The sequence below is a fragment of the Corvus kubaryi genome, unplaced genomic scaffold (assembly GCF_017639235.1).
Source record: "Corvus kubaryi isolate FWS band 111438036 unplaced genomic scaffold, C.kubaryi_AGA036_p1.0 split3-73, whole genome shotgun sequence".
Classification (NCBI taxonomy): domain Eukaryota; kingdom Metazoa; phylum Chordata; class Aves; order Passeriformes; family Corvidae; genus Corvus; species Corvus kubaryi.
Genome location: NW_024582091.1, coordinates 4932940 through 5050982, shown reverse-complemented (window position 1 = coordinate 5050982; position 118043 = coordinate 4932940). Strand labels below are relative to the sequence as shown.

The 118043-nt window shown below is 37.4% G+C and overlaps 2 protein-coding genes across 7 annotated transcripts; one reads left to right on the top strand and one right to left on the bottom strand.

Annotated features, from left to right (window-relative positions):
* Nucleotides 1-6844: 6844 nt before the first annotated feature.
* On the top strand, nt 6845-85417 carry HMGCLL1 (3-hydroxymethyl-3-methylglutaryl-CoA lyase like 1). Of its 2 annotated transcripts, XM_042016766.1 has the most exons (9): nt 6851-7026; nt 28714-28791; nt 29822-29929; nt 33297-33392; nt 35123-35271; nt 50101-50164; nt 54548-54736; nt 79583-79708; nt 83849-85417. In XM_042016766.1, exons 1-9 carry the CDS (start codon nt 6922-6924, stop codon nt 83960-83962), a joined length of 1029 nt encoding a protein of 342 aa, XP_041872700.1. In that variant the 5' UTR covers nt 6851-6921; the 3' UTR covers nt 83963-85417. The 2 variants fall into 2 exon arrangements, with proteins under 2 accessions (XP_041872701.1, XP_041872700.1); XM_042016767.1 differs by lacking the exons at nt 79583-79708; nt 83849-85417 and adding an exon at nt 59634-65174 and having other exon boundaries at nt 6845-7026.
* Nucleotides 85418-90049: 4632 nt separating this feature from the next.
* On the bottom strand, nt 90050-118037 carry GFRAL (GDNF family receptor alpha like). 5 transcript variants are annotated; one of them, XM_042017000.1, is made up of 11 exons: nt 117989-118031; nt 116247-116365; nt 114680-114814; nt 107838-107996; nt 105905-106342; nt 105156-105212; nt 104208-104535; nt 101975-102234; nt 98780-98878; nt 93261-93342; nt 90050-92247 (listed from the first exon to the last, which is right to left on the bottom strand). In XM_042017000.1, the coding sequence occupies exons 2-11, from the start codon at nt 116254-116256 to the stop codon at nt 92160-92162; spliced, it is 1656 nt and encodes a 551-aa protein (XP_041872934.1). In that variant the 5' UTR covers nt 116257-116365; nt 117989-118031; the 3' UTR covers nt 90050-92159. The 5 variants fall into 5 exon arrangements, with proteins under 5 accessions (XP_041872934.1, XP_041872932.1, XP_041872935.1 ...); XM_042016998.1 differs by lacking the exon at nt 116247-116365 and having other exon boundaries at nt 117989-118037; XM_042017001.1 differs by lacking the exon at nt 116247-116365 and having other exon boundaries at nt 90050-91942; nt 117989-118037.
* Between the last annotated feature and the right edge of the window lie 6 nt (nt 118038-118043).

Sequence of the window (118043 nt, the reverse complement as noted above, 5' to 3'; positions counted from 1 at the left end):
TTAATAGGGAAGGCCAAGCCATGCGTGCAAGCAAGGCAAAATAAGGAATCAACTCAGCACTTCCCATTGGTAGGCAGGTGTTCTGCCATTTGCAGCAAAGCAAGGCTCCATCACATACAACTGTATGTGACAAATGTCAAAACCCTGAATGTCACCCTGTTTCCTCCTTCCTCAGCTTTTATTAGTACGTTGATCATTTCAGGGTCAGCTGTCCCAGCTGTGTCCCGACTTCTTGCCCTCCATGAGTCTACCACTGGGAGGACATAGTGAGAAACAGAGAAGGCTTTGAAAATGATCAGCAATAAAATAATAAAACATGGGTGTCTTATCACTGTTTACATCACAAATCCAAAACACAGCACCACACAAGCTGTGATGAAAACAATTAACTCCATCCCAGCCAAAACTAGCACTCTGTCATACTAGGACCACAATAACACTTTGAAAAGCCATTATTTGCAATCAGAAAGATGACAAAACCGTGAATTTTCCTAAGAAAATTCTAATTCTTGCCATGTAATTGTGATGCTTAGGGACATGTTTTAGTGATGGACATGGCAGTGCTGGGATGATGGCTGAACTCAATGATTCTAGAAGTCTTTCCAAACCTAAGCAATTCTATGATTCCATGATAATTCTATGAGCTGACACACTTTAAAACTCCCAGATGCAGTATGTGGAACAAATCCCTTCTCATCCTGGTATACAAACATCTGCTTTGGAGGTGAATTGTGTTTTAAATTGGGGAAAGAAATAATTAAGGCTAGCATGGAATGGTTGATACTGCAAGTTGGTATTCTTGTTATGAAAAAGAACACTGTTCTCTTCCAGAGAATATTACCTAAGCAACACTGTGAGTCCTAGACATAACAAAAGTAAGACATATTCTGCTTCACAATATGACATTAGCATTTTAATTTCAAGGTATTGTAGGTTTTTTTCTGCCCAGATGAAGTTTACAGATAAATTTTGTTAGAAATCCTGTGCTTTTTGTTGCAATTGCAACATGAAGTAGTGCACATCAATTTTTATGTGACTATATCTTGTATTAATGATGAAGATAGCAAAAAAAGATGTAAAAGACCTGACTTTTTTCAAGTTATTTTACTTTATAGTGCTGTTGCTACCATTATGCTGAAAAGGGAATCTCTGAATGTCAATACCATTCCAGTAGTTCCTCTGTCAGTCTTTCTTCTAGCATTACAGTATTCATTTGCCTGGTTCAGCCTCTACTATTGAAGCCAAAAAACACAGTTCTTTGTCCTAACTTATGCATACACTAGAGAGGATTTTAGATCATAGGACTCAGCTGAAAAATGCAATCTGACTCTGACGTTAAATACAAACAGAAATGGAGAAAAAATTGATGCACACATCTACTTGATGATCTCAGATTACTTTGCATTATGGCACATGTGATACTTGTTTTTATCCTACATTACACACTATTTCAATTTATTTTTCATTATTTAGTGGTATTTTGCCCAAAAGTTTTTGTTGTGTGGATAATTGAAAAACTGATTTCAGTTACTCTGGATAAACATTTTAATTGCACATTGTTTAGGCAAAATGATATGAAGTAAATTGAAAAACATGAAACTGCCCTATTAAACATGAGCAAACTACCTTGGCAAGCACATCCCTTATGTGCAAACAAAACCCTTGTTTTGTCTCTTCTGTAACAACTCTGCCGTTTTTACTGTTTGGTTGCCAAATTAAGCAAGTTTATACTGCACCAGAAAACTCTCCATTGTTTGGGGATTTTTTTTTGTCCTAAGTTGAGTAATGCTGGTGACAGAAGAAATACAAAAATTCTAGTGTCAGACTCGTCACTACACTAGAACTTAAACTGTTACTATTGCTCTGGAACAATTTAATGACAGAGGCATAGCAATCGGAGACATACTGCAAGTAATTTTAGAAGTACAGTTATATGACAAATGACTCAAAAAAACCCCTCAAACACTTATTCTGGTATGCCCACAAAATATGTTTTGCACATTAACTTAGCAATTAGAAGAATAAAATAAAAAAAGAACATAAAATAAAAAAAGAACACTTTTGGATTTGTATCATCTACATATATTTGTGCTTTATTGGATAATGCCTAATTCATTTTCACTTGGTGGACAAGTTTGAAATAGAGAAATTGCGTATGGCTTGTAGAAGATGGTTCATTTGATACTAAAATATATATTTCAAATAAACCAGAAGAATTTCTCCCTAAGAGAACAGAAAAGGTTCAGGTCTTTAACTCTTTTTTCCTGTTAGGACAGCACTATTCCCAGAATGCAGTACAGGTACAATTTTCAGGTGGTTATTTTTTCCTGTTTTGACTAAACTCTGATAAATGCTCTCTACTTGAGAAGCAATGGATATAGCATAAAAGCTGTCCCAGCATTTCTTTATCCAATAAACACTTCCTAAGAGTAATTTGTAGTTTCTCTTTATCCTACATGATGTAATAGGGTCACTTTTTTGAAAAACAAGAAAACTGGCTTCACCGACAATCAGTACTATTTTGTTGTCTGTTAATAACATAAAGAGAGGAAGGAAATCAGAGGTTACTGCATATTGCACCTTATAATCCCTATAAGAAATCACATCAGTATTTATTGGCTGAGAAGACTGGGTGGAGATGGAGATGAAGATACTAAGTGCATTGATATGAAGAAAAGAGATGGAAACAAAGTCTGTGTAACAGCAGGCTCTGAAAAGGAAATATTTTCTTAAATATTATAATAGCACCTTGAAAATCCATTCAGGAATTGGCTCATAGTTTCTACTGATACTGATGAGTGGTAGGTCAGGTCACTGAGACAAAGAAATTACAGTCGAAATGATGGAGTCAGACAAGGGACACATTTGGTTCAACAGCATTTCTGTCAGTTATGGAAATATCTCAAATGGAAAATGTTATCTATAAATAAGCACTTTCTGCTACAATTCTCTGCTGTCCTTGATACGCCTCATAACAATTTTATGTAGCTATGTAGTGCTGGTACTTTGGAGACCACCCAAAGACCCAAAGGGCTGCCGAGTACCATTCTTACCAGTGTAAAAGTCAGCACCCTTTATAAAAGTAAAATAGCACTGCTTATGACATGCCACTTTTTAATGACTGTGTATGGGTGTATAACTATGAAACCAGGTCTAAACTCACAGAATTTCCTTCTTTTCCTATTTGATGCTGCATAGTAGCATGAGAATAAAATTAAAATGTTTCCCTTTTTGTGTTTGCTTGTTTTACATTGTGATCTAGTTGTCAGAAACCCTGCCAATCTGACCAAATTAGTGGAAGAATAGAAAATAACAGGCTTCAACATCTGGCAAGACGTTAACCTGGACTTTCTTCTTGATTGTGTCTGTTTCAAATGCCAGGTGTCTATCACCTGGGATATAGTTTTACTTTGGCAAAGTAAATCTATTACTAACTCTCTGAAGAATGCTGTCTCTGAAAGATGCTGCAGCTAATGGAATACTGATTTACTGCCACAGCTGTAAAGGATATTTTTAAACATTGTGTTACACTTCCCATCAATTTAGATCAACCAGACCTACCATATGTGAGAAGTTATCTACATTTTTGTCCAATAAAACTGAAATGATGAAAGCTTTGCTTTCCCTGAGGTATGATCCAGTACTGGTAGCCCCATTGTTTTTTTTTTTTTTTAGCCCTCATCTTTGTCAGGGCTGGAGCATATTATTCCTGCAATGCTTGCCAGAATTCTATGGCTTATTTGTTGTTTGAGACTCACCATATGTGTCTTTGATCCCTGCCTAGTAGGCACTTTGGCTGCTTGCCAGTTTGGCACTTATGATTATCGTCAGTATGAATAGCTCCCTTGCTTCTGATTCTGTCCTTCTTGCTGTCATCAAATCACTCTTTAAACAACTTTCTTATTTTCTTTTAGATGCTTATAAATGATCAACCTATTTTTACCATGCCTTTCTTGGCCAAGGTTTTGTGTCACACTGCAGGAAATCCAAGAGCTTTATGTTTCCACTCCTAATGATCTGACTGCCAACTACCTGTGTAACTGCATGGGAACAATAAGGAGTACAGAAACATCTCGTGTGATAGTGTTTGAAGTTACTCTGCATGTTACACAAATATGCCTGTTCTCCCCATCTGGTTGGCTTGATGGCATGACTTCTATGAGAGATTATTTATTTTAGTGAAAAGCATTCCTTTTAATAAATGTTTTAAAATCTTTGACCAGAATACAGCGTGAGCCAATGACAATGATAAATTCAGAGGAGTATCAGAATGATAAACAGTTTTAAGAGACAGATGGAAAGCCAAAAGCCAGACATGCGCAATTTCTACTCACTATCCTGATATAGCACTAAACACATCTGAGCCCTTCCATGTGTTCTAGTAAACTGAAGTTGTTCCAAAATGCTGTTGATGAGCAAAAGATATGCAGAATCAAAATAAGGCACAGCACAGGGCACATGAAAGTCCAGGCCATGAGAGGCCCACATGCTGTTACAGAAAGATCTGCCAGAAGTGTCCATTATTCTTTACATGATTCTGCAAACCCTTCAATTAGTTAATATACTGGTACTATCACATGACAAGGGTATCTGCCTTCATGTTAACTTATAAAGCGGGGTGGAGTAAGTTTTGTAGCCTCTGCAAGCAAAGAAGAGAATCAAGATGATTTTATGTGCCTAAAACACAATTCTCTTGGAGCTTCTTTCACTCTGTGCTGTCCCATGAGTCTCATGTTTAGCAATAAAAATTCATTTTAGCTCTAAAAGTTCTAACACACAGGGCCTTTTTCAACAGAAGAATTACCACACCCTTCTCCCAAGAAACATGCAAGTTTCAGATGAATGTGTTTTATTTATACATCTCTTGTTTTTGAAACAACTCCTTGCATTTAGAAGGACCAGTTGAAAAATCCAGTGCTAAATTGGCAAGGGTGAAAAACCAAATTCTGATTGCAGGGAGAATGAGAGGTGGAACAGAAAAGAAACAAGAGAAACTGTTTCATGAGAACTGAATTTGGGATTATGTTAGAATGTATCTGTTATATTCTCCTTCTCTGGCCAATGACCCCAGGATTTCAGATAAAGATGTTCCTTTTTGGCATATTTGGTGGCACTCTGAGCCTTGAAGCAGGTTTGTGACAGTAAACATTCACACTGGATGTAGGCTGGAAGTGCCCAGAGGTTTTAAACCGTACAAAAACAAAACAGTACAGACATAGAAACAATACCATTAGAAGAGATTTAATGCGGAGAAAACAGCAGTTTGATGTAAAAGCTACCTGCAGAGCATTACAATGCAGCTAATTTCAGAGGTATTTGTAAGAAAGATGATTAAAGGCCATATGAAATTTGACTTTGGAACTGGAGTAACTCGAGAACAGGCGAGGTAGGTAGGAGAACTACACTTTGTTCACAGTCATACTCTAACTTTCTTGTGATTGCAGTTTTTATACTTTTTCCAGCTTGCTATGAAATGTACAGAAAAGTGAAAATGAAATTATTCATCTTAATAAAGTGTCTTTCCCTTTACATATACCACGACTGATAAACTTTCTCTCACTGGGAGACAAAAAAGAAAGGCATGATTTTTTTGCCAGCTTCTCTATATTTTATCCCTAACTTTACAGGTAACAAGACCAAAGCAAGTACCCAGAGTCAGCATTTAATGGAAACTTAGTGGAATTTTGAACTGTGAAAATAAAAGAACATTGAATTCACAAATATTTTACTGGGAAAAGGCAGAAAAGATACTAACTGTATCAGATAGTAGTCAATAAAAAAACCTCCTGGCACTTTTCAGTGGCCAGATTTGCAATTGCAGAGGTGACCACCAGCAGTATTTTTAAATTTTTACATTGTATTTTAAATATCTTATATCTAAAAAACCATAATTATCCTCGAAAAACAAAAGCTTCCCAGCCAATCAATCAGCATCCAGTTTTGGTTTACAATGGCTATGAAAATATAATTTTTAGTTGCCCAGAACAGCAAGCATGAAATGCAAAACTGTGAAAGATGGGGCTTTGAGAGCATCATGTCTATCTGTGAACGACTGAAACAGAGATTTGGTGGTAAGCCTGATAATCTTTTGCAGAAAATGATAGAGGGAAAGGTTAATATATTTAACAAAATATCCCTGATATCCCAGAAAACGAATGATCTAGAAATAATTTTTGCTTGCGAGGAGTTTGGAAAGTTGGCTGGCACGATAAATGTAAAGGAGCTGACAAAATATAACTTGCTGCTGCGGAGAGAGGTCTTAAAACCTGAACAGTATGCCATTTGCTATGCTCTAAGTTTCTGCTACCCAAATAGAAAGCAGAAATGCCAGCGCGTGCACGAAGCCCCGTGTCAGCTGGACGACAGAGCGAGCACGACCTGGTGTATCCTGCATCGTTTGCAAAGTCCCGGGATGCCGAACAGGACACGTAGGCTTGGTCTGGAAGCTGCCCTGTCCCTTCCCCTTGCTCCTCTCTTTCCCCCCTGCTGCCTAAAGCCCTGCCAGGTCAGGCTGAGCCCCGTGTCCCGCGGGCGTGCCAGGGAGGATGTGGGGCAGGACGGCTAGCTGTCCCCATGCTCTTCCCTCCCCGCCTCTCCTCAGCGGTTTCTCCCGCACGCACACCCAGCGATTGCAGGCAGCCGCGGCACCGGCCGAGCCAGCAGCGAGCTCGGGCACCCACTGCCGCGGCTCCTCAGCCGGGAAGGCGAGAGGGGCAGAAGGACAGGGGCGCACAGGGCGAGAGGGGCGGAAGGCGAGGAGGGGCAGGAGGCGATCCCCGGGGCCCGGCGGGCGTGAGGCGGCGGCCGCCGCAGCCGCGCGGGAGGGGACGCGGCGGCGCTCGCGGTCCGCCAATCGCGGGGCTGCTCGCCTGCGGGTCGGGAGGCTGCGCCCACCCTGCGGCGGCGGCTGCCGGGCGAGCCATGGGCACGGTGCCGTCCGCGCTGAAGCACTGCCTCAGCTACCAGCACCTCCTCAAGGAGCAGCTGTGGATCGCGGAGCCGCCCGCGGCCGCGCACCCCGCGCAGGTACCGCCGGGCGCGAGTCAAGGGATGGGACGGGGCCGGCCCTATGGGGCGCGGCCGCCACCAGGGGGAGGACGGGGCGCTCAGGGCGCCGCCGCCCCCTCGCCGCCCCCTCGCCGCCCCCTCGCCGCCCCCTCGCCCCTCAGGCTCATCCTGCGCTGCTGCTGTCTGCCCCTGTCCGTGCCCATGCCGCTCGGAGCAGGGGGGCAGGGGGCCCTGCCCACGGCCCCGCGCCGCTGGGCTGTGCCTGGTCAGTGTTTCAGCACTCGGGCGGTGTTACACCGTGTTCCAGGCAGTGCTAACACAGGTGGGCGGCGCTGGGACAGCGGTGAGGCAGTGGGAAACCCACCCAGCAGTGGTCCTCGCCGCGCGTGATCGTTCCCTGTGTGAAAATCATAAAATGGCAGGGTGACACGCATTTGCGCGAGGTCACGGCACTGCCCTTGCTCCATGCAGCTTGTATTGCTCACACGAGTTGCGGCGGGCGCGTTTGCTGTGGAGGGAAGAGTCACTGGAGCCATAGGGGTGCGGAGGCAGAGCCGGGGGGTTGTCACGGAGGGATGAGTGAAGGTGTCTGTCTGCTGTGAGCAGGTGTGGGCAGTGGCTGCAGGGAGTGTAGGTTGGATGAGGAGGCGCCTGGGCACGTGGGCAAAGAAACACCGTAGGCCTTGACTTTCCTAATCATGGCTTTGTAGGGGAAGAAGTGAAGGAAAGTTACCTGCATTTCCTGTCTGAACAGTCATTCATTCCAACTCTAACTCCAGTAATCAATAGGTGCTTCAACCCTTTAAAAACATGAACCAAGCCTAGAACAAAATTGTTTAAAATATATTTAAATATATTTTTATTTTTATTTTTTTTAAAGAGCACATCTTGTTGCATTTTTCTTCTGTTTGCAGATATACCGTGGAATCATCTTCCATTTTTTTCCACTACTTGGAAGTGAAATTTAATTATTAGGTAGCAATGTGACTTCAGATGTGGAGAGATGATGAAAAATGCTCTGAGTGATATGAAAACTGGCAGCATTTTAATTTTGCTTCAGATAGTCTGAGCCTCATATCTCAAAAGATGCGTATATGGAATACACAAAGTAACACTGTTGTGAGCATAGGGTTTTGTATAGGTAAGTCCCATACAGCTTCCAGCTATCATATTTCCCTGGGAATAGTGTCTATCCAGCATTAAATTTTGGGGAAAAAAATAAACCTTTTTTTCTTTTTTCTTCTTTTTAAATAAAAGTGGAAAAATATTTTGTTGTGGTAAAGAAATAAAAGAGAATTAAAGGACTTTTATGTATCAGGCCTGAAGCAAAGCACCATAATTCTGTTCATGTGCCCTCGCTATGTTTTGGTGCATCATTTCCTTTTTAAGGATCTGAACATTTTTTAAAAGTTTCCTTCAAAATACCATGATATGCCACTTGATTGTGTCTGTCTCTGTCCCCCTATCGGACAAAGCATTTGAAAGGGCTTTTGCAACAGAGTGGGTTTGCAGTCAAAACCAGTCATTAATATCTTCTCAGAAAATAGTAGATTAAAAAGGTTTTCTTATTTTAATGGATAATTTTACTTAATTTTTGCAGTGCTCTTCTTTCATTTTCATCACTAGTTTTTTTCCTCCAAGGATACAGAAATATGTCTTCATCAGTAAACAGCAAATCTGAGAATCAACAGCAAACATCCTCCCTGTGCACATTGATGTGGCTGTGAGCTACACAGTGCACTAATTAAATCCAGAGCTGGTCACTGTTCATGTTTTAACATTTGCTTCTGCTGTGATTTTACATGAATCTGTTTAAATTTCCATTTTTCTCATGTGGATTCTTAAACAACCCACAAAGGTCTTCGTTATGTAGGAGTGCATTCCATACCAATCCTGTTCAAGAAAAAAAGTGTTTCTTGTTATGTGATCTAGAAACTATACTAGCTCAAATAATGGTTGTAAAAAGGTTTGTTGGTCTTTTTTTTATGACCAGTGTATGCAAGATAGTTATGGCAGCACCACTACAATGACATTTATGTGGGTACACTAAGAAATAAAATAGGAAAGGGGGTTTAGGTGCAAGAGCAGTCTCCCAGAAATAATGTTTTCATGGCTGATGAAAATAAAGTTTATTTACTTGCCAAAATATTTTCAGGAGTTCCTCGGGATTTTTCTTTAAACGCCAAGTAAAATGTAAATGTTGCTGCCAGGGCTGTTGTAGAAATAGAATCATTCTATTTTGTCTAAGAACCCCAAATATATAAAAATTTGGTTATATACTGTGCTGACTAATTTGTAAAAGTCCAGGTTTAACCACTTGAAGCTCTACTGCAGGTGAAATAGTAGGTTCTAAAGTGAGTAGTGGGATGTCTTTGTTTTCCCTTATTTTTTCTGTTTCATTTAGCCAACCATTTTTCTGGTATTTTTAGAACCACATTTGACTTTAAAAGATAGAGTTCCTTGAGTAGATAAGTTATTGAAAAGGAGAGATGAAAAGTAAAAGATAATTTGGTTAGGTGGCTAAATAGACAGTAAACAGAATTTTCTACTACCTAGTAGAAAGTTACTAATAACTTCTAGTAGAAGTTACTAATAACTATTTCAGTCTTACTAAGACTAGTCTGCATTGCATCAAAAAATTACTGAACACCTGACTAGTCACTGAGGCACGTCATTCCTGTTGCAGTGTGTTCATCTTTCTCCATATTCTTAATTGCTTAACTGTTTGCTTCAGAATGCTTCTGTAATGCTTCATACAAGGAATACAGTTCAGCTTCATTTTCTTAGCATTGCCCCAATGTATATAGTTTTTATTAGTAGTTCTGATTAACTTAGTATTAAAGGTCTGATTTACTAAATAAGAGCTGTAGTCACATGAGAATTTGTTAAAGACATGGATTTATATCAGAACTGTAAAATGTGCTAGCATCTACTAAGAAAGGAGGTGGCCATAGATACTGCAGTGTTAGGGAGATTTCTGCAGCGATCGGTGTTGTTAGTGATGGTGACTCACTGGATTTGACTGGAGTTTGTAATGTACTTTGTGGTCTGTTTTGTGAAATGATCAGGCTGAGCGGCAGGGAAGGTGTTTGCTGCTGGTGTCCTCTGGTGTAGCAGGGACCTTCTTGCTGGAGAAGAGATGGTCTGAGAGTAACTGACACTGGTCTTATCCTGCAGACTTAATCTTATATTTTCATGTAGGCTAGAATGGAATTTTGATGCACTAGGAATATGCTGAGGACACAGCAGGGAAGAGCTGGATGGCTAAAGAAGTGTAAAAGACTGGGATGAAATTCAAGGATACAGAATGATTAGGTGCTTTGAGACCAATAACCCAAAGTAGAAACTTTGACTTTATTATTAGAATAGATTGAAGAAGAACTTTGTAATATTCACAAATCATAGGATGACTATGAGCTGCCAATATAGCTGTTAAAAAAAATCAAGTTAGGTCCTCAGATATAGTAGATCAACAATTTCCAGTCAAACAGGGAAATGTTGATGCCATTGCAAAAAACTGCATTTGTTCAGTTTTGGTTAGTCATGTTCAAGAAATTGAATTCCAGCTGGGAGAGGTTAGGTCTTGCACCACTGGAATGGTTGGGAAAAGGAAGGTGAAATGTAAATGGCTTGGGTTTGTCTGATACCTAGCGTTAAGACCTGGAGGATGTGCAGGCAGGGTGGGAAGAAGAGGAATTAGCTGCTTAAAATAAAGGAAGATGTTGCTACCCACAAACACACACTTATAGTCAGTCTATATAATAAATATAAAGTAGAAATTTAAAAGCAAATTATCCATTGGTGGCATTCTTTAGGAGCTTTTTAATCACAGTAATGAGGGTAAAAACCCTTTATGATTTAGGTTTACTAAAAGGATTATATGACGTTGTTTCTGTAGTAGTGAAAATTCTTAGGAGCTTTTAAAGATTATATAAAGAATAGAGGACTAGATATTTAAATGTTCTAAAATAGAGAAAATTCCATGTCCAGTTTTTTAATTACATTTCATGGCTTACAATACTTTGTTAAGGTCAGAGTGTCAACTGTAGCATGATTCGTCTGCCACTTTAAAATGGGGAATCCTACTCTGCAAGAGGGTAGTGGCTAAACATAGCTAAATAACAATCCTCTTTTTCTTAAACCCTTGAGTTTATGTACTACTATCTAGGTGTACTAAGGGGTATAGTAAAATAAGAGTATATTAGGAGTCATATGGTTTGGTGAGGGCTGCCTACACCTGCAACAAATAAAGCAAAAATAAGATAAAAATAAGACTAGTCTCTTATTCTGCTGGATGTAGCTGTGACTCTAGGAAGTGTAATCTGTCTAAATAATGCTAATGTGTGCTATATTATGTTGTAGGATTTCTGTCACAGACTTAGGCTGTCACACGGAATGCAATATCCAGAATCATTAACAGTTGTTCAGGATACTACCATTGGAAAATTTTATTACTGGAGAGGAACACAAATGCTAGGTGCTAAATAGTAAAATAATGAGCAAAAACTTGGATCCTCTTATTTAGACGGCTAACTTCTGTTTCAGAGCTTTGATTGCAATGATTTATATGCTACGTGCCTAAATACCCAGACTGAAAACGCACGGACTAAGATTCCCTCATCTCCTCACTGCATGATACTCTTGGATCAAGAGATGCGCACACGTGTCTTACTTTTGCAGTTTTAATTTGCTAGTTTAGATTTTGTAACAGATTGTCATGTTTTAAACATATGCTAGAAACCTCTCAAATTTATTTTTAAAGTAACTCAAGAATAACAACAAAACCCACAGTCCATGTGACAATTATATATGTCTTACTTATGTTTGATTCTTGATTCAAATTACAGCATAAAAATGAGACATATGGTATTATGCAACCTGGGAAGAGACAGCAGATCTCTTTTATTTGAGTCTTTCAGCTACACCTCAGAGCAACTGATTTGAGACATACTGTATTTCATGTTCTTTTTATCTCCATGTAATTATATAGTCCTGGAATAAATTAAGATTTGCAGGCTCTCCTCAAATAACTATTTAGGCTATTTTCATTTTTTAATTTAATATACCTAGTTAAGAAGTACTATAAAAAATTGCTGTCATCAATATTGCAAATTTATTAGTTTACTATGACAATTACAATATGAAAGAAATATATCATTGTTTACATTCTTTTTTTTTTTTTTAAATCTGATTTAAATTGCATATAAGTAAAGGAAAAAGAAGGTAGTTATCCTGGATTTTATGTTGCAGAGTTTTTGTTTTTTAACTCTTTCAAAGGATGGCATTATTTAGAGAGAATTAATGAAACCATTATAGAGAAAGTATATTAATTTCATTGGGCAAAGATCTTTTTTTCCTTCTTTCTTTTGCCCACCATTCTTACCTCATTCTGTGTTTTCATCCTGATCTTCCAAGGTTTTCAGATGTGTTGTCTTTCATATAACCCAAGACCAAATAATTGATCACTAAGAGACTGTGAAATTCCTGTTTTCCAGCCCTTCTGTATTCTTCTACATGCAGAGGCCTTGTCAATCCAGAATTCAGTAGATGGATAATTTTCTCAGTGAACACATTACAAGAATGTCCCAAGAATGGGACTTTTTTTTTTTTGCTTTGTTGCAGATTTCAAGGAACATTTATTTTCTTAATGTTCTTAAGATGTAAAGCATACAAAGTTATTATAAAAATAACATAAATAGAATAAAGTAGGAGAGATTATAATTTAATGCTAAATTATAGCAATCTATTAAGTTTGTATCAGCATGCTGTGTTTTTTCTTGTTGAATTTGGAAATGATGAATGACATATGATACATGCTGACCCTGAAGGTAGTAAATAAAACACACTCCCACTGAATTTAACTGGAGTAGGGAGAGTGCAATGCTGAGCTTTTTCTAAAATGTTCTTTGAAGTCAAGAGGAGTTTCCCCTTTAGAAGACCCAGTCACTAGACTCATGCCAACTTTTTCAGTCAGGTATTTTATATGCTGCAGAGTAAGATCTCAAGAACCTTGAAGAGTGAAAGTCCAAAAAGGCTGAGTGCTTGGTTTTTTAGGGGTGCCAAACAGGATGTTCGAAGTTAAGAGGCTGATAATAAAGTAGGTTTGACCTAAGTGGAGTCACTGACTTTCAGTTTTTGTATACCATTGGCCTGTAAATACTGGATGGATAGCAGGAGCTTTTTAGTTGATAGAGATTTATGCTATACTGGGATTATTAAGGGAGTTTAAGATTTTATAAAAAAGATGGAAATATTGTAAAGGATTTGCTTTGCAAATTTGGGAATTAAAAAAATGCACAAGAAGTTTTTCCTCAGACCCCATATCTGCTTTTTGGTGAGATCCCATTTTTAACTTTTCCCACCTCCATCTCCTTCAAAACCTAAATATGGGCACAGTGATGTTCATTTCCTCCCATGCCAGCTCAAGGAGGAGAACTGATTTAAGACACCCCATGTGTCAAATCATCGTTTTAAAATTCATGCATCTTGAGATCATTCTTTTCTCATTGCTTTGGCTGGGAGTGAAGATAAGTGAATTGCCAAAGATCAATCAGATCCAAATTTAATTCCTACTGAAATAAATGAGTATATCTTTTAATAAGGATCTTATTTACAATTTGTGGATCTTCTGTCTTTTAGTTTTGGTAAGGAAATCTCACCTTAGAAGATTACTGTACCAGCTGGTCAGACATAGAAGTTTCCATAAAGCAAAATACTTGCTGTTCCTAATTAATCAAATTTTCTGCTTTTGAACTGTCTGATGTGATGACTAATAAATAATAGTAACTGTTGTCTCTATAGTGGCTTGTATCTCACTTTAGGGGTTTTTTTTCACTTAGAAGGAATGCTGAGTACCTAGAATGGTTAAATGTGGAATTCTGGGTACCTCAGATGAAGTTACACTTATTTCTCTATATTTTAATGTTAGGACTATTTTTTGGTGCTTCTGAGGAAAAAGGTAGCTTCAACTCTTGCAGCACTTGGGTTGAAAGATTCATGTATTTATGGAAGTGTGTGTTTGAATTTCAGTTTGTGTGTGAATATCATGCAGTAGGAAACTGGTGCAGTGTAGGTACAGTTCAGAGGTAAAACTGAGTTCACTCTTAATTCTTTCACTACATAAATATTTCAGGTGTTTAAACAAGGTGATGATTCTCTGAAATTTTAAGAATTGAAGACTATTGAGAATCTTTAATGTGTCAAGTATGAAAGAAGTTATGTTTAAAGAAACTGTGGAGGGCTTCAGAAAAGTAGTTATTTAGTACTTCGGGCTGTGTTGAGTTCTCTTTTTTTGTTTAGCTCTCTCATTCACTTAACAAAGGTATAATATTTTCTGTAGCATTCTTCTTAGCCCCCAAATGTGTATTTAAAAAGATAGATGAAGTATGAAAGAGAAATGTGTATTAAAGATGGGTGTGTGGTATTGTGAAGTTCTGGGGAAAGTGTGCCACCTTAAAAGTTTGCCAGTGCGCGTGATAGTGCAGATGTGGACCTTGACATACAGTGTCATGAGGTACTATGCACTCAGTAAGGATCATCAATTAATTGAACCTCAGAAAATGCTAGAACAGAAAAATAATAATTTTAAGAATGAGAATAAAAATCAGGCAGAAATTTGTAGGAAAAGGTTCTCTCTGTCTATCTAATATATCCTTCTTCTGTCACTTAGGAAAACTCATCAGGATATTGAAATTCTGAGAGTAGTTGCTTTATTGGTTGATCTGAAATTTTTGAGATAAGAGCATAACCTAAAAAATCAGACTTTCATGCTGTGCTAAATACCCATAAAACAAATTCAGCATTTTTGGTCTTCAGCAAAAGGGAAATATTTTATTACTGCTGTGTTAATGTACACTTATATAGCCCTTTTGGGGTAGAAATGTCAAAACGGTGCACACACTTTAAAATTAAGCAGTTCAGTAGAGATGAGGGATTTTTTCTATTTTGTAATATGGTGATAGGGACGTAACATACAATGAAGAAGAAAAATTTTATTACATAAGACATTATTAATCAGATACATATTTTATTATCTGGTCTTTTAATCAGTCACTTCAGAGGAACCAGAAAACTGTTAAATGCATGGTTTACATTTCAGAAAAATAATTCCAGGGACAGTTTTAAGGGTTGCTTTTCAAACTTAAGTTATTGCAGTTAGAAGTAATCAGCTCATAGCTTTTCTTTTCTTTTACTGGGTTAGGTATCATATCAATGGTGAAGAATTTGATTAACATTTGGGACAAAGTTCTAATCTTGCAAAAGATGGAAAAGATGCTGCAGCTAATAAGAAGGAAATTATACTTACTGTCGGAATGTTGTTGTAGCCAGTATTATTTTTAGATAATTCCCTTGTTAAATGGAGATTTATTTTAGAGTTTGGTGTAAATGAATGAAAGTTACTCCAGTTGTGGCATTACATTTGAATTTATTTGGATTAAATATTCTTACGAGAGTCATTCTCACAGCTCTTGTGACAAAAACACAGATTTATTACATGCAAAAACTGCTAAAAGGTGAGCTGGTGAAAAAACTGTGCTGGGTAGACATTTCTTCTTTGTCTGAGTGGGGTTTTTTTGTCCACAGATGTTAGCTGTTTTGTATGGGAATAAAGGTGTTAGTTTATGAGTTTCTTGGAAAAAGAAGTTTAAAGGCTTTGAATGGATGAGATGTGTGGACTGAAGCGCCAGAGGACATTGCTGGAATGTTAGGTGAAACCCATAGGGAAATAATTCAACAGCAGCATCTGGAAAGGAACTGTATGTGGCTTTAGGGCTTACTTTTAATGCAAGTAGTTAAGATGAGATTAAATATGGGTGTTAGTATGTGAGAAATGGGGGAACAAGGTAAGTGATGAAGGTGTATCATGTGGAACACTGGGATTAGGGAAAAGATTTAACAGAATCCGCAGCTGATCACAGCTGAATTTTTAAAACCCTGGAAACATAATTTGAATTGAACTTTGTGCTGGCTTCATATAAACCAAAGCAGCGTACATGACTATTTTATTGGGCAAAGAGAAGACAGAGTATAGGCCAGTTCATTGGCCTTGCCATGTCACTTTTGCCTGAATGGGATGAATGAAGATGATGGAAAGGTAAGCTACTAAGCCAGCTGGCTGTTGGTAATGCTGACAGGAGTCAGCTGGTGATTGAGAATTTTCTGGTCTCCCTGCCATTTTTGGATATTTATGACTTGATTCAATTTCCTAAGTGCTCTTGTATGGTGCCATGTGAGATGCCCTAAGGTAGCTGAGATAGCTTATAGGGTTGGCAGGTATCAAATAGGATTTGCAGGAGTCTCGTGCTCTCTTGGCACAATGGCTAGAGGTCAAGTTAGATGCATCCCAAATGCACAAGGTGCCTGTAATTAGCCATCTGACTTGTGCCCCTACTGTTTGCTAAGTTGTTTGATATGCTTTTGGCCATTGCTGAGAGTGCTGAGAAGTGGCTTCATTCAGTTGGCCATGCTTCAGTGATGATGCCATTTAAGATGCCCTATAATATCCTCCTTTATCTCCAGCTTCCAAAAAGCTGCAGATCCTGTGTCCTGAATGCTGTGTTTAGGGAACCTTAAGACATTTTATGTGAATATATACATTGACTGTACAGGGATGCCTAGGACACATGTAGACATAACTGTGTAGATACTTAAGTTCAGGTGTTTTAAAGTCCAGTTGAGTCCTATCATTAAGAACATTTCAGGACCTTTTGAGCTTAATGAGTGGTATGGCTACATTGCCATTCAGTTTATAAATAGTACTGTCTATTGTCAGTGTTTGGAAAAATCCTTCAGTTAAGATTATGTGTTGTGGTAAAATGAAAGTACAGCTAATAGTAGTACTACTATATATTTTTTCCTTTTTTTTTTCCTTAGTTAACACTGGTCTTATTATGAATTTTACAACAACATGTGTTTCTTTCTCATCAGTTGAGCACTTTATTATCCAGAATATGGAGGCTTAAAAAAAAAAATCTTCCGAAATGTGCAAAGTCTAGAAGTGAAAGCAATAAAAAATTAAGAAATATCATGATTCATTTTGTCATGACAACCCTTAATCTTTGCAAACAGTCTGACGTGTTATGTTCCCTGTTTGGTTTTGTCTTTGTCATAGTTCCTCCAGTACCAGTATATTTTCTTGTACTTGTTCCACTTCATTGTTTTCAGGTTTGCATGATTAGAATGCGCTAAAATTACTATTACGTTACTATTAACTGTAATAAATTGGAAATTTAACCAGTACAGAAGATGCCATGATATATCATTATTATATGAGTATTTTTTAGTAAGGTCATAGAAAGTAATAATTTATTTTAAGTGTTTATTGAAAAACTATCAACTTATATTTACGTATTTTTAAAATTTCATATGAGGAAAATTTTTTATGCCTTTAATTATTTTCAGCAAAATAGGAAGTAAATTATATTCTTTAAATATGCTCACATTTGACTAATTTCATTGTGAAAATGGAAGATTTTTATAACATCAAGAATGGCATAGTGTTCAAGTTATAATTTCCTTACCATTATTGGGAAATTATTATGGTAACACTTTACAGATGTTATTTTTCTAAAGAGCTTTACAAACTTTAAATTCTCATGAAGGATGAGTTGCCAACAGTGATGAAATAGATAGCCATTAAAATACTGTCATTTTAATTAGTGTCTTTTGGAAAGAGAACTATGGAAAACATAGTGGGGGGCCACCTGTACTTGAATTCATGATTTACTTGATCTTTTAGGCCCAACCTTTGGACACAGAAGTGATTTTGGTTGCAGTAGTAATTGAGAATGGTTGATTTACTTTCAGCTTTTTATTTTAATTCTTAAAGTTCTATGCATAACTCACTTTTATGGAAAATGAATTATTTAGAGAGACTTATCTGATAGGATGGATGGGCTGAATTGTCAGTATGTTCATTCCCATCCCCCCCCTCCCCGATATCCCAAAGTATTTGCAAATTGCTTGCACATGTTGGATTTGTAATGATGATCATGCCTCTGCTTTTTCAATGTGTGTGGAAAAACACCACTCTTTCTCCTTTCTAGAATTCTGTCTTTAGTCTTGCAGGTAAAACACCGTACGCACCATAATACTATTACCATAAATAATAGTAAAGGAAAGTGTGGGAGGTTTTGGCTCCAGTGTCATCAGTATGCTGTTGATCTCCGTTCTCTGTATCCTTTTCATCCAGCCCAGATGGCAGAGTATAATTGCTTTTCCAGGCTTTGACCAAGATAGGGATATGGATGAAAGTGAGTTGGCTGTAAATCAGCTTGGTTAATGGAGAAATGCTGATTGTTAGCCAAGGGAAGCATTTAGGGAAATAGAGAAAGGTAATGTATACGCCATGTTCTGAAAATACATTTTTAATTTTTGCTAAAGTGACTGGCTGTGTTGGCCTCCTGTTAATAGCAGAGATCTCTAGTACCATTTGTTATTGATTTCATTGTAACACAAGTCTAACTGTGGTTGCCTACGCCTCTACTACCACCTGACTCTGCTAATAGATTCCTTGATCATTATTTTTCAAGTTATCAAAAATTGTCTGTGACTACAGCACATTTATGTGCTTTTTTAGGTTGTTAGCTCTAATTTGGGTATTCAGATCTCTGTGATTCCACGTACTCTACATTTGTTGACAACAGCAACAAATAGTTTTTAGAAGGTGTCAAGTCATCATATTTAGATAATTTAGATAATTTAGAAAGTTCAGTCTCATCCAGGAGACTGTTATTTGACAAATGTGTCCTATTATTTTTGTTCTGTCAGGTTATGAATGATTTTATGTAAAATACAGATATGAATATTACAGAAGGTATTTCTTTGTTTTCAAAGGTAGTGAACAATCTTTGTGCTTGATTTTATCTTTCTGAGTGTTTGTCCTGTAATGCTACTTCTTTTTTTTTGAGAGCATCCAACATCATGACAGAGAATTAGACATGGTTTCCAGTTACTCCTAGAACTACCTGCTGCTTGTATTAGACACTCAGTCTCCAGTTCCTGAAGTTTCCTTCTTTGAAGAGCTGTCAGAAGAGCAGTTGTGTTAGCCTGCCATATGCCTGTGGAATTTTCTGACCTACTGGAGCTTGCATTTGGTAAATTTTAAGCCATGACCACCAGAGATGTTTGTGTGATTCTGTATGTTTGTGTGACTCTATACTGACTGTAATAAGTTGTTGTCCTTGGCCACATAGTTAGAACGTAGCATGGACTGTCATGATTTTGATGATCACAATTTAAAATGTGTAACATATATAATTCAAGTGTTCACAGTTCTTACCTTTGCTTACTAAAGGGGAAAGCTTCTGGGGGTCTGTAACTATCTTCACATCAAAATCTCTTTTATGTATATTTTCCAGTATTGAAGTTAAGAAAATAACAAAAAAAGTCTAAATTATTAATAAATCTTAAATGTTGATAATTACATGCTTATGTTTCCCCATATTTATTTATATTATTTGAAATATTACTAGAAATTGTATTTTATGAATGTTTATATTAATAGATTTTGCTCATGACTATGATGTCAAGTGGGAAATACTGCTTTATTGATTTTTTATCCAACATAGCCTTTACTGTGTCCCTGAAATAAATCCACCAGTTAAGTTGTTTGCTATCATTTCACCATATCTATGCTTTGCACAGTTTTGGGGTTGGAAAGCTATATAGGAGAAGTTACAAAGTGAGGATTTAGTCAGGACCAAAGCTAAAGAATATGGGCTAACAATTCATGGTTTTATATCCTGCTACTCAGAAAAGCACTTGCCCAGCATAGTAGTTCAGTGTAGCTTGTCAGCTTTGGAAGAAACACTGTTAGATTTTGTGTTCTCCTCAAATAATGGAGAGATCAAGAAGAAAATCTAGTTTATGAAGAAACTGAAAAGATCATAAAGAAATACAGAATAATATTGTTGCAAGATCAGTATGGTAACCCATGTAATTTGTGTGACTAAGAGTAGTAGTTTCAGAATGCATTCCAAAGCCAGGACATGGTAAAAATACCAGTCAAGAATCTTTGAGCCTGTTTACTACTTCTGAACTCAGCACTTCCTCCTGAAAGGGGAAAATGAACCTAAGAAGGAACATGAGTTTAGTCTTCAGTGTGATATGAAAAGTACAACAGAAAACAACTTTCATCCTCTCATGCATTTAAAAATGTATTATTATTATATTTTATTCTTATGCTCTTAAAGTAAAAGTAGACACCTCCAAACAGTATTCAAATACATGACTACCCTGTCAATTAAACAAAACAGACAGTGCCAGGGTTTCAGTTTATGTGTGTTCATAGTTCAAGCTGAGTTCACTTCAATTGGTTATATGAGGCAAATTGTGTATTGGAGGCAGCTGCAGGTTCTGGTTTCCCATCCATTAAGGACATCCACTGTAAGCAAAAGAGTAAACTACAAATCATAGAAAATAATCAGCAGGTGTTTCACCCAAAGTATGTGAGAGCTGATCTCTTCTGATCTAATATAAAGAAAATAGTCTGGGAAGTGAGGAATTCCTCCTGTTCCCCCTCTTAGACTCATGTGGACAGAGACTATATTCATTTATTAACTCTGTAGCTCTTTAGAAAATGTGCTATTTTGTGTTTGTCTGAAAGAAATGTTCTTTCTTATAGAAAGGAGTTCCTTATTTGTTTTGCTACATCTCATTGCATTTTGCTAAGACCAGGGAAGTACGGTGCTGTGAAACTGGTTTGCAGACTTAGTACCTCTGTGGCAATTGTCTGCGCAATAGGTGATTTAGCACAATTGCATATTATGCTTCAGTGTTCTCTTTTATGATCATGATTCTGTTTGTGTATCAGACAGAGCTCTTTTACTATTAATTGGATTTTGGTGTATTTTTTCATGTCAAACCCTTGTTTGTTGCTTGAATAAGACATTATTCTTTGGGATTACTGTCATAGCATCTAATGGCTGTAGCCTCCAGTGGTTAAGGAGATAAATCAGAGAGAGTTAATACACAAACCACTAACTTTCAGATGTATTTTATGAGTGCTGCTACTCTAATCTGAAAAGTGTGATAATTCTGGCCTCCATCAACAAAGCTTATCCTCAGGGTGCTAGGCATTAACAACTACTACACTTTCATTTTAGGTGCAACTGGTAGAAGGGGGCAGAGAAAGGGAGAAATAGGCTGCATTCTAATCCCAACATTTTTTACTTAGGGTAAAGAAATACTCAAGGAGTATTTATCTAAACTGTGTGTTAAGGGGCATGGTTCAGATATTACAATGAATCCTAGAAAAAGGAATTTCTCTGTTGGACAGGGAGCAGTGAGGGCCAGCAGCTCCCTAAGGGAGGGACCTGAGGGTAGTTACAGGCAGGTCTCCAGGCAGTCCCACCATAGCTAAGTGGGGTGAGAAGGGTAGGCCTAGAGAGGGTTCAAGCACAAGTCCAGGTCATTGGGTGAGTTTGTGGTGTTAAGGAAGGTCCAAGGTTACAGCTGGGAGTGCAGATCAGTGAGTCATGGGCAGGATTCGGTCCAGCGGTGGTTAACAGAGTTGGCCGTGCAGCCCTGTGCCTGTCAGGCATGTCCATAGTGATGAGAGAGATCCAAGGTCAAACTGTAAAGTCAGTCCATGGGTCTAGGTCTGGATCGATGTGAATGCTCTGTTTACAGAGGAGTCATGGGAAAACAAGGAGGTAAGAATTAAGTTGGTCTGATTTGCTTCTAAGATGTAGTTTGAGCAGAAGAATAGAGGTCATGCCAGTTGCTCCAAAGAGATGCTCTGAAATGACTTAGTATCCTCTTCATTGGACTGGTGCTACCTGAGTATTCATGTGCTATATGATGCATTTCATATACCTGAAAAATTGTTGATACATAAGATATCAGTTGCTGAGAGTATATTTTGGATTGAAATTGTCTGCAACAAACAGTGAAGTTACTTACTTTCTTTTATATATTTATCTGTATTCCAGTTTTTCAGTGAGAAAGCATTTAATGGCAAAGGTGAAATCAGCAGCAGGATGGATTGGGAATCATGTCAGCAAGGAAGGCTGAAAACTTGATTTAGAATGATGGAAAGAATAAGTTGCCTACTGAGTTCTTGGAGGAACTCAAAAGAAGTTCCTCTGATTTCTCTTGGTAACTCATTAGGTGACACATAGTTCATCTGAGGAAAATGTTTGCTTGGGATTACAACATCTGAATGAAAACATAAGTAGGTATCTACAGCATCTGATGTTCCTGTGATAGCCACTGCAGACATAGGACAGGACTCAACTGTCTAAACATAGGTGCCTAATGCCATTTGAAACACAAAGGATATATGAGACATCCTTCTGGGGCAGTGATATTCTACACATTGTAAAACGCACAAGAGACCTATGCCCTTCTAGAGTGGCATTCAGTTCCTAACAGTTAAACAAACCTGGCAACCAAGATCATCAGCCACTAGGTGTGAACCTTAGGATGACCTGACTTATTCTTTATCTCCATCAGCCATATTGGAGCTTCTTCAGCTGAAATGGCAGTTTAGACATCTGTTATGCCTTCATACACATGCATGGGGGGAACCATTTAAAAGCTCAGTTTGTTGCCTAACAGATGTGTCTAATGCCATTTGAGATGCCCTCCAGTGTAAAGACATCTTGATAGATTTGAAGTGAGACCTGCAGTAAAAGGACAAAGTGGGAGCCCTGCCCTTTCTGAGCAGCACTTGGAGGCCAGAAGTCATCCAGAATGACTCCAGGTGCATCTATTAAGGCGTCATCAATGAGCTGAGGTTTCTTAATCTTGAGCTGAATACCAGTCTTAAACCTTGTCTTCTGTAGCTTTGGAAGACCTATTCTAAAGGATTTTCAAAAGGAATAGAGATATATAGATGGTATTTTGCTTTTTAAGATTTGTAACTATGTCCATGAGTAGTGTAGTTGTGTGTGACTTGAATGTTCTAGTTTTGTATAAGAATAGTATTTTTAACACAGCAACATTTTTTTTAATCTCTGGGGCATTCTTTATTAGTATCATTTGTTGCCAGTTGATTTGCCAGTTCATCAGAATGCCAGTTCATCAAATATCATTTGATTTGCCAGTTCATCAGAACACTTGACGGAGTTATTTTTTTTCCAAATCTTAATTTCTGTTTTCTAAATAAAAGTAATTTTTCTTTCTTTATTAGTTAATATTATTTGTACTTTATGACCTCTGTCTTTACCGTTAAAGTCCTCTTTGTAAACAGGATTAGGTCAAACAACTGGCCACTCCAGCAGCATAAGCATTCATAGTTCAGTTTAAAATCATATTTCTTATCTTTTCATATGAATGAGTTTTATTATAAACAGCCCTGCAACAATAAGAAGTAGTATACTAGCAGATTATACTGGAATTTAATAGTTAATGTAAATGACAGTAGAAATGTTAAGCCTATTACTTTACCATAGAAATCCCTAGAGTGAATTCTCATTCAGTTCAGACAATCTCTTGATATATGTAAATCACTACTCTTTCATGAGCTCAAACAAGCCTTCTGGGCTCAACAATTACTTGGTTTATTCCAAGTAAGTTAACTCCACACTTAACTAATTTTATTCTGTAATGATTTACTTGCATTTTATATTTTGCCCTCCCGTGGACAATCTCCAGTGGATTGAATTATTTTTTGAAGTAGGAAATCACAATATTTCTACTCATTAAGTGCCAGGCTACTGTTTTATCTATGACAGCCTAGTTTATAGCCCAGGATCAGTTTTGCTATTTCATTTTCTTACTTAGTCAGTCAGCATCAGAAACAATATGGAGAGTCCTAAGTGTTATCTTATGTATTGCTTTTATTGAAATGCATCTGCTGTGTCAATGGAATTCTGTACTCTGTTGTAATTGCTTTGTTTGTGGTATATCTGTGTTAACATTCAGGTCATGCATATGAAGTGATATAGTAAGAAAACTTCATTTGATGGAAGATTCTCAGGGGTTGAGAGTTTTTGCTAGTCGTGGTCTGTTCATGGTTATTCTCCCAGTGGTCATGTCAGCAGCATACAGCAGATGTTCTAGAATGAATCCTCAGTTTATCTTTACTGAGGGATATTCTTCAGGTGCATCCCACTGGTTTTTGAATCTTCTCAATTTTTTTTTTTTTACTAGGCTGGGTATTAATATGTTTCATATCTGCCTTCCAGTAGTGTGAACAATGTGAACAAAGATTTTAATTTCTTCCTGTTTATTTTCTCTATGTCTTGTAAAGTTTAGAGTCATCTGTGTGTTCAGAAGATTGACCACTGTTTCCTTTGTTCTCCTTCCAGCAATCATATTATTTATCTTAGAGCCTTCTCCTGGTTTTTGGGCATTTTTCCATGTCACTGCAGATATACATTATGGAATTACGATGCCACCTCCCTGCTGATTCTTGTTGAAAACTGCTTTTCTGAGTAATTCTTTGTATGAGACCGACCTGCCTTTGTTCAGTTGTCCTCTGTGCCAGAACACCACCTTGTGGAAAAGGAAAACAGAGCTTTAGCTTGCTCGGTTAGAAGGATTAAAAAGGCCTGAAGCTCCAGATCCTTCTCCCTTACTTCTGTGTTCTTTCAGTTACATTTGAGAAGCTCTGGGTAATATTTGCCATTGCTGTTTCTGCCCATGTGAATGACCTTCATGGAATAAAAATCAGAATGCTGAAAGAACCTCAGCACCTTTAGTAGCAGTAGTGAAGCAAAGACAGAGCTTTAAAAAGTGTTTATTTAATTTGTTTACATTTATTGTTACATTAAGGAGATTATACTGCTTTAATTAGGAGTTACTAGGGTTTTCTGTAATGAAACTAAATTTGCAGCTATTTATAGTTGAGAGAAAATGTTTCCATACAGAAATTTGGCATTCAATGTCTCAAGCTAAATGGTTTGGTTTTCCTTTTTCTATTTCTTTTAAAAATACTCTTTGGCTGCATTCTGTTTTGAGGGAGGCAATTTTTTTTGTGGTTTTATATGCTTTTTGTGCTTCCTTGGCAAGGCTTGATACATGGAAAAACAAATTTTCCAGGCTCTTAGTCTTTTATGTCAGCTATTTCCTTTTTGATGTTTAATACATGATGCTCTGGTGGTCATTACTTTTTAACAGAGACCCTGTATTATTCAAGAAGCAGTCACCCCTAAATATTTGCCATATCTACTTTTCATATATTGTTTCATAAAAATGGTTCATATAGTTGAATTTAGGAAATATTTTTTCTGGGAAAAAAATTGTATATCTGACATGTTTAGTGGTACTAAAATTGGTACTTGTGTATTTCTACAAAGTTCACAATTTCTCATTAATTTAAAATATAAAAACTGTTTTAAATTTTTCTGTTTATTTCTATTTTCTGATTAGTATCTGTAGGCCATTTGATGCCATACTTGAAGGTGTTGAAATTCTCTAAGCTGGTCTTGTTTGTTCAAAAAATCATTCCTTTTACCCAGGGGTGTGGTGTACATTTGAAATGCTCCAGTTGTTAGAGTTTGGGGAAATCAGTCCTTCAATTCATGAAGCCCAAGTCCTGGTTAAGGTCTGATGCCATCCAAATAGTAAACAGAGAAGTATTTAAACTCTGCCTAAGTTCTTACAGACTTCAGTGTGTTCTGTGCATTTGAAGCTTGACTAGGGAGTGAGTGCAGATGGCATTGAGCCTGGCACAGAATATGACTTGTGGCTCAGGCAACTTCTTCAGATGTAATTTAAGTAATATCCAGATATTCTGCAAGTGTGGCACTGTGATCAGAAAACTTCCTAGAAAGTGGAGTCTGCTTTTTCTTCCCAACAGCATTGTCAAGTACGTATTTCTTTCTCTCTTAGAAGAATGTCCCAACAGCTGGTTACCAAGTATTCATTCATAGGACAGGTGAGATTCCTTTACTCCTTGGATTCAGCTTGGGCCACAGAATAGAGGAATTAGCTAGAGTCACTTTAGCAGAAGATGATACATATACTCTTATAGTCTTCAATTTGTTTCTGAGTTCTATCCAGAAGCTATGGACTGTAAAATGTATAAATAGTATACAGGGGCCTGAACCTAAGTATTCTGCCTGTCTTTGACTTGCTTGTTATCTGAGCTTCAGCAATGCAGCACAAGAGAAATTACTAGTTATGCTGGGGAGAAGGATGATCAGAACATAATTTGTGAGATGAATAAGAAACTGGCTGAGGAGGAAATAAGAGATAATCTGGAAAGCAGATTTATTAGACTGGAAAGACATTGCTGGTGGAGTTCCTCCATGTTTTTTCAAAACATCTTTCTTCTATAGCACTAATCCAATTTTTTTTAGATAATATATGTTTGTACTATAATAAGGTAATGATGTTAGTCCAAAAGTTTTCACAAGAAAGTATCAAGGTAGTAATATCTGCTGATAATAGAAAGAGAGGAGTCATTTTCAATACAACACTGGATGCCACACAGGAGAAACTGAGTGACATTGAAGATAGGAGAGATCAATGTACCATAAATAAAATTAGATTAAATACAATGCAAAGACTCTTCTGGACTCAGAGCCAAGAAGTTTACTCTAAGCTGTTAGTTCATCAGCTTGAAAGGTGTAAGGATTTGTCTGTCTGTAGTACTGCCTTGAGTTTCCAGTATGTGGGAGTCATTCCCTGTGTGGTTCTCAGTGTTGTTCTCACTCCAAGAACGGTGAACTCAATGTGGGGCTGAATAGTGAACAGGAAGGCTATAGAGAAAATCAGGGGCTGAAAGGCCTGGACTATGGTTCAAAGAGATTGTATATCTGTAATATCACAGACAAAAAATAAAAACCAATACTTGAATGCCTTTCTGCAATATCCCCTCCAAACTTTTGACCCCTATGAACTCCAAGAGCTGCAGATATCACCTGATGTGACTGCATCTGTTCTGAAAAGACAGGTACTGCTCTTGATTTCCACAAAAGTTTTGCCACAGTAGGCACTAAATAGAATTTACAAGATTTGGCCTAGAAATTGAACATTTTTGCTCTCAAAGTTTTATTGAAATTTTTCATGCTCTAAATTAAGCTTTGGGTTACATAATCTATTTTAGCTCCCTTTTTATTTTCCAGTCACAGCTTCAGTCACAGCACAGCTGTGGCATTTGTCTTCCAACAAGAAGGATCTGATAATCATGAAATAACCCACATTTATGCCTGTAGTACTGAAGCAGTGCCGTATTTGTGAAAATAAATTAAGAGGAACAATATGCAGCAGATGTGAAGGTTTTACCTTCACATTTAAGTAGGTTTATACAGTCAGCGAGTGTGGGCTTAGCAGGGCCTGACAGAATTTCAACTTACCAGATGTTCCATGTGATCAAATAGATGCTATACAGCTGTTTCCCATTCTTTTCACCAGGCTCAGATAAATACAGTAAATGATCTGAAATATATTTATTGTATTTTGGCAACTCCTGCAGAGAATTGCCCACAGGCCCCAAGAATGCAGGGAGAAATGAAGGGTACTCATAGGCATGCTCATTTTCCATTCCTGAGGAGAAATTAGTAGCCATTTGGTTGAAACAACCCTGATGATACCAGTCAGGGAGGAATAAAATGTGAGTTTGGTTGTTGATGTTGTGAGATGAGTGGCTGTATTTACAGAGTGTCTCCGGTCTGGGGGAGCTGTTACTCCCGTGAGCGGGAGCTGTCCCCCTGTGCTGACAGTGTCGCCCATCCAGTGGTGTTAACTCCTGGGAGAAGTGGGGGTTCAGTGGAGCAGCTGTCCTGCAGGTACCTTGTGCTAATAATCCCAGCTCACGCTTTCAACACGGCAAAGGAGAACTGGTTTGGTTTCTGTCCTCAGTGCAATACAGAAAACAGGGTATTTCCAGAGCTCCTGGCAGGGCTGCCTGTGTCCCTCGTGCCCTCCTGGGCATGGACAGAGTGCCCTAAATTAGCCACGGGGTGTGTTTTTAAGGGCACACAGCCTTTGGGGTTCAATCCAGCCAACTGCTCTGAACTGTTTCAAGACTTAAAAGGCCCAGTTTACATTACCTGCCACACCTGTCAACTTGATTCAATAACAGAGCAGCTAAATAATAAAAAAGGAAGTTTCATTTCCCTTCACCTGCTTTTCTGTTCTCATTTCTCCTTCCTCCCCATTCCGTTCCCCATGCTCTCCTTAGCCCTTTGACCTTACTGCTGCCTTCCTTTCCTCCCGTCCCCATCAGCCTCCTGCCTTTCCATAGCTGCTTGTACACCTGAAAAATTCTTCTTATCTACTAGAAGCTTTCCTTATTCTCCTTTAAATCCTTTTTTAAAACCTTCATCTTCAGCCAGAGAAATAACTTGCATTTTTCATTAATAATCTCTTTAACATTTCTTGACTGCTATGTTATTTTCAGATTTATAGCCAAATCTTGCAAATGTTTACAGAGAAGTACCTGCTAAGTTAAATTGAGAACATTCAGTTATAAGTTTGGAGGACTGGATCGTTCATTGGAAAGATTTTTGAAATGGAAATATTTCTCACTGTTAAACTCAATGTTCATTTACGGTTCTATATACATTTTTAAGAAACCTTTGTGACCTCAAAGGAGCAGGGGAACATTCACTAACTTCTGTTTTTAACTTTTATTCCTTAGGTCAAGGTGTGGAACATGTTCTCACAGATTTTTAAGTGCCCTGAGCAAACTTAAAGTTGACAATATGACTTTATACCCAGAATCATATGAAAGGACAAGTACAAGCTGTACCTTTTGATCTTGGTTACCTTAATTGTTTTGTTTTTCAAACAATTTGATTTTTATTTCAGGAACCTCAAGCATTTGGACTGCCTGAGTACATAAAGATTGTAGAAGTTGGGCCAAGGGATGGATTACAAAATGAAAAGGTAACTTTTCTCTTTTTCGTGTGTGCTTTGACATGGACGTTAGTGTTATTTTCATTGTGTAGAACATGTACATCCTGCTAATTAGGTTTCTTCCATTTTTTACTATTAAATATATCTATTTCTTTTCGTATTGATAACTTTTCTTTATATTAGAATATATTAGAATAAAAGTGTATTCCTATTTACACTTATATACACATTATACACATATAATTTCTTTCTATACTTGGCTACCTAGCCTTTCTGTTACTTAACATTTCTTTTTGCTGGAATTTGTCTTGTCAGTCAATAACATTCTGTCATTACATAATTGGTAAACACTATGAAATGCTGGCTATCTTTGTAACTTGTGTTTCTGCTTCAAGTGCTAATATAGAAGGAATAGTAAAATAGGTTTTATCATGCTTCCTGCTAAAGAGACACGGGAGAAAAGTGTTACTCTTTTGATAGCATTATTTGCCTGAAGGGTGGTAGGGAAGCATGGAAGAAGACTGAAAGAGATTATAGGGTACATGTATTGAGACAGTCATCTATTTCCACAAACTGGAGGATAAGCTCACATAGTCATTGGTACTGATACCAGAAATGTTAGTAGTATTAGCAGAATAGAGTTACTCTGCCTCAGCTGTGGAGCTTTTTTCTCCCATTTTTCTCTGGTCGCACTATTAGTATTTCCTTTGTCACTTCTTGCTAGTTTGGTGTTTAGTTAATAACAAATCATGAGGCCAGATCTATAACAATTATTATATAGATATATATATATATATATATATAACTATATAATCAGTTATATAGAAGTGCTTACTTTTGAGATGGACAGAAAATGGAGTAAGATCATGTATACTGCCTAGTACCTTCCTTATACCTTCCTTATACTTCCTACTGTCAGGAAACAGTAGAGTTACGGTAAAATGTGCAAGTGTAGTTCATTATTGAAAAAAAAGGTATTGATTATGTACAGTTAACATTTCACTTACAAAAGTTTCTTATGTATTAAATACTTTGCTAAAGTATGTCTCCATGTCTATAGGTGATAGTCCCAACAGATATAAAAATTGAGTTAATCAACCAGCTTTCCAAAACAGGCCTGCCTGCAATAGAAGTGACCAGTTTCGTTTCATCCAAATGGGTGCCTCAGGTATGTAAAATTATCTCCATTCAGAACTATTTCAATTTAAATGCCATTCCATTTATTTATGTAACATTCAGTTGTAACTAAAGATTTGGGATGGTGACACATCATTAATATAATTTAATGTTGTTCTCACTTCTTTTCTACCCTTCTAAAACTAGTAGTCATTGATGTAAAAAAGAAAAGTAGTATACGTTATTTTCTTTTTCGCTAAGTGAAATGTAATTTTCCACATTTGGAAATGTGTTTGGAAGATCTAAATTTGGGACTTCTGTATATGTAGTAGCAGTTAGGCACATTACTTATTTTGGAGTTCTAGCACTCTATCAGCAACTACGCTTAAATTTTGATGAATCATAATAATTTGCTCATTATTTTTCCAGAATTAATTTTTACATTTGGTAGAATTCAGCAGAAAACCTAACCTTTCTGGAATTGGCAGCAAAACTGCCTTGGCATTAGAGTGCCACGTTTTCAGTTGAGATTTAACACTGCAAATGCAGACTTAGTCCTGAAGTTTACTATTTAGCTCCTGTATGTGCAAATTAATTATTTCCTGCAAATAAGAAAATAAGTCAATACTTGTCTATGTAATTTAAACTATTTTTCAAGAAATTGCACTCTTGTTTGTACAGAAGAATTTGAATACTTTATATTTGATAAGGAGCATACAAGTTATTTACAAATTAAAGCAAGAAGTTACTTAATTAGAGAAAATACTTCAGTTTTAACAATGTCTATTACATGTTTTACATCTGACAAAATGTAGATAAAGTTTGTCCATTTTAAACGGAGAACACATCCCGGGCCTGGACTGTATTCTAGGCTTTTCTCTGAGAAAAATATAGTACGGCCATGCTTATTCATGAGTTAGCAAAGCAAACTGTCCAGCACTCTGAGGGACTCCTTTGCTTTATCTCAGTGTTCTCAGGGTCACCAGGGAAGAGTCTAGAAGAAGGATAATAGGAAAGGGGAAGAGAAGAGTGACAATGCAGAATTTCTTTGGTGTCAATGGAGGGGCACTGATATCTTGTCTGTTAAAAGGGAATAGGTTAAGTTTTTCCAAGTGCCATCACACTTCGTCAGTTACTGCAACAGAGGATAATGCAGTTTCTTAAATGTTAGAAGGAAAAGCCTAAAGCAAAGGTGTATTTCTTCCTTTCTTGTTTATTTCCTTTTCCTGTGAGCCATTAGTACCAAATTTAGCACAGATTTGTCAGTTTAGAAAAAAATGACCAATCCCTTTTTATCTTAAATTCATGTCTGAATAGTTTGTTTTAATGGCTTGTATTTAAAATGTTTTTTATTTAAAAGATAAGATTGTGTTGCTTTGACAGAGTGCAGTCTTCACTTTGTCTTTTCTTTGCTCTTTCTTTCTTTTTTTTCATAGGTCATGGGAATAGAATTTACAGTTATGTTTAGATTACTCATTCACTTATTTCTGTTTTTAGTATTTTAAATTTTTTATGGTTTCCCATCCACTGTTGTTTTTGGCAAAGATTTTTTTACTGAAAAATCTAAAAGAAAAAGTTCCACAGTGACAAGGTGCCATATAAAACAGGATCCCACACCTATAACATAAATAGCCAAAAATTATAAATACCTACTATTAGGAAGCTTATTTTTAAAGAAATTGGGAAAAGAAATATTTTATTACAATTTAAAATCTTATAATGTGCAATATGTGCAAAGATGGGATTTTACTTACAGGAAAAATAACAATGGGACAGATTTAATACATATAATATTATTTGGATCTGGCAGGTTTATACTGTTTGAAAAAGTGTCATTTTGGTTTTCCAGTATATTTTAAGCCAGCTACAATTGTGGAGTGTGAATTTAGTTCCAGCATTTGCCATTTAATTTATCATTTGGTTTCAGACATTCTTCTTTGCCCTGAGAAATGTAGCTATTACTTATATTAAATTAAGGAATGAAAAATTGTTCTTAAAAACCTAAGGTGTTAACAAAGGTTTTTTTGTGAGGTTGTCTGACCAATTTAGTTCATATAGGAGCAAATACAAGAAGTTGTTTTGTGCTATCACTTATTTCCTGATAAGAAATGAATTGTGTCTGGTGATAAAACACCTTTTGTACCATATAGCCATATATGGTAGATGCTGGGCTTAAATTTGAAGAGGAATACATGGATTTTTCTGATATTTTTAATCTATTCATTTTCATAGAAGGAAGCAGTGACAGGAAGATTCCAGGTTACCAGTAGTATTCTTAGTTAATAATGTGGTATAATTTAATACCATGTATTTAGAATTGTGGTACTGCATAGCTATCAATAAGGTATCTGCTGAAAGTAACGAGTAGTGAAAGCTCTATAGTTCATATATCTTCTCATATGGTGCTTCTCAAAATACTTTTCCGCAGTGTGGAAAGAAACAGAAATCCAATTTAATAGTGTTTGCTTGAGAGATTTGCTTTTATGAGAGCTCATTTTAAAAGCATTTACAATGCACTATTCTTTTTTTAAAACTCAGAATCTTTAAGACTTGAAATAAGGGGATATGTTTTATTCACTGTATTGTTTTCAGGCATTCACACCATTGAAAAATATTTGTTTTCAACCCACTTCTTTTAAGAAAATATGGTTGTCTAAATATTCTGCATTTTATTAAATGAGTAAGTCTTTCATTCATCTTCTTGATTAGTACAGGGAGTATATTTAATCTTGAATGTGTGAGAAAAACGTAAGACTATCTTAAAAAGGCAGATTTTCTTTTGTGAGGGGGGACTAAGGAAAAAAAGTGCTCTGATCTTTGCTATAGTAAAGAAGTATTTTCTTCTTTAGAAAGAAACTTCTAAATATATTAAAAATTACACTATGCAGACAACTGGATTTTGCTGTATTTTTAAGAAAAGATGTATTTAGTCTTTTCAAATGTTCTGATTACAGTGTTGAGTAATACAAGTTCAGTTATGCTTAACATTGTGAAGTTGCATTCATCAGCATGCTGAAGTTGTCAAGATTTGTATGTTTTTTTACTCTGTTAGTTCCATCTATTGAGTCCAGTGAAGCAAAGTTAAAGTTGCTGTAACAATTCATGTGAACAGCATGATCATGTCTGTCAATTTGTAATGCAAATTATATTTTTACAGATACACACAAAGGAACACTGTAGAAGTCATAACCCCAGTTCTATATTCATGTAGATCTCAAAAGATTACAATGCAAATAGTCAAAAGTAAAGAAATTAAAAAAGAGTATTTGTACAAAATCAGTTTAACCCCCTTGCTGTTAGACTTTTTGTATGAAATGTAAAAGTAATGAAGGCAAAACTGCAGGCTAAGCCAATTTCTGTTTACATGTAAAAAATCAAAAAATAACTTCTGATCAATACAAATAATTTATATATTTTAGATGGCAGATCACAAAGAAGTAATGAGGGGCATTGAGCGGCATCCTGGAGTCCAGTATCCCGTTCTCACACCTAATCTTCAAGGTTTTCATTCTGCTGTAAGTGCCTTCATAGGTGTTGTCCACATTTACCTCTTTTATGTTTCAGACACTTTCAGTTCAGTACCAGAAGCTAGCTATTTAATGTTAGAAATAGACTATAGTTTTTTTCACTGAAAATGCTCAGTTTTCATTATGAAAAATGGGGAAAATCACAGAGTGATGTTAAACTCTGTGTATTCATATTTTAGTGGAGGCATTGACCAGGAACTTTGTAAGTTCCTTTAAATGATGTTTGTATATAAAGGGCAAGACAGTTCTTCCTCTTTGTCTTGTTGGCCCTAGAAAAGTTTCTGAAGAGTGTCTTGGTGGAAAGTACTGAAGAAGGATGAGGAACGACTCATTTAAATGAAAAATGTTTATAGCAATTCTGGATCTCATTTTGGTTGGGTTTGAAAGTTTAAATTGTTTCAGTTCTTTCAAAATATTCAAAATTATAGACTCAAAGTGTTTAAAAGTGTGAAAATTGAGCAGTTCAGTCTTCTCAAAATATACACATGTCCAGTCAAATCTTTACACTTTTTTTGTTTTTTGAAAATTTTTGATGCTTCTGGTTTTGTCTTGATGTAGGACAAACTGTATTTGGAAAGCACACCACTTGGTGGATATTTGTGGTCTAGTCTATCATTCAGTTCCTATACCGAAATATCTGTTAAAACAGAATCCTGTGCATAGTTGACTTAACTATCAACACTCATATTATAGTGCCACAACTTCGTCTCAATGGTAGCTTGTATGAGTTGAATTAATTGTGCTTTAATGCTATACTGTATTTAGTGATATAATGAAGGGAAAACAATGAAAAAAATAGTTGTACATGACTCCTGTATTCTTCCTTGCCGATATTTTTTCCCTCTGTTTGAAAGACTATTTGTCCCTGTAAGGGTTGTTGAATTTTAGACATTATCCTGCAGAGGCAGAGAGTAAAGGCAAAAGCTCCATACTTTTTCATTGAACAAGAGTATTATTCTGACTGGAGAGTGAGAATTAGTTAATTATTCTCCTAAGCTTAAATGTTTTCCTCTCCTATCAGTTGGCTTTCAGCCTTCTAGTTTGCCTCGTTAGTTGATTTACTGAGGTTCTGTGGTACTGAAAACAAGCTCTGGATAATTGCCCCTTCAGTGAAGTCACCACATTTACACATTTTCTAGACTTGTGTTTGCTCTGAGACTTCTCTCAGCAGACTCTCATGTACACATTTTCCATATTATCCATATCTACTGTGACACCAAGACCAATGGAGCCCTTGATCCTAGAGTTGGCTCTAACAAGGAAATCCCTGTTGGTTATTGTTGCTGCTCTAGACATATGCACACAGAGAGCTTTCCCAAGCATGAGAATGACTTCCTGGTATGCAAGAGGAACAGACATTGTGAGAGTTGTTATATGATCTTTTCCTTTTCTAAGAAGATGAATATAAATATCAATCATTTTTGTCTGTATAGTTGGTCCATGTGATTTCCTACATCTTATTACCTTTATCATTCATCATTTTAAAAACATGTTTCACTAATTGCAAAGAAAAGGAAGAAAATATGCAATGATCTCAAAATTTGATTCAATCTGTCTATATGTGATAGCTTAGAAAAAATGGAATTAAAGTTAGATTTTAGATATGGATGGTATACTTAATGTACTTTAAAATTTTAGAATGTTGTACAGAATTAAATGCTTAATCTAATACTTTAATATAGTGTGATGATTTTGTTTTCTTGAAATGTATTTTTTAGATCGCAGCAGGAGCTACAGAAGTCTCAGTATTTGGTGCAGCATCTGAATCTTTTAGCAAAATGAATATTAACTGTTCAATTGAAGAAAGCATAGAAAAGTTTGAAGCAGTCACTAAATCTGCAAGGAATATGAATATTCCAGTGCGTGGGTAAATATACAGATTCTGAAGTAATACAGAGTTATTTGAGTCATTGTTACAGGGGTTGTTTGGTACCAGTAGGAAAGTTTATTACCAAATTTTCACATTGTAGATGAATTGTAATAATAGTCTTTACTGAGATTTTTTATTTTTAAGATTGAATAAGTTTAGTTATTACTGCAATTTTAACTACTGATGGTGACTCTTTTGCTGTGGAAATTGAAATAAGAAAGCTGTGTTTATGAGATAACTATTTTATTATACAAATTTATATTTACTACCGCAGATGACAGAAAAAAATTTCTTTTGTGCTGTTCAAAATTCGTAACACTTGCTGGAACTTTAAAAATTGCCCTACAAATTTTTATTTTATTGTAGAATTCATAATATATCACTTCATACATTTGTAGCATCAAGGTATGAAAGTGAGATAACAAATTTACTCCTAAGAAAAATCTTATTCTGTATATAAGTTATCTTGAAAACCTAGGCACTGAAAATTTTGAGTCTCCAGTGCATGAAACTCTAGAATTGTCCAGCATTTATTTTTTAGTTTAAAATTATCCTGAATGGTACTCCCTCTTGAACAGTACATGTTTTCATTTCCATTTTCTTTTGCATTACAGGTAAGAACTACTTACCTAAGATTATTTGTGAAGGTCCTTGTGAATGCAGAAGGGCTCACATAGATTCAAGGAGAAACTCAACAGTGAGATTCCTTGAGGATTATTAGTAATGTAAACTACATCATGCTTAGAAAATACCTGGACTTGAAAATAGGTGGAGGTAGATACCTCAGAGACTAAGTACTTGAAAACCTGTCTGGGAATAAATACTGGGTTCTCTCTTTGCTCCAGAAATAGTGATGAGGTAATGCTACTGCACACTTCTTTTCACAACAGTGTGTGGTTGGTTGGGCGTTTGCCTTGAGAATGGGAAATCTGACTTCTAGTTATACTTCTGCTGCAGAGGATCACAGAACAGCAGTATGGTTTAGGTTGAGAGAGAGCTCTGGAGATTGTCTTGTCCAGCCCAAGGACAAAAAAACTCAACCTGAGTGCTCACAGCCCTGAAAGGCAGTTGTATCCTGGGCTGCATCAAAAGCAGCGTGGCCAGCAGGGCGAGGGAGGGGATTCTGCCCCTGTACTCTGCTCTAATGAGATGTCACGCGGAGTGCTGCATAGAGTTCTGGTTCCCCGCCATAAGAAGGACATGGAACTGTTGGAGCAAGTCCCGCGGAGGGACTGGAGCATGTCACTTACAAGGTCAGGCTGAGGAAGTTGGTGCTGTTCAGCCTGGAGAAGAGGAGGTTTTGTGGAGGCCTCAAAGCAACCTTCCAATATCTGAAGGAGGCTACAGGGAAGCCGGAGAGGGACTCTTTGTCAGGAGCTGTAATGATAGGACAAGGGGGAAAAGCTTCAAGAGTAGGTTTAGAGTAGATATTATGAGGAAATTCTTTACTGTGAGGGTGGTGAGGCACTGGAACAGGTTGCCCAGAGAAGGTGTGGATACTCCATCCCTGGAGGTGTTGTTCAAAGCCAAGTTGGATGGAGCTCTGAGCAACCTGGTCTATTGGAAGGAGGTGTCCCTACCCATGTCAGGAGCGTTGGAACTAGATGATCTCTAAGGTTCCTTTCAATCCAAACCATACTGTGCTTCTATGATTTCCCCCCACACACAGAGCCAACCAAGGATAGCTCATAAATGCTTGGGTTCCTTTTCCTTAGCCTGGGTATGTTTCAGGAGGAAAATCACCGAATAGGGAAGTAAGGATGTTCATTGTATTAAGAAATAGTAACTTGTACCAGAGTTTAAATACCATTTCCAGCTGCTAATCTGCCAGGTAGAGTCAGGATTTGCCTCCCTGAGCAACTTCTCGTATAAGAGGTCTGTTATTTAAAAGCTCTCTGCTACCACTTTTTGTCACATTTTTTCTAAAACTAAGTTCTGACCTGAGAACATAACCAGAAATTTGAGTTCTCCAGGAGGATTAAGCACAGGGATGCCTGAATTTCAGGTCCCAGGCAGGTGTGGTTAAGGGAATAGGCAGTCAATTCAGAAAAACCAGCATGTGTATAGCAACAAACCTTATGCACTTGTGAAGGTTTTTACACTAAACTTCTGTTTTCTGTTTTTTTTCAGATGTCTAGGCATGTCAGGAGATACTTTCTGTTTCATTTCCCTGTATTTAACTAATAATATTCAACCAAATGGTACAACCATCCGGGAAATCCTCAAGGCCTATGTATTGTAGAAGTTTTTTGATTATTTTTTATTATTATTATTTTTATTATTATTTTTGATTTTATTTTTATTATTAATTATGGAGGATGTCAGAAAAGGGGCTTTGCAACTTATCCGTAAGATGTAAATTGTAGGTGATGAAGAAACCCCTGTAGTGTACTGTGGATTGATTTTCACCTTAAAATATTAACTTGCCTTCTTTGCACTAATTTTCATATGTTTAAAAAAGTGGCAACCTGGTGCTTTTTTCCTCCCACAGATTATGTCTATTGCATTTGTAAGATACCAGAAGCAATTATTCTGGCACTGATACACTGATGTGATGGAATTAACTGTTCTCATGGCAGAGTTCTACAACATTCCCAAACATTTATTGTCTACTGTCTGACAAACCATGTGGCTTTTATTTTTCTTCACACAGAAAAAAAAAAAGGAGAAAGAAGTCGGAGGCAGAAAATGGTAGAACAGAAGAATAGCACAGCAAAAAAAAAATTAAAGTAATAATTTAAAGAACAAATCAAAGCAAAGAGTTAAAAGGGAGGAATATCAAGAACCAGATAGTGAACCACACAGAACAGTACAGAGATGAAGGGAAAGGAGATAATTGATCTCAGGGAAAATACAGTCAGATTATATTTTGAAAATTCTTACTTTGTGTATCCAGTACAGATATCTTTAATTTCACTGCAATATGCAAACATAAGATAAACTTCATACAGTACATGCAGGAAAATTTTATTGAGTCTGTCATGGCAGGTGCAGTATATTACAGAACACTTCAAGAGAGGACTGCTTAATATCAGATATGCTGCAAAGTGAGCAGATTCAAAGTTGTGAATGAGAATTATGTAAGTGCACTTCAGCTATAGCTTTCTTCCTTAGGCTTACAGGTCTAGGAAAAGTTGTTAATCATTCAGAATTAAATAGCCATTAACAGAATAATTCAATTTGTGGGGTTGTAACCAAGTAAAAGATCCAAATAGAGAGGATATGTATATTGAAGAGAAGCTACATTTCTTGTGAATGTCACATGTATCTTCATCACATTATATTAGTTTGAGAATTAATTTATCCAGTAAAAAATAGAGATTGAGCCACAGGAGATAAGATGATGGTTTAATGTTAGACTTTAACAAATCGAAAAGTTTAAGGGAGAACTGCTGGTATTTTTCCAGGGGGATCTAATACAGCTCAATAATAAAGTCGCCAATCTGCTAAAAGCCTGCTGATAATCTAAACTGCAGAATGTGGAGCCTTATTTCATAAAAATAACCCTAACTTAGGTAATAATTCTGAGTATTCACTGAACATGGGTTTTCAGTATATGAAAATGTTGAAAAGAAGGTTTTGAGCACTCTAGTAAGTTAGAAGATAAAAGAGAATTGGTTAACACCATACATTTGGATTTTGAGTGCACTTTTAAAAAAATCCATCCCAGGAAGATTTTGAGGAGTAAAAATAGTAATTAATGAGAAATAAAATAATACTATGGATCAGACTCTAGGCGAATATGCTTTAAAGAGAATAATTACCAAGTATTGTGATATTTTGACTCGTGTCCCTCCCTGTTCATACTCATTCAGATGCAGTCCTCATGGGTTGCAGAGTTAAAAGACTATGGGAAGCATTGAGACAGAATGATTTCTCAGAAATAATAATCAAAAGGGTTTGCTTAATGCCCATGTACTTCACTGCTTTCTTTAAAGCTCCAGTGTATTTTCTTGAGTAGAATTCTGAAGACCAGAAAAAAATAGCAGAAGCCCGAATATAGAAATACAGAATTCAGAAGTGATGCCTTTTCTTGGTCTTAAAATTAAGAATCAAACACAGTTAGAAGGGAAAAAGGGATTTTACTTTTGTATTTATTTTAAGGATCCTTAGGTGCACCAAGTCCAGGTGGAATGTGCCAAAATGCACATCTCAATGCACACACCCAATAGATCAGGTATAACATTATAGGTCTTACTAATTAGCATATCTATCAAAGATTCCTCAGTGAGAGGCTCGAGTGAGCCCCCCTCCCCAACGAACCTTCCCTTTGGATGGGTTCTATTTTAGTTTACAAAATGTGTTCTGGAGAGGACCTTGGTGTCTGGGGCTTTCTGATCCTTAACTATGAGGCTTCTAAGAGAAGGACTTCTTTTTTTTAATAGTACATCTCTCAGCAGTTGAACAAAGGTCTAGGAGGCGGACTTAAAACTTTTAATTAGTTAAAAAATGAAAAAATGCCCTTAAAGATGAAGCATCAGTTTTGAATTCCAAATCCAGGAAGTAAGTAGATCTGTTTACAATATTTCAGCTGCTTGTGAGGGGGGGATTATAGAAGCAGATAGATATTCCAGACAATTCTAGAAAACTAAACCATGATTTTCTCTGGTAGCAACACCCAAGAAAAGCCTGCACTACTACAGGGAATTCATTAGTTCTTGAGAGAAAGTAGTTCATTAGTTCCCAAATACTGCAGTACATTTGGAAGACTTCTGGAGTTTTTCATTGTATTTAATGACATAAAACACTGGGTTTATCACCCTCAATGAAAAAAATTAAAAGATAATCAGAAAGTAAAACTTAAACTGAGATTTCACAGAAGTATTCAGTGCAACCATGGTGACTTTTCCCTGGAAATAAAACAATCAGAAAAGAATTAGCTATTAAGTCTGTTCAAAAGAAGCTGCTTTTAGTGACAGATAAAACAAATGGCATTTTGGTATCCCGATTCCATCAAAAATTTTTAAATGCTGAGAGAGTCAAGGGTTTGTGGCAAGTTTTTTTGATACTCAGTATTTTGAATAGGGCTCATGGTTTGACTGGTTGTTACTCAATTAAAGAAGATTAGTTTCAGGTTTTTTGTTGTGTGGCTATTATTTACTGACAGTAATTATATGTTGTTTATAACTATGGTAACATGAGGCACATCTGAGCATGACCACAAAACAAGTCTGAGCTTGTCATCCTAAATCTTCTTGTAGTTACTAGGGGGAATTAGGCAACCTTCATGCTGTGGTTTACTGTATGTGCTTTTTAAAAGTACTTTTTTTAAAGTTTCATCTTATCCTAAGTGCCATAGGATAAGATGAAACAGTCTCTGGATGGTCCATCCTTTTGGCTGCAAAGGAGTATAGGTCCATCCAGTGTTGGTCATTCTGTAGGTGACCTGTGTAAGGCTAAGGATGATTATCTCATATATTAGAAGTAAGAGCAAATGAATCCCATCCTACCTGTGCATAGGCAAAGGATGAGGACCTTATAATTTGTGTAAATTACAAGAGATGGAAGAAATGTATTAATAGGCTTTGTGCTGCAAGGTATCACAAAATGAAGCAGTTGACTGTACAGAGAAATATTTTTACTCTGTGGACTTAGTTTTTAATCACCCTTTTAGACACTGGCAGATTTAGAGAACCATAGCCAAAACCTGCAGCCCTTCCTCAAGTAAACTCTGAGGAATACACATTTTAAATTCTAATATAAATTTTGTAGGCTAAATATTTTGCTAGAATTACTAAAGTAATAAAAATAATAGTATGCATGAATTGTATTTGTGTTCATTTCAATACAGAGATTGTTTCCTTTCTAAAGTGCTATTATTTTTTAAAGCGTTATTTATTTGCAGGAAATGGATAATTTAGTGCCTTGCCCTAACTCCTTATTTAAGCAGTTGAAAAATACTTCCAAAAATAATTTTAAGGGGTTTGAATTTTATTTCCTATTTTTACTGGCAATTTACAATTTATGTAGTGAGCATAAATCATTGGCAATCCTTGAATCTTATGAAAAATGCACTCAAACAGTTGAAACTAAACTTTAAGCTTTTGCATGTCTTACTATTACTACAGCTGCGCTAACATTGACTCCATCATCATCCAGAAAATTTATGTTGTCAGCTGTCACATTTAAAATCTGTAGCACAGTCCACAGTTTCCTAAATGTTTACTAAATTAGTTCAAATGTTTATGAAGAATTGAAATGTTGCATATGGTCTTAGAAGTTAGACCATTTATTAGCATCATAAAGGGCTGGGGTTTTGTTGGTTTTTGTTTGGGATTGGTTTTTTGGGTGGTTTTTTTTGGTATATGCATAAAAACTTTAAATAACATCTGGGACACACTCTGTGAAGACACTGAGCCAAATCAGTTATGAACTGTGTGGTCAGCTAATTACTGTTCTGCATGTTTTACATGTAAAGTGACACAAAATAGTGCTGGTTTTAAATTTGCACCTTTTAATGCATAATTCAGGTACTATTAAAAATCAAAAATTATTCAGTGATTAAAAATTAAGTCTAACAGCCAGGGTTGATAAAAAACGGTGAGAAATGGTAATTGGAAGAGTCACTTGGAGTGTCCCTAAAGATATCATGAATGTACATATGAAGAAAATGTTAAGTAAATTCTGATTAAGCTGGTTTCTTCCAAGTTAATGTATTCCATTAAGCTAGATTCTTTTAAGTTAACGTATTCCAAAATTTAAAAAGACACGGGAATGAATTGCAATTAGTACAGTAGAACAGTAAAGGAAGTAACGACTGGGATTTTTCCCCCTTTTCCACAAATGGTGCTTTGGGTCCTCTGACAATGACATAAAATCAGACTACCTCCCTCTGAAACATTCAGTTCTATATAGGACGGCCTTATTCCTAATAAAAAATGAACAGGGGATATAAGACTGAAATGTTGTAATGTTTTTCCTCTACTGAAAAACCACTTCCCCATGGTCAGCAATTAAAAGCTGTATTTATGTCCCAGACCTAAAAAATTTTCATGTGAATAGCCCTTTTAAGGCCATTTGTGCAAATGTGAATGCCTATGCAAATGTTTAGAGGTTCAGCGTTAGAAAAACAGATACAAATGGTTGATGTAGAATACCTCTAGAAGCATTTCCTTTACAAAGCTGCTGCTTCATAAATTAAAGCACATGTAATCACACCTTAGTTCTAAACTGCTCTATGTAATTCCTTTGTTTATGTCCTGTGCCTTTTAAGAATGAGTTGTATGGTACAGTTCACAGTACATAAAAGTATTTTGAAACGTATCAATATTTGACTTATATCTGTGTTTGTACAGAATTCAAATGCTGATTGATATACTTGAAATATAGCAATACTTTTTCCATGAAAAATAGATAAAAAACAAACAGTGGTGTGTATTATTATTATTATTATTACTATTATTATTGTCATTACCACCTCTTATATTATACTATAACAAAACTAACAGGTTGCAACATATGTAATTCCTTGTTGCTTATAGGAAATAATTATTGATTCACTTTGATGCTAATACACATATTAAACAAAATATAATCAAGACTTAAAGAATTGATTTTGTCTTGTGCTAATGATATCTGGATTTATTTTGAAAAAAAAAAGACATGGAAGAACTTTTTTTTTTTTATTTTAATATACTTGTAACAATTGGTTTTGGAAACGAATAGTGAAGTCTGTTTTGTTTATAAAGACACATCCTGATTATCCAGAACTTGTGATTATCAAGATAATAAGAATTTATAACTCGGTTCAACAATGTTCTTTTTTTTTCTTTTGTTACAGTCCATCCTGAATAACTTGAGATATTTGGATGGCCTTACAGTAGGGAATTTTTGATATGTAATTAGAAATACCATAAGATAAACTCAACAATTCAGGTTTGCAAAAATACATACAGTTCAAAGCTCTGTGTGTTTTAGGAATACAGACAAACTCAGAACTCATATTTTCTGGTATTCTGGAATACTTAGGGCTCGAATACACATGTTTTTTTACATTGCTTTAAAATGCCCATTTTAAAGACTACACTGTGTGGTTTAGCACAGTCACAATTATTCTGATAATATTGTAATTTACACTGTTATCACTTTTCTAGATGGTAAAACCAGTGTAACACCTTCATGTCACTGTAAGTGAGCCTATATTTGGGGTTATGGAAACAACAAAATGTAGATGAGCATGTAATAGACTTGGAAGCAGCACATTTTTGTATGTGAATGGTAAACAAATCTACAGGGTTACGCAGTATTAAGCCAGCTGGAATCAGTGCCCTGGAGAAGTTGACGAAGCCAGAGATTGCTGGGATGTGGGGACTTAGTGAATTTCTCTGTACTGGGAACAGGTTAAGAAAAGGATCTCAGAGCTGTTGTACTAATTCTATCATACTGGATGATTGCACTGTGTGAGGTGAGGGGTTTCCCTGAATTTATGCCAACTTTTACCCAATGTTTTTGTACCTGCAGAGAGAAAATATTAATAGCAGGCCAGAAGAGCTGTTTAAAAAAAAAAAAAAAAAGAGGGATCCCTGTGGGAAGTAAAAATGATCCCCATGTCTTCTTAAAGGGTAGCGTAAATCAGATGTGAAATGTTAGTATGAAATTATAAGGTAACAATGTGATGTGTTTACTACTATGTTACTGATTGCTCCACGGATAACTTGAGAGAGTTATTGAAAGTTAAATGGTTAAGTGGACCTTCATTATTGTAACAGTTTGGTTGTATTTTTAGAGAAGCAGCTGTTTTTTAGAACATAATTCACAATTTAACAGTGGTTTTTGGACATTCTAAAAATATTAACAAATGTTTTTTCAGTAGAAATAATTTTCACTGAGAATAGGATATATATTACTTTTAACTGGGCACTAAGTACATGGAGAGATTTTTTTCTTTCGTTGGGGGGGTATTGGGGGGAGGTGCTTGGGGATTTTTTTTGGTTGTTTTTTAAGTGAAATGTGGAAAAAAGATCCTGGCCTTATTTACACATTTTGGACTTGGCTTGGAGATTCTGTTTCTGGAAGAATCTCCTTTCTCTCTTCTTTGTGTTTTCTCTCTCCCTACAGTAAAGATTGCCTGTTTTTAACAAATGGTTTTCTTTGCAAAGAGACAGAATAGATCAACCTTAATATTATGAATTCACCAAATGATAGGCATGTACATTTTAGCACAAACATCCAATAAAAATAAATACATCTGCAGTGAACATGGTAAATTATATGCAAACTTACACTATAATAATAAACAGGAAACAGCAGCATCTGAGTCTGCAACTGGCTTCTCAGGAGGCTTCATGCTTCCAGCTGTGGTAGCAGCTGTGGAGCTGGCTCTGGGACTCCTGCTGAAACAAGCTGACAAAGGGCTGATTACAACATGGAGTTCAGTTTCTGCTTGGATTCATTTTCCTTTAATACACTTTAGTTAAGAAGCGTTTGCTCATTTACCCTGTTTATGGTTTTATATCCTTCACTTCACAGGCATTGCACTGATGTGACTATCACCATTTCTAGTGACCTTGATTATGGGGACCTTATACTGTCTATATGATGTGTGGAACATTGAAATTTGGCGTTCTGGAAGAAATTGAAAACTCTCTTCCTCTTCTTTCTCCCTCCCCATCCCCAGAGGCTGTTCAGCATTTTTGTGCAAATTATTACACAGTAAAGTTGTTGTGGGTTTTTTGTTTTTGTTTTTGCTTTTGTTTTATATGCATAGGAAACACTTTAGTAGAGGACTGAATGATACTCATCTGCAGTGAAATCTGTAGACAGATGAGAGACTGGGTGAACTCTGCCAGGTGAAACAAGTAGAAAACTTCTTTTTATCACTTTTTCTTAGAGGGAAGGATTCTGATTTCACAAAACCTGAGTGAGCAAAACAGCATATACCTGTGTGTTGCTAAAGCAGCTGTATAGATGTGTTCACTTGAAAATCCTTCTTTCCATCTCTGGCTTCATGGGCTGTTTTCTTTTTTGTGTGCTGAAGATGTAGTTAGGCTATGTCTGGCCTTAATTCAGCGAAGGTTTAAGAACATACTTAGAATAAAACACTTCCATTGTAGACTCCACTTTGTGAACTTCCAGATATTTGCTTCTGTGCTCATACTGTGGAGTGTATCTGGTGAATATTCTGAGACGGGGACAGTCTTTTTCCTTATGGTATATTTTTTTCTTTCAGTCCTGCTATCTTTTTAGAAAACAGCTGTATTCTCCAACTTAATTGAATTCACAAATTAAATCCCAGTTGCCTCTGTAATTTATTGCTCAAACTCTTTTTCCTATGCTGCTTTTCTTCACATAGAATCTTGCTTTTTCTCCTAAGAAAAATAGATACCATATTCTTTTCCTTCTGTCCTTTCTCCTCCACTGTCAGAACAGCAGAAGTTTCTTGTCTACTTTCCATCTGTACCCCTTCCACTTGCCCCAGTGACCCCATGTTCTGTTCTTCCTCTTATTTCTTCCCTCCCTTATTCTCTTTCTTAACCTCTCACTGTCCTCTGGCTCTTTTCCACTTGCAATATAAGCAAGCATTCGCCTCTTAAAAATTGCATCTTTGACCCTACTCGGTTCTTCATATCATATCTCATTGCCTATCTCTTCTTCATTCCTAAGCTCATTGAAGGCGCTGTTTAGAATTACTGTCTGGAGACCCTCTTCTGTGATTCCCTCCTATAACTCCTACACTTTGGCTTCTGTTCTTTGCTTGCAACTGCAACAACTCTCACCAAGCTCCCTGATGACCTACTCGGAAACAGTAGTCTATCCTCATTCTTCTTGATTTGTCAGTAGTGTTTGCTGCAGTTGACCAGACTGTTCTTTAAACTCGTGTCTTCTGTTGCTCTCTGTGGCTGAGTCTTGGTAATTTTCTTCTTTCCAAGCAGTTCTGCAGCATGTTCTTCAAAGTTGTTTCCCCTTTTGGAGTCACATGGGTGGAGGTTTTGGGGCTCTGATGTGGTTGTATTCTCTTGTGATTTTAATGCCCTATGGGTTCTTTCATACCCAAAACTAAAAGAAAAATATAACAGCCAAATTTATCTGCAGATAACAAGCTACCTTTGTAATGAAACCTATTTCCTCGCACTTCCTCTTAATGGTTTGGAAACACACTAATGCAATTAGAAAGCATCCCACTCAGCACTGCCTTAATTCTAGATATCCTGGGAAATACTCAGACCAGACACGATTATCTTTCCTCTTTCACACAGACATGCATGTTTTCTCCTTTCACATGCTGGGCTCTCTGTACCCCACTAGCAGTACTCAGCACTTGTCTGCATATGTTTCAGCTTGCATGTAGTTCTCTACAAATTAACTCAAATTGTGTCTCTTATTTCCGATAAGAATACAGCAAGACCTTTTCAAAAGGAATCCCACAGGGCTTCATCTTAAGCCCTGTGTTCTTCAACATCTTCATAAATGACTTGGACACAGGACTGGAGGGGATACTAAGTAAGTTTGCAAATGATACAAAACTGTGAGGAGCTGTCAACTCCCTCCAAAGCAGAGAGGCCCTGCAGAGAGAGATTTACAAGTTAGAGGGCTGGGCAATCACCACCCATATGAAGGGAAAGGGCCAGATTCTGCACCTGGGGTGGGGCAGCCCTGGATGTATGGACAGACTGGGGAATGAGATGCTGGAAAGCAGTGCCTCAGAAAGGGACCTGGCCAATGGCAAGTTGAATATGAGTGAGCAGTGCCCTGGCAGCCAGGAGGGTCACCTGTGTCCTGGGGGACATCAGGCACAGCAGCACCAGCTGGGCAAGGGAGGGGATTGTCCTGCTCTGCTCTGCACTGGGGCAGCCTCACCTTGAATATTGTGTGCAATTTTAGGTGTCACAATATAAGAAAAATAGTAGACTATTTGGGGGCATCCAAAGGAGGGCAATGGCAATAAAGATGTTGAAGGGCCTTGAGGGGAAACTGTATGAGGAGCAGCTGAGGTCTCCTGGGCTGTTCAGCCTGGAGGAGACTGAGGGGAGACCTCATTGCGGTTGCAGCTTCCCTGTGAGGGGAAGAGGAGGGGCAGGCACTGATCTCCTCTCTGTGGTGACCAGTGACAGGACCTGAGGGAATGGCCTGAATCTGTGTCAGGGGAGGTTTAGGTTGGATATTAGAAAAAGGTTCTTCATCCAGAGGGTGGTTGGGCACTGGAACAGGCTCCCCAGGACAGTGGTCACAACACCAAGCCTGACAGAGTTCGAGAAGCATTTGGACAATGCTCTTGGGCATGCGGTGTGACTCTTGGGGATGGTGCTGTGCAGGGCCAGGAGTTGGATTCAATGATCCTTTTGCGTCTCTTCCAGCTCAGCTTATTTTGTGATTCTGTCCTCTATTTTAGGTCCTCTATTAAAAATGCTTACCCTGATATATGTCTGGAGTGCACTTTACTCCTTTATAGCTGCATTTTAAGTATTTTGCTTTCAAATTTAATGCTATCACCACATCTCTACTTTTTATTCCAACTCATTAAGTGAAAATATTAGATAAAATTCTGCCAAGCTCATTCTTTATGAACTCTACTGAAAATTTGTTCTTTCATTCTCCACAGGACTTTGTTGTCTCTCTGGTAGGAAGTTCTTTTCCTGTCAAATTCTTCAGTAATCCCTATTTTCCCCAGTTTAATATTGAATATCAGATGCCCAGATATATTATATCTACCATATTTTCCTTGTTTAAAATGTCAGTCTAGTCGCAATGGAGTAAGTATGCAGAGTTCATAATCTCAAACAGATTTGTGTATTGTAGTAGGCAGATTCCTCAGGTCACCACATACTTTCATACCCCAGCAGGCCCAGCTGAATTATGTGAGCTCAGGCAAGTTTCTGCTCACTGGTGTGAACCACAGGGAGTATTCCATTGTTCTCTAGATACCTTTTGGCCTGCTTTTACTTTTGTTTGCCCTACTCCATTCCAGATGTCATTCGTGCCACATTATCACTACCAAATGCATGTCTTCTTGATCTGACATATGTAGCCATTAGGAACCTGTAAAGATATGTAAGTAAAGGGAACATGTGCACATATGTACTGTACGTTTTGCAATTACTTAGTATTTAGTACTGTTCTTAATCACTTCATAAAAAGGGCTGTGGCTAATATTGAAAATAATTTCAGTAAGTGTATGCAGTCACTAGCTCTAGGCACTGTAGTATTATGTAAAAAGCAATCCTTTGGGTCTGAAGTTCTTCATGCTTAGTTTCATTTGAAAAACTGTGTATGCATAAAAAAAATTAAGGAAATTATCCTGAATTGCTTTTGAGTTATGTGTCACTGAAAATCAGGACAGTGTTTAACTGTTAACAGTAGCTACATTTTTATCTATAATGTAGATATGAAAATTCAGAATTTTGAAATTTAAACAGTGACATCTAAATTGGGGCTGATAGTTAATGAACTCTGTGGCCAAGTTTCAAAAACCTGGTTTTCATAATGACATATCGATAATTGAAATCATGCCTAGTAGGCATCTGGATTAAAATTATGAGCAGGATGTAATGGCCCCAACCACTTTTGTGGAAACAAAATTCATTTCCATTTCTTTGTCAGAGCTAATCAAGCTGGTTTTAGATTTGAGGTTTTCTTCATTTTTACTGTTGCTTCTAGTGAACCAGCACTGTACCTTCACATAAGGGATGGAATATGCTCTATGCATTGAAATATGGACATTTTTTTCACAATTTTTCTTTTGCCTGTTACTGATCCTAATATCACATTCTATCAATCAGTTTCTCCTTCAACTGCAAAGAAACAATACATCCTTTACTCCACGGATCTTGACTACATACAAACTGGCATCTATTCAATCCCTTTTGCATTATGCAGTGTATAATTTTGCATTATATCCTTCAGTGTTGAGGAAAGGGAATGATGGGAGATCGATGAAGGCTCTTGTTCTCCTATTAAGCAGTTGAGCAACCTCCCACTGGGACTGGGGCTCTGCAGACCTCTGAATCTGTTGTAAATCCTTTTACGGTCACACTTTTGATTTTGACTGGGTGTTTCTGGTTAGTTTAATCATATTCCTAATCAATTTAAGATAAGCAATTAGAAGTTTAATTAGAATTTCATGCTCTTAATTGTCATTAAAAAGAGGAAATTTAAACTGAATTCTATGCTAATAGAGCATTAGGGCTGAACAATGGAAGTTTGATTGTGGCTTTCAATTTTTGTGCTTTATGAAGCCAATAGCTGCTTAGGGACACAGTTTGGCTTCTCAGTTTCTTCTTGTCCCAAGGCATACCTAAATTACAGCTTGCAATGGAGCTATAACTCTTCTGGGGCACTGGGGCAGAAATGCCAGTACAGAGGGAAAGAGTGTGAAAGCTTCCTCATTCACCACAGTTCTGATAACTTACATCCTCATCACAGTTCTGATGAGATGGTGGGATTGTCAGAAGTAGTTTGTGTCCATGTGTTGCTCACTATGATCTGGGTAGGTAGTACAAGGAAGAAAGTGGTATCTTCCTCTAAATACCTTGTGAGGACAAGGCAAGGCAAAGTTTGAGCTGGATCTTGCAACTTCAGAAGGAAACACCAAGAAAAACAGTCTGCTACAACATTGTTAACTTGACTGCATTGCCAGTCCTTTACAACTTGTGACATATATTGAGCATAAGTAAAGATATAAATCGCTGTTCTGTGATCTGAAAGGAAAATTGATAACCTTCAGTTTTCATCTGATGTAATTTTAACTTTTCATTCAAATCTTTATTCTACATTGACTGGTTTAAATATTCAAAATTATATTTAACCTATTTTTTTAATGTAACATGCATGAATACATACATATATATGTATATATATAAAACAGAACATTGTGTGTTCTTTTTATTATAGGTATGTGTCCTGTGCCTTGGGATGCCCATATGAAGGAAATGTCATACCAGAAAAAGTGGCAGAAGTAAGAGTGAATTTCTGGCTTGTCTTTTTGATGAATCAAAAATGCATTTTAAAATGTCTATAAGTAATTTTCTCTAGTTAATCATAAAAAGATCTTTAATGGGTAAAATTTAAGGAAAACAAGCAAAAAACATAGCTAATGCTAAAATTTGGCGCATAACCTCACTTAACCATATACAGTCAAATGTGAGAAAAATAGCATATTTTGATTGTTATCAGTCATGAGAAAAAAAATATTATGCACTATTTCCTCTAGCAAGAAGGTAAGAAATTGCTTACGGAAATAGACTCAAGCACATATGTCAGTGAACTATGTTGTACAAGAGGGTTTCCAGCACAATTTCTTGCTTTTAAATCCATTTTATGCTGGAATAAGCATACTGTGTTGTCTTTGGGCTTCTGGTGAGGGTCATGTGATTGACACATGAACCAAAACTCATCCCCAATATGACTTCTTAAATTGCTCTACTGCCATGATGATGTAAGTTGCACCTTCCCTCCCTGCCCCTTTTTCCCATTTAGAATAAAAAATAAGGAAGAAGAAATCTTAGTCCAGCCTTTTTTTCCCAGCAGAGAGATGAGTGAAACACAAGTGTAAAGTTTTGCAGGAAAGCAAAGAGGGCATCAAAGCTTAAATGGACAATAAAAAAAAAAAGTGGAGCAAAAATTCCCAGAGGCTTAAGGCAGAACATGCTGGCCTTCCACCTAGAGACAGACTTGTCTTCTCTGTTACACTTAATCACATATTTCTGTTGATCTAGCAGAATATCCAAGCCATTACTTTTTAATTTGTAGCACTAGCAGCTAGTCAACAATTGTCTGATATATTATGTTCGGTGTGGGTGGTTTTCAGGTCCTGTTCTCCTGCATCTTCTTCTAGTATACACTCCAGATGGAATTTGTGATAATACTTCTCCCATAGCAGCCACACATACTCAGACTCTTTGAAAATAAAAAGCTAATTTGGAAGGTACTCAGTATTTCTAAATTTATTTGTTTTAATATGAAGTGAAGGTTAGAAATGACACAGCTTTAGTTAGAGCAGTGATGACATACTGCTTACCATGTCCCCCAACAGGCTTCTTTACATGTGTTGCTTGTTTTTTACCGACTCTCCTTGCACAGAAGAGCTCCTTCTCAGTTTGCCAGTGGGATTGCTATTTAATGTTCCAGACCTGCAAACTTTTACTCATACTGCTATTTTATTTTCTATCTTCATCCTAGTAAGTGTCTTCTTGCATACCTCTATACCACTGTGGATGTGTTTATGAATAAAAGCTACTGCATTAATTTTTTTAATTCCATCCCTGATTCAGCAAGCACTGATGTACATCTGATGAATTTTATGTAAATACATCCAGAGAATCAGCATTATCAAAATTACTGGCTGAGTTGCTAAACTCTTTCAGAGGGCTGCTGCTCTGGTCATCATCTTTTTGGGATGGGAGCATTTTGACCCCCTTGACTGTGCATTGCAATCAGCAGCTACAATTGAAAGGTTTAGGCAGTTTCTTCTGCAGTCAGTAACAGTGACCGTTTTAATTTTTTTTTTAAGAAAAAGATTTTTTAACTGAAGCAAAGGCAATTAGAAGAGGTGGATTATTTCAGACTACATGCATTATTACAGACTGTTGCAGACTAAATTAATTTATGGTATATTAGATACATAACTGCCTTACACAGTTATCTAGAGTGCAAACTTCAGATGCTTTCAGACTTCTGGAATCTATCAGATATATCTGTATGGTTCTTTTTTTAAAACAAACAAAGAAACAAACAGTTATCATATTCTAAAATAAATTGTATAGTCCTATTTTATTACTCTGCTGATTCTTGAAATGGAGTCACTGCTTAACCATTTATCATTTTGTGGTTTGAGAATTTCAAGTTTAGGCAGATAAAGCTTGAAAGTTGTTGGAAACACTGTATAACATCCTTGAAACCAGTTGTGTAATCCATTATCTTCCTGTCATGTGCTTGGCTGTTTTTATCTTTCTGTCTGCTTATTTCTCTCCTTAGCTTCCTTTTAACCTAAAGCAGTGAATTAATTAAATTAAATATTATCCAGGACATATTCTGATCAACCTATAGAAAATGTACCTACTCGTTTGAATATTATTGGATCATTAAAGTTTCCCTTACAGCACAAGAACTGCAGGTCTTTACATTGTTAGTTGCTTAAAATAATCTGTAACTGGATTATGACCTTTTGTATTCACTATAAGAGTATAGTTTTTGATATTATTTCCAGGAGTAGGACCATTCACGTGCCTAAGAGGTTGCAGTGCTGGTTCACCAATTCCCATTTTGATCAATGCTTGGTGTCAAGGCAGTGTTCTCAAGGGGAGTAGCACAAGACTCATGCATAGTAAAACTGCTCAGTGGTGCAGAACACAGCCCTGTTCAATCAACAAAGCTGCAAGCTCATAATCACATCCCAATTACATAGAAAAAACAGTGTGTTCTCTTCTCCCTCCTCCCAAAAATCCACATTGAAAACTTACAAAAACATAACAGGCTGCCTTCTACTATGGTAAAATAGCAATTTCAGTACAAAAAAACTCCCATTCAGCTTCCAAGTATGCTTATTCTTACTGAAATTAAATATAGATCTCTTTCTAAGGATCTCTTTAAGGTTAGATCATGACAAGTCAGTGATGATGCTCAGCTCGTTAGCAGTTTCACCCTCTGTTCTTCCATCTTTCAGAACTCTGTATTCAGGAAGCTGAAAAACCTAAGGACTGAGCATGAAAAAGAAGTTAATGCAATATGATTTCTAGCAGTTTATATAGTCCAAGTTATAACTAAAATGCTCATCTAGAAAAACTCTGAATCATGAATTAAAAAGAATGGGGGGAAAATGCAGTACACTTCTTTGCCCTGATCTTAAAGAAACACTAAGGTTTGAGGTTTAACTGGATATAATCCACCACTAGCTGCAGATGATCCTTTTTTTTCTTACAACAGTAGTCTAGTTAAAATGCATGCCATGTGTTGATGATATAAAAATATGCTGTGAGATTAATCCCTTTTGCATTCCGGTGAATGTCCCTTTCTTATAACATGTGTTGAATTTATGTGTATATAAACCGGGAATTTGACTTCAAAGCACAGTTTTACCACGTTTGCAATAGTCACAGCACTTCCGAGCCTTAAACAGGATGATCCAGACTATCTGAAGTTCTTTTTCAGCTGTTCTTTGAATTAAGTGAACAGTAATATTAATCCAGCACTTCCGAGACTTCTGGTGCAGCACTTTGTCAGCTTCCTCAGACATGCTCATAGCAATCCCACTGATGAAGTCCTGGAATTGTTTTAACAGCAGACTGCAGTGCAACTGAAGAGGTCTTGGAAAAGGGTTGTATTTTTTCATTTTTAAACAGTTAATTTCTAGACTGGGATTTTGTTCCAGTGGAGTGGTCTTTTGGGATCTTTCATACACAGTAGGGAATCCTAAAGGGGACAAACATATTGAGCAGCTGAAAATAAGGAAGAACCTTTCCAAATAAATCCAACAAAAATAAGATGGGGAGTTACTGCATTCAATTCCTGAAGCAATGTTTTCAGTAAAAACATGATTTTGTGCTTCTGAATGTGTTTCTCTCCACGCAAAAATTATGGAGCCAAACCTCCGTTCTCAGCCATGCAAAAAACTCCTCAAAGATGTAATTCCTGAAATATTTAGGGCTCTACTTGCATAAGTAAGACCTATTTGTATATGGTTTTGTTGGATATTAAGAAAAATTTTAAAATTTAAGGACTAGAGTGGTAATTAAGTTGCAGTTTTGTTTTCTTAGTATTTTAATGTTTTGATTTCATGAAAAGCAAGTAAAATTAATATTTCAAGATTAGTATTGACTGCAGGATGTTAACATTTCAGTTTTCATTGATTTTTTAAGTGCCAAGAGAAAGAAAAATCAGGCTTTTTGTTAATTATTTATTATCTTAGTTGTCTCTATGTAATATGCAAACAAAAGGACAGGTCTTTACCATGTGCAGGACATGGAGAAAACCAAACAGCTGGGAAGTCTCCAGAGAGAAGAAAATGTTAGGAAAGAGCTTGAAAGAAACGTAATTCATAATGTTAAATTTTTGCTTATTTGGATTCTGTGGGAGAATCAGAAAGCAAGTTTTTGATGGATTTGACTTGGTTGGCTATTCCACGTACAGAACACAGCAGAACTATAATTTTAAAATAAGAGGATCTGTGGGATGTTCTTCAATGGCAGTTTTCAAGAATGAATATAGGGTGTCTGGTAAATAGATCCACCTCAGTAGGTCAAACCTAAAACCTGTACAGAAGTATGCCCTTTATAATATATGTTCTTGACCCTGTTTATACTCTTTTATCTTGACCTCTTGGTGTTTTTCGGTTTCTAATCAGGTATCTAAGCGGCTGTACAGTATGGGCTGTTATGAAATCTCTCTGGGAGATACAATTGGTGTGGGGACGCCTGGAAGTATGAAAAAATTGTTGGAAGCTGTTATGAAAGAAATTCCTTTGAGTGCTCTTGCTGTTCACTGTCATGACACGTATGGCCAAGCATTAGCCAATATCCTCACAGCCATACAGGTAACTTTGTTTCTCATTTTATATATACAGTAGTAGGATTCTTATTTTAGTTCAATGTGCAATTTTAAAAAATCCTGCCATTAAAGAAATCATTAGAAGAGCAAAAAGGCACTCACTAAACTTTAGGAAATTATTGCTCACACATCAGATTGTCTACTGATATTATTGCTGTTGGTTTTACCAGGAAATGTCAAACCTTATCTATTATTTACCTTCAATTCCATACAAAATCACTAAGAAACAGTGATGATTATTACATTTCACTGACATTAGATTCCAATTTTCTTTGGAACAGCTGTATGTTTTTTTCCATTAAACTAAAACTTCAATTTTACAGGTGTGTCAAATATAAAATTGAACAATGCATAATTACATCTTGATTTCAGATGGATAAATCTAAAATATTGGTAGTTATGTACACAGAATAGTCTAGATAATTTTATCATTGTTCATATGCCTTCATTATTCTTTTTTCTTTATCAATTATACCTTCCAAGTAAGATTAGCAACAACTTTATATCTTATTTAATCAGCTGTGCCTAAGTAATCAGAGTTAATTTCCATAACAGATTTTTCCCCTTATGTTGACATATTTTTCAGAATAGGACACAATGCAGAAAAAACAGACTGCAAGTTCTAATGTAGCTTTTGTAAAGATATAATCTTGAGAAATATCTTAGTATGCCTTCCTACAGAGAGCTACTTTTACTAAGTGTTACAGAATCAAAAACTGTTTACAAATTGTAGTCCTTTATTGTTCTATTTTATACTTAATGGCATCTTCTGTTTCCTTGAAATTCAGGCAGTCATTCTGAAGGTCAAACTTTCCTTTGTCTGACTTTTTATTTTGGTAGAGCTCATATTATGTTATTTGGATGCAATTGTGTCAACAGTATTAGTGGTATAAGCCACAAGAAGGAACAAGGAAAGTTTCAATATGGGAATCTGCAGGTATTCAGTGAAATAAACAATGACAAAATCTGGTAAAAAAGGTTATAACTTTTACTCACAACATTCCCTATTCACCCTTACTCACTTTCACTGTTGCAAATGTGTGTGTATGTACCATGGGATAAATAAATTGCTAATTTCACAGTTAGCTTCAGTTGCAGATGCAATACCTAAAAGCATGAAAACCCCTGAGCATGGGAGGAGTTGGCCATAAAAATACTTGAAGCATTGTTTTTCAAATCCTTCCTTAAAATGATTGCTGTCATGGTGCCTCCTAACACTGAACAATGGCTATGATTTGTTAACTCCAGTATTTGTTGTGATTCTTGTCCCATGTTTACCTCTTGCTCCTATCTTTTTATTTAGTTCTTAAACCAAATGTGTAAAAGCTAAAGGTATAAAAAACCTCTTAGGTACCTAATGTGCAGTTTAGGATAACTAACATGCAAATTCAAGAGAGCAAAAGACGTAAAAAGAAATTCCTATGCAACCTTCTCAGATTTCTGGGAAGCCAGGGGTGCCTGAGACCCACCAGAAAATTTCCCTCTGTGCTCAAGGTCTCCTACAGTACATGTCTAAAGGTGCAGTGGTTTTGGCTGAACTGAACTTGTCATAGAGTTTGCCAAAAGTCCTTGATGAAGCAGGCATTACACAGTCTCTCTGACTGGCTTTGTGCAAGCAGCTCCTTGGCTCATTTAAAGGAAAGTCCCCAGGCTTTTGGATCCTCAAACAGGTCCTGCACCTCACAGCATCCTTTCTTGTCTCTGGTCAAAAGAACAAGGCAGCTGGCAGTGAATTATAGCTAAGCAATACTCCTAAAACAGGACAATTGCAGGTCGGCTGTGTGGTGAAGTGCTAAAGCCAGTGGATCAGAGTGGCCAGGTCACTTCTAGTCCCTGCTGTCGGGCTTGCCTGTGCTTTCCTTTCTGCCAAAGATACAGGAATGGCAGAGCACTGGAATAAAACCCCTTGTCTTCAACTCAGCTTCTGTTTCCTAAACCAAATGCTTCTCAGAAACAATTCCTTTGCCTTTCCCCTTTATGGGTCTGTGTGACCGACACAGTATTTCATCAAGAGTGAAATGTGTTTGGAGGGTCATAGAAATAATAGGCTACAGTTATTGTTTGAAAACAAGTTTAAAGAACATTCAGCAGACAAATTACATTCTTCCTAAGACATCTCTGAACAACCTCGGGTTGAGTATTGTTGTATTGTATATTGTATTTCCTAAGAATTAATGAATGGCAGCTGGAAAGCCACAAATCACTCTGCGCTAATTCAGGCATTGCTTCGATGGGAGATCTCCTAGGAGTGGAAAGAGTTGCTGGTGATTCAGTAAGTGATTTTTTATACAGATCACATTGTTTCATGCAGGATTATACTGCCCAGAATATTTTCTTTCATCTGGGGCTGATCCAAGGTAATTTAGAACTGACAGGCCATATCTGTATAAGAAATTAGCAGGGCAGGAGTCTTGCAATTTTAGTACTCAGTTTTATATGTGTTGTTTTAGCAAAAGGATAGGTAGTGAAAGATGGGAGAGAGATTAGCCAACTTTTAAAGCATAAGTAATTTTTTGAATTGCTGAAGTGAGTAATACAGATAGAAAGGAAATTCACTTTCTTTTATGAAAAGAGTCTGTGTAAAAATGTGAGGAACATGAGGTGATGCTTCAGAACAAACGAGTAAACATTTAAAGTAGAAACATGACTGGCTCTTGGTTACATGGCTTAATATAAAACTACCAGAGTGTAGAATTTACCAAAGAGACAATTCAGAAGATGAGAAGTGATGTGGAGATCTAGTTAGAGGTTATGGTATTTTGAGTAAAGTTACATGTGTGGGTTAGCTAATGTGACAAACACATAGTGTAGCTGAAAGAAATAGTAAAACATTTATAGGAAATTGTGACAGACCTCCAAGGAAGAGTAAAAAGATGGGTCGGGAAGCTTCTTTCTGGAGAGGCCCTGGTAAGGTAGGCCACTGATCTAAGGAGATTTGAGTTTCATTGACAATTGACTCCCATTGTTCATATAGAATGGGTATGGAAGGGAAAGTTTTTGATGGAAGCGTTAAAGAACTCTTTTCCTGTAAAGCTTGTGTAGTTGCCAGAAATAGATTTGTCTGTCTTTATAACATATATTCAAACATAAGAAAGAGTATGCTAAGAAGCAAAGAGGATATTTGTCTGGCTGTGATACCTGAATAAATGAAACAATCACATGGGAGTCCCATAGAATTTTATCAAATTCAAATTGCTATCCTAATTCATTAAAATGAACTGATCCCTACAGTACAGGGATCAAATTCTAACTTAAAGAAAACAAGTATAAAACTCTAATGACTTAGAAGGACCAAGGATTTTTACTACCTTGGGTAATCATTTTCACCTTATTGGACACAATGAGATGAATGAGAGCGATTACTTGCCAAATGAAACTAGTTTTTATTAATTCTTTCTTTTTACAGAAAACATGAATTTTGAAATAAAATCCTTACTTTAGTACCAGAAACAGAATTTAGCAAGCCTTTAATTAAAGTTTCAAGGTTCAGACTGCAAAATCCAGATTTGCGATTACAGGTTTTTATTTCAAACATTATAATATATCCCCTTATAGAGAGTTTAAAATATTTAATAATATTTTATGAATTTCTTTAAGATGCTTGAATTTTAAAGATGAAATAAACTTAAAAGAAGAACAAATCCAAATAAGACTGGCTGACTGCTTACCTCTTCCCCGCATTGCTTAACTAAATTGATTCTAGCCTCTTGGTGTATGCTGGAGACACTAACCAAACTGCATATTTTTGTGCATCCAGTTTACTTATGTAGTAAAATCTAGGTTCACTCAAAGCTACTCAGTTTTGTTCTGGCTGTTTTAACTGCCAGAACCAGGAGAGGAATCTGAGCATAGGTGCTGAAGTTCATGGTTTATTAATTTACAAGCATCATTTTGTTAGAGGAATAGAGTTCTCAACAGCCAGCAGCACGAAATGGTAGAGCCTAAGTGACTAAAAAACCCCTGTGTTTAAAATTCCCTCCTCTGTGATTTACGTGAATTTCCATGGAAAACATGAGATAAATTTTCCACCCAAAACCATCTCCTAGATGTAGCTGTCCATCTTGTCCTTTTTATTTTTCAAATACAGGATTTGGTTTTTATGGCTATTGAACTTGCTTGAAGTCACAAGCTGTCACGACCTCTTTCAGGTGCAGGTTAGAGGCCAGCTTGTTGCTGAGATCTCTTGTCCAGGAGCTGCTTCCTACTAAGGATCCTCAGCGCAGGCTCCCTCTCCTTCATTTGGCAGTGGCTTTAAACCTTAAGCTCTAGTGCTTGGCCCTTGCCCAAGCTACTCTGCAGTAGCACTGCAATTGCACTTGTACCGTCTTGTACCTCCCTGATTCTCATTCTCATCCTCATCCTCACCTGCTGGCTTGACTTACTGGCTTACCCTCAGACCTGGCTGATCTTGTCTGATCCTGGTTATTGTCTCCAGACCTGATTCCAATATTGAATCTCTGACTCAATTTCCTGGCTTTGTTTTTCTGGTGATGTTGCCACCACTGCCTACCTGGCTGTGACTCTTGGTCCCTTGCTTGCCTTCTTTTATGGAGTAGTCTGTCCTTGCTGCTGTTTAAGACAGTCAAGTCTTTAGAGAAGGGACTGGCAACCAATAACTTGAGCTTTAAAGATGGCTTTTAATGGTGGGTAGTGGAGTGGGTGCTGAGAGTTGGCGGGTCTCATGTGCTTGGAGCTCAGCTGGAGGCTTTGTCTTGCAGAGGCAAGATATTCATACTCCGTTAAATTTAGAAAGTATTTTGTGGTGTCTGGGTGTACACAAAGCCCTAACAGTTCTCCAGTGTCAACTCTGTTGGTAAAAAAAGACTCAAGAAAGCCTGAGAAATTGGTGTTGGTGTCTGACAGCATTTAAACATCTCTTTCAGGTGCCAGATTACGTTTGCGGACATTTTCCTCTTAAGTTTTCAGACCTGCATTTCTGTGACTGACATAAAAGAATATACCTGTAATGCCCATAATGATGAACTTCCAAATAAATATATCATATGTAAGAACATTTCTCTATTAGAAAATTCACTTAACATTTGTATCCTGCAGTCAGTTCTTTCACATTCGATTTGTCTGGCATATTTTAGTAGATACCCTACAAGGATGAGGACTCATCCTAGCTTATGCCAGGGAATGACTAGTAGTTACAGCTAGAAGCCAAGCAAGTTAGAGAAGCTAAATAAAATAGAGAAATGATAAAATAAAATAATGGTAAAATGGCACGAAGGTATGGATAGAAGTGGTGGAAGGCTGAAAGGGAAAAAGGCAAATGCATGTGTATAGTAAATCCAGATAAATTGTTTCAGGGTTTCTGTTGGTGATTTATTACCTTTTTACTGAATTACACATACAAACGTGTACAGTCACTGTTTAATCTCTTGATATAAAAAGAAGCGACAGGATAATTTTCTTGAAGTACAGTTTTACAAAACTATGTTGTAAAAAGTTATAAGCCCAATTCCTTTAGTTTAGTTTTCATGAGATTTATGTACTGATCAAGAAAGAAAAAAAAACCCCAAACACTACTGTATTATTCTTTATTTGTAAGCAATGCTCTTTTTTTATTTCCCTGGAAAGCACAATCATCCAGAGCTATAGTGCAGTACAATGAATTGACACTTCTGTTTTAAGGCAGAGAAGATAGATAAGCAACTATGAAAACATGTGAAGCCTTGCTTGTACTCATTGTGCTAGGAATTTCTCCTATAACAGTGCATACAAACTTTTTAGCTGAGGAAGCCAGTCCAGCCACATTTGTCTGTTGCACAAATCAAAAAATACTAGTTTTGGGGAGTTCAATAATAACTGACAAAATGAACTTGTAGGTATTGATCTGCCAAAATTCTTGCTTCAATAATGCATTAAATGATACTAGTATTTTGGGGTTTTTCAGCAGTGTGCTGGGGCACTCACTACCTGGCAATTAAATTATTCATATCTGATCTAAATTTTAACAGAGCAAAGAATAGTCATGACAGTTCAGTTAAAATTTCAACACAGTCTTACAGACTATTTTTCTAAGCTAATAGGGAGGTGCTGTATGGAATTAAGGAGGTACAGGAGACAGGAGGCATAGCATCTTGGCTTGGCTTTTTCTTTTTTTTTTTACTTTATTCGTAAAACAGAAATAAGGCTTATCTCTTAGTTTGTGAAATGCTAGGAAAAAACCAGAGGAAGATCATCAGACCAGTACAAATAGTTTTTATGAAGATTTAAAACTAATTTTTGAAATTGGAATTTAAAAACAGAATAGATTTCAAGTTTTGTGTAGAATGTAATTTTTAGATTAAAAAAGCTAAGGTATCTGAGTAAGCAAATGATCAAAATACATACATGCCTAATCAAATTATCTGAGCCCTGTAACCTTCCATTTCTTTTACCCTGCACAACTTGGCACTCTGAAGACATTATGTAGCACAATGTGAGCATAGGAGAGACTTGCCATATGAAGCATGCACATATTTGGGAATATTGAAAAAAAAATCAATATTTTTGAGGAATAGCATAGAAATGGAAAGGCTTCAGCGCACCTCACAAATTTGCTTTTCTCTGCTGTTTACAAATATATGCCAGGAAGCTGCAGAAGACTTAACAGAGATCTCCAGAAACTAATTTCAAGGTTCAGATAGGGAAAAGTTACAAAAAAATTCAGCTTGACTGAGAATAGCTGTACAGAATTCAGGAAGGGCTGGTCATGCTTCAGTATTTTGCTGGAATTCTTTGAGGCAATCACTGCCAAAGAAGACAAAGGATGTACAATGGCCATCATATGCTTTGATTTTTCAGAAAACAATTTGAAGTGTTCAGCACTGGAAGTTAATATTAAGGTGTGGAGGCATGTAATAGGTGGAAAGTTGGCTAAATGGCAGGAAAAAAATGGAATTATGAAATGGAATTTCTTTAAGCTGGAAAGCACCCATCAGCAGGGTTGTGGATATATTGTTTTGTGGGTCCTAGGTTTTCCTGCTTAAATGAATACTTTGCAATACCATAATGCTCATGTTAAGGGCAATTGTTTTAACTTGTAGAAGTTAAATTTTTTCAAAGTTCAGATTTCCATTGTGAGAAACAGGATAGCTAGCACAATTTCTAAGTGGAAATCTGTGTAATATTCTAAAACATGCAAAAGAAAATATTTGAGATCAAACATAAGAGAATGGGAATACACATAATTTTAGGTAATGCAAGAAACTTTATTACAACATGCATGTTCTTTTAAATAAGGGTATTCCTAGATTTCTACTTTTGGATTTTTATAAGAATTAAATTATCCTGGGAACTTACTAGGTATTTTCTGGGTTTGAAAGTACCAACAGTACTTCTGAATTATTTGTTAGCAAATTAGAAGTGTTGGCAGTAAAATAAAATTCTTTAGAAAACATCAATTTGCCCTTTTTTGTTTCTGTTTCCTTTTATTCTCCCTTCCCTGTGGAAATGACATAGCACCTAGCTAAAGCTAGCACTTAAAAAAGCAGATGTTGGAGACAAAAAAGTACGTGATATTAGGAAAGAATGTGAGTAGCACTCTTTGAGATTGAAAGCTAACAAGACAGGTGAATAAGACTCTATTTGAAAGCAGATAAGTTGGGGGGGAAATGGCAGGTGAATTATGAAAGAGTACCAGGCTGCAAAGTACACATTTTCTTCCTCTGAAGAGAACTTAAAAAGAGGGTGTCTACTTTGAGAAAGTAGAAAAAAACTTACCTTTGATCGAATAATATTGCTACTGTGAGCAGTCAGCTAGTTACTATTGTAAGTGAAAAAATGTACTGCACAAATGAATAAATCAGACCTACATATGGGAAGAAAATGAAAACATAGGTGTTCATGCTCAAAATCTGACAGATGTTTTCCAGTATTTTGTCTCTCTCCTCTTTTTTTTTAAATACATACTGGTTTTATGTTGTTGCCTGTAATATCAGCAAGATAAGAAATCAAGCAAATGAACTGGCAGCTCTACTCCTGCTCTTTTCTCAGATCAGTACAAAAGAATTAGCAACCCTAGTTTTACTCTTCTCTCAGATCAGTACAAAAGAATTGGAAACTGTATTTTTATTGCTTTCTGCTGCTTTTTGCAGAATGTGCATAGTATGCAATTTCTGACCAGCTGAATGTTTTTGACCCCTTTCTTTATGCTTCAGAAAAACTTGACAGTCTGAGAGTCCACAAATAAATTAATCATTGCTATTATTCTAACTGTTACAGTATAATTGGGGAAGAAATTAAACGGTAGGCTTTGTTTTAAGATTCTTATCATTTGAACATTTTAGGATAGGAAGGGGAATATATTTGTTATTGTATATTGAAATAGCAGTGAGAGTTCCTGAGGCAAAGATTTGTTTACATGCATATACCAGTAGGTATTCTGTATGTATGATTTTTTTGTGGGTTTTGGTTTTTATTTGAAATGAAACTTAGCATACTATAAAGGATTAACATATAAGAGAAATCTACATTGTTTTAGCTGCCTGTAATATGCCGACTGGATTCCAGAAACTTTCAGCCCTAGTTACTGAACCAACAAACCTCAAGTCTAAGTCTGTTTCAGGGTACTAATCAAAGAGATCCTACATCCAGTATAGATTAGTCTCATCTTCAAATTACCTCACTAGAGCTGACTTGGGACAGTAGACACGACTTCCCTTTGGTTTACAATCGAACCTCAACTGTCTTCTAAAATATTTTTAAACATTTGATTTTCACATGCAAATCTATGCATCTTTCTTTATATCTCTGAAAATTCACACATACTTATCACTCTATGTCTAAATGGAATTTGAATGGAAAATCATTGTAGCAACTAAACAAATAAAATTTGAAGTGTTTTTTGTTTTCTGTCTTAAAAGCAAAGATCATTTCTGTACAAACATTATTGAAAGTGTGTATTTATAAAAAAAAAAAAAAAATTGGGCCCAAATATTTTTAGCTCTTTTTCTGTGCTGGTGTCCTCCTTGCATGCTTCTACTTTTTTTTCTTGGAATGCTGTTTTATTGTGTCTTTCCTAATTACATCTTAAATTATTTAATTTCTGAGTTTCCCATCCTGTAAGTGGCATTCATTTGTACATTTTATTCTTCAGTGTCAGTGGTTTGTTCCAATTAAGGCTTCATGATAATTTTCTGATTCATTAAATCTAGAATCATTAATACCATACTGATTTGGTTGATCAGTACCTAAAATACATTTCTAATATTGTTTTCGTTGCTATGCATCTTTATACTCTTGTGAATGCACTTCTTCCTATGCAAAAATAAACAGATTCAGAGAATTTACTTTAAATGATTCTCTGGTCTTCATCAGATTCAGTTCTGGTGCATCTTTAGTTGTCATATCTGGAACTACAGTTTGCAAAAGGGAAAGGAACTAGTATTAATAAGATATGAGGAGACAATTCTGGTTTTTTCACCTTTTACCAGATTACAAGAAGCTTGCAAAATAGTGCTTGCAAACAAGGCTCACACGAAATAGCATAGAATATAATTTAGCTACAAAATTAGCAGATTATAGGTGCTTTTTAGGGTTATACTCCACACAGCCTGTTAGTGTCTACCTCCCCTTCAATTTGTTCTCCTTTGTAATGCCTTTTTGCCGTTCTTTGTCTCTGTCAGTGCTTAAGCAGAGTAAATATCCTGCTGGCAGCCCACTGGCAAGAGGAAAGAATGACATGAACAGAAACCATGCTCCTGCATTCACCTAATCCTAATGTTTTCCCTGGCACTTATGTTAATTTTTTTTCTCCCTTTCACTATTTTCCTAGTCATTGTTTGATAGTTGTAAGTCCACATGGCCTGAGCAATAGTCTTTTTACAGACCTCCTTTTATCATCCCAACTGTGTCTTGTTTAACTTGACTATTTAAATGGCTAAGAGTCAGCATCATCCAGTTCTGAAGTGGATTGGGCAGTAATCCAGGTCTTTTTGTTAGAGACAGACATTCATCTCTTTGGACTAGAAACAAATTACTTCCAAATGCTGGAAATGTAAGAAGCCTTAAAAAAAAAAAAAATAAAAGGGTTTCAGGTGTTTATAGAACAAATTAGTATAAAATAGTTTTCAAAATGCTAAGCCACATTTAAAATAAATATTTAGTGCTTTTAGAAGCTGTGAAAATACAGCACTAAAAAACTGAAATCACTGATCTTTAGCATGCTTAAAAAGTATTGTTAGGGCATGCTGGTGTCAAATTCCTCATGTATATTTCTGTTGTGCCTTGGATTGCATGCATAAAAAGTAGTATTTTGGGGTGGTTTTTTGCGTGATCGATAGTGACTGGCTGTAGGTTTCATGAGATGACTTCCTGCAGCAATCAGAAATTGAACTGATAACTGTTATTTTACAACAGTGTTTGATTCAATTCCTAAAAATCAAAGTCTTGATTATCTAGATGACTGGAAAATAAAGACTTTTCATTGGTCTGAAGATTGTTTCTTGTGCCTTATTCAGCATTACATAAGCACTCTCTCATTCACAGAAAGACAAGCTAGTTCTCCACAGCTGTTACTTGTCCCTTTCAGTTTTATGGTGTCTTGCTTGTCTCTTCCACACCTTCCAACTTCCACAACAAATGAAATGGGATTTCCACAAATAAGTGTGCTACACAACTGGCTCATCTCAGAACCCATCCTTGCAAGCCCATCCTATTCTTCCTTCTCAGCACCCCTGCCATAACATGCATTTCTTCCTCAATTGCTATCTCATCAGCAGCCATGGTAATTTTAGAGATGAGGTTGTATGTCTGAATAGGGTTTGCATTCCTACAGTTGCTGTATCACTCCTTTAAAATGTTGCCATGCTCAGCACATCCTGGCCTCTCTGGCACTATAGCCAATTGCTTTGTAAAGCTTGCATCCTGAAAATCAAACTCTTACCCTCCAAAAGCCCAGACTGGCAACTATGGATGATCCCTAAATGGTGCTAGTTCCCAGACAGTGCCAGAAATTGCACTGCATTTGCCCCAAGGCAAATCTGTGCCAAGGATTGTGCAAGAGTTACACACAGTGGACAATTGAATTCCAGTCCTGATGCCATTTAGGTTTTTGGTCATATATATGGTCACAAAAGAGAACAACTTCCTGTGCTTTAGCCACACAAAAGAGAGATTTTGCTGTCGTTCCTAGTACCATTTGTGGTGTTCCACAAATGGCATTCCATAATGATATTAAAGGATGTCTCTGGACATGAGATTTCAGAGGTTCTGGTCAGCTCTGAGTGTGCTGCTGATGTCCCTGGGGATTTGAGCTTGCGTGCTGGACAATAAAAAGGTATGTGGAGCAGTGACAGAAATAGCATACAATATTTCAACATAATTTTAAAAAGAATTGTGAAAGAAAAATTTCAAAAGTGTGGTGAAGATACAATTAAGTACCTTTAAAACCAGGTTTTTTTCACAATTTAATTCCTCATTTAATTTACATGGTATTTTGAAAATTAATTATTTCTGTAAGACTTGCTTGACTTGTTTTTAGAAGTTCTCTCTATAATCATATTGTACTTTAATCTGTACGCATCAGGTAGAAGAAATGTCTTTTAGACATATTTATTTTTCTGCTTAATGGGAATGACTCCCTCTCCCTTTTTTACCCTAAAGTAGTTTTTCTTCAAAGTTTAATAGCAACTGTAAAAAAAAGGCAGAATCACTACAATGCTTCCCTCCTGGAAATGATTGTTTTCATTACCTTTCATTATTTGTGAGTGTGTGTATTCTAGATTTTTCCTGAAAAAGAAGATATTGCATGGAACCTGAATTTCAGACCTAGGCAAGGATCAGAGTAGTTTGCTATGGCAGGAGCAGACTTGGGAAATGACAAATCCCAGGGTCTTCAGTAGGGAAGTGTAGTGTTTACAGGATGATGCTTCCTTCCTTTTTGGGCAGCTCTGCAGACAGCTGTGCTGAGGGGGTGTAAACCTCTGGCCATTCTTGCATATTTACAGCTCCTCAGAAGGAATTTTATTATCATCTAGCAAACAATGAAGGAGGGAGAGTTACTTCCTATACTGAGATGCATCAAGTGGCTTTAAACAAGATCAGGGTGTTTTCTAAGGTAAACTAAACAGCAGAAAATCTGTAGATAACTGTGACCAGACAGCCTGGAGTTCTGAACCCACTCCAAATGAGTGTGTTGGGTGGATCTTTGTAGCTTGGGAGAACAAGTGAGCATTTGCATAAGTTGAAGATGACTCTTCAGCTAAGACAGAAACCAAAGCTGATGTAGTACTTAAAGTATGACAATCATTTTTTCTTTCTGTGCTGTGAAGAAGCAACACTGAAACAGTCTCCTGAGGCAGATAATTTGTCATTTATCTTTTTTCTTTTGAAATATTGCACTATGAATTGAAACAGCCAGACATTCAGAAATAAAATCTTTTTTCTAATTTTTAAACATAAATGAATGATAGTGTTATACACATCGTATTTTTGCCAGCTTTCATGTTTGTCTGTTTACGTTTTTTCTCCTTCGTTGCGTAGTGCAAGTGATATGTGGTAAGATTGCCAGAGGCAAGTGATGTGATTTGCTTCACATAGTCCATTCAAATGCATAAATGCTTATAGAAAGAAAGACTTTTTTTCTCTGATCAATGTTCATAGCAATTAAATTTTGCTTGCACTAAGAGTTGCAACAATAGGCAAGAATTTTTAATTTGATGTAGTATCTTTTCCTCTAAAGAATAAAACAAGTAAACAAAATAAAAGATTTAGCAGTATAACATGCATCTGTAGCAAAAGATAGATGCTAAGTTGAATGTCTTTTTAACAAAAGAAGTGTTGTGGCTTTACTGCTGGCAGATACATTGGACAGACAATTGCAAATGTGTTTTTATAAAAAGGAACTTTCATCAGAATAAGAGAAAAATATTTACATGACATTTTACATTTTTTGGCTCCCCACCTTAATGCTACCATTTAATTAGCCAATGCATTTGAAGGGAAGATTCTTATGGAGGCAGTGTAACATGCTAAGGTACTGTAATGTGATGAACATTATAAAATTGATTCAGCTATAATGGAACAGTAGAAGATGAGAAACTATCACACATTTTAAAAAATGTTTCTTGCATTATAATGAAAGTTGTGATGAAAATTTTATTTTAAGTAAAGATTCACTCTGCCTCGGGTAGCTAAAAAATGCCCTTTTTGATTGCATCTTCTTTGCTTATGTTACTGTAATTATTAACTGCATATTCCCATCCTGGAATTCTGCTCAAGACACTGTATTTTGCACAGTGCTATTTCCTTGAAATTATACAGATGAATGACTAAAACATATATTTCATGGCTGTTAAAGGGGGGTTTTTTCCTTGGTTCTGAATCTTTGCAGTAGGTGCTGGATTTTCCAACAAGACCTTAGTGGTCCCATTTGTTAAATACATTTGTCTGAGTCTTGAATCAAATAAGGATGTGCACAGCCATTTGCAAGTTCACAGGCTATTTAGCGAGAATGAATTTTAAGAAAAAAATGCCAAAAGAAGTAAATTTTTTCTTGTTAAAAAAAATATAAAGGGAATAATCAAATTGCAAGCAAGCAGAAATATCTAGTATTTTATTATACCATCATGTTTACAAACGTTCTTTGTAATATTGCCATGACTTTTGCTTAACTAATTGGGAAACTAGCCTTTAGTTTCTCTAGAGAATGAGGTGTACAAGAATGAATACATTTGGTTTTGGTTTTGGGTTTTGTTTTATGGTATTTGATGGTGTTGTGTTTTTTTACCCTTGCAATGATTTTCAAAACACAAATACCAGTGGAAAAAAAAACAACAAGTAGGATAGCTGCTGTAAATATTTTGTAAAATGTCCATCTGAAGCCCCTCAACCTCTAATAATTAGAAGCCATACTGTGGAGATTGACAGGGTAAATTTCCAGTTAATGTTTACACAACAAAACATATGCCCAGTACAATATCCTACACTGATGTTACTGAAACCAGAGTCCGGAAATGTACAGTGGAAACAAGATGTGGTACTTTTCTTGTGCCAACATAAACAGCAATTACAGCACAGTGTGAGAGAAGTCATAAGAAATACTACTGCATATCAGTAGTTCAACAAAGTCAGCACTTTTGTGTAATTGCAGGGGAAAAGGGCTGAAAAACATTGCAGATCTCAGCAAGAAATGGCCCTTTATACTTTTAAACTGATCCTTGATAAAACAATGCCGGGGTCATGAGAAGGCTACTCTGCCAATTTTGCTTCACTGTGGGATCCATTGACATCTGGCTGAGCTGCGGAAGCTGGAAAACTTCTTTAATATTCTCTTGACAGTAAAGTGGACATGTGGAAAACATTCTAATCTGTTAATCTTTGGTGCTCCTGAAGAAAAAGGACATTTGGCTTTATACTTTGTGATGATAAATATTGTCTCCAGTCTAGCTGTAAATAAGTTAAAAGTATTTGAATGGAGGATGCAGTTCTTATTTTCCATATATGGGAGAAGATGGATGTGCACCTGTGCAATCCAGATGATGTAACAAATGCCAGGAGTTTTTTTCTAAGTTTACCATACGTCTCGGAAATCCACTTTTCTTTGTGCTGAGTATGGTTTGTCAATGAATATTGGCGAGCAGAGTCTCTGAATCTCTGTATATCCAACATACTAAAGTAGAATAAAGTATTGTTTCACTCAGGGGATTCTGAAAATAGAATTAAGAGAGATTTGAAATAGTAGTTAAGTCTGAATAAAAAGTGCAGGTTTTATTTAACAGCATGAACTGTACAAACTATTTTTGGTTGACTCTAATATGGAGTGATAGTGGATGATGGAGATATGTATATGTTCAGCTTGAGTAGGATGCACAATTGTTCATTTTTGTTGTGAGATTTATCTCCAGAAATGACAAAAGGAGTCTCTTGCATTAGAAAATAACTGCTATAAAATATATTATGTATTCCAAGTACAAAAAATCTATTATGTATATTAAAATAAATTTCAAAAGATATTATGGATTATGTAAAGACCAAACAAGAATTCAAAATTCTACATATCCTTGTAGAACATTCTAAAATAATCTCAAAATTTGTAACAATGCATGAAGATAGCACTTTTCTACACTTGATGAAAGTTAGATTTCCCAGTTCTAAGTAACGAATTATATCATTGTAGCACATGCACTCTGTTGAAGATTTGTGACTTCTTTTAGAAAACTTTATCTTCTTTTTAAAAATAAGTAGCTTCAGGAATTAACAGAGCTCTTTCTTTTTTTAATTTCCCCCCTGTCCTCAGAAATAAACCCCATAACAATAGTTAAACCTGAAAGCAGACTTTTGTTCTCTGATACAGGCAGATCCCTTTCTTTCTGCCCATTTATTAATGAACTCTGTTATTTCATTTATTGTTATTGAGATCTACAAGATCTATGAACTCGAATTGCAGGTTAGAAATAATAATGATGATGATGATGATGATGACACAGTCTTGAAGTCCATACCTTTGCTCAAGCAAGCTCCCAGTGAATAATAATTTCAGCAAATTAAGAATTGATGCAAACCACTTTTGTGCAGTTGAGGCATTTCTTGGTCTGTATAAAATGTCATACTCTTCTAACAAGTTGAACTTTGTTGCTAGGAATTTATATCTTGCTTTTATAATCTCCTTGCCTAAAGAGATTGAAAGTGCATCAAAACCAGCTTGAAAATTGAAGGGCTAAAGATGAGATGAAGTTAGTGAGGAGCTTGACTTCTCTGGGATGTGCACAGAAATCAACACCTTCCTGGGGTTTCTGAAAGAGTTCAAAACTTAAGCTCAGCAAGCTCTTCCATTTAGTTTCACAGTACAGTTTGGGTCTCAAATGAGAAAAAATCTGTAGACAGAGTTTTGTGGTTCACTGTCTGGATCTCTCACATTATCCAATAGTTAAAAGTATTTATTTAGAAGGAAGGTGAGGAAAAACCTGAGCCCCAGGCAGGATAGTACCACTGCTTGATTACTCTATGTATCTATGTTTGGATGCATATGCGGAGGTTCTTACCTCCACTGTTGAATCTTGAGTCTTAGAAATCTCAGTTTCTAAGTCTGCTGTATCTTTCTGGGATGGTTATTGAGATGGAAGGAAAAAAAGTTTGCCTGTAGCCTAGATATTTTTCCTGTTGTGTAGGTGAAATTGGCAGGAAAATGTTATAATAGCTACAATAGTAACCTGAGCAGCTATCTGGAAAGCATAGGTGCTGACATCAGAGGAGAAGCCTCAGAAACGTGAGGGAGGAACAGTCATTTACTTAAATTCTAATGTGCAACAGATAATTTAATGCATCGTTAATGCCACCATGTTTGGGATAGTAGCCAAAACCTTCAGCAGATGTTCTGGTATGTGGCAGAGACAAGGGAGACTTACCAACCCCTCTCTTGTTTTCTATATCATCTCATCCAGAAGAAGGTGGTATAGGTCTAGTTGACAAGGTGTGAGTGGGAACAGTACTAAAAATCACTAATATTTGAAAAAGTCTTCTCAGTCTAAATGTGGAAGCTTGATATACACTTGAGATGGGAAGCACTGGGTGAAACTCATTTAGTTGTGGAAGAAAATGTCCTTGTAGTAGAAATAATGGGCATCAGTCTTAGCATCCATCAACTTAAATTGAGGTCTCACCTTTAGTCTGCCTTATATGTCCTTGGAGAAAGCTAAACAGAGGAAGACAGAGAAGAGGTTGATCTTAGTGTACATTTTCAGACACTCAAAGGATCCATTAGAATTCCTGATGTCATGCTGAGGTCCCTCCACCTATGTTGGTCTTTCCCAGCTCCAAGCCAAGGAGCCAGCAGTGGTTTTCAGACTGTGAAGATGTGGTATGGGTGATCACCCCCAGACCTGACACTTCGGTAGGACTCCACAGTACATCTCGAGATGAGCCCTTGGGACATGCGGGAGCTCCCCATTTTTGCTGAGTGGCAGGTGGGTGTGGTTTCGGAGATAATGTGAAAGAATAGAATGAAAGTCAAAACAAAGTGGTTTTCATGAGTGGGTGATGTTCCTGACTCTAGGGGAGGCAGGTGCTGCTGTGTGAAGGCTCAGGCTGAATTGAAGTCAGATGGGATTTTAAATGCTGTTACTGTTTTTTTCCTTTAGATACCCTGATGCTGGTACAATAGCATGCTACTGTGGAATGAAAATAGTTCTGCTCTACTTCCTCTCTGTTTTTATAAATGTTGTCTTTGCTATGAATTTATTTTAAAACAATAGATGTTTTCTGCCACCCATTTATTTTGTTTGCTCACATTGGTACAATGTAGTGTCCACTGCCACTTAGTGCATAATGCTGCAAGTGTTCTGGTTATATGAAGTGAGGGAAATTACACCTTCAGGAACAATTACACCTTCAGGAACAATTTGGTCACCCAGCTTAAGCTGAAGAGTGACTCAACACGAATTGGTCTTCCAGTAACTAGAAGGGTTGGGAGTTGGCAGAAGCTAACAAGGACAAAAAACCCAGATCGAAAGAATTTGTAGTTTCTTTCTTAAGTACAGATACCAGTAAAAGGGGTACATAACATAGATTAACTTCATTATGTGTTCCCTGAATGTAGTAAAAAGGGGCCTTTTCAAATACTGTGACATTTGGGTCATATTTGCCATTTTCATTGATAGATTCACATTTCACATTTGCCACGTGCACTTCAAATACTAGACCTTTCAAATCAGTGCCTTTCCCTAATTCTTCATAGTAGCACTCTGCCCTTTTCAGTATTGTAGTTCACAGAGAAGTGCACTGTCTGCAGCCTGCATCTCAAACATTGATTTTTACCTATTCTGGCCTTCATTCAGCTCATTCTCAGCTGATGTCCCATATTATGATAATTCAGCCATTTTATTTTAGTGGGCATGTGTCTACTCAGCTTATCCTCTGTGAGCCATCCATGGAAGTAAGTGGATATTTTCTTCTTTCTTCATTGGACCTTGACTGTCAGCAGCTCCAAATATTCTCTGTCCAGTCCCAGCTAAACTTGCCTCTCCCAAAGCTACCCTCGGTAACTTTACCATGGAGTTAAGTAGTCATTTATCTCCCCTGTCCATTCAAAGCCCTCTGTTTATTTTCCAGTTTACTTTTATTCATTTACACTGGCATGTAGCATATGAGAAAAAACCTTGTTACCTGACTACATGTAGGGAACAAGCAATCTGGCACAGCTGTTGCACTTCTGGACTAGACAGCCTACCTCAAAGCTTCCCTTTGCCTTTTCTGTCTAGTTCCCCCTTTCCCTCCAGATCCCAAGATTATTATTTTCTCTGCTCTATTTCATTGGTCTTCTGACTGTGTCCAAACTTTTGTTGATAGAACAAGTATCTCATGTTTATAGGTCTGCTTATTTTATGACATAGTAAGCAGATAAACTGTTGAACCATCACAGGTTTGCTTGAGAGCAGCAACTTCTGCTGAAAGGCATCTGGGGCAGTAGCTACTTACTTTGAGTCAGCAGCAGCATCTGGCAATACCCCGGCTTGCCTGGGGAGGGAAGGAAGGGAGACTGGAAAGTCACTTACTGTTTTGATGATCATTGCGTCTCCATGGGTTCCAACAAGACCTTGGCATGCCTCCTGCTCCCCCTGCAGCTTTGTGATCCTTAGCAAGGGAGAGCTCGAGTTGTGCACAGCCCCACACCAGCAACCCCCAGTGTTTTTTAAATAAAAGAGTGCACATATTCCTGAAAGGAGCACAATAAGCCTGCATAGGCGATAAGAAAAATCATTTGTGACCATCTGTTTCACAATATTAATTGTGTTATGGCATAGGATTTTTATTAGCTTTCCAAAATCTCAAAACCACTCTTGTGTTGAATGGAATTGATTCCCCCTAAACATACATGTATGTTCTCTGAAGAACTGGATCTGCAACACAGATCTCACTGCTCAAGCCCACCAGAGAGGCTTTTTGTGATACATTGTCAGTCAGAGACACAGATTTCCCAACTCAGTCTCAGAAAAATTGCTTCATAGTTCTTTGTTTAGGTTGAGAGAAGGAGCATGGTCAGCTGCTGCTCTCTTGACCCTTGGGCATTTTAACCCCCAGACTGACCAGCTCCTGACAATAAAGTGGAACTTCCCTAAGCTTGTAAGTAAGTCCAGACTGGGATCTCTTAAGATCAGTATCCCCCCCACCGCATTTGAGAGTGCAAAGCTACAAGAATATCTCCAAGAAACTCATGTAAAAATTATTGAATATTAGCATAACAGAGTGTTTTTCTTCCCCAAAACTTGTTCCCGGAAGTGGCCAAGCCCATTTTTCACTAAAACTTTCAAAACAATCCAGTCTGAGGCAGAGACAAGGTACAGAAAATATAAGTTCCAGCAGTTAAAGGCTGACAAAGTAATAAACAACTGAAAGTAGTGCCTTATGATGGAAAGTGTTAGGGAACTTTAACTCTAGATGTCATTGCCAGCTTTGCTTATAATAAATGTGTCAGTAGCAATATGAAAAGATGTGTACAATAAGTTAAAGGAATGCAGTATTAACCTATTTTATGTGGCACGTCTGCCCACAAATTGCTTGCATCTCAATATGTTTTGGGAGAAAAGGATTTTTTTTTTTTCCCCTGCTGAATGTATTAATTTTCAAACGACGTGAACTGGGAAATTAGAGCTTTTAATGTAACAGTGACACCTTGTGGTCAGTAGGGATGGCGTTAAGTCTGAAAAGCACTTTTGTGATGTGTTAACCTTTAGCAAGAGCAGAGAAAAAAAGAAGCAGGAAGGAAATGCAGGTAACTTTCAGGGATTTCCACAGAGAGATGTTATCCCATTTTATTGCCTTATAGGTAGAAATTTATGCTTCTAGTTTCTTAAATACCAAAGTAATACTTATTTGCACACATTTATTTTATTGAAATACAGGAGAATGGCAAGCTTTGATTTTAGACAACTTGACTGTAAATTAGGGAAGGGTCTTTGTGGGCACTGAACATTACACAGCGTTGCTGGCATGGTTTTTTATGTTTCTGTGGTTACCTCTCTGTCTCTCTACAGGAGAGGGTCTTTCTGTCAGTGGCACACCATGTAGTAGTGGGTAGCAGACTGATGCCAGAGAGAGACATTAATATGACAGAACCACACCATTCCAAGAGTGCCAGCTAGGCACTGACTGGGCTGCAGGATTAAATAGCTTGTGCTGCCTTTTATGTGGGCAACCTTTGACCTGACATATGTGGGTTCTCCTCTTACTTCTTCCTGCCAGCCTTCTCCCTTCCTTGAACAAATGCTGAACTAATGCAGCTATTCTTTGCCATACCTCCATGCACCTATATCTAAGACATTGGGCAGTGAACTGCACAACACTGTGGCCCCTAGACTTTGTGGCACAAATCTTTTCCTGTTTAATGCATACCTGGTATCCTTGATATTATGGTTTCAAAATCTCATTGTTTAGAAGAAGCCTAATTTATGAAAGACCTGATTAATAGCTTCTGATTTATGCCACATACATTCCTGGAGTTAGTGATGCTGACCTTGCCATTTTTAAGAAAGGAACAAAGTTAAGCTTCTGCCAGACAAACCAGGTTTAAAGATCAGTAAGAAAAGAGACTGACTGTCCCAACAAAAAGTTATGGGGAGCTAGTAAAGCAAACTGAGAAACATGAAGCATTTATTATTCACTGGCAATAATGGTTTCCTGTTAAAATTGGCTGTTTGACAAAGGTGATGAATTTAATTCCTTGCTTTCTCATTGGGGTATTAGGAAGTTAGCATAGGACAGGAGCAAAAAGTCCTATGCCTTCTCTAGAGAGAAAGCTAAAGCTAGCCAAATCTAAAGTTTGGAAGGTGTTCAGGGACCACTGTCAGGAATTTAGTGATTATCAAAAAGTGTCAAAAAATATTGAAGTATTGTAGTTTTCCTGGAAGCCAAGTCATTGTTCACCCTCACACATGTCCATATGTAAGCAGCTTGGTGTATGCTTATCTAGGACATATCCTATGAAAGAGCTGCAGTACAACTTCTCAGAAATGTCAGCACAATTTAGTGCCTGTCAGGAAGCGACAGTGAGACTGTTGCCTTTTTAAACATCATATTGACAGTGAATTTTTTGCAAGCTTGGATTGCTAAAACTCATTGTCTCCTGTAAAAGTCTGACAAATATTTGACATGTGATGAAGGAAAAGACCTTGTTTTAGGTATTTTGTCAATTCTTACATTTTCTTTTAGACCTGCTTGTGCTTTTAATGGCTGCAAAAGCAGAACAGCTTCATAGCTGCTCAAGTCTGCAGAGAAGATATTTATTAGGTGCTACTTCAGACTCTGTGTTTGGACAGGCTGGGCTGTAATATCAACCTCCAAATTAGTTAGTAGCACCGCTGAAGGATGCTTTCCAACATCTGTTTTTAGCACTGTTAAATTGGAGCTTAGAGTATGGATTATTTTAGGATTTTTTTGAATGGGGCCGCACTGAAGATGAACTGCAATGATTCTGCACTTGAGTCAGCAAACACATTATAATTGACTGCACAACATGCATGAGCAGACAGATGCAGCTGACCTTGCTGCTGAAATAGTAGTACCTTGCAGTAGAGATCATATCAAAAGCATCATGAAGAGAACTTTAAAAGACATTTTCTTAAAGGAGAGACACCTTCTCACTGCATATTAAGACCACGGATTTGAAGAACTGTCAGATTTGGAGGTCAGTCAGGGCTGCTGTATTATATATGCCATTTTAAGACCTTTTCTACCACTGGCTTAATGTTCAAATAGCAAATACATCCTGATAGAGATACAATTTTAGAGACTTAGTCTTTATACACTGTTTCTGGGAAGTAAAGGATTAAGTGTCCTGTGCTAGGGTTAAAGCCAACCACCCAAGGATGCTACCTAAGTGAAGGTGTGATTAGACCTCCTCCTTTTTATATTTAGCCATAATAGTCAATGATTTAAAAGACAGAACAATTATCACTGTCCATCAGGTGGAGGTTACTGCTCCCACTGCTTAGCCAGCAGAAGGCATCAGGGTTTTATATGCTCTTGCATCTATGATAAGATAAATTGTCTGAGTTACTCCAGCGTCTGGTGCGGGTACTTTGAATAACTCAGACAAGGCTGCCTGAGAATACAAGGGTGTGGTTAGACAAAGATAGGTGTTTCACATTACCTTCAAGTTGCTGTGATATCCTTTATCCGTCCAAATCGTCACCAGCACTTTCACCAAACAATTATAAGCAACCTGTACCTCACTGTTGCAAGATTTGCCCTGCAAATTCAGAATTACTGTGGTATCACTAGTGTTTGTACAAGGACATCAAGAATTAATATGTATATGTATTCAATGCCTTTAGAAAACATGCCTTTTAATGCTGGAAGGATACTGTTCTTGTTTTTGCTTGCAGTGAGTGCCCTGTGAAGGACTGGAGGAGGCTACTGACAAACCTTTTTGGCTGTTTTTTACCAAATACAATTTAGTTGATATTTCCACCCATTTTTGCAAAAGGATAAGCATTTAATGTGATAATTTGCTGGGATTAGAAAGTGACTGTTTATATGCTACTGAAGCTGTTTCTGAGTCTGCTGATACTCCTTGGGAATTTAACAGCCATTATGTACCTCACCACATTATTTGCCTATAGCTTTTATCCCCATGCAAATGTTACTGAAAATAAGTACATGCTGAGGGGATCAGAAGAGAGAAGACATTTGAATGCAGCAGGAAGAAAACAAAAAGCAAAAAGTACATGAAGAAGAATGCTCTAGCAGTTATGACATAACCTTACAGATTGGGAAAAACTCCATGAAAGACACTGTCTTTTACCTTTTCATCTCTGAAACAATAATTTCTGATGCAAATCTTAAAATCAGACTGAGAGAGCAGGCTTAGTAGTGGGATCATGCTTGTATCATTACCTGTGCATCCACATGTCAGACACCCTTTTCTGCAGACCTTCACCATACTCTGAATCTTTCCAATAGGAAGCTTTAAGTCTGTCTCTGCATGGACACTTGCAAGCTGAAAGCTGCCACTGTGGAGCTTGGAGCAATGACTTCTAGAGTAAATGCATGAATCCTAGCAGCTAGTACAAAAAGAGACAGAATTTCCAGCTGTCACAAATGCATATCCTCTGTGTACTGGACACAGATGTGCTGTATAACACATTTTCTGACTGATGGGTTACACAAACAAAGAGTGTGACAAGCGACCGAAATGCGAAACGTGCACTTTGGTGATTGGCTCTGTAAGTCACAGATTAGTGTACTTTAAGGTACAGTAGCTCTTTTTAGAGACTCTCATTGTGTGAGCAGTATTAAATAGTGTTGTCTTGCCTGTCACAGTTATGCACCTCGACTCCTTTGAGGTATTTATTGCAGGCTTTGAGCAGCTACCTAGCTCAAGATAATATTCTCTGTTCAAGAATAGGACCTGGGACAACACTTCATTCTTTATTATTGCTCTTCAGAAATGTTGGACTTTGAAAGAAACTGTAAAGCCAATGATAAAACTATGGAAAGCACCATTAAAACTAGAAGCAAGTACAAAAAAATACTAGAACTAAAAAAACAACTAATAGGTATATTTGGAAAGGGGACTTAGCAACTGCAACATGCAGGACATATCATCGCCTAGCTTGCCAGCTAGTTGTGTGCATGTCTGTGAAGGAGAAGCTCAGGCTTCCAGACCAGCCTGCAGGGACAGGTAGGTTCCTCAGAAGGGAAATCAGCAATCTGTGCAGTCAGGCCTCTAAGCCAAACTTACTGACTTGCATATGAGTAAGAGGCATGGTTTAATCTCTGAATCTCTCTGTACCCAAAGTCAGAGTTTTGAAAATTTATCTATGCATAGGAACTCCTGTCCTGAATTTCAGTCTGCCTGACCTGTCCTTCTACAGTTTGGGGGTATGTCTGTCTAAATTATTCCTGTGGGGAAGGGAACCCTCTAGTGTGCTTAAGGCAGAGAGGAGCTTGTGTCTTTGAAGACCTAATAATTGTTCAGCCTGATTCCCTTGTCTGCTTCTGATTATCTGTAGAGCCTAAATGCCTCCAGAGGCAAGGGGAAGACTGAAGAGCTTTCTCTGACAAGGGAGACCCAGTGTCCTGGCTCACATACCTAACATGTTGTAACAAAAAAAGATTACTTTCCAGTTTCAGCTTTATTTTAAAACTAAATCATAGAGAGGAGAGGATGCAAGAGCTCACTAAACAAATCAGTGGAAGTCACTGGCTCGTTTCTTTTTCCCCCTCCCTTATAAGTCTCCTAAGGAAGGCTTTATTCTATAGGAAATGTAATATTATATCCTGGGTGGAGTTGGTAACTGGTTTACTATTTTTTATCATGAATATGCTGAGGGGATCAGAAGAGAGAAGACATTTGAATGCAGCAGGAAGAAAACAAAAAGCAAAAAATTATGAATTTACAACAGCTGATTGTTTTTTCAAGCCTTAATTTAAGGCTAGTTTAAATGAGAAAACTTAACACTGTGCACCAACTATTGTCTTAAAAATATTCCAAGTAAAGCTCAGAACTAATGTGTATCCATGGAGAACTTCCATTGATTGTTTTTTTGCATGAAAGCCTTTGCAATACTAGATGCAGGTTATTTATAAACATCATATTGAAAGATAAAGAGAGAAAAGACTTAAACCTCAGTTTGTCTCTGAAACAGCAATCGTCTTATCTGCCAAAGTCACATGTAATGGACTGTTAGTTCTTTGTTCCATATCCTGTGTTTGAAAAGTCTTACCTTATAAAGATGTCAGGACTAAAGCCATTATAAGGAATTTCCTTCAAGGAACACATCCATTTGTGGAGAAATGCATATTTTATGCATGGTAACTAATACATATGGCCTGCCATTGATGAAAAATTATAAATAATACTCTGTGCTGATGCTTGATGCTTCATTTTTGTGTTGTTATTTTCCAGATGGGAGTTGCTGTAGTGGATTCATCTGTTGCAGGACTTGGTGGTTGTCCCTATGCAAAAGGTGCTACTGGAAATGTAGCCACAGAGGATGTGATATACATGCTGAATGGTCTGGGGATCAACACAGTAAGATATTTTTTATCTTTCTACTTAAGACTTTAAGGAAAACAAAAATATTTTTCCAGGAAATGTACGATACATACCTGACAATAACCTATGCTGTACAATAAAATATTGAGGGCCCATTGTAGTTTTTGCAAACTCAGTGCTTTAATATGGCTTGACATGTAACAGGAATGATGTTGTTTTCATTAGCAGTTTAGAGTAGAAATGGTTTGTGCATTTAACATAGTTTTAATAATCCCCTTCTTCTTACCTGGAGCTATGAGGAACTTAGTAGCAGCTGCTTTGTGTCACTGCTCTGCCTCAGTAACCACAAAAAATTCAGTACTGTAGACATTGCTCAAGAAGGCTGGTCATCTCTGCAGTGGAAAGACTGAGCAGACTTCAGTTTCTGTCACAGTTTTGGATTTGGCTCATAGTGCTTACTAATTTGTTGTCAATTTTTCTGACTTAAAAGTTGAAAAAAATTGTGATGTTTGGAGCCCAGGCACAGGACACTGATATTTCTCAAGTATCCACTTAATATATTTCAAAATTGTAAAGAACCTGTTACTGGCTAGGAGGCTTCACAGTCATTTTTATTACTAGCTCTGTTCTTGGAGGAGAGAGCAGAGCAGCTTATCTGCACTGAGCTGCACTTTAATGAACCTTACCAGTGAGAATCCACACTTCAAGAGCACACATTTAGTACCCCTGGCTTGGTTGGCATGTTAATTATTCTGTATTCCTACTGCCTTCTTCAATAAATGTGCTCTTTGGTCCTTCTGTCGGTCACCATTGTTCTGAATATGTGGCATAAGAAGTTTGTGCTAACTCAGGCATTGCAGTAACTTTATGTTTAATTTAGACATAGACTTGGAGAGTCAAATTCAAAGAAGAACATATAAAAAACTGCCAAAACTACAAAGTGTGTGGTTTGCATTTAAACTACTGCAGAAAGAAATATAAATGTCTGATGTCTGAAATAGTAAGATTTGAATTATTGAGGAGCTCATTGGAACTTATCACTTGCTTGTAGGCTGCAGTTCTGTGTGGTGTACATGCTGATGGAGTTCCTTGACATGAAAGGATTACATTTCTGAATTGCACATTTTCTGGGTACTGTTAAAGCATATTCAGTGCCTTACAGAGTTCCCTGTAAGCACTTATCTGCTCTTATTTGCTTTTTAGGGAATTCAGGGTAGATGTCAGACGCATGTTTAGGAAAGGTTCTATCACAAGTGTCCACTGTATGAGTGGACTCTGTTTTGAACTGTTTGTACACACTTTTCTTCATGAATGAGATGTTTATTCTTTTGTAACAACACTATTCTTTGAAATAAGGAGGAGAAAGCATGCATTTTACTTTACATTGCTGTGCACCTTAGACTTAGGCTTTCAGTGTAGTCTTTCCTTGGGCAAAATACTCATTGACCTTTCCAACTGACTCATAGCAAAAGGAAGCAATTAAGCAAAAATAGTCTGATTACATGAAATATACTCTGTCCCAGGCTTCTTGATAAAATTGATTAATCTGTTAACAATCTGGTGGCCAAGAAAGAATCCAGCTTGTCCTAAAGGCTGACACCAAATCCCATTGAGACAATCTCACCATCAAATGCTTAGTTCTTCTTTTGTTTGGTTTGGTGGTGGTTTTATTTAGGTTTTGTTTAATTTTAGATTTTAGATTATGCAATAGCAAAACACAAGGCTTTGCTTTTTGAATCCTTTCTGGCTCATTAAATAAAGAGTGTTTTACTGCATGAGAGACCTGGAGCCTCAAAGTTATTACCATAATATACGAGCTTTTGTCTTTATAATGTCTTTATTTATGTCTTTGGTTGTTTTTGGTACTGTTGCCAATTCTGTGAAATCATTATTGCAGAAAACTATTAATATGTTTCTTTTTTGTGTAATGGCACAAAATGAAATTGTAATTGCTAATGTTGTCCATTTGCAAGGAGCACTTTCTCATGTTCATTTCAACTATCCACTAAAGTTTTCCATTTGTTGACTGAACTCACCTTAAGTGTCAGGCAATATTGGACATTATTTAATCATACATTATTTTAGCTCAGGTGGTCAGAGTTGGTTATGGTGCTCATAACACCAAAGTAGCAGGTTCCACCCCCATATGGGCCATTCACTTAAGGATTGGACTCTGTGATATCTGTGAATTATTGAGTTCAGATTGACTAGATACATCAAAATAATAATTGATGCTTTTTCTATACTGTTCTTCAGAACACATAAACAAGAAGTGACCTGTGAAATGAATCTTTGGCAGACTAAATGTGAAATAATTTTTAAGTCAATGGGAATGACAAGATTTTGCCTTCTTGCAGAAGCTTTTCTGATTTAAGGCACTTATCCAAGTTTATAAATAATATTGGAGGCACTTTTGAGTTATTTTGGGGGGGAAATTCATTCCTTGGTGTGAAGGAGTAATTCTGGATATATGGAATGATTACCAAGTATACTTAGTAAGTATATTCTGGGTATCTGAAGACACATTATTTTGTGGACAACCTTACAAACACCTATTCCCGTCCCATTCCCATCTGTGAGTCACACTCCTGAATGCTGGGTTGTGTGCCCTCATGGTAATCCTCTTTGGTTCACAACACTTTTATTGAGGAAGACAGTATAAAAAGCACAGATACATGTATTCCATTTAATGAATGTGAACTGTGAAAGTATGTTTCTTATCAACACATATCACATTATGCAGTATCACAGTGATGAAAACATGAATATTTTGTAGTTTGGGGAGTTTATTTTGACATCTTCCATAATCTAACTACCAGCTATGTCTGTGGGGGTATGTTGCTCATTTCTTCCTTTTTAAAAACACAGATGGATTAAAATTTTTTAGATTATGTTATGTGCAATAGCACTTTACAAACTAAACCTAAGTAATGGCCCATAAAGGATAAACAGAATAAGCTGAAATTACCCTTGTTATAACTGTATTAAAATGAGATAGTTACAAAAGGATATCTTTGAATTATGTAGTTTAGATGGTGCTAAATATTAGAGCTGATTGGAAGCTCCAAAACATTTTTTTTTCAAATTAAAAATGTTTTTGATTACATTTCTGCTCAGTGATTTCTATTCTCATTAACATTTTTAGCCAATTCCAAGAATGAAAAAAGCAAAGTTTACCACAGAACATGGAAATAAGTGCTAGATCCAGTTTAAGAATTAAGTATTTAAATCAGGTTTTGGTCTGAACATTAGTACATCAATCTGGGAGTGTGATGGAAGTGTATTTCTGGTGCAATACAACTTGTACTATTTAATGGAGAGAGACACCCTTCTCCCAGCTTTGTATGACTGCTCACTGTATTGGTACTTCAAAGTCCCCTATTGCATCCTTTCTACAGGAACTTTACTGGCTTCTACATTGCAATCTTTGGAGCAAGTACTTACATCACTTATATGATCTAACTTTAAAACTTCTACTAAACATGAGCAATAAAGGAGACATAATGAAGTGGGTTTGCCTCTTTAATCAGTGATCTGATTTAATTTTAGCAATCAAGCAGCACTGATACGTACCTTAGTTACAAAATAGTTGCTCAAGGGACATGTTTTTTTGGCATGGGCAGATCAAGCAGTTGTGAACTTTTGCTCAGCTGTGCTATCACTGTAAATTGTAATTTTGTATTGAAATGGACTCCTCCCAGAAAGAGATTATAGTTATTCAAGACAATACAAGAGCCTGTTTCTCCTGCATTCAGTTGCCAATGCAAGTGTGTTTCCTCCATTTTCCTGAGCTGCAAGGAGGGTACTTGCAAGCATGAAGTTTTATAGTGTTGGATGATAAATAAGTATAGCATATATTTAGACACTATATTTTTCTTCTAGCTTCTAATTGTAATTCCAGTCCTTTATTCCAGATTCTTTTGGGGTTGAAAGATATTACTCCAGTATTTTGTCCACTGCTGATGGACACTACTCTCGATGTAGTAGAACCTTTCAAACAACTGGAAGCTGTAACTATCTGTAAATCACTGTAGCTTTACTGATCCGCATTACTGACCTATAACATGAATCAGGCCCTTTGTTTGCAAAAATTAGACCCTGGAGCAAAAAACTTGGAGTCTAAGCATTTTCAACATGTGCATTTATTATTCTTCACATTTTTCATCTCTTTTTTAGGGAGTAAATCTTCATGCTGTGATGGAAGCTGGAAACTTCATCTGCACAGCTTTGAACAAGAAAACAAACTCAAAGGTTGCACAAGCTTCCTTCAGTACTGGAACTATCAATTAGATGGATTTTTCTTTTTGCAGCTTGATTACATTTCCCATTTACCTTGAACAAGGACATTTGCATCAGGAAAAGAAGCAAGAAAACCATTGCATCAAAGAAGCAAAATCGAACCCATACATAATTTTTTTTATGGGAAGAGTTATTGTACTGTACTGTCTTGTCAACAATTGTTTGATATGTCAGTAAGAAATAAATGACTGAAGTACAGAATCCCATATGTGGTACTTCTACAGATGAGAAAAATGTATAAACACCAGGACATTTTACCATGTTTTAAATTGAATTTTTAGTTCTTTTCAGGAAAACTGGGTAGAAGCAGTGAGTACATAGTTAAATTTTAATCAAGATGATTTCAGAACAGTACAAGTATTTTCAGTAGTTTATGAGATCTCACACAATGTGTGGCCATTCTATTATGTATTTTATTTATCTGAATTCTTGCTTTTCATTTGTCAAGTCACTGTTATGAACATGGAGCCAAATCTGAATTCACTGTAAGAATTTTTTAGCAATAGAACTTTTTAAAATTTTTGTTTAACATCTGTTAAATTATGGATAACTTTATCTTGTTCCAAGACATTGTGGTGAATGGCACTCTGCCAGATCCTTCAAATCCTCCTGCAAATTTCCTTATTTGTTACATATGTTAAATTTGTTGTAGTTTCCTTTTTTGGTCAACTTATTAAAACCTAATTATATGAAACAAATAAAAATCAGCAAGGTTTTCAACATCATTCAGGTTCAGAGTAGTGTAGAAGGGGCTACATTTTCATCCAAGGTTTCATCAATTAGATTTTTCATTCTCTAGGCTATGAATTGATATTCTCATTCATAAGTCACGAGCTTTTTAGGGTAATAGTATTCTGCTGGACTAGCTTACACAAAGGAAACCACTTACAATTTTTTTCTGTGCTCTGCTGATAATGACATTGTTCTTTTAAATGCCTTACTTCAACAAGATGCCAATGAACTGCACTGTCATTTTTTGATCAATAATGGGGGAAATGGACAAAGAGCCTTATCCTAGTTATAAATGTTCAAGTGTGCCATGAAAATACTGTCATTTTTTTCAGCCTGAAACATCAGTCCTGTTGCTCATTGGTTGTGCAGGGTCTGTCTGTACTTCTCTGTGTACTTAACCTTGATCTATGTTTTTTCTGCGCATGGCCTGTTGACATGAAAATCTAAAACCCTGGACTATGGTCTTCTTCCATATTCTCAATTTTCCTCAAAAATATGAAATCTTGTCAAAAGGTAAGATGAAAGAAAGATAACACATAAAAAAAGAAAAGGCTGAGTCTTTTTTTGTCTGGAACTTGTCTGCCAAGTTACATCTGAGTCTTGGTTTGCCTTTGAAATTCCAAAGTGAATTTTTCTGAGATCTTTTAGTCAGTTGTGTAGTTTAGAATTGGCATAGCTTAAGAAAGCCAAATTTTGTATGCCAGGCAACACAAAGCCATAAATTTGACATAATACCTCTATCCTCCTTATGCCATAATGATAGTCAAAATTAATATAAGCTACTTTGTTTCACTCTTCTCATGGTAAAAGTCAAAGGATAAACAAAGAAATGTGTTCAGGTGAGGCAAGAAATATCTTGTCTATCATTCCAAAATACTGAATATTTTCCTGCAGAGTCTAGTAAGAAGACTTTCAAGTACTTCTGAAGGTGTGAACCCCCTGATTTGCTTGACCTGGCCTGGATGCATGGTTGGGTCACCAGAAAAAAGCTCTTCCTCTTTTCCCCATGTTTCAGCTGGGGCTTGGCTATTTAGCAGCCACTATGGCTCATATATCAAAACATGAACTTAAATAAAACCAGGTCTTGAACCATTCACAGACTTGAAAATTCTGTAATGAATTAGATCCAATGAAGTAGTGAGGAAACTGAAGCAGTACTTAGACTGTACTCAGTCTAATAATTAGTAGTTTAGCATAAACATGGTGCCAGAATTGACATTTTAAAAACTCCTTAATTTATGTGCCATTTACCCCTGAAGGTGACTAACCTTACTGTAATACTCTCCTATTTAATAATAAATTTTCCTTTTTAGTTTTCTCTGTAGGTACAGAATTGGCTCATTTTGAGCTGAAGTATGAAGTTTTCATGTAGGGCCTGATGAATTTTCTTCCATCCAAGACCCTCTGAGCAAGCATGTTTAATTGACATAAACAATATTGAGCTTCTCAAAGACTGAAAGTGAAGTCAGCCCTTGAAAAAAAAGCAGTTGTGATGCAAACCTGAATGTGAGAGTAAACAACTAAACTGAGATTGAGCTTGCTGCTCAGCCTGGGGAGATTCAAATGCGCACCCATGACAGGACCCAAGGGAATGGCCTGAAGTGGTACTGGGGAGGTTTAGGTTGGATATTAGAAAAATGTTCTTCACCCAGAGGGTTGGGCACTGAGCAGGCTCCCAGGGAAGTGGTCACAGCACCAAGCCTGACAGAGTTCAAGAAGCATTTGGACAATGATCTTGGGCACATGGTGTGACTCTTGGGGATGGTGCTGTGTGGGGCCAGGAGTTGGAATCAGTGATCCTTGTGGGTCCCCTCCAACTCAGCATACCTGAACTGAAAAAGAACACACTTTCTAGTAAACCTGGATGAATATGTGCCACTGAGTAGAATGGAATTAAAAATTCCGAAGACCAGAAAGATCCCAAGAAAAGAATGTTGTAAATGTCTCTGCAAGAGATTGAAGGGTTCTGTTCCTTGAAGGTGGTGGTGAGGGCTTCAATTATCGGCCAGGTTAGGAACTGAACATAGGCTCCATTTTTATGCCTCTGTGCATGGTGCATCATAGGCTTCTCAGCATCTGGGCTGTCTGGTTTGCAATTCTAAGGCTCTTAACTCTCCCTATGCAGTGAAACAGAGTACCTATTAAATCATGTGGATGAACAACCTAAAATGTCTCCGTTCTTTATTGGGTCTATTTTAGAAACTACTTGGAAGCTTGTGGAGAGCCTTAAATGCAGGTCTGTTATTCTGTAATGATGTGAGCATTGGAAAAGATGAGCAGTCACATCTGGAGCCCGTACTTTACCCACATGCTCAGCTTCAACCACTTTGTGAGTTATAGTAATCCAGGGTGGAGGTCACAGACAAATAGATTGTTTGTCAGGATTGTTACAAGAGAGAAAGAAACATGGAGCCAGAATAAAAAAAAGCAACCTCCAACCCAGTGTTTATGTGCCAAAATTGCCACCTGGGATGGATTTAGGTCTGTGGGTCCAGGTGAGCAATCCCTATAAAATCCTTGTTTACTTGCAGTGTGACTGAGAATCCTGAGACATCTTATGTTCTGCCTACTGACATTTTTTAGGTGTGTTAAATGCTGCTGCTCTGCTTTCCTGGGCTGGCATAATTTTTGACTGTGCAGAACATTTTGACACCTAATGTCTGGCTTCAAAAAATAAGCATGTCTTGCTCTTAAGATCAAAGGCTAATCCAGTAGCTATTCCATGAACATGCATCAGTCACACAGGCAGCATTGAATTCAGCATATAATAAAACAGCTGAGACTATACCCCTTCAAAAACATGTTAAGACATGGGATGATGCTCTCCAGTGCTTCTGACTTCCTAAATCTTCATGCTTATATTCAGAGTAACCCATCACTAGTGGTGTCTGCTCTTATAGTCCCTATCAGTGCCCCCAGCTAAGTACACTGCTGTCACTTCATTCTGAAGTAGCCCCCTGGACGTGGAGGACTTGCATCCAGGTGTTTGGCATCCATGAGCAGGTGTTCTTAACGCTATGTCATTATAAAAATTGCAAGTCAAGATATTACATTGTTAAAGGCATCGCTGGTGTTCCTTGCTGGAGGAGAAGTTGATCCAGTTTCATTAGTATGGGCATAATCATTCTTCAGTGCCTTCCAGAACACAGCAATGTCATAGATCCCATACAGTTCTAATGTCTTTCAGCAGCAGCTTGCTTTGTAGTTTAAACTTTTATGTATTAGGACAACTTGGCTCTGGACCAGCACTTTAATGCTTCATTTTCATGTGTAACCAGAGCTTATGAATTAAGAACTAAATATTCTAGTCTTGTGAATAAGTCCAGAGAGGCTTTGGCTAATTTTCCTCTTTTAATAGTGTCATTTGAGTTCATAAAACTTTTATTATTGTATTAAGAAGTCACAAAATGAAGACTGCAAGTCTGCGAGGTAAAATTCATATGTTTGGGATCAGTGCTCTTGAAATGAAATAATACTTATACAAAGAGTTAGTTTGAATGTATAAGATCGGCCTATTTTTTCACTGAGTTGTTTTGAAGGGGTAGAAATAGTTACTGTGATATTAGAAAATCAGTATTCTCTGCCACTGAATTTTTCTATGATTCCTGACACTGCCTTAAGTTCTCTTCAATGATTGTGAAGTATCTAGAAAAGTGGCAAAACAGATAGTCTGGAGAAGTAAATGAATTCCAGTTCTTGACTTGCTGATCAATGCTTTTCTTTTGTTATATTTTCGAAGATTATTTTTCTCTACAGTCCTGCTGTAATGCAGTGTTGATCTTCATTGCTGCAAAAACACAGCAGGCAGAAGGACTACAGCCAAAGTCAACTTAGTCCTTTGAAACCAATGTCAAAGAGACGATATGTTTGTTAAGGAATTGTCATGTATCTGCCTGGTTAAATGCATTTGTGATTTTGCAATACGTGGTGTTAAAGCTGAAATAAAATCTGTCTCAGTGTTTATTGAAACTGATATGGTCATGTATTATGCCATATTCAGCAGCTCTGACTAACCAGCTCATGCATACAGCATTAGCAAATATAAGCTGTCACTGACGTGTATGCCTGTGTTGACTTTGTTACCTTGTAATCCATTTTGAGTGCTTTTTCTTAGGATTACCTTTTAATATGGTGTTCCTGTGTGCTTTTACAGCAGACAAATCTCTTTTAAGTTACTGGGGAAACATTTCTTTCGTCCATTAACTAAACATTAAAAGCTACAGGACAGAAATGGAGGTAGGAGTTGAAAAAATTCAATGAGGCATTATCTAACTTCTGATGTTCCAATGCAGGGTAGAAATCCGTGCCATCTAAGTGATGTCTCAGATTCCCTACACACTTCATGGGAGACTGAATGACTTCAGCATGTGGTCTGAAACATCAAAATGTTGATGAGGGAACTTTCTTGGCAAAGTCAACAGCAAAATTCCCTAACCCCATGCTACTATTGAAGTGCCTCAACATGAGCTGCAGTTAGTTATCTTCACTAGCTTGAACATAAGGGTTAGTATTTTCCTTGGTGGAAAGACAGCCACAGCCATTTTTTTAAAAGAACTGAGTGCTGTTCTCTGTTTTATGGCACCACCTTCTGGTGTTGGTGCTGCTTCCATCCATCTTCTGTGTTACTAGCTCGGTCTGATACGTAGCTCAGAGTACCTGGATGTGATTCCCACACCAGCCTGAAAAGGCTGAGCCCATGCCTATCCAAGTAGCTCATTCTTTTGACCACACAAACAGGTAAGACAGCCAGGGGAAAATGTTCCTTTTTAAGACTTCAAGACTCACTGTGGCAAGACAGGAGAAGTACAAACCTGGGCTTTACAGCCTTGTAGCTTCACATTGCAGAAGGAAGAGCTAATCCTGCGTACTTGTCTCAAAAACTCTTCACACATTTAATTTGAAACAATCATTAGACAAAATGCATGAACAATCTTCAAAGAAATACTGGAACACAGTATTCTCCCTTTCAGATGAGAGTGCTGTATGGCAAAAATTAATGCTTTCTCCCTCTAGTCCAATCAGACTTCATTTCTTCACTTTGGGATGTCCCAGCTCCAGTGGAAAGAGGATGAATGCTACATCCTTACCCAAAATTATGTGTGTCCTGGGAATCCTGTCATCAATGATACTTGATTTCCCTCATCTGGGTATTAGATGCAGATCTCATACTTCAGGGGAAAATATTTTAATAATGAAGCTCTTACAAAATACTGCTTTTTCTTCCATCATGGTCAGACTCAAAGATCTTAAAGTTCTTTTCCAAACGAACTGATTCTATGATTCTCTGGTCCCAAAACTGTTTGTGAAGCAGTTAGAGTAAAATCAGTATCACAGGAATACAGATCATCCCAGCAGAAATTCCTTTATTTAATAACTAACACCTAGATACAATTGACAGACTACTTTTCACATGTAGAGTGGAGGAAATGTACTTTTCCCATTAAGCGTTTAAGTCATCTCTTTCAAGAGAGAGCCTGTAAAACTGCATAACACCACAAGAGCCACTAAGTGTCCTGCTGTCTTTCAGAGTAACTCACACACCCTCCGTTTCAAATACATTTTACATACTTGTGAGTGTGTGTGTGTGTAAGCACATATATGAGTTGGGTTTCTAGTGTCTAAATATAAGACAATTAGAAAACAAAAAGTTTCTAAGACAGAAGGTAAGTTTTTTGTTGTTGTTGATTGAGGTTTAGTTAAATCTGAATTTAAATGGAGCTCTTCAAATTTTGTGATATGGAGGGTTCACTGGTTTTTGAAGTCAGACTGAAAACCAGCGCAGGTTTCATGTCAGAAGTACATTTCCTGTATAAAGAAATATTTTTATCCAACATATTCTCAACAGTATTTTCAGTTTGAAGTCTTCCCACTTCACAGTTTCAAGATGAAGAATATGAACTTTGGTGGGAGGTAAGGTAGACGCTGCAAATTGCTGGACTGCTAAAGGAGATCTTTTTGATTAGCAAACTAACTGCACTTTTCTGTTTCTGGATTTTTGTCCAAATGCTGATTTAGTAATGACAGAACACTTGACTGCAAAACAAAAAGGACTTCGTTTGGTTTTGTATTATGCATGCAGATAATAAAGACAGAGAAAATCCATGTTGTAATAAGTGTATCAGATTTCTAAGCCTCTCCCCAGCAGAACTGCACACTAAGATTTTGCTCTCACACTAATAATTTCACAAGCTACCAAAGCCAGAAGCAAGAGTCACATTGAAGAGCAGAGATTCCTGCCTTTCTGATCACAATAATTTCTAGACCTAGATCTGTCATCTAGTCCTAGATGTAGCCTTAGATTAGTCATCTGTCATGGTCAAAACTGGAGTTGAGTTACACTTAGTGATAATTCAGACAAAATTAAAACTAATCACATTCAAAATAAAGTTAATTAATCAGATGCTATTATAACAAGACAATACATGTGCTATTCCTGGTAACAGTTGAATAAGAAATAGCAGTCCATTATCCTGTGCTCACCAGAACCAGATTGTTACAAAGGTTTAACAAAGACAACTCACTGGCAGTAAATACAAGCTTAAATCTAGCAAAAAAACTCAACTATAAAGAGAAATCCAGGGCTCATAGCCACAAAGTGGGATCCAGAATGGTGTTCAGGGACCATGACTCCCAGTACACGGCAAGGGGACAATTAGGCACTTTGGGTCTTGTCTAGAGACAATGAATAGGAAACACAGCTGATGAGATGGGTCATAGCTTCTCTCTTGAGACGCAGGCACTTCAGCCCCAAGCAAGTGACTTTCTCCACTGGGCATTCAGACCAAAAAATTCTTTCTAAAGTTATTGTATTCAAAGTGGCAAACCTCATTCATTTCTTTTAGAAACATATTGGGGAAGAAGTTAAAAACAGTTTCGGCAACAGCATTTTGGAGACAAAGCAGATAGTAATTTTAGTTCTGAAAGGGGTTGTAATCCTGATCTCCTCCTACCTTACAAGTGCTCCACCATCAAACTACAGGCAGCTTATCTGTGACTGCTGCTTGACAAATAACTGCATCAGGTACTTGGTACCTGGGAGCCTGCTATACAAAACTGCCACATTTGTGCTCTTTATCAGGTCTCTAAAATGTTTCTGAGTGGATTTTTTTTATTTCTTCCAGATGAGTTGAGATCAGAAGGGTGGGCTTCAAAGATTGCCACTGTTGATACAGCATTTATACCAGTGTCATGTGCAGCTAAAAAAGTGGGAATTGTGCAGCTCAGGAGAGATCTGGCAATCTACACAAATAAGAGACAGCAGAGTTTTACCTTTTTTTTACCCCTTTTTCAGCTTGTGAAAGGTTTAAAATAAGCTAATAAATATAAAAATATTTTGTATGCTTAACTACAAAATTCCATAATTTATAGTGGTTTTTTAATATATATTTTATTATCGCATATGTACAACAGGCTGGCGTTCAGGAATAGCCTTGAAAAGCATAAGCAACAGAGTAGTTCATCTGTGACTTTTATAATGGGCCATAAATGTTTCAGAAGAATGATCTGGCGAGGGACTTCTTGACTCGTATTTTGTTCTGCAGGCTCTGAAAACAAAGAATGTGCATTTATGTAACAATAAACTATACAGCTTTTGGTTTGAACTTTGGCTTAATTGAAATCAGTGGCAAAATTCCCCTCTTTTTATGACGAACACTGTGGTATAAAATAATCCCCTTCATTGTTATTAATGCATTGCTCTTTCTTCCATCTTCTGTATTCTTTAAATCTGAATTTTCTTCATATGCTGATATTTCTGTAACTGCAAACCTAAAGAGAAAGCCTCTGTTCCCATATATCCTTGACTTGCCTTTTGCATTTTTCTATGATTCCTCTTTGATCTGCCTCGGAATTTAATAATGCAATTTGACTCAATATCCCTCCCACTATATATAGCTCCTGCTACATCATGCTCTGTTACCTATCATCTGACAGCGTAATTCTTGAAATCTGGCCATTTAATTTGGTCCAAGAAAATGTATCATTTAAGAAAAGGCCATGTTCATTTAACTAAGTGAATGCACATTTCTGTTTTCTTACCAAGCATTGGTGTATGGGCAGTTTCTCGTATGGAGGGAGGGAGAGACGGGGGAGAAGGAAAGGATGGCAGGGATGGTGGGTGTTGTTTAAAGACTCCTATGAGCAAAAATGGCATTTGGCAAGAATATTAACTACAATAGCAGCATTCATGATTTGGTTTCTAAATACGTTATAATGCTGAATATTCTCATTTCCTTTTTGCATTACCACTGCCTGCTATGGGGCTAGGAACACAGTCTCACAGAATTTCTGAATTCAGATTTCACCTTCCCCTGCCATGGGACAGGAAATGAAACCTCCCAAAGCCTGGGATCTCTGCATGAATGGAGGGCATTGTAGATACATATCATATTTCACTCTTCCCTGCTGACACCCACAATGTCAGTTCTTTCCATCACTGGAACATGCTGGACTGTTTTTAAAGACAATCACAATGTCCACCTTTTAACTAAGTCAAAACGTTTTATTTTCTGTTTTTTCAATTTCCTAGAACCAGTGATTAATATCCCTATCAAATTACCTGATCTTTAGGAGGGTCAACAGGACTATTCCTAGGATGAGAGCTATGCAGGAGGAGTAAGCAATAATGTAGACAGTTTCACCTATAAATAAAAACAGAAAACAGAAATTAATCATTTACTTTTTTAGTAATAAGAATCAAATTTGAGATCTGTGTTGGAAAGCATACATATGTAAACTAAATTAGCTATCAATTTTGACAAAATTAATTAAAAGGAGGAAAAAGACCTAGATGTATGTCAGTGGTAGGAATAACTCTTCCTTTGCTATGTGATACTAAGTAATTTTCTTTTAGTAAATACCAGCTCCAATAATGCTTCATATGTATAGCAGTACCTTTCACTCTGCTTCAGGGGAACAGCTTGTTACTATGATTTTTGTTTTGGAGTATTCTCCCTATTGATTTTAAAATGTTAATTTTATTCTGTGTATCAGAGCAGACTTGGCTCTTATCTACTAGACTTATTTTCCAGTTTCACATCTTACAGTAATTACAGTGTGGAGCAATACTTCACCTAGAATCAAATTAATGTAAAATGGGATCTAACACTGTTTTTCTGGGCCCCATTCCCATAGAGTTTCCTCTTTCTGTTAGGCTTCTCACCAAAAAGTCACTTAGGTGGCTTATGTGCTAAAAATTCCAACTGTTGAAAAACTGGGAGCTGTTTCAAATTTTCTTTTCCAAATGAGGAGCAACTTATTTTTCCTAAAACTCTATTGCTTTTGATCACATATTCTGGAGGAAATGTTACAGTTGAGAGTGTTAATGTAAGCCCAGGACATGGGATGGAGAGGTGTGGAAGTTAGATGACAAGAAGGCACAAATGCAGAGCCACAAGCATAAAACACAAGACCTTCCTGTGACTTTCCGGTTGCACTGATTCTGTCATCTTCATACAATCAATTAAGTTTTGTTTATATAGGAATTCAAATGCAGAGGGCCTTAGCTGCTCCCGAGCTTCTCTATCTTATGTAACCAATGGAACATTCACTAAGGAAGAGATGGATTCCTGGACTCATCACTGAGTCAATGAGGCCATTTCTGGTCTCTGAGTAAGTTATCAGTTACAGTATGTTCCATGTGTTGTGTATGTGCACACACAAACCCTAAATGAAGCATTTCTGTGTACACTGCATATATGCAGCAGGTGTAGAGTGTCGTGTAATACAAGCACAGGTGGTATGGATGCTGGAGCAGCCCTGGGCAGAGAGAGTGAATATGTGTTCCACAGCAAGGAAAAAAATGAGCTGAGCAGGGGGTTGGACCTGCCTGGCTTTCCTTGTAGGAGGGTCCTCACTTTTCTCAAAAAACTATCCCAAGTTCAAGTTTTCCAATATAAGGAAATGAAAGCAATGATCAAACCACCACAGTTTGCACAAATGGAATGAACATTCCATTTAATCCAGTAACCTACTGAAAGAAACTTAATATGGTGAATATTTGAAGTAAGAGGGGTGAGGCCTATCTTAGAGAAGGACTGCTAATAACATATATTAAAAACTACATCAGCAGTTGGCCTAGCTCTCAAGTTACAACATTTCTTTAAGATGATGGGTTTTAGCAAAAGAGTGATTTGTAGGCATTTTTTTTCAGTTTCTGAATCTTAATTGTACATGCAGCTACCTTTGAAAACTTTTTACAAGTGAAGGAGCAGTTGTAGGGGTAACAGTTTCTTACTTTTTTGAAGTGGAAAGTGACTTTCACACATATTTTAGGCAAATGGAAACTTTTAAAGTACGTCACCACAAAAAATATTGTATCTAACAAATTCTGTATTATAATTACAGTCATGGATGTTTAAAAATGGGCTAATAAACTTTCAGCAGAGCATGATGATCTTTTTCTTATAAAATTTCTGAAAGGTGCTTCATTTCAATCAAACAAAACACTTTGAAATGATGAAGTGAAATCATTTTTTTCTGTTTTTTTGACAAAATCTGAAAAAAATGCCACGTTTTTGATGAACTGCTGGTAAAAGAGATGTTGATTCAGTTCTATTGGGAACAAAGAGGGATTTCAGTGATGGGATCATGCTAGAAACCATGTATTGTCTTACACCTGCTGAGAAGTGAGGAAATTTGTAAGGCTAGGACAGGGCAAAGTTTTGTGGCTGAAAAGCTGATTATGCATTTTATATATTTTTTTGTGGTTTAACCACTTGAACGAGTAAGGAGTGCAGAGACCGAACGGACACAAGCGAGAGCCGGCATTTCCGCAGGGCTGTGAGGTGCTGGCAGGGCTGCTCTGTGCCACAGAGGTGGCCAGCGGCTGTGAGAGACTCCTGGGCCTTCTCACCCCAGGGCAGGTGTGGAGCAGGGCCACCAGGGCTGCAGGAAGCCTGTCTTGCCCTGTGCAGGATGAGCTGCAGACCGCAGGGACCCGCCGGCAGGGCTGCAGGTACCGCCGGGGGCGGTCTGCAGACAGACACACGGACACTCCCGGCTGCGGGGCTTGCGGAGGGGAAGTGGGAGCTCAGCTGGAGCCGACAGCTGGAAGCATGAGTGGGATTCCACTCTACTGCAGAGCTACCTGCTTACGTACACCGAGCGCAGATTCATCGGACGGACTAATCCCAGCTTGGGCTCAGAGGCTTCCTGGCTACCTGCAGCTTGTCACAGGCTTTCTTCTACATTTATAAACCTGTCAGACTGACAGTGTTTGACACCTGACAAATTAAAGTCACTGAAGCTGAATTAATCTTAGTTCTGGCATATTTACAGATAAACCCTGCCAATTATTTGTTTATCTAAATACTCAGAACTGCAATACTCCTCAGTAGGAAATATATAAAACAACAATTTTCAACAGTTTTGGGTCAAGCCCAATTTTATTGTATCTCACAAGAACAAGGTAAGTATTTCTATCTTTCTCTTCCGTAAAAACCCCACAACTTAGCTCCAAAGTTCCATGCTAATGAAAGTAAATCCTTATCTTCCCACATGAATAATTTTTCAAATTAAAGTGCAGGAAGCAATCTTTTCAATTATGTGGTTCTGTAAAGTCATTGATATAATTTGCATAGGATAAAGTCAAAACCAGGCTGAAAATGCAAAATTAGGTACACATATTAGAAGTTTGGACAAATTTTATTTATCACTTTTTGATATTGTTTCCAGAATGAGATCAAATTCTGGCCCCATCTAAGCTTACAGGAAAAGTCTCATTAACTTTTATGTGGTTCTGACTCTGCCCACATCACATCTTGATAACAGAGTTGTATCAGCCCACAGATGACTCTGTGGGCCTGTTCCCTCCTGAGATTGTGAATGTGTTTAAATCCAGTCAAGATTTTTACATAATCCTGGTATCACATTTTTACACCAAAAGCTAGAATAATATTTCAGCTTCCATAGTTCTATTTATTTGCAAATATATTTGAATATATGTATATATGTTTAGATTTATTATTTATTGTGAAAGACTCCTTCTATAAAAGCAATCTTATCCAATGGGATGACCTGCAATGCTGCTGAATAAAATAGAGAAATTAACTGTTTTTTTGAACAGTAAACTATATTTTAGAGTATAAAACTAAGAAAAAGCTGAAGACATACTGAGTTTCTTCTGAGCATGTTCATCCATAGATGGCCATTCATTTCATCTAGTGAAAGAGTTCCGTGTCTCTTTCAATGACGAACTAAGTAAAGGATTCTTCTGAGATTTTAATGTAGAGACATCAGCAGATTTTATCTCATGTTTTTCAAGAAGAAAATAGCCAAGAAGGAAATGTCTTCAAAAGTCTTCACACATGTGAAAAGCTATATTTGACAACTTAACTGTTTTGTCTCTGTGCCCTGAATTCTTCTTGGGATTTGACTTCATTAAAGAGAAATATTTTGTGAAGACAGTAACTCCCCTTGCAGCCTGAGTAATGCACATTTATTAGCATATGAATCTAGGACACTGGGTTAGATTTTTGGCAGTGGGATTTATGAAACAATATGCAGTATGGTTTTTACCATCAAGCAGATATCCTGAATCAAATTTTTCCTCTTGACCTGTTTTTCTATGAGACTTTTATGGCTTAAGAGTTCCCATCTAATGTACATGACAGCTACAAGAGAAAGAATATTTTATTGTATGGTTTAGGCTGGTCAGCATTCTTTTTATTCTAAGGCCATCCAAAGTTCTGTTAAGACTTCAAGGAGAGGTTTTTGGAAAGTATTCAGACTTCAATGTGAACAGAATTAACTGGATGCAGGCTGCTTCTTGCAAATATTTATCTGAATCTCCGAGTTAAATTTATAATGCATTTTACCCACTGAAAGGATCTTCAGTTAGAACTAGTCACAAGGGTGAAGTATCTCACATTTTGCATTTTCTCACTTAGTGCAGTATTTCTTGTATTATGACTTGCATTATTTAACCACTAGAGTCTTGCTCCAACTAGGGATTCAGGCTCCCTCTGTAATTGGCAAGGAGAAGTCAATACTTTCAGAAATGCAGTCCAAAAAGATTAGACTACTCTTCCTTAGAGGGTCCCTGACTTTCTTCTCTGGCTACACAGAGCACTTGGATGACATGCATGATTCTTAAGTAATTTTAATGCTAACGCTACAGCCAAATGCTTAATTATGCACATACAGCTCTCAGGAATCCCATTCCCTTAATCCACTTTTATACTTCCCAGGTTGCCCACTTCAGCAATAGTTGAAGGATGGAGAGGTTAGAAGTCACTTCATTTTCTATTGCATGCAGAGATTGAATTATTTTTTTCACAGTTGAAAGTGTTCTGTATGAACAGTTCTGGGAAATAATTTGTAGTAATGTCTGGAGAATTGTAATCTGCCCTGCACAAGGTAGAACAGGTCATTCTCATTAGAGGTGGTATCTGTGCATTAAGCTCTTTAGTGTTCTCACTCTGTAACTGGGCCCCTCGAAAGGAAATATAAAATAATATTATTTCAGCAATGAAAACATCTGTATATTAATTCAATATCCTTTAACCTTATGTTGCTTAATTTCTTAATTTTAATGCATGGAATAAAAGCAGCTGCAGCTCTTCAGCCCATGGGATACTGTGTGCCCTTCTGTTGCATGAGAAGGTAGAGTCTGACGGAGTGTAACACAAGCCCCTTCTCAGACCACCATTTACTGTGACTTCTAATTTTGTTGCTGTAACTACTACAGAAAGCTAAGAGAGATAGAAGTAGGTGTGACATCAAAGCTAATAATTGTATTACACATTATGACTACTACTCTCTAATGACTGTACAGAGAGTCAGGCTCTGGCAGGCTTAATAACCTAATTTTCCCCAATTATAATACAGTGATTGTGAGACATCTATTTCAAAACCATTTATCAGAGTAATTGGTTCAGTCTGATTAACTTTATTTTGTGGATATATAAGCTAAGCCAAACAGGTAGGGAGATATCCAGACTGAATGGAGGAGCAACAGGTCAAGCTCACCTGCCTGAAACCACCTGAGGGACCCAACCTTTGGCCTTTTCTATCCTACATGAGGGATATTTCAAGAGTAGTTCTGTGGAAATCATGGAGTGACTTGCCCAAACTCACCATTAATTGCAGAAGAATGGAGCTGTGCTCCGGAATTCTTTTCGCCTGGCATTTCTGTATTTACCCAGTGAAAACCTTTCTTCTGAATAGAAATTCGACCTGAATATTGGAAAGAAAATATCTATTCAAAATATTACTTTAAAATAATTATACAAGTGAATATTTTTTGGTATTTTGCTAACAGCCACAGAATTTATAAAGGGAGGTATTTAAAAATACTGTTTACTGATACTTGATGAACAAATTGAATGAGTGCAAAAGAGTTCTTCCTTTTCCATCTCAGTTAAACCTCCCCTGTAGTTTTTCTTGTGGGTGCCAAGCATGCTTTGAAAATATTCTCTGTCACAAAACAGCTTAAACTCTCTTTTCACATAAACTGTTTTAAAAATAGGCCCATCAAAAGAATTGGGTCCACCAAACCAATACAGAAGTGGAGAGAAGGGTAGTAGTCTGAAGTAATTTCCACAAGGCAGAGTTTATTCTCCAACTGCATTGCTAGACCTCAACAATTTTTTTCACAAAGGCCTGTCCTCTTAGTAGGTATAATTTCATTAACATATCTGAAAATACACATCTTCTGTTGAAATGAAAAATAGAAGGTTTACTTAAGTAGCATAGTTTACAGAGCAGGAGGCTAAACCATACAAGGGTACATCTGGTCACACACATGAATGGCAAGACATGAAATTTTTATTCTTTTGTAATGAAAACAACATAAGAAAGGCATATAATCTGCAGCCTGGAACAGTCCATTGTTATTGTCCAAATAACAATGGACTAAACCTACCTGTAATTTGGTTTTTTTCTGTGACACCCAAAAGTACAACCCAGAGTTAAAGTATTTTGGAAACTTAAATTTTTTCTTCTCCTCACCGACATTTTTGCTTATTCCTGTTGAGACACTGATCCTACAATGGCAATGATCCACACTGTCCTTCTGCTTCATACAGCAGCAGTCAGTCACAGTTCTTGCCTTTTACTGAGTCTGCAGCAAATGCAATCCTGTGAGCACAGCCTCGAGAGCAAACACTTGTAGCAAAGGCAGCGCCATGCAAGAGTAGGAAGATGAGATGGTGTAAACACTGCTTGTGGGTCTGTTCACACCAGTTCTGGAGGCAAAGATCCCTTTTCCAAATTCTGGGTATTTGCCTATTCAGAAAGGTCATTGCCATTGTAAGAGTGGAAGTCAGCCAAAGATCACCACCAGGCCAGAGGGATAAGTCAGCAGATGGGGTTGGGTGGGCGCTGCAACAGAGTAGTCACTCCACATCTCTGTACTGCCACCCAGAGAATGGCATTAAAAACATGCCTTATAATAAAACCCATAATCATCACCATCATCAGTTTAGCTACATTACAACTGGCATCTAGACAAAAAAAAAAAGCAATATTAACAATAACCTGCAAGTGTTCTGTAGAGCAGGTACTGATCAACCAAAGGCTCTGGATCCCCAAATTCTTTTTGCTTAACTGCCAGGAAATTGTTGCACCACATAAGCAACATAAGCTTCTCTTCTTTAGTCCCAATTAGGTTAGGGAAGTTTCAATCACAAAAGCCCTCAAACCATTTTATCCTGAGACTGCTTCAGGGAATGGCAAAAGCTCGTCAGCAATTATTTGATTATTCAGACATGAGGATCATCTTTTTCTTTTGTAGGTTAAGAAATAACTAACACGATGATGTGTTCACTCATTTGGACCATTAAATTCAGCCATAAAGCAAACAAGTAAATAATATTCATCAGCAAAATCACTGCTAGAAATCTCAACTCTAAGCGTGTTCCATTATCCTTGTCCAGGGGAGTTATACAATTTTTAGTATTTTCTCGGAGTCTGGATTTGAATAGTGATTAACTAAATTAAGAGCAGTGTTTCAGCAACTTGATTTTAATTTTTGGGTAGCCTTCGAGTGACACGAAAAAAAATTACACCCTTATCATTGGTACCATTTTGGTTGCTAGAACTAAAAGAGTAGCTACTTTATTCAATGAAATGCATGCACACAATCCCTATGTTTTCAAAATACAGTCCATCAGATAAAACTATGAAAGAGCCATTTCTTTTCATTGAAATCTTTAGATATTGTTTGCTCTCCCAAGTTAGTTTAAGAATATATATAACTGTAGAGTATACATGTAGAAGGTAACTGGCATAGGGCATGATGCACTAGTGAGTAACATATCCTAAGAGGATTTATATTGCAAAATAGTTGGTGTAATAGATCAGAGATTTGAAGAGAATACTTTGGTCTTTGATGTGGTTGATGGACCAGATGTCTGCATGCAGCTGGAGCACTGCAGAGGCTGCAGATGAACCTTTAGGTTCAGTTTTATGCTGCAGGAGACCAGGACCCACCCTTTGACAGAGAACCACCCTGTGATGTGACCCATGACACAGTAAGTGGGGACAAACAGGAGGTTTGCTTTGAAAGCACATTGCAGATTCAGACTAAAACACTAATATTTGCTCCCATATTGCCACTTATTGCATTAACAATTCTCTTAACCAAAGGCTTGGCAAGGACATGTATATTTAACAAAAATAAGTTGATTAAGTTGATAAGTTGGTAAGTTGATAAGCTGATTAAGCACATGAAAGCCATTACTGGTTCTGAGAAAGTACCTACCTACCTGAATTACACCCAGTGCTTTTACTTAAGACAAAATCCTAAAGCCTTCATTCCTATTTAACATCCTACTTAAATAATTGAAGTTATTTTTTGTGGAATTAAGTCTGTTGCTAAATATGTGTAAGGCTTACCAATATTTAGACTCCAAGAAGAAAAGAAAGAAAAACAAAATGCTACTTCATATTATTTCCAGAAACAATGTATAAAAGTACAACATTAGGCCAATGACAGGAAAACCTTGGACTTTTTAAATCTGCATATTGATATAGACTCCAGAAATTATTTCTTTATTTCAGAAAATTCAAGTAATGAGACATGTAGTCAATTTCATTGGTTTACTACTATAATAAATTTTTTCTCCAAAGCAGAGGAAGAAAACTGTATGTCCAGTTTTGTGACAATAGTGCTACAACACAGTTTGTACTTTGATTTGGATTTTAAAAAACCCACAGCTATAGATCTTGCTGCAACCAGTGGTAGCAAAGATGTAGTAAAGATTTGGTGTAAATTAGCATCTTAATTCTCTTTAAAACTAATTATTCTGTAAAGCTGTATGTGTTACTCACGTAGGTCACTGAAGCAGGATTTGCTGTGCAGCATGTGGTGGAAGAGCTCGCACAAAGGCTGCTCCAGGGGAGGCAGATTCTGGCAGGTGCACTCCATGTGCAGCATCGTGCCCCAGTTGCTGATGTAGGCTGCTTTGCAATCAGCGTTGGCAGAACAGGGCATGTCATCTTTGATTAAAGTTTCAAGACAAGCTTCATCCTCATAGCATTTTTTTGTCACATGTCTCCAACACTTTGACTGAAAAGTTATGTATTTTTTCCTGGTAGGGGAAAAAAAAAGGAAAAAAAAAGAAGTATGCAATGACATTTTAACAACTACAATTGTGATTTCATAAAAGGGGATTTAAGGAACACCACTGAAAGAGAGTGTAATTCCAAGGTACCACTTAGGCCTTGAAAATGGCAATATTCAGAGATGGCTGACAGAAATTCTGCTCTGATTTTGAGAAAAAGCAACTGCACTTCTAATCAGCACCTGCGGAGATTTTTCCAGAGTCCAGTAAAAAACAGTGTGAATTCCAACAGTCTCAGATACTCAGAGAAGAAATGTGAATAGAGGAATCAGACCAGCCACCACAATGAAACCACACCAGGGGCCGTTCCAGTGGATCAGTTTTTCAGTAGTGTGGAGGAAGAATAAACATTCAACTTATTTTACATTAACTAATCAGCATCCAATGTCAACCCCTCGGCCCTGCCGAATGCTAACAAAATACGAAATGTCCAAGGCTCAGGAAAAAGTAGAAGTAATTCAGTTCAACTTAAAGACAAACTGATAGCAGAGATTACATGAAGAATTACATGAAGAATTAACTTGTTTCCCAGTTCAATAACCTCAAATTATTTCCATTTATTTGCTGTTAGGATGGAATAAAATTGGCCTTCAATGCACTGTATATGACAATAGAAAATATCCATTATAAATTAACTAAAAAATATGTGGATATTAATTAAAAGAAAATCTATCACATTAAATCTTAGGGGTTGATTAAGGTAAAGTCTTTTATATTGTATAATATATAGGTTAATACAACATTAAGGTATTAAAATATTCTTCCTTAATCATAGAAATAGGTTATTAATTTGCTCTTGATATTGTGTAGTAGCTACAAGCATATCACATGGAAAAGCATGGACTGTTGCAATACTGGCTAGAAAATTTCTGCAAATATTTTCATTACCAAACAAAGGTTTCAAAGCAGATGCCACCTCTGTTCTAATGGAAGTATTTTTATTCACCTCCTGATTTATGGATGTGACTAGCCATAATTCACAGACTAATTTTGGTAATTTTATGCACTTATTGCCAGTGCCAGGAAACATTAATGTTCCCAGAATGATGGGGAATTCAGCACTTTTCTATTATGAAATTACATGCCCATACATGTATGGACATCCATTTGTAGCCCAGTTCTTTGTCCATTCTCACTAACATCAATCTGAATAATCTGCACAAAACCAAAATCATCTCCTGGCCTTGTGGTTTGTTGACTGAAGGTTAATTTGAGCACAGCTTTGAGGTAAAATTCAGATCCAATTCACAAGCTGACTACACTGAAAACCAAAGTGGGCCAACTGACCATCCATAACAGGTGGCAATTAAGTTGAGCTACAAACATGGGTAATCCTGTTGCATGTTTTACAAATATAAAACGAAACTTTGAGAAGGCATTATCCTTTCTGAGTTTGATGGTCTGTGCATGTTTCAGGCCAGCTTTTTGAAAGCTTTTTGAAAGTATCCTTGAGACGAAGAGAACAAGACTAAAGTTTTTTGAACAGGTCAAGTTGGTTGCATGGCTGTTGGGTACAAAGGGTCAGACTCTGCCCTCGAAAGGTAATTACGTTAACCGAACAAACTTTGTCTGGTCTGCTGCACAACTTGGGCAAAATGCTAGAGGGCAAAGGTGCAGACACGCAGGTGTTATCTGAAGAAAGTGGTTATGAAAATATGCAATAACAGAGTTTGTCCAGCATAAATGGTGTTAAGTGTCATAATACAGGCGTAAGAAAAGCCCACATTAGATTCAAGACCCTTCTGAAAATTAATCATTTCAGTTTACTCTTGGAATTACGTCTGGAATTACCACAGCTGATGCAAACATCTGTGAAGATGTCAAACAAAGCAGATATAGTGCAGAAAATAATTTTGTTATAGATGAGATATATAGAGTATATATAAAAATGGTTTCACCAAATCATTATTCACTTTACTGGACAAAATACTTCTACTCACCTGCACAATTCATTCTCTTCACACATGTGGATTACATTCAGACATGATGGGGGTGGAACTGCAGTAACTGCACAGGGCTTGCCATGGAGAAGTTCCTTGGCTCTGTGGCAGGATTCATCATGATGGATACAGTCACAAAATATCATCATTTGGGCAACTTCAAAAGGCATGTTTCGATAGAAGAACCTTATGGCTGCTTGACATCCTTCCATGTCGCACTTCTTATTTACTAAGCAAACTTTAAGGTACAGGGACAACTGTTTGTTACACACTTCATCTTCAACACACTCCCTGTTCACATCCAAACAGCTTCTGTTTGTTGTGTACACTAAAAAGAATAACAGTTTTTAAAACAAAATCGCAAGAAAATTTTTCTGAAGTGATGACTGGTAGGCATGCTGTCTACAACATTCCCAGTAAATCAAGCTTGACTCCCAAAACTCTGATCCAGCTCTTCCAGCATTGCTTCTTTTAAGCCTACTGAGTAACCTTCACACTTCTGTCTTGCACCTGCTTGGCCCTCATAAGCAACCCTCCTGAAACTGCTGAAATCTCCTTATGCTAGGCTATGTAATAAGTAATGAAGAGAATATAAATGGCATTTTTGTGCTTTTAACATCAGTTTAAATATTTCTAGACTGTGAAATAAACCTTCCAAAAATATCTAGAAAATTCTGACCCTAAAATGGTTATGGGATAAGATTTGCCTCTGTAAATTTAACAGGATCATGACTGTTAACCTGATTTACATTACCTGATTGTTACCTGTTACATTTTTGGATTCTTCTCTATGCAGTACCTTAACTGAAAATATGTTGGATCTATTAACTCTCTGATCATTCATTTGAATGAAAAATATTCATTTTTATCTGGAGGTACATTGTACACTGTCCAAAAACTGAGCTAAAATTATTTTTCATAAGTATTCATAAGTAAATTCAGACTTACCTTGTTTGGAGAGAGCAGATAAGCCCCATTGTAATTTCGTTTCCGTACTAATATTGTCTAGAAGAAAAAGATACAGATACAGACATAAGTGATAAATAATGTCTTAGCTTTTCACTTTAAAGGATTGGCTGTCTTGCTGGCATAGTGCCTATAGTAAAAACAAACAAGAATAAAACAAATTAGCTTGACCAAATAGAACCCATTAACAATTTCTAAACCCACTATTACATATATTCATAAGTTTTGGGGCCAAAGCACAGTTTCTCAAAGGCTGCTGCTAACATTTTTACATAATTATAGATCCTATGAACTCAAGAAGAGTTTTTTAGAGCTTCTCAGTGCATTATAAAGTCAGGTTTCTTGTGAATAAATAAAAGCCAGAGGCCTTAATGTGTTTATCGGTGGACCAGTTTTCAACTAACTGCTTGTCATGATCTAAAGTCAAGGCAAGCAAATAATTCTTGCTATTAGAAAATTATTTTTATTGGTCTTACACTGTTTCTAGTTATAGTGAAAAACTAAAACCGACTGATTTGGATCAGGTTGTATCAAATTAACGGATTGAAGAACAATAGTACTTGCACTCAGGCTATCATTTTCTGTCAGACTGTGAATTTATTTATAAATAAACCTCCTAAAATGATCATTTTTTCGATGTTGAATTACCAGTGGGCAAGAAAAGCTTTTTCACAGACTGTGCACAGTCCTGTTATGTATGAAAGCATTCAGACTGCTGGAATAGCACTAACCTGTGTCAGTGACCAGATTTTTCTCACCATCAACATCAGCATTATAGTCACCATCGCTGTAGTCATTTTCACCTGCTGCTGAGGCTTGGCTCTCCTGAGAGTATTGTAAACAAGGGTTGTCAAATATTCCCTTCCATATTTTAATGCATCTCATCTGAAGCGGCTCTGAGCATGAGCACTTTCCCAGAACTGTTTTCCTCAGCTGTCTCCAGGCTAACAAACACTTTCCAGGCATAGGGAACCTGCACTTGGCTGCAGCTGCCTGGCATGCCCGCTGGAAGCTCCTGTACATGGCAGAGCACTGAGGCTCCTCTCGGCAGCGCTGCTTGGCAAGGCTGCAGTCAGTCTCCAGTTCTTCAGAGCGCCTTTGCTCTTGAGGGTTTCTGCGTTGCCTAATGCTCAGTTCAGTGTCTGACCTTGGGAAAGACTCCAAATAGTCTGTAGAAATAGGTACAAACAGAGTTATAAATCAAATGGACGATGGATCATCATCACAGCACAAAAACTCAGGAAAAGGGTACTTGTCTTAATGCATTACACTGAATGAAACAGCCCTAGTTTAATTCTGAGCTGTGTGTAAACACATAATAGTTTCACAGTCTTACAGACTAACAAATCTTCCTCAACTTACTGTCTGCTGTTGGCTGTATAGTACAGTCCACTCTAACAGTTCAGCTGCAAAACTAGTAAAAAATCCTCACTAAAATTACTGCATAAAGAGTTTAACTTCACATAATTTTAACCACCTACAGCTTGGACATATCATGGATTATCATCTTAAGAGAATGTATAATTTTTAAAGAGAGAATGACAATTCCAGAAGACGGCTGATTGATTACATAAAATAGTAATTTAAGTTAGACAGGGAGAATTACACCTGAAAGTGTCTACCAACACCATATGCTATCCTTTGCAGGTAAACTCAACATTAGTGTAAGTCCATCCAAACTTCTTTCTATAGTGAAGAGAAATGTAATCTCAGTTGGCAAAAAAATATAAAATTATGTCATTTTGCTAGAAGCAAAAGCAATTGTTCCAATGACATCAACATCAGGTTTTAGATACCCATCCTTCTTGTTTGGAGCAAGGAGTTTGGGGCAGACCAGGATGTTATTACTTCCTCTGCAATACGGCCATATATTCTAGTACTGTATGATGAATGCTGTTTGATGCCAGCAGAGATGCCAGCACTGGCCAGGAATCAGCTTTGAAACTCACTTTGCACACTCTCATTCACTGGCTAATTTTACCTCTCTTGTGTCAGCTTTGCTAATCATTATGCCAGGAGACTTCGGACCAGAAACTGCAATTTCTGCATGGTACCAAGTAATTCTCAATTACAAAGATAGGTTTTCTGCAGGGATTAGAGTTCTCAGAAAAATAAAAAATAGATTGAGGGGAGCTGGGCCCATTGATTAAACAGAATTTTTAAAAGATGCATTGTATGTACTATGTACAGCTTTATGAAAGCGGTAACTATTTCCCACATACAGTAATCTCTCCTAGATGTAGTGAAGGCCCTCCTGCAACTGTGTGACACAACTGCACCACTGTGCATCCCCATTCACTCCCAATCCCATTTATAAGGTACTGGATACGTTTCTCCATACACGCAACCTAGATCCAGTGGCTCTCAAACCTCCATAGGAAATGAGTAGGCCTCAACACACACTGTGTATTCACTCTTGCTTTTCAGTGGATTCAACAAGAGCTTTAGAAACCGTCTGACTTTCTCACATGCATTTTATTGCTTTTGTTTGTGGCATTTCTTTCATTTGCATGCTGGAATGTGAATATCATAGAAAAGACAAAACTAATTTTTTTGGGGCATTTATCAGACTCGAGGAAATGCAAAGAAACTTGAATCCACTTAAAATGGTGGTTACAGAATTACTGGGTTTGGTCTTCATAATTAAAACTTTATGTTAATTACCTTTCCTAATGCCGCACTGTTTCCCAAGCAAAGTTGTGATGCTACAGATATTGTCTGTAGTGCAGACACAGTTTTTGAATTCTGGGTATTCGTCAGCCAGGACCTGGATTATTCTATTACATCCAACAGTGTCTTCTGCCTTGCATCTATTACCTAGATCTCATCATTAAAATTGTAATTTCATTAATGATTATTAATGCTTAAGGGATATGGTTACATAAAACAATTCAACTGAAGCACAAACATAATATGCATTGCCAAGAGAAGATGGTTTGTCACATTTTACAAATTTTAAATAATATTCAAAGTAATATAAAATTGTGGATACAATATTGCCTTCTTTTATTTGATCTGATCCATTGCCAGAATATCTGCTCTCATTTACAAAGTACATAAAACCTCAAACTCACACCTTTTGTTTTAGGCAGGTAAGGCACTGAGACCAAACTAAAAAGGTGCCCAGGGGTGGAAGGGACACAACCTGAACTGAGAGACTTATCTTGGTCCTGTGTAGTAGAAATGAAGTGCCTGGTACAGGGACAGGAACACACAGTGCAGGCTAAGGCATTGCCATGGAATGGAGTGAGAGGACACAGAGGGCAGACCCAGCCCTGTGATAATGGTGATGATAACCCCACACTGAGGAGATGCCAGCACTGGGTCAGATTCTGTACTCATGTGAGGATCGTGTGAGCCTACAAACGCCACTTGGATATTCCCTTGAACTGCTACCCTACAGAACAACTTCACTGCCTAAGTTTGAGAATGACAACAAATTTAAAGTAGCCCAAGAATAGTCTGATTTTTTAGGGTTTTTATAATAAAAATGAGGGAGAAGTTAAAACAAAAAAAATAAATGTGCAGAAACCTTAGTTTGCTGGCCCAGTTTCAAGTCTGTTTGCATGTGCACTCGGACTCAGTGACAAACACATACCGGATGTCAGGTCATATTTTCCTTGTATGTGCAGTGAAAATAAAGAACATGTACTAGTTTGTGGTACAAAGGTACATCAATCAATCATCTACTTTATGACCTAGAAGTTTTTCAAAAATATTATGATGATAGTGGGATTGAGCGCATCCTCAGCAAATCTGCTGATGACACCAAGCTGTGTCATGCAGCTGGCATGTTGGAGGGAAGGGATGCCACCAGAGGGACCTTGACAGGCTTGAGAAGTGGGACAGTGCAAACCTTGCAATGTTCAATGAAGCAAAGTGCAAGGTCCTGCACTTAGGTCATGGCAATCCCAGATACATCTGCTAGCTGGGTGGAGAAGGGATAGAGAGCAGCCCTGCAGAATTAGACTTGGGTGTGAAGGTTGATGGAAAACCCATCATGAACTGACAGTGAGTGCTCACAACCCTCAAAACCATGTGTGTCCTGGGCTGCCTCAAAAGCAGTGTGGCCAGCAGGTTGAAGGAGGTGATTCTACACCTCTACTCTGCTCTCATGAGACCCCACCCGCAGTGCTGCATCCAGTTCTGGTGGCCCCAGCATTAAGAAAGACATGGAACTGTTCCAGCAAGTCCAGACTGAGAAAACTGGGACTGTTCAGCCTGGAGAAGAGAAGGTTGTGTGGAGACCTCACAGCAACCTTCCAGCATCGGAAGGGGCCTACAGAGAAGCCAGACAGGGACTCTCTATCAGGAACTGTAGTGACAGAACAAGGAGTAGTGGGTAAAAATTGGAAGAAGGGAAATTTAGGCTGGGTATTAGGAAGAAATTTAAGGTGATGAGGCACTGGCACAGGTTGCCCAGGGAGGCTGTGAATGCCCCATCCCTGGCAATGTTCAAAGCCAGGCTGGATAAGGCCTTGAGCAACCTGGTCTAGTGGGAGGTGTCCCTGCTCATGGCAGGGGCATTGGGACTAGATGATCTTTAAGGTCCCTTCCAACCCTTAACATTCTATAATTCTATGATTTATTATTGCTTAATAAAGTTACACATTACTTAAGAATGTTACCTGAGAAGCAGTTCAATATAATTTAAGAAAGCTTTATTTTGCGAAAGCCATGATCTACATTGTCAAAACAGGTATGTAGGTCCCCAAACCAGCACAATTCCTCTCCTTACCTCACAGATATTAAATGTCTCACAATACGTAAGAGAAGCAGTATGTGGCTCACAAGATCCAGGCAGGTCACAGGGCAGCATGAGGACTGCTTTTAGTCTATTGAGCACATAGGCTGATGTCTCTGCCCTGTGAATGGTGCTGTCTGGCTTCCTGCCTTGCTGCTTCCCCACTGGCGTGGAGCAGCAGAGACCGTGCGCTCCAGTAAAACTGCGAAGCGAGAAGAAGTCATGTGTCCCCAGCCATGGGCAAACTTTGATGAGATCAGAGTTTTAAAATCACTTATATGTGGTTGATACAAATAGCAGTGGAAGGCAATTGAGGCAAAGCTCTGCAAGAGGAAACAGTGCATTTTGCCTGTCCCTGAAGGAATGAGAATCAGCTATTCCAGACTTCACATCCCTGTCCTGACCCCCCTTTTTCAAACAGTCTCTGCATTATCCTTTCTCCAGTTGCTGTTGCTGACTAAGGAGGGCTTGGGGAGTATATCAAAAAATACACTACTGGAGAGGAATGTCACGGGCCAGCAAGAGCTGCACTTCCCAGCTTCTGCTCCCACTCCACTTCTTGTGTCAGCAAGGAAGGAGGTGATGGTGGCTGGGATTGCCCGTATTACTCCAACCCCATCTTCGACTTTCCTTCTGCTTTTTCAGAAGTAGAGCATGCCTTCGACCATTAGCCCTCACAGTTCCAGTACTCAAGGAGCTCAGGCGATCTGTCGAAGGTCACAGACATAGGATACTCCCTGACCATAAAAATAGGTCAGAAAGAATGTGGTGACATGGACCATGAAGATGAGTGTGTGGATATTCTACTCCATATTTTATCAACTAAGTAAGGGATAATAAAAGAATTTAAGGAGAATATATTCCAGTGGTAGAAAAAGAGCAACAAAGATCAGGATCAACAGCTTATTCACAAAATTTATGACTGTCTTCTTCAAGGTCTAGAGTACACTTCAAGAGTGGAGGTGAGTGGAACTAGAAGAATAAAACCCCATACCCCAGCCTCACTTAACTCACCTATCTTCATGACACTGACAAGTCATGGCCAGGGGTCAGGGGCTGCGTTCAGTGGCCCCCCAGGGATGTTCTGTGAGCGCGCTGTGCTGAGTCAGCACCTGACAGGCGGGGCTGGGGGGCAGGTTGTGGGGCTATGGACATGCAAAGGGCATAGACAGAATCAGGAAGCACATCACATTTATGGGGCTCCCTTGCATGGCTTCTTGAAAACTGTGTAGAAATAGCCTATTATCAGTAGTGGTCTGTTTGTACATGGTATTGATTCAGCTGTGATGAACAGCAGAAAATATTTTATTACTGGTTTTCAATTACTGTTGCTTTACCAGAGATTAGTTCTAGGTAATATATTTTATCTTATACATATGCTTCCAAGGCATTTACAAAAAAAAAAATGCTCTCTTGACCTGATGTTTGGCAGCCATTATTTATAATTTGATTTATTTATAGGTACATAATTCATGTACACAAGACCACAGAGAGAAGCATGACAGAGTAGAAGCTGACATTTCCAGAGTGATAATCTCTTTTTTTGCTTAGTCAGCTGTTCAGTTGTCTCAGTGGGAACTGAATTTGAAGACTGCAGAGGAAAATCTGGGGTCTTCCTGTCTAGCAGTGGTGAGACCACAGTCTGGATAGATCTCTAGAGATCCTCCCAACCTCAGTGATTCTGTTATTCTAAGAAAAGTAAACTCATCCAAATCTAATTCAAAATGTGATTCCTTAAAATTTAAGTGATATGAATTGATTTTTTTTTTCCTTTTGAACACAGCTGCTTCCCATTCAGAAAAATTAAGAAGATTTGTACTTATGGTTAAATCAGAGCTTGTAAATGTCTTTGTTTTTTCAGTGAAAAAACAGAAGGAAAACAAACAAACAAAAACCAATCCCACAAACAAACCATAAAAGCCCAAATCTTAAAATCTCCATTCTGCAGTGCTGAAACTCTTTTGATCTTTTCAAAGGGAAAAATCTTATTTCATCAAAATTTAATATTTCTATCTTTTCTATCCTGACCTGGAAGATGATTCATAGACATTTTCACACCCTGTTTTTTCTTTCCACCATATTTTGGCCACAGAGGTGGATGGAAGAAGGCTATAGAAGAGGACTCAGAAGACTATGTCTGAGACTCTGGAAATGCTAGTAGTGGGGAGGCAGTGATGGAAAGTTTGACAGAAAAGGAGTGACTTAGGCAGTAGTTTGGAGAGTGTTCCCAGACCCGCACTGCAAAAGATGGAGATCTTCAGAATGTACACATTTAACTTCGAGGTTACGGTCTGAGGGACTGAGTTGTTGAACTCATATCCCAAAGAAGGAGCATAATTATAATTTGTAGTTAGGTTTTGCATAAAGAATCTAACAAAACAAATATTTCCCCCATTGTCTATTGCCTCCGAGTAGCGTGTTTGTGCTCAAAGGACCTTCTCCATTCCTACAGCTCATCCATGATGTTTCTAGACCTGCACATGACAGACATTACTCCTACTAATTGATTCCTACTAAGGATGCTGCTGGTAGATTTTCTATCACTGTTTCTGTGGGCTGTCTGAGAGGTACCATCAGCTGTCTGACTGGATTTACATGCTCTGGGATCATGGTACCTAATAAGCACATTTAGTATAATTTGTCCTAGACCTGACACAATATCTGAGTGCTCTGCAATGCTAGAGAGTCCTTGCCAAGAGCTATTATCCTAAGGAAACATACAGATGCAAATCCAAACAAGCAATCACAAGAATAATTATTTTTGGAAGGTTTCTCTGGCCCAGTTACAAATATCATTAATATCAGTGAATAAGTACATAGGACAATAAGAGAGAGAAACGTCATATTATAGCACAATGTACATCCAAAGGGGGAACCACAGAAGTAATAATGCTGGCCCACTTCATTTGGCTGCAGGGTATCCAGATTAATAGGCTACAGCACAAATATTGATCTCTGTGGCAAATAGTCTTGGTGCTAATGTCCTCATGAATTATATGAGAGAAGCAAATTCAGCTTGTTCTGTTTTGGTTCTAGAGAGCTCATCTTTAGGTCACTTGAGCCAGAAAGTACTGCATATTCCAGTATTTTTTTTTTCCAAACAGCAGCCATATCTTTTGAGACTGTTTCACCTCACATGAAATAGTTAACAGATCAACAGAACACGGGCTGAAGCCCAGTTGCTTTGGGGACTGCTGCAACTGTTAAATTATCATGTATTTTTCATTTACTCCATCTGTTCTTAAAAGTATTCAGCCATTCTATGCAAAGTAGATAAGTATCTGGAAAAGGACACACTAAGAAAAACCCCTCAGAGAATTTTCTGCTCTAGTTATTTTAAATATTGCCTTGTGACATGGGATATTTGAGACATCAAATGTATGCAACAGGCAGACAGAGGCATTCATTCAGGTAGCCCACACTGCAGGTTAATGTTTTAGCAATGGCTTATTGACCATGAAGCCAAGCAACTTCTGCTGCCTGGCTTCCCCCACAGGTCAGACTGGGTCCTGACATCAAGACAGAGGAACATTCACTTTGTCAAATCTGCTGCAGCTGAGGCTCAGAACAGATTATGGCATCACAACACAGCTTATTCTGTTCAAATAATGTCATTATAAGAAGAAGGGAGATTTCCACGGAGATGTAGATAACAGTGATTCACCACTACACACTGCCCCATGACAGGTAAACGCAATCAGAAAATAGTCCCTGGCCCTTATCATTTGCTAGTGATGATGTAGTTGCAGATCACTTGATACTTATCAATCAACAAAGGTGTCAATACTAGCTTGGTCTAATGACACTAGCAGACTATAGAGCCACTCTTCTTCTTCCTTCCATATTCACAGTGCCTGGAAAGTGGATTCTCATCATTTAACAGCGAAGTCTTGGAGGGATTTAAAGAAAGAGGTGGTGAATGACACCCAAGATTTGTTCAAGAAGACAAGATGTTTTCAGGGAAAGGAATATTTTCATTTGAATAACCACAGAGATTAAGATAAATTTCAGGTCAAACTTATAATACCTGGTCTTTCCCTACTTAAAACATTGATTATTTGGAAGTGAAGCACCAACTACTGGAAGTGCAATAAACAGACTAATTTTCTGCTTTCATTTACATGAGAATCTGTTTAACAATTCAAGGGAGCTTAGTCATGTCATAATGTGCACTTTATCATACCACCACCCCCTGCAAGTGAATCTCTGTGATGTGTTGGTACTATTCACTGAATAAATACAGACTACAGAACGGGTTAGGTTGGAAGGAACCTTAAAGATCATGTAGATCCAACCCCTCTGCCATGGGCACGGACACCTTCCACCAGACCAGGTTGCTCAAAGCCCCATCCAACCTGCCCTTAAGCACTGCCAGGGAGGGGGCAGATCAACTCTTCCAGATTGTGTAAAACAAGGTTGGAACTTCTTTTCCAGCCAAATGCTGGCTTTATTTAACAGGATCCCACAAGAGGCTGATTTCTGCTGAATTTAGACTTCTTGAGTTGGTTCAGGCTCTGACTTTGTTCATAGTGCAGAAATTTCATTTATCACTTTCTTGAAGAGACAGTATGACTGTTACTAAAAGTGGCATTGGCCATTGTAAAGGATTTCAGAAGCTGACTGTCTTTTGCCACAATTTTTCTCTTTTAAATCTCACCACCTTCATTTAGTTACCACAGCATATATGTAATGAACTATGATTATGCAACCATACAAATCCAAAGCAATTCAAAATAAAGCCGTGTACACCATACAGAATCACCTGAAATATTGCAGGCATCTTCAACCACATTCCAGACACTCTCACATCTGTTTGCAGCATTTATACATTGCTCCCTCAAATGCAGACAGTCAGTAGTCTGGACAGTAGATATACATGTGAAGTAAATGAACAACACTGTAAAAACAGAATATAATGACTATTTAATGCAGTAGATACTGTACTGACCTTTTTCCTTTACACATAGATTGTAAAAATACAATTTAATATAGTTTTTCTATAGATTCAAATTTTCTATCAAATTAATTTTTAGCAGAACAAAGCTTTTCCTCAGTTTTGCAACTGGAAAATTAAATTTAAATGTTCAAAGTTTCAGTGTGGCATATTTTGCATTGGTTTTACTCCAATATTATAACATCAACCATAGCTATATATGACATCAGTGCATAGATATATAGAAATTGCTGCAGTTCTGAGATACATAATAAATTACAGAAAGGAAGACAGGATAAAATTCAGAGAAAACAGCATTTTATTCGTATGAAATCTCACCAAGCTAGGCTATATAGTAATTCCTATGAAGAGACTGTGTGAAAGAGATTTGACAAGTACACAACTGTTAGATAATAAATGTGATTTTATATTATAAATACAATACTCTTCACCCTCTTTATTTTTACTTCACAGATGCATCATTTCTTGAAAGCAACCCCCACATTTATGTCTTTATCTGCCTTCCTGAGTGCATTGAGCCTGTTAATTACATAAAAAAATTCTGGAGGTTTCAAGGTAAACAATTTTAAAGCAGCACTGCCTGTGACTTATCAGTAGAAAATTAAATTGCCTTGCTAAGAAAAGATAAATCAGCTGAGGTTTAGCTCTTTCATTAACATTCCCATGGTAAGACAACCTCTAATTTGTAATCATGTGTCTTTATTTTCTATAAAATTAAGTTTCAGTCACTGATTTCAGGCCTTATCAAACTACCTGATGAACACCTGATATGAGTGTTTTCTTTAGTTGGTGAAGGACACAGCATCTTCCAGACAAAATATCTTTTTTTCCCCCCCTCATGTTCAGGTAAGAGTTCATATGGAATTTGAGTAGTTTCCAGCATTGTTTAGTCACTTAAACATCATGTGCAAGAGCCAGGAAATTTTGCTTCAGGATTTGGCCAGACCCTATCCAAGGAAATTAAATTTTTCCAATTATACATTTTAGAATAAAAAAATTATATATCAAAAATCCCTCTTGATAATCTTAAAAGAGTCACTACTGATGAGAGGTGATGCCATCCCTTCTGGAAATTATTTACCTGTGATATAACAGTGCTGCTGTAGGGAACACTTTTTGAATACATGTCGATAAATATGAAGCAATATTTAACACTTTTTAACTGACAGGTGCAACAGCATCTAGTGTGCCTATGAGACAAAGAAGAGGCCACACGTGCTTATTATAGCTGGTGCTAATCCTTCCCCAGTTGTGCATATTCCCAGCAGTTCTCAGATCTGTGCAGGTGGTGATTTCAGTGAGTTCCAGCCTGAAACACTCTTAGGCTGTGTCTGTTCATCAGCCTCGAAGACATATTGATAGAAACAGCTCCTACCTCTTGACATTGAGGAATGTGCAGCTGGTGCTATCCATAAGGACAATTTTGGCTTATTATAACAACATTTTAGTTCTGGGACTGTCTCCAAAAGGTCTTCCTTATTGTGAAATTACTCTCTATTTATTCAGATGACAGAGAAAAAAGTTGTCAAATACCTTACAGGTGAAAATGACTGTATATATAAAACAGTACAAAATTATAAACCCACAAACTTATTAAGAAAGGGTATTTTGCTGGATGACCATTTACCTATTTTGTAGATTCTAACACAACAGAAAATTTACACATCTGACTAGGATTCACAGCACAAAGACTCTGTGCTGTCTTCCTCCTGTTCACACAGTTTTCAAGGAGCAGTGGCTGAGACAGTCAAAACAGGACTGACTGCACAGCCTTCCTGTTACTTTTTAAGGAGTATTTCCCACTGTTGCTTATTTTGAACCTACCTGGAAAATGCCCACAAAAAAGGACGTGATGTTTTTGCAAAATAAAGAGCTGAGCAGCATAATCTATGATTGAAGGCAATTCAGCCTAAGAAAGGACTTCTTTAGGTCTAATGACATATTATGGAGGGGTCTCTGCTTCCTTACCAGTACAGAGGGGGAACACTGCCAGAAGCCTACATGAAACAAACTGTCCTACATGATTTTAGAATCCAGGGCACTGTAGCTTATACAATTGCTTAAATTGACAGTTATTACTTCAGTCACTCACTTTAATTATTTATTTCTAATGTTTGTAATACAATGTGGTTTTTACATAGAAGAGTTCAGGGCATCTAAGAGCTAGTAGCAAAAACTTTTAGAGGGATCCATATTGACAAGAAGACACACATTTAAATTTCTACAGATGTCTGTACTTTTATGCAAGAGTCTACTGATTCACTGAGTAGGTGTAAAATTCTTGCTTCTGTGTAGAATTTGGTCAAAAGCAAGGGAAGTCAAAAGCAAGAAAAAAAAGGAACATTTTAGCACCTTCACGTTGAAGATTGGGAACTGAGGAATGGAGGAATTACATTTCCCAATTCTGCAATCTTAAAGTAATGTAAATAAGTAATAATGAATATTGGGAAACCAAGCTAAGGTTTCCATCCAATGTCAAGGGCAGCGAGATAACTGGCTCCTAAGGCAAAATGGCAAACTACAGCTGAATAGACTTTGAATATAGTTGAAAAGTGATAAATGACAACTTTATTCTAACAAAACCTGGGGCAGAACTACCTACAGAATACTTTTAACACAGGAATATAAGTCTGGAGTAGTGGGGAGTTAAAGAGAGAAGCAGCGTGTATACAGTATGTAGTGAGTAGAAAAGGAGAGTAACAGAAATGAAAACATACTTGACCCATCCTACTCTCCTGTACCAAATCCTTCTGTGCCAGCTTTGTTGATTTTCCCTTTTCCTCCACTCAAACCCAAAGTGTCAGCAGCCCTTTGTGCAGCACTGCCAGCACCCAGCGCTCCCCAGCCAGCAAACAAGTGGCTGCTCACTCAGACAAAGCGTCCCAGCCGGGGGTGTCCCCGCCGCTCCCACTCCTTCCCGCCGCCCGGCCCCAGCCCCTGCTGCGGGGCGCTCCCGGAGCTGCCCGAGCCGCGGGGCCGAGCCGCCGCCGCGAACCCCGCCGGGCACCTGCGCCCCGCCCGGAGAGCCCCGGGAGAAGGCGCCGTGAGGAGGGGAGCGGCCGGGGGGCGCGGGAGGGTCCCGGCGCGGCCGGAGCTCCCCCGCCCCGCCGCACTTACCGCTGCCGAGGAGCGCGGCCATGGCGGCCGCGGGCGCTGCAGCTCCGCGCTCGGC

Coding starts and splice junctions, on each gene's coding strand:
- HMGCLL1 (XM_042016766.1), top strand. CDS start 6,922: ATGGGCACGGTGCCGTCCGCGCTGAAGCACTGCCTCAGCTACCAGCAC. Junction 29,930..33,296: donor CATCCAAATGGGTGCCTCAG/GTATGTAAAATT, acceptor TATATATTTTAG/ATGGCAGATCACAAAGAAGT. Junction 50,165..54,547: donor TACCAGAAAAAGTGGCAGAA/GTAAGAGTGAAT, acceptor GTTTCTAATCAG/GTATCTAAGCGGCTGTACAG.
- GFRAL (XM_042016998.1), bottom strand. CDS start 118,010: ATGGCCGCGCTCCTCGGCAGCG. Junction 114,815..117,988: donor GGCCGCGCTCCTCGGCAGCG/GTAAGTGCGGCG, acceptor CTGTTTTTACAG/TGTTGTTCATTTACTTCACA. Junction 102,235..104,207: donor GAAGAGAATGAATTGTGCAG/GTGAGTAGAAGT, acceptor TTCCCCTACCAG/GAAAAAATACATAACTTTTC.